The 114,706-nt window shown below is 32.8% G+C and overlaps 4 protein-coding genes and 2 long non-coding RNA genes across 11 annotated transcripts; 3 read left to right on the top strand and 3 right to left on the bottom strand.

Moving 5' to 3' along the window:
- Nucleotides 1-6,755: 6,755 nt before the first annotated feature.
- Nucleotides 6,756-17,775, bottom strand: LOC148600071 (uncharacterized). Of its 2 annotated transcripts, none has more exons than XM_088557581.1 (2): nucleotides 17,666-17,775; nucleotides 6,756-12,283 (listed from the first exon to the last, which is right to left on the bottom strand). In XM_088557581.1, the coding sequence occupies exon 2, from the start codon at nucleotides 12,277-12,279 to the stop codon at nucleotides 10,771-10,773; it is 1,509 nt and encodes a 502-aa protein (XP_088413707.1). In that variant the 5' UTR covers nucleotides 12,280-12,283; nucleotides 17,666-17,775; the 3' UTR covers nucleotides 6,756-10,770. The 2 variants fall into 2 exon arrangements, with proteins under 2 accessions (XP_088413707.1, XP_088413709.1); XM_088557583.1 differs by lacking the exon at nucleotides 17,666-17,775 and adding an exon at nucleotides 13,411-13,533.
- Nucleotides 17,776-21,025: 3,250 nt separating this feature from the next.
- On the top strand, nucleotides 21,026-24,574 carry LOC148600072 (uncharacterized). Its single transcript, XR_015918072.1, has 3 exons — nucleotides 21,026-21,468; nucleotides 22,567-22,701; nucleotides 23,812-24,574. It is a non-coding gene; the product is annotated as an uncharacterized LOC148600072 (long non-coding RNA).
- Nucleotides 24,575-32,488: 7,914 nt separating this feature from the next.
- On the top strand, nucleotides 32,489-103,502 carry LOC148600073 (uncharacterized). Of its 2 annotated transcripts, XR_015918074.1 has the most exons (5): nucleotides 32,489-32,630; nucleotides 33,729-34,068; nucleotides 34,974-35,144; nucleotides 36,453-36,588; nucleotides 37,686-41,761. It is a non-coding gene; the product is annotated as an uncharacterized LOC148600073 (long non-coding RNA). The 2 variants fall into 2 exon arrangements; XR_015918073.1 differs by lacking the exons at nucleotides 36,453-36,588; nucleotides 37,686-41,761 and adding an exon at nucleotides 103,148-103,502.
- LOC148600074 (uncharacterized) lies at nucleotides 48,864-62,258 on the top strand. 2 transcript variants are annotated; one of them, XM_088558940.1, is made up of 2 exons: nucleotides 48,864-49,124; nucleotides 56,311-62,258. In XM_088558940.1, exons 1-2 carry the CDS (start codon nucleotides 49,101-49,103, stop codon nucleotides 57,958-57,960), a joined length of 1,674 nt encoding a protein of 557 aa, XP_088415066.1. In that variant the 5' UTR covers nucleotides 48,864-49,100; the 3' UTR covers nucleotides 57,961-62,258. The 2 variants fall into 2 exon arrangements, with proteins under 2 accessions (XP_088415066.1, XP_088415067.1); XM_088558941.1 differs by lacking the exon at nucleotides 48,864-49,124 and adding an exon at nucleotides 49,236-49,690.
- On the bottom strand, nucleotides 64,414-83,435 carry LOC148600075 (trafficking kinesin-binding protein 1-like). The gene is made up of 16 exons (XM_088557135.1): nucleotides 83,351-83,435; nucleotides 82,561-82,572; nucleotides 81,364-81,451; nucleotides 80,443-80,530; nucleotides 80,186-80,264; nucleotides 79,105-79,235; nucleotides 78,553-78,627; nucleotides 77,485-77,708; nucleotides 76,602-76,817; nucleotides 74,122-74,262; nucleotides 73,219-73,382; nucleotides 72,233-72,379; nucleotides 71,231-71,330; nucleotides 70,219-70,266; nucleotides 69,248-69,263; nucleotides 64,414-68,486 (listed from the first exon to the last, which is right to left on the bottom strand). Exons 1-16 carry the CDS (start codon nucleotides 83,433-83,435, stop codon nucleotides 67,998-68,000), a joined length of 2,103 nt encoding a protein of 700 aa, XP_088413261.1. The 3' UTR covers nucleotides 64,414-67,997.
- Nucleotides 87,505-101,797, bottom strand: LOC148600076 (uncharacterized). 3 transcript variants are annotated; one of them, XM_088558944.1, is made up of 2 exons: nucleotides 101,662-101,797; nucleotides 87,505-96,663 (listed from the first exon to the last, which is right to left on the bottom strand). In XM_088558944.1, exon 2 carries the CDS (start codon nucleotides 96,657-96,659, stop codon nucleotides 95,154-95,156), a length of 1,506 nt encoding a protein of 501 aa, XP_088415070.1. In that variant the 5' UTR covers nucleotides 96,660-96,663; nucleotides 101,662-101,797; the 3' UTR covers nucleotides 87,505-95,153. The 3 variants fall into 3 exon arrangements, with proteins under 3 accessions (XP_088415070.1, XP_088415068.1, XP_088415069.1); XM_088558942.1 differs by having other exon boundaries at nucleotides 101,655-101,797; XM_088558943.1 differs by lacking the exon at nucleotides 101,662-101,797 and adding an exon at nucleotides 97,796-97,992.
- Nucleotides 103,503-114,706: the final 11,204 nt, after the last annotated feature.

Raw genomic sequence — 114,706 nt, forward strand, 5'->3', positions numbered from 1 at the left:
CTAAGGGCAGATAATTGTGATCTCGTACCTTAAGCTGATTTTTGGTTTGTGAAACTACCATCTTGAGAAACAGATCATGTTTACGTTTTGTTCTGCTGATTTTTACCGAAATTACTTGCCTTGGACTGAGCAAATTTTCAAAAATAAAAGTTTCGGGACTTTTTTTCTAAACGCTTACAGATATCGAGCTGATATTTGGTATGTAACTCTACCATGATGAGTATCTATAGGTTTTGTTCTTCTCCGCTGACTTTTACCAAAATTACAGGCCTTCGAATTAACAATTTCTTTTAAATCAACAGTTTTCAGGACATTTTTTCTCAACATATTGAGCTGTTGTTTGGTATGTGAGTTTACATTGTATCATGATCAATTACAGATCAAGTTCATGTTATGTTGAGATTTTCTATAAGGCCCCTGAACTTTTTTTTTAAATACTTTTAATTTGAGTCATATTTGTGGATGTGTGGGGTATATTAGCGCACTCACTAAGGTTCTTTGTATTAAAAAGTGTCTGTTATAGACAGGTATTCAGGTTCAGTTAAGACGGGTTTAAGTTCTGTTTTAGGTATAAAAATAAACATTTCACTGTAACTTATTAGTGTTCTTTTTTAAATACTAAGGTCATTAGTTCACTGATAACAGATTAGTGTTTAGTATTAGATATTAAGGTCATTTGTTCACTTGTTACTGATTTTATGCATGGAAGTACAGCGTTCTTATTCTTGTTCTTCTTTTTCAGGACATTTTATCTCTAGTGGCATTGAAGAATTTGTCAGATGGAATCAAAGTCTGCTTTCATCTCAATTGTTCCATGTTCATCTTGACTGTGTATATATCATCTTCCAGTACTATGTGCATGGGGCTGTTTGAGATTATGGCATTTCATCGTCATCCGTAGATTCAGCAACTGGGGACCTACCATAGAATTTCTACTCTACAATCTTCCAGAATGGATTTCGACTCTTGAGTATTCTAAAATATATTTAGGCCTCCCTTTTTTAAGAACGACCTAACCGTCTTTTTTAAGACCAGCCTAACCTTTCATTTTTAGACTACCCTAATTCTCTTTTTTTAAGACCAGCCAAAACCTTTTTTAAAGACCAGCCTAACCCTCCTTTTTAAAAACCACCCAGCCTGGGGGGGGGGGGGGGGGCTAGGGGCGTTGAAGTATAACCAGTGAGGATCATCTTGTTACATTTCTGATGTATTTTTTCAGTGTAATAAACTCAGAAGTGTTTAAGGCTTTCCAAATCTGTAGGGTTTAGGCCATTTGATATGACAATTTACATTACAATTCACATATTACACAAACAAACAGTGCAACTAACTAACAATCTGTGCCATTAACTCGATTAGCTACTAAATGTACAGTCAATTTCAGTAATTTTTTCTTCAGAAAACAACTGAAACTCTCACATGTTTCAAAAACCTGAGTCAGTTTTTACTAGTTTCAGGTTTTGGGCAAGCTGTTTAAGGCACAAAATGAACTGACGAAGGAATGTCACAATATTTATTTATCTATGAGCATTATTTTATTAAAACTACATAGTGAGAAATCTATCTAAACCTATATATTTCAAATTTAAAACTGGCTCCGTTCAGACTTGTATAGGTGGTTGGTTTTCTAAGGTTCCAAAATGTACATTTACACTGATATAAAGATCTTAAAAAAAGTGTTTGGTATAGACAGGTTTCACCGTATATGAAACCATCTTAGTTTGGTGTCAAACTTTTTTTTAATGTGATGTGAAAACTTTCTTGAATTACCTCCCTTAGACCATTTTTTAGCTTCTCTCAAATTCACTCTTAATATTTATAGTCATCATATTTGAAAACTTCTTTCACAACCCAAAGAAAACTGAAGACCAACACTATATCCATCTTAGGCACTGAATCTTTTCAATACTGAAGGGAAAGGGGGTGGGGTCGGATAATTTGGAGAAAAGTAATTTTCAAAATTTAAGCCATTTTTAACTCACCTGGCAAAAGGCCATGTGAGCTATTGCCATCACTTGGCATCTGTTGTTGTCGTTAACAATTATACACAACTCTTCTCCTCTGAAACTACTTGACCAATTGAAACCAATCTTGGTATGAATGTTCCTTGGGGTATCCTGCATAGAACTAATGTGGGGATTTTTTATTCGTCCAAAAACATTGCCGCCATTACTAAAACAAGAACATAGGGGTCAGTTTTTCACATATATCTCCTAAACCGTTAGGTTTAGCTAAATTCTGACTGGGGTAAAAGTGTTCAGCATGATGAGATCTATCTCAGGTCAAATTTTGCTTTTAATCCCTTAGGTCTCACTTACCACTTCCGGGTCAAATGGCCACCCCCACCCCCCCCCCCCCCCTATGTAGTACCAAAAACACACTGAACCTAGACATATGCATTGTAAGTGCATTATTTGTGTGTATTATGATTAAAAGTAGTCAAAATAAAGCAGAGAATGTGTACTTTAAAATCATATATGCAATTAACTACAAAAGGGTATGAATATTGTTTACATGTTTGAGTAATTTGCCTCCATGCTGTCAGTTAGCAGAACAGGTAAAAATGTGGATTTTCAGTATTATTTATTCAAGTAAATTTTGTGAAGAATTTCTACAATCATCGTACCATTAGCATAATGATTTTGGAAGCCTTATTGTCCAAGCTTCGCAACAGTATGCAACTTTAAGATGTCATTTGTCCTGGGAATTCACTGTGAGACTTTGAAAATTACTTTTTTAACATGTAAAGTAATGGAAACGTTAGAAGTGGTTAGTGAGACCTTAAGCCTTGTTGGAGTTGTTGCCCTTTTTCAATGATTATTGCCATTTTCAATGTTATTTCTTTCAAAAATCTTCTCCTCTGACACTACTTAACTAATTAAACCAAACTTGGTATGAATGTTCCTGGGGTATCCTGCATAGAACTAATGTGGGGATTTTTGATTCGTCAAAAAACATTGCCGCTGTTACTAAAAATAGAACATAGGGGTCAGACAGTAGTTTTTTCACATAGATCTCCAAAACCGTTAGGTTTAGCAAAATTCTTTCGATAGCTGAAATGATCCATATTATTAGGACTACAAAAGTCTTCAGGGATAAAAGTTGTCAGATGAGTTATTGCCCTTGAAAGGGGAAAAATGACTCCTTTTTTAACAGTTTTCAGTCAATATCTTGAGAACTATGATAGATTTAAAGAAACTTTCAATTGTTGAGAAGATTTTATGATAAGTCCTACCAAAGAATTCTTGAGTCAAAATTGTTGGACAACTTCTCGTTAAAATTTATATCCTTTGAAAGGCAACATTTAACCAGGTGAGCGTTTCAGGCTTATGTGAGCCTCTTGTTTCTCTCCTTTTTTCTCGGGCATTGACAGAAAGAAGAAAGAAGAATTGAGCAGAAAAAAAAACTTTAAAAAATTGATTTTTGCCTCAATGAGGTATTAAAATTTGCCAAAAAAATACAAAAATGCTTCAGTTTATCTCTTGGTGTCAAAAAGATTCGGAAATGGGAGGTATAAGGGTACCTGAAAATCATAGTTCAGTTGATTAGGGTGGGGGGTGTGCACAGCTCACGTGCATAGTTCCATGTGGGGTATAAGGGTTAGAACCACCCATTTGATAATTTTGTCTTCTTAGTCTAATAGATTTCCCTAGATTAGATCTGTTTCTTGCACCAATTGTTAGGCACATAACATTTTTTGTACTGAGGGGGAGGCTTGGTTTGTTATGGAAAAAATAAGATTACTCCAAATTTGAGCCATAAATATTTTACTCAGTCATTGATTGAAAAAAAAAATATTAATATTGTTTAATATTTCCACCATCCCTTAACAATATAGATATTCAAATACAATTTTTGACTACGGCTGCTGCTGAAAAAAAGGAAATACTTTTCGTGTGTGGGCAAAAATTAACTCCGAGCCCCTTCAAAAAGAAAATGGTCTGTGTCTTACTTTCATATTAAGCAAAAGAAATGCTTCGCAGGGCAATGTTTGATTAGAATGCAGATTTCTAATCATAAACAGTTGGGCCAAAATTTTACGCGCTTTCCAAGCTTGATACAGATCTCAATTTTAATAGCAATTAGCCAGGAAAAGAACTTGATCCCAAAGTCCCTGTTTTTCCCTTTATTGCTCAATAAGCACAACCCCCACAATCAATCAAAGCCTTTCTTTTAAGGATAGGTATGTCACCTTGAGGCTCATTTATAAGATCCATTCATCTTTACTCAAGCTATTATCTGCAAAACAGGAAAATATTTGTTTCTGATCCCTCATTCGTAATTAGTTCAAGTTGAAACCCCTAAAATCAATCCCAGGCTTTCTTTGGAGGTTTAATTTCATGAAAATCGATACACTCAATGTATACTAACATGAAAAATCTACAGACGACAACTGACGACAGCATGATACCATTATTCCACTGCAGTCAACAATGATAAAACTGACTATAGCATGATATCATTTTTCCACCGCAGTCAACAATGACGATAGCATGATGTCATTATTCCACCGCAGACAACAATGACGAAACTGAAGACAGCATGATATCATTATTCCACTACAGACGGCAATGACGAACTGATGACAAGATGATACCATAATTCAACCGCAGACGACAATGACGACACTGATGAGAGCGTAGTAACATCATCCACCACAGACAACAATGACAAAAATGACTATAGCAGGATACCATTATTCCATTGGAGACAACAATGACGAAACTGACGAGAGCATGATACCATTACTCCATCACAGACGACAATGACGACACTGATGAAAGCATAGTACCATTATTCCACCAGACAATGACGAAACTGACCATTGTTTAAACCATTATTCCACCACAGACAACAATGATGAAACTTGACGACATCATGATACCATTATTCCACCACAGACGACAGAGATACTGACGACAGTATGGTACCATTATTCCACCACAGACAACAATGATGAAACCGACTAAAGCATGATACCATTATTTCACCGCAGACGATAATGACGAAACTGACGACAGCATGATACCATTATTCCACCGCAGTCAACAATGACGATAGCAAGATACTATTATTCCACCGCAGACAACAATGACGACACAGATGAGAGCGTAGTACCATTATTCCACCACAGACAACAATGACGAAACTGACTATAGCATGATATCATTATTCCACCGCAGTCAACAATGACGATAGCATGATGTCACAATTCCATCGCAGACAACAATGACAAAACTGATTATAGCATGATACCATTATTCAACCGCAGGCGACTATGACTAAACTGACGACAGCATGCTACCATTATTTGATGGCAGACAACAATAACGAACTAACGACAGCGTGATACCATTATTCCACCGCAGTAAATTATCTGTTTCAAACTTTTCTTGTGTAAAATTTTGTTATACTAATGAAATTGAAAGGAACCCTCTTTAATAAGGCCTCCAACATGGATCTCCTTAGTAGATACAATCAGGAAGACATGACCTCTTTAGTAGATAAAATCAGGAAAGCATGAAACATATCATCATATGGTAGCGATAAATTGGACACATCTTGACAAAACATCAACAAGACCACACTTTAACAGCCCTTCCATTGACACTAGAGCTAAAGCCAAGAAGAGATAACATGGCGTCATACCATTGTGTTGGAAATGCGCAAAATTAACCCCTCATGGGAACATCTTCAGAAAATGGCCAGAGACAGGCCAGGACATTAAAACTAGCCCTTAAGGGCAAACAAAAAGAGATTTTCGTAAAGTATGTTTTATTTTTTTTTTTTACACCAGCAGTCTGAATACTATTACATGACAATTTACACAAAAAAATATCAAATTTGCTTGGATTAGAAGTAAAATTCTAGATACTTGAAAAAATTCAGGAACAATAACTCTTCTCTTCTAATATGGAGGACTGCAATGGCTTGATAATGTTTCACAGTAATTTGAATTGAAAGCATATTTAATTTACACATGATCAAAATTGACATACATGTAATATTAAGTTATTGCAATAGTAACTTTAGAACTTTAACTTCTATAGCATAAAAAAAAAAATTACAAAAAAATTAAGGGGTAAATGTTGTTAAAATATTGTAATAAAGTGTACAAAAAAGAACAAAGAAAAAAAAACAATAAAAGTCCCCACTATGAAAAAAATCTTGATGATTCAAACTCTTGTTTGTTCACAGAAACAAAATTTTACTACTGATGAATGATGGACAGCATTGACATGGAAGCAAAATGGATTATCTCCCTTAGAACTACCTGTACAATGTAATACAATATACTTAAGAATTAATATTATTGGTCTGCATCTCTGTTGATACTAAATAATTAAGTGTAAGTTTTAAATCAGGAAAAATGCATGTCCATAACCCACAAATATGACAGAATAATTTTACTCAAGGATACTTTCTTTATTTGAAAAGATTATACTTTGATCTCTACATCAATAGATTTGTTCAGAATAATTTTTTAAGAGAATGTAAGAAAAAATAAATTTTTGACAGAATTAGCTGCCCTTGAAATGTTCATTTTGTGTGCATTTCATTAAGATTATAACTCACCATACCAAAATTATATGCTTTTAAAGTGCACTGTGGTGTGGTGTTAAAATGAAAAAAACAAGTAATATTATTATTGACATATAATTTTTTTTTGCCTCTTGACAATGTTTTCCAATTTAGCCAATTACCAATAATGTTTTAAATTTGGAAATCTCTACAACTGAATGAATAATTACAAATGAACACTACATATACATGTATTTTATAAGTGTTATTAACTTCACTCTTCAACATGCTGAAGTGCAAGTTCAAACAAATAATCAAGACACAATATATAATACATGAAAAACCTTTGATAGCTTATTTCTGCATAAATGGAAGTTCTCACCAGAAAAAATAATTTCATCTTAAAAAAAGAATCTGAATAGTTTGCCTTTCATGCGATAATCCATATTGGCAGAGCACATAACTGAAGACTCCGTGAATCAGCAAAGTCTCTTGAACTATATGCAATCTTTAAATAGTTCATGTTTACTGTGTCCTGAAAATGAATACATATTCCACAGACTCTATTGGAATGTGTCACATTTTGATGGACATTAAATATTAGGTTTGTCATTAATATCCATATTGATCATGATAAAATATGTTGAATTCACCCATTATCAGAAAATCCAAATTCACTAAGTGTTTAAAACCAACTTCCACCATGCCTTGGTCATCTACATGTAGATACACGAATATTGTTCCTAGTGTATCAGAAAATAAATTCCAAATCATTCTACCATTCAATGTACATGAACATGTAATTCCATATGGCTAGGCCTCATTAGTTCTAAAATAAAAACTGGGTTTATTCATCTCAGGAAAAAGCCTTGTTAACAAGTCACTTGAGATTTCCTATTAAATTATCAGACTTAGGTGGAATTGAACTATAAATAATTGATGTAAACATATTTACAGTGGGTATCCAGGGGGTTCATGGGGTGATAGAAAACTTGTTTTACATGTATCTTTATTCGAAATATCCAATGAGCAAATAATGACCTGAGTGCTCTTGGGGGACCCCCCTTTTTTTAAATTTTTCAATCCAACTCTGGAAGTACATTGTACATACACACGAAAACGAAACATATATATTTACAAAAAAAAAATAAGAATAGAAAATAAACAAATATTGTAAATAAATAAATGTGCATTCTACTCATGCCATGTACATTTATATACTGATAAAAATAACATTTAAACATAGATGATGTACTGTACACATGGTAAGTATTGAAGAAATCTCCATGTATTTACAATTAATGAAAATAATTTTCAGTTTATTTACTTAAAAGTCAAAAATATTTCAAATTTCAAGAAAAAAAATGAATATACATGTAACTTCAGAAGGATTTATAAATGTACATTACATGTAGAAATGTATTTAAATTTAAAAAAAATAAATAAATTTGACTTGCATGTACATGTACAAGGATATCACAAGTTGTCAAAGTTGAAGGTGAAATGTCTTGTAAAACAATTCAAATCCTGGACAAAAATAAAAATAAAGTATAGTACATGTTTTTACATAACTACTTCTTTTACAGTTTCATTTTAATTTTTTGAAAGTATTGTTTTTATAAATAGTCAGTAAAAGGATACATACATGTACATGTATTCATAATATTTATAACTACAATAAGTTATAACTATTTGTTTACAGTGCCTAAAATGTTTATTGTTTTAAAGAGTCTTTTCAAAGAATATACATGTACATGTATGTATGACAAATAACAAATAAATATTTCTTAAATCATTTGAGTAAGACTAAATCAAAGATAGAAACATGAAAATGATGAATACAACTATATACATGTACAACAACAATGAAGTGAAAAGATTTTCACTGATGACACATCTAGATACATGTATTTGAAAAACTTGATGAAAAATAAAGAAATATGAAATAATTTCCAAAAAAAAATCAATCATTTTACTATATAAACTAATTTTGTATTATTTCTTTTAAAGATTTTTAATTAAGTTAATTGCAAAATGTATTACATTTATGTAAATAAAAAAGTAAAAAGTTATTAAAGATAATTAAGTCAGTAAATTAAAACATGTTTCTGAAAAACATTTCTTAGAAAAAAAAAGATAATTTCTGATATTATTATAAAGATTTCTGATAAATTAAATCATTATAGATTAAACATATTTTATTTATCTTTAAATCTGAATTTGTTTAATAAATTAATATTGTCTTAGTCCATCAAGAGAAAAAAATACCAAATCATTCTAAATGCACCATTCAAACTACATATACATGTTATAATCTTATTAGTCATAAAAATATGAACTGGCATTGTTCCTCACATGAATCATTCATTAGATTTGAACTAATTATAAAATACAGGTATAGGTGTTAACATAATTACAGTGGCAGATCCAGGGGTTCAAGGTGTACCCCCCCCCCAACACACACAAAATAATTATTGATTTTTGTATTCTATGGACCTTAATGAGCAAATAATAACCTGGCACCCCTCCCCTTTTTCATAATTTCTCCATCCGCCCCTGTTAGTGCTATATATATGAAATCAAATACACATACATGTACATATATTTTTACAACAACTGACTTAAACATCAACATTTATACATGTAGATGTACATGTACCTACATGTGAATCAATAAATTGAAGATACATGTATTTCTTTTAATTATTGAAGTTGCAAGTACATGTAATCACTGTTGTGGGTAATTTAATGTCCTTAGTAGTACCTTTCAATAATATACATGTAATTGATATTTCAAGAAAAAAAAACAATAAAAGTTCTGAAATAAATCAACCATTTAAAAAAAAATATTTTCATTTCAGTTGAAGCAATGAAGACTTATAAGGATATCACATGTTGCCAAAAAAAATTCTATTAAATTAATTCAAACCATGACTAAACAAATGCACATTACATGACTGTACTTTTTTAATTATTGTTTTAAAGAAAGTTATTTTTAAAGGCCTACATCTAAATACTGGGTATGAATAAATCACTAATACAGTACATGTACTTAATTTTTACCACATTCATATTTTGATGTTGTAACTTGTAATGGTGTTAGATATTTACACAAAGTAATACTAGTATTAAAATTTTTAATTTTAATTATTTTCAGTTTTCAAATGAGAAAATTTCATTTATTTAGAAACATGAAAATGCAAATATATACAACAAAAGGCAAAAATTATTTTCAATGATGACACATCTACATGTAGGTACATGTACATGTATTTGACAATCTTGATGAAGACCAACACTGATTGATAAAAAAATATAAATTAAATTTATTTTACACTGTACTCGATATGAAATTTCTGTACTATTTGAAAGATTTTTAATAAGTTAATAATTATCATATTTTTGTTATCTTATGCCAAGATAAAAGTAGAAAGTTCTGCCAAATATTGTTAAGATTTTTGAAAATAAAGTCCAGAAATTAAATCATGTTTCTTTTCTTTTAATCAAGTTAATTATCATATGAACAAATGCATGTTTATTTATGTCTTACAATTAAAAGAAAAGGTGGAAATGTCTGATATTATTAAAATTACTTTAGAAAAACAAACCTCATATACTCGAATTCACCTCAGCCTTTTTTTATTTTTTTAAATTATCTTATATCATATTTCTGCTATTTACATTTAAGGAAGAAAAACCCGAAGTTCCGAATGACAATGTTACAACTGGTACCTAATATATAACTTACCACATATAGTATTCAATTGGCAGGGAACCAGAAATGTGGCGGGGAAATCATGGTATTTCAGCTCTTCAATTGTGAGATTTTAGGGAACATTTCAAAATATCCATAGAAACAAGATGGCGGTTAAACAATACGCTCATTGCAAAATTCTCATAAAAAAATAAATACGGAAATATTTCGATCTCGGAGGTAAGAACGAAAAATATTTGTATGAAAGTTGTAGTACAGAACGACATGAATAAAAATGGCAATTTTTTAAAAAGAACTTATGAGTAATTTAAAAGATAATTAAAAAAAACTGCAAACAGGGTGAGGTGAATTCGAGTATACATATAAAAAATAAAGTCCAAAAATTAAATCATGTTTCTTTTCTTTTAATCAAGTTAATTATCACATATTTATTTATGTCTGACAATTAAGAAAAAGGTGGAAATGTTTTCTTACCTTGAAATTGAATTAATCTCAATAATTTGTTTATTTCAGTGTTGGTTCTCCATCAAAAGTCAATATACAGTAAATATCCTGACCACCTTCTTCTCATCAACAACAGTGAGATGATGAGTCACTTTATCATAATGTACACACCGAGGGCCATACAACCCATCATCTCCACCTTCAACTACAACTTCATGTTTATCTCCATCCCTTGAAATTAGTAATAAATTATTGTTGTTATTATCACACACAAAAATATTCTGGTGTTCATCCATTGATATTCCACAAGGCCCTGACATTGTATTGTGATCCTTGAATGTGAAGATAACTCTGAGGTCAGAATCTAAGACAGTAACTGTGTTGTTGTTGTTGTTAGGACAGGTATAACATATTCTGTTGCCATCTGTGTCTATATATGAACCACCAACAGTCTGGTCATCATGGAGTTTGTCTATTTTTTCTGTATCTATATTAATTTTTCGGATTCCTACCTGAGGTACACAGAAGTATAAATGTCCATCACTATGTGTAATTCCTCTGACTTCACTCTTTATCTGAAGTGTTTTAATGATTTTACTCCTGTCCACATCTATGATGGAGATTGTTTTATGGCGAGGAATAGAAACAGCAACATGGTTCTCATTGATGACTGTTACATCCCATGGTCTTCCTCCATTAAATCTGACTGATGATTTGTGTTGACCATTACTGTGTAGTATGTTTACTACACCATTGTCCCTATCAGTCAACACCAGGAGTCCATTAGGCAGCGTACAACAACCAAGACACTCACCTTGACGTGCTGTAAACTGTTGTTTAAGTGTCAGTTGTCTGGGGAATCTTGTCTTCACCTCTGCCTGACCCATGTTTGGTTTGTTTATGTCTATGGAGGTTGTTTGTTTTTCTCTTGATACTTTAATGTCACACAGAGTTTTTATTCCAAAAATTGTGTCGTCTGCTGTGATGTTTTCATTCATTTCTATGTCTGTATTATCCATGGCTCCTTTTTCAGATAATTTGTGTAAGATTTCTACTGATTCTTCAACTTCTCTCTCCATTTGTTTTGTTGCTATGAATGTTTGAAAATTTGATGCATGGTTCTTAATGAGTTCCTCCTGTTCCAACAATTCACCAAGTTTTCTTTTATTTGATTCTAGGATTTTTGTGGTGGCTTTGATTTCATTTACATTTTCATTTACAACTGACTCTAACTCTGATAGTGTTTTGTTTTCTAGTTTCTTAATTTGATCAATAAGTCTTTGTGTTCTTTTTTTCACCTCTGTTGATAGTTTTTCCTTCTTTTTCTGTAGTTTTTTCACATTTTCTTCCCTATCAATGATTGCATTCAAGACAGCTTGATGATTTGTTTTTATATTGGTCCACAAATCCTCGAAAACTGCAGATGATTTCACTTTACAGATGACATCTTCTATATCTAAAGTGTCTTTACACTTTTTATGGGACTCCAGTCGACATTTTTGACAAATAACACAATCGTGTGATCTACAGTAATACTGATATCTTTGCTTGTGTTCTTCACAGTCGAGTTGAATTTTTTTGTCGATGAATGATGCCATTTTTCTGCAATATAAAGTGAAAAATTTGAATTTTAATTTTATTCCAGGAGACAATTATCTTAAAATCAATTATATATTGCTTAGTATTTTTGGGATTTGGCATTGGTTATATTTTTTTGTTTTGACGGTGGAGGTCAAAGCAAAAAATTTTCTCCAGCGTCGAATCCAAAAACAGATTAAGCTTGTTACAAAATGTATTTTTTATTGACTTTTGAATGAGTTTAGACCTTTCATACAGGTTAAAATCAGTTACATATAGCTGTGCTGTGAAACGTAGCTTTAACTATTATTTTGTGATTTGGCACTGGGGATATTTTTTTCTTTTGACGGCGGTGAATTCAGCTTATTACCATTTTTTTTTATCGACTTTAGAATGAGTTTATATAAACCTTTCATCTTTCAACTACCCTGGACTTTTTATGAGCAACTCGGCGGGTGTTTCTAGTAGAGGACACTTAACCTACTTTGTATGTATTATTTTATTTACATGTACTTCATGTTCTTTTTTTTTGGTATATGTGTTTTCCATGTATTGTCTTTTTCACTGTATTACTTTCTTTTGATTTCTGCTAGGACCTTGGTTCCCTTAATTACTATTCATACAGTGGGTTAACTCTCATGGAGCGGAGTAGTCAAAACACTAAGCCTCTTGACCTGACTTTGCCGATCCGTACATCAGTCGTTTGAATTGTAGCGACAAATAGCAATATTTGACTTTTTTCTAGCAATTTGTCACTAATATTCAAATGACTGTGCGTATATGTATATTAAGCCCTTGTTTTCCGTTAAAAAAATCCAAAGTTGTGATTACACAGGTTAAACCTACTCCGGCAATGCCAGAGGCTATCTGGCAAGCTATTTTCCGACTTGGCGCCATCCTAAGAGTTGGGGTATGAGGGAACGGAATTTAAATTTCTTACGTTGTAGGAGTAAGGTTAAACCTCTCAGAAATCTCAAATTTAAGTACTGGCATGTCTAATCCGTTTCGGGATCGGTGGTGGTCAAAACAAAAATATATCTCCTCCACCGAATCCCAAAAGGTTACTGTTATGTCTTAATTTGGCACAACCGTATATATCAAGTTTGAAAATCAACACAGTTATTGAGGAACAATATGTTTGTATGACTTACAGACATGCAACACAGTCAGGGATTTAAATTAGCAGAGGTTCTGCGCCTTTCAGACAGACGCGGAGTTTCTGTTTCAACGATGACGTCAGTCTGCGAGTCTCACTAATTGACGACAAGACGTGACAAAAAGCGACAAGAAACAACAAGTGGAATAGCGCAAAGGAAATTTTGTTTTCATTTAAACAAAGACATACAATTGTTTATTTATGTGTTTGATTTAAAGCAAAAAAAAAAAAACAAAAAAACTAAACAAAACAAAACAAAACAAAAAAACAAAAAAACAAAAAAAAAAAAATAGGAAAATATTGTTTTTAAAAACCAGAAAAAGAATATTTTTCAGGTAAACATGTGAAGATAAAAGTTTGTTTGAAATATTTCCAAAATGATAGTAGCCTCATGAAGATTTTTTTCATTTAAGAAAAATAATAATAAAAAAAGAAAGAGATAAATCAATAAAGTTACCGGAAAACTGACTTTAAAATATGTTATAAAGATTCAATTCTCTCATTTTTTAGAATAAGGCATATTGCTGAACTTGGTATTATTTTTGCAGTTTTCATATCTCCCTAGATAATAACCCATTTTATCATATATTTTGAACTAATTTCTTCTATAACAATGCATTTTGCCATATTTTTTTCTTTCATTAAGGAAAATATATAAACAGCTGCGCTTTAAAGTGCATGATACGCCCGTTGCCCTTTTAACTTGTCCTTATGTTTTGATGAATCTATATGATAAACTAGAAATACAGTGAATACCCTCTCCCCAGAAAAGTAAATAAAAAAAATGCTAAAAAATTGCACTATAAAGGCTACCTCAATATTAACTAAGTTTGTTGTTTTGAAAATTAGTAATAAATTATGTTTGTCATGATCACACAAAAATATTTTGCTGTTGATCCATTGATATTTCAAAAGGCCGTGACAACTGACTTCGAAATATTTCATCAAAATTCATTGAATATAAAAAGATATAATGAAGATAACAGTGAGAGGGAATTATTTATGTAAATTTAAATGCTAACATATAAACAAGAAAATATTTAAAAAAAAAAACAAGGTTGTCAGAAATTTAACACAATGTCGAGTTACCGGTAATACTAATTACAACTATGCGCCTTGTATCAGTGGCTTGCGAAAAAATATATATGTATATATACTGTGATGCAGTAAAATTCTATATGATTCTGCAAAAAATCAAAAATAAATATAATTGCATTTTAGCTTAAGTAAATTGATAATGTCTTGATGTATTTGTAAATTTAGCCGAAAGAAAGAAATATTTGTAATATTAAATAATACATAATCTGTGATAGGAGAATAAATAGGTTTGAATTCGTTGGTACTTGCTTAATTGTCTTACTAATAAATTATGTAAGCAACTGACACTTTATAGAGATTGGTAAAATGTATTTAATTGCTTTAGGTAATAGTTTCCATTGTTTAAGGATAAATACATTAAAACAATATTAGACATGAAAGATAAAGTAAGTTTGAGTAAACGTAATCTTACAAAACCAAACGTCTCATATACTCAGGCGTTATGAATATTCATATTTGGTCATTAAATAAAATTAAGAGATTGCTTTGGTAAATAAAGACAGGTCCAACAGCACGTGATACTGGGTTTTTTAAGGGAGCTCAACCCAGTCCTGGTATCACTGTGTACGTTTAGGACAATAAAGAGTAAAAAGTTGATATCTTTATTTACCAGGTACGTGAACAATTTAAATTTGATATTTTATTTCCAACTTTTATAATTATAATTTTAAAAGTAAAGTTTTTAGTTGAAGTTCCATTTAAAGCAACTAAGTAAATATAAATAATTAAATTCTTATTTATCAAAATAAATAAACGAAAAAGTATATTAATTAAATAAATAAAAGTATAAATAGTATTACGCTTATATTATTAAAAAAATATATTTTGATCATTACATGTGTACGTTTAGGACAATAAAGAGAAAAAACTTGATATCTTCATTTATTAGGCCAGCCTCGGAAGCATGCAGTGTCCGATGGGCCACGGACACAAAACAAAAATAAACGTATGCCAGAGTCACAGCAAGAAAATACCACCACCGCTCCACCAGACTCTACCATTAACTAAATTTCCCCAAACACCAAAATGTCACTCGAAAAGAAAACTATAGTGACTGTCCATAAAAACGTGTCGGAGGGGGAGGCAGTCGACATCTCGAGGAGCCATGCCATGCCCTCGACCTCTCAGCTCCGACCACACAATTTACGACATACCAATACACCCAATCATGGTATTATTTTTTCAAGTTTTCATATCTCTCTAGATAATAACCTATTCTATAATATATTTTTAACCAAGTTCTTCTATAACAATGCATGTTGCTATATTTTTTCTTTAAAGAAAAAAAATCACCCTTTCTTTTAATCATACTACTTAATATTGTTTCCAAATAATTTCCTTTTTGTTATTTCACATAAAACATGTTTCCATACTTTAATCAATTTGAAAACACATCAAATCAAATCTAATATATATATAGATATAGTTTCTTTATGAATTGTAGTATCTAATTTGTTCAAACGGTTCATTGGTCAAATTGAAAAGATGGTTTTTTTAAATTTTAAATTTGTATCAGTTGATTTTCGTTTTTTTCTAAATTTTCCTAAAAATAATTAACTCATTTTTTCAATAATTATCTCATTTTTTCCAATGTCACTTTATTTTGCCTATAAATGAAAAAAAAATTGTCGCTTTAATTTCTCGAATTCTTGGCCTTTCTTGTCCCCACTTGACACCTCTTGTCACTAATTAACTATAAATTTCTATAGGAAACATTTTATAGTTTGCCAAACAATGCGACATTGAGTCACGGTAAGATAGCTACTTGTTGCAGTTTGTGTTAAAGCTTCCTGGTTCAATCATAATACAGAGTATCAGAAGTACCTGTAAAGTCCGAAACGAACTCAATATAACATCAAACGAAACGAAGAACGAAATCGAAAGAAATGAAATATAACAGAACCAATCAAACCAGATCCATTATTTTAATATAGAAATGCATGTCCCAATAATCATTATAATTAATAGGATTTTAGGCTATGCCAATGATGGACGGAGCACTTGTGCAATCGTCTACTTCCGTCAGAATATTTTAGCCATTCATAGTTCTGGTCTTGCATTCTACAAACATTTATATAGGTCGCTGACGCTCCGTTCAAACAATTAATTGTGTTTTGGGTAGGAGGGAAAAACTATTTGAAAATAATATACGTTGTGAAGTGGCTCAGTTAAACGTACATAAGAATAATGAATAAGTTAACAATAGCCACATTTAAAGGGAAAAAGGGTACTACATACGACTACATTCAAGTTACCTATTCATTTTTAAATGCATAATAAACCATTTGATATTTAACTAGAAATAAAAACCCAGCGAGATTGTAAATAGTCTTCAATCATAGAAAAGGAAAAATAAAAGGAATGCCGAGTACTAATTGGGAAAACTGTCTTATGCAGGCCTTGAGGCCTATATCTACCTCCTTAAATTTGAATTATTGAACAGACAGTTTCGACCTGGAGGTCGATAAACTGAATTTCGACCTGAAAATTTAAAAACTGGGAATGGTCAACTAGTAGTTTGTAGTTCAATTATGGGCTATATCGGAGTGTTCCATGTAAACCGATATCGAACCTGAACATTAGGCAAACTGGCACGCTACTATGATGCATTATAATGCATTTTAGTGTGTGTATTTTTTAATATCTTTCACAATCAGAATGGTGAATTTAAGAAAAATAAAACGATGAGTTTAATATTAACCATTTATAACAATACGCTTATGTTAAGATACGTTTGAAATCGATTCCCGTACTTCCCCTTTATTCCATATTTTTGCAATACGACGAATATTTGAGGCGATAAAACGATCGATAAAGATTGATTCAGTACATGAGTACTTTGATTCTACACCATGAATCACGTCTACCATTGACAGTGTCTGAATTCTACGTGGATTGGTACTTGAATATACATGTATTAAATACTTGTTATACATGAATTTAACGAGTGTACACTGTATGTGGCAGACCTCATTCTGTTTTGATATTTAAAAAAACAAACAAACAAACAAACAAAAAAAACAAACTAGTCTTAGTCTTAAAGTTTGACCCTTGACATATTTATCAACAATTATGAAATAATAAAATACGGACAATATAAGAAGACGGTACAATGAACTGAAGTAAATGCTGAATGGAAAAGTAAATCTTACTCTTTACTGGTCAGTATTCCCAATTAACACAAAGTTAACTTATTTGAACGTTAGCGAGGAAAACGCCCTGTTGGTTTAGTATGGAATGTTATCTTTTTACTTCCTGGTATAGTCACATATTACACACGATTAGTTATGGAAGCTCATAGGGTACACCCGATTCCTAGTTTTTTTTTTTTCAAAATAAGTCAGAATAATTGGTTATAACTCATCTTGTCGACATTTCAAAGGTCAGAATGTTGTTTTATAAACAAACATGTCGACTTTTATCATCAATTATTTCTCGTTTTTTTCCCTAGTTCAAATGATCGAAGTGTGTGCATTATGCATGTATCATGGCGGCTTGTTTTTTGTCAACTGTGTAAACCCCATGTCCACATGTTTTACTTCAATACACAATTGTGCATGCGCAATCACGAATGTCGGACGCCTGTCAGATCGTTATTTACATCGGCTAGTTCTACTTCGCATCAACAAATAATTTGCTGAAAGATAATTTGTTTGAACAAAATACAACTTACTAAGCTAATATAATATTATTTCCACAGAAAACACAATATTAATGCTACAGGCGTATGCTTTTCTCCCACAGGCGTATGCAGTCGTATTGAAGTACGACCGGATATATCTGCCAATCAAAATCGAGCTACGTAAAGAACTTCGTCGACATTAAAATGATATTTTTTAAATAATACTTCACTTGAGAAATAATTTCTTAAATTGTTTTTTAATTAAATCATTCAAACAAATACTCTTTTCAAACTATTTTAATTCAGTTTCATTTTAAATTTACGATTTTCGTCGTATCTCCAAAATGCCCGTATGTGAATACGATCAACGGCGGAATGCTTGAAATCGAAGTGCAACGAGAAAACAATGACATCTTGATACGTATCTGTCGAAGTAGAAGCGAAGTTATATACCAAGAAGAGAAACATACAATGACAATATCACGGAGTTCTGACGGAGGGGTCAACAAATTAAAACCGCACACGGTTACAGTAGGTACGAGACCACAATTATCTGCTTTTAGCTTTTCGTTGTGTACGAATATAGTTCTTATAATAATAGGGGATTTTTCAAACATTTTTTAGAAACACTTCCTTTCAGAATTTCTCATACTTTCTGTGCTCAAATGGAAGAGGAATAATGAAATATTTTAGTAGAGGTGTTGAAATGAGAAATTTGACATTTAGGTTGTGATTTTGTGAGGTCAAAAAAGGTCAAGTTTCTGACATCCGGAAAACATTTTGGGTCATTTTTTAGGGTATCTCTGTGTTTATGCATAAAATTTGAAAAAATAATGGTAATTTTTTTTATATTTTTTATATAAGTTGTTGGAAGGTTCAAATTGACATCCCTGAAAATCTGAATTGAATTGCGCCGGTGGAAAAATGTGTCCTTGGGCTAAATCATGGAGTGTTTAATTTGGACAGGGTCATGTACACCAAATGGCAAATATGGGGTCATAAATTGTAGATTTCCCGGTGCCATTGGGTGGACAGTGCCTGAAATAAGGGCTGGCCCGAAAAATTTTTTTTGGGCTAGTAAAAATTTGAAGTCACTGGCCCAAAATGATTATGACTTGCCCATTTTTTTTTGCCAAGCAATGAGTAGAGAATAAATGCATGAATAAAATTGTAAGTTTAGCCATTACAGCCTTGTTCAGGTTCTCAATACTTTTTTGGGCCTCAGTCTGTTCACCTTTGGCTAACAATGAACGACCTTTCATGACGTCAACACTACGTAAATGAGACTTGCTGCTCTCATGAGACTTCAACGTTTCAACTTCAGCTGAATTCCAACTGAATGACTCTTTTTTTGAGTCATGAATTTCTGTGCACCAAGTACAAGACATGGATTGACTATCAATCTGTAGCCAGGGTCTTCCCAGTTTCCAACTTTTTTGGAATTACGTTTTCCCCTGTTTTGTTCATACCTGAAAGCAATTACGTACATGTATTTTAAAGAGTATTTCAATAGCCTAAATTATTGAAAAACAAGAGATTTGGAAATGTAACAAATATAACCATATGTTATTGTTTAATAAAAATGCAAACAATGGACATATATCTATCACCGTCAAGCCCTCAACGTGGAATCCACACCCAAATCCAAATAAGCCACAAATTGCCCCAAAAATTATTTGATGTATGGGTCTGAATATAGATTGAACATGTTAAAACTGAAATATCAATAAATTTCACAAAAGATACAGGTTAATTGAAAAATGTGCAGGGTGTTCTCTTCTCCTCTCTCTCCCTTTTTCTCTTTTCTCTATCCCCTTTTCTTTCTCTCTCTCCTGTCCACCTCTATCCCTCCCTTCCTTCCATCTGCCTCGATGTGCTGTCCTCCCCCTCATCAGTACACGCTACAACTCCGAAAAATGTAATCATAATATGTAGGGTTCTTACTTTGCATATTTTGACTGTTTCTTTTCATCGGCTGTCGATGTTCTCTTTAAAAAAGACCACGATTTGTCCATGCTCAATGTTTTACTACTTCGACATTGCCGCATTAAGTTAGCGGTTAAGATAAACCCCGATCGCTACGATAAAATCCGAAGTATTCTGATTAATTATATCAACTGAGTTCCCATTGGTTTAAATTCTATTCTTAAACCAATCAGCGTGGCTGTTTTATCAGACGTTTGGGTATGCCATGCGAAAGGACTAAATACCAACAACTGGAAAAATAACCGCAGTAATTATTTTTTGACGATTTTTTATCAATCGCCCAGACAGTTTTTTTTGGGCCAGCTTTTCATCTACTTTTAGCACTTTTCAATCGCCCAGATAAGGTTTTAATCGCCACTGGCGAGTGGGCGAGTGGCTATTTCAGGCACTGGTGGAAATTATATGTGCACAGGCTTGCATACATGATACAGCATAGGACTGCACAGTTAGCAGCTGTTGATGTATCACACCTATGCCACAATACCAAATGCATAAATGTAGCCCATCTGGTGTTGGAACCACATGGTTTCCACAGCAGTAGGCAAACATGTCCCCTTTTCCGCCCTGTTTAGTGCACCTTAAGATGCCAGATAATAATTTAGGTGTTTAAATGGATTTAAAAGAAAATGGGCAGGGGAAAGTGTTCATTTATTCATTAAATTTCATTTTATTCGTATCAATATAAGAAATCTTTTTGAAAGATTTGGGTGGTCCTTAAAAGGACCTTTGATTTTTTTAAGCTGTCTGTCTTTTACTTAGGCATCTTCTTGCAGTATGCATTATGCATCAGCTCATCTGGTACAGGATCTAGTTGCCCTTTTATATAGTCTGGTCTCTTTTTGTGGAGCTCTTTATGAATCTTGTGTTCCTCCAATCTGACAGCTGACAGCTGTCCTTTTGTAAGTATACTCTCTGTCCATTTTATCAAAGAAGGTCTCACAGTCTTCAGACACTTTAATGTTCAACTCTTTGCTTTTCATCTTGGCTGATGTACCAGGTCTGTTGTTGGTCCTTTGTATTGCAGAATGAAGTCTGCCTTCCATGTTTTTTCCATGAGTTACATTTTTTGGTAAACTCACACTCAATGCACGATGAACTCCTTCATTTTTATTTGTTGTGTGGAACATTCTCATGCTATTGACTGCTTCCTCACTAAGTATCATTTTCAGTAGTTCTAGCAGTATAATTTCATCAATTTCATCTATTTTCAGCACAGTGATGTTGTAAGTGCTTAGGTAAAAGGATCTGGTCCACCAATTAGCACTGACTGTACCTTTGCATACCACAGACTCCTTAAGGCAAGATGAATAGTCTCCACCATAACACTGGACTGTAGTTGAAAGGATGGTAGGTCATTTTTTACATACTTTTTCTGTGTCCTTGTTATATTCATTCATTAACTGGTTCAGTATCATGGAACTGTGACATTTCAAGTCCAGGCTAAACATTTTCTTCAAGTCTTTGTTCTCTTCTTTAGTTTGTCCATGAAACATGGTCTCACTAAACTCAGCTTGCATTCCCGCTCGGAATTGATGTTGGCTTAGATGTACTGGGTCAGCCAGTCTCTGCACTTCCCACATGGGATACAGTACATGTATGGCATCTTCTACTCCTTTAGCGGAACATGCATCTCCATCTGTTGTGGCATAAGGGATAAGCATACCTTGCAGTGCAAGCTGATTTCCAATTTCTTTTCCCATGGCATATTCTGATATTGGTATAGTTCTATGAAGGGTAGCAGTACAGCCTTCATGGCCTGGGCACTCTGCATCAAATCCCTTTCCTCTGAGCCAAGCTTCCTTCCAACATAGCTGGTTTAGTGAAGATGCTGCGGCTACAAACTTCCATGGAGTATTTTGTTCAATCGCAAGCATCTGTGCCTGTGATGCATTTAACCCTGGTTTCTTCCTGCTGGACCTTGTTGCAGTTGGGTACCTGCCATCTAAGGTCACATCTATCACATTTTCTGGTTGTCCCTTCTGTTTGTTGTATGCCTTCACTTGTTCAACCTTATCTTTCTTGTCGTCCTTGTTCTGCTTTACCATAACTTCGGTCGGTGTTTCTCTGCATACCACTCTTGCATGGAGGTGGAACACTTACACACGCTAAAATCTCCTGGGTCTTGGTGCTTCCTATTGGATTATCTGGTCTTGCTGAAACTAGTGCAATGTTAGTACCGGCTGGATTTGGCCTTGGCTTGTTGTTTTCAACTTCTGAGTACAACTTTGCTAGTGTTGGAGTCGCAAACCAACAGTTTGCACACCGAACTCTGTACATGATACAGGCACCCCATTTTCTTTGACTATGTGGCTCCATCCATGGCCTCTTGCAAGTTTATGGTGTTTCCCTGTGCTGTTGGTACACCAAGTTGAACATGTCAAACATCTTTTCACTCTCAATAATATGAGAATTATTTGATGTCACCTTTTCTTCGTCTGCTTTCAGGAACCGTGGCCGCAGGATCATACTGGATTTAATCACACCACTTCCATCTTCTTTTACCACCTGTGAGCTGTCAGTCCTGGATACGGAATCAGCTTTGATGTCGTCTTGTTGGTGATCTTGCAGATTCATTCGGATGTAAGCTTTTGACTCTTCTTCATCTGATGAAACTGCATTCTCAAAAGCGAGACCTTTCGACCATGGAGTATGACCTTTCTTGAACCGTCCAGCATTACTAACCTTGTGGCTTCCTGCTAGACCAGTTTTGCCTTTGTTGTGTGGAGTATTACCATCAGTAAACATATTTGAATCTTCTTCTTGTATGGTTCCGCAACAAAATTTGGTATGATTTTAGTCTCAGAAGGGCTACTATTTATACTTTTTGGTTCTTTTGATAGTTTAGGTGAGAATTTCTAGATGCTGACAATGTTTACTTAGTTCTAATAAGGCTCTCAGGGTGCAGTCTTTTACTCATTAGATCAGATAATTTGATCCTAATAGGATACTAGATCGCCCCCTGAGTGAGGGGGGGCTTTTCAAAGAATCATCAAAAGAAAGCCAATATGGTGGTTTAATTCCGTATTATTGATAACAAATATTTGATTTGGGATTGTTTTTGTACTTTTTAAGTAGATACTATTAAAAAAAATAAAATGCCTTTAGAGAAAAAAAAAAAGAAATTGACCATTTTTGCACGACTATGTTATAATTTTCGTTCTTTGAGACCCAAATGTGATAAATCAATTTTGTTTTCTTTAAAATGTGAAGAAAAAAACTTGCTGTGATGAAAATTTCCTAAAATACCTGTGTAATTATTCAAAAATTTTCTTATCTGAAGAACTTTATGTATGAGTATGCAACCTGAGTCTTTAGATTATTGGTCATATCGGCACCTGTAGAAAATAATTATTTACACAAATACTTTTCATCTTATCAAGAATCTGTAAATTGGGGCTGTTTTCTGAATCATTAAAGTAATTTATAATATTTTTTTTCTATTTTTTTGATGAAGTAGAAGTATTTTTAATTTTATGTTCATTTGATTCAATTCTATTTTTTTCCATATTTGGAATTTGAAAAAAAAAATTAAACCACTTTAAAACTATTTTGATAAAAGAAAATTTGTACTTCAAATACTATAATTATCCAAGAGAAAAAACACTTTAGTTTGTGAAAATATCTCAAAAAGTAAAAAAGTTATTGCAATATTGATAAAAGTGGTCATATCTAACTTTTTGAATTTTTCAGATAAGAAAGAAGAGCTGAAAACAGTTTTGGGTAGCTGTCTTTGAAGCTGGTTTGTGGACATGATAATGGACCGATTTGATCGAAACTTTGCAGAATGATTGGAAATATGATGAAATAACAGAAGATGTTTTTTTATTACAATATTTTAACTTTAGCACATCAAATAGAGAGGTATGTTTGCATACAAAAACAGCTGATATGGCTACATTTTCGTATTGGTGAGTATTTTTATGTTTCATATGTGTAGTAGAGGTACAGTACTATTGAAATATATCAAATTTACTATATTTTGAGGAAAATTTGCCTAATTTAGCCATTTTTCAAAACATAGGGGTTGGATATCTCAAATTTGGACTTTTTTTGTGGTTTTGAGGGGTACCAAATCCTCTTTTTGAGAAATATTCCTACTCAATCTTGCTTGAAAAAGTAATTTTACAAAATGGATGCCTTTTTTCAGAAGTACTATCAAAAGCTAGAGGAAAAATGTGCCCTTGGGCTTAATGGAGAGTGTTTTATTTGGACAGTGTCATGTACACCAAATGGCAAATATGGGGTCATAAATTGTAGATTTCCTGGTGCCATTGGGTGGAAATTATTATATGTGCACAGGCTTGCATACTTGATACAGCATAGGGCTGCACAGTTAGCAGCTGTTGATGTATCACACCTGGGCCACAATACCAAATGCATAAATGTAGCCCATCTGGTGTTGGAACCACATGGTTTCAACAACAGTAGGCAAACATGTGTGTCGAAAGGGGAATGTATAGGTCACATTGCCCCTTTTCCGCCCTGTTTAGTGCACTCATTAAATTTCATTTTATTCGTATCAATATAAGAAATCTTTTTGAAAGATTTGGGTGGTCCTTAAAAGGACCTTTGATTTTTTTAAGCTGTCTGTCTTTTACTTAGGCATCTTCTTGCAGTATGCATCATGCATCAGCTCATCTGGTACAGGATCTAGTTGCCCTTTTATATAGTCTGGTCTCTTTTTGTGGAGCTCTTTATGAATCTTGTGTTCCTCCAGTCTGACAGCTGCCTGTTATAACCTCCTTGTCTTTACTTCAGGTTTCTGCTCATGAGTCCTTTTGTTAATATACTCTCTGTTCATTTTATCAAAGAAGGTCTCACAGTCTTCAGACACTTTAATGTTCAACTCTTTGCTTTTCATCATGGCTGATGTACCAGGTCTGTTGTTGGTCATTTGTATTGCAGAATGAAGTCTGCCTTCCATGTTTTTTCCATGAGTTACCTTTTTTGGTAAACTCACACTCAATGCACGATGAACTTCATTTTTATTTGTTGTGTGGAACACTCTCATGCTATTGACTGCTTCCTCACTAAGTATCATTTTCAGTAGTTCTAGCAGTATAATTTCATCAATTTCATCTATTTTCAGCACAGTGATGTTGTAAGTGCTTAGGTAAAAGGATCTGGTCCACCAGTTATCACTGACTGTACCTTTGCATACCACAGACTCCTTAAGGCAAGATGGCTAAAGAATTGAGGTTTATGTGGTTATTTGTTTGTCTGAACAGGAATTATGAGCTTCCCAGGGATTATGAGCTAAGCTCATAAATCTTGCAAAATGATTTGTCCAGACAATGCCTAGGTGGTTACTTGAACTGTGTCAAAAAAAACTCTTAAGTCGAAAGACTATATTATGTCCATTGACCATGGACTTGCATAGACTGTTCAAATTGAATAGTCTCCCTTTCACCATAATTCAATTAGGAGCAACTCAGAAAGGATTAACTCGGAATTCCTCTTGTCTTTACCATCAGAAGACTCCAGGTTGGCAGAAGTTTTTATAAAAGGCAAGAAAATCCATGATGAACATCAATTAAGAAAATGTAAGTATGAACTAATTAATTTTTAAGATATGTCCTGGACTTTAGTTGTTATAGCTTAAACCTTAGGTAGTTAAGGGTCCCAAAATTAACAGCTTAACTACATATGTACACAGGAAATAACTCTTTACTTTAATGTACACAATGGAGGAGACATGTGAATGTGAACCTACATATTCATATTGCTTATCTTAATACTATGTTATATTGTTAAACACTACAGTAGTAATAATAACTTGCCATTTCATTCAGTATTTAGAGTGGACACAATTATTTCAATTAAGAGTAAGTTTTTTTATTAACAAAAACTGAAAATGTTGTGTCCATTAATTTGACCACATAATTTACTTCTTTCAACCTCACATATCATTGGGAAGCATTTGAGTAATAATGTGCTTTTGGACAGGACAGGAAATGTGACATAATTTTAATTATGTTACTCAAGTGGCAGGTCTATTTTCAGTCACATCAGGCTTTTATCCAAGTTTTGTCTTTCCTGTTGTGTAAAAACATCACTGGCAAACTGTTGATGGAAATGAGAGATTATCGAGACTATTTTGGAGTTAAATTTGAAAAACTTGAAGATGTGGTTTCTGTGACATCATTTTGTTGTCTAAATGGAATTCATTTGCGATCAGGTAAATAACATATTTTCTTTGCAAATAGAATGATGGAAAGCTATAGCAAAAAGATTATTACTTTAAGATATACATACATATATATATATATATATATGTACAATATTAGGTCTATATCAGAAAATATAAGGTTTTTTTGTATGAGGCTTAGAATCTTGGAAATGGCCTGTTTCATGCTGAATACAGAAAGCATATTTCAAGTCTTTGATCTTACATTGACTATACAATGACAGCTAATTTCAAAGTATTAAACTTTCAAAAAAGTAATTCATGATGAAACTGACAATACACATACTATCTTTTTTCACTGTATCTTCAGGAAATAAAAATTACTAGTTGCAATATAAAAACTTGTTGCAATCAACTGTTTTATCATACCAATACAGTTGTCAAATATATTAAAGCTTTATTCATATAATAGACGAATAACTTGTCCTGTTATCCTAATGCATTAAGATCAGGCCGATAATAAAGCTTCGGCAAAAAAAATTGGAAAGGTGTCTCCAAATACATTGGTGTTTTTCAAGAAACTCAATTCTTCGAACTTTTGTAACAATTTGAATTTAAATTGATCATATACGCATCATTAAGGAATTGTAGGATAAAAACAATACATGTACACATGTACAATGTATATTGCTGGAAAATAGCAAATTCATTTGTACTTGTTGCAAAACTGGTAATTGCACTCTGCAGAGCCTTGCTATTATACTGTTTTCTAAAGTTTGTACAAATAAATTTGATATTTTTTCACAATATGAAAATGAAAAGATATGGGGTAAGTGTCAGAGAGACCACACTCCATCCATGAGGAAAACAGGAAATTTAAAAATCTATCTAGGTCTTCATGTGCATGTATTAATATCGTAATGGAAACCGAGTAAGAGTCATTGTTTTATGAGGTCTGATGTCCATTGACTATGAGTTTACTTGTCCATATTATATGAAGTTCTATGATGTCCATAGATTGTGAGTTAAGAGTTGAATGGTAATTTGAGAGTAAGCATCCGTGTCCATTGACTGTGAGTTTACTTGTCAATGATTTCCAAAGTTTTATGTTGTCCATATATATGCTTTTAGCTCAGATACTTAAAAAGCAATTTTCCCAGCCTTATTTTAGGGCCAAATATGGGCCCCTGTCCCAATGGTAAAAGGTTAGAAAATTTTCCAATTGCAGTCATGATTTTCCTAACTATGACAGCTGAAGTAAAATCTTTATTTGCCTTTTTTCGTTAACCTTATTTGTTGAAAGATGCTCTGATTTTATAGTCACAAATTAGAATTATCCTTCTTAGGGATATGGAAAATGAAAACTTCATAGTAAATTGATGATATAATTTCAATTATCACTAAAACTTTAAGTAAAAGATTCTTGAAAGTAGTGTTTTGATTCCCCAGTCAAATGTTACGGGACATTTTTCCAAATTCAAAAGGGTAGGAAAATCACATAGGTACAGTTGAATTGTAATTGAAACAGATTAAATGTCCACGTTTTGTGTCCATTGACTGAGTTTAACGGTGTCAGAAGATTGTGCATGCAGATACTTTTACATACAGTTGATTTGTAATGACACAGAGTAAATGTCCATGATTTATGAGGTCTGTATCCATAGACTGTGAGTATTGCCGATTGCATTTTCGGCAAGATATACGCATTTTGATTGGCCAATTGAAATAAATTCTCCTAAAAGAAGACAAATGAACTATATTTAGATGTAAGGGAAATCGACGATCTGACAAATTAGGTAAACGAACAATCATTGATAATTTGTAATTAATGGAGGATGCGTAGAACTAGATGAACATACTTCAATTGGAAATTTATTTATCGACATTTCACAAATTTTTTATTTCAAGTAGCCAGTGCTAGTTGAGCATGTTGTTGGCCAATTTCACCGGTTGCTGCCTTCTAATGACATCCCTGACTAGATATACATAAATTTTTATTGCTAGATACACATGCATTTGTATTGTAAAGTGAACATAATGAAGTGTCCATGATATGTGAGGTATTGTGTCCATAGACTGTGAGTTCATCTGTCCATGAACTGTGAGTTCAGATACTACTAGATATACATACATTTATATTGTAATGTGAACATAAGGAAGTGTCCATGATATATGAGGTATTGTGTCCATAGACTGTGAGTTCACCTGTCCATGAACTGCAAGTTCAGATACTACTAGATATACATACATTTATATTGTAAAGTGAACATAAGGAAGTGTCCATGATTTGTGAGGTATTGTGTCCATAGACTGTGAGTTTTACTTGTCATGTTTTATGTGGAAATTGACATCCATGCAATGGTTAAATTCTAAATTTTATGAACTAAGGTAATTTGTTACTGAAGTGAAAGTTCATTTAATGTTGGCTTTTTTTAATGCAACCACTTCTCATAATGTTATATCAATTAAGCAAATAAAAATAAGGTGACACAAGGTGTCTATTGACTTTGAAAATTGAATGTTAACGTTAAGTTTACTGATTAGGTCAGTTTAACATGAAGGTCAATGATATTTTTAAAGATTAAAGTTATTGTATTATTTATTCAATTTAGGGCAAATTAAAATCAAAATTGCTAGAAATAATTTTAAAACTTATATCGACCAAGAGGGAAAGCGATATATAATTCTGTGATAACAGTTTATTTTTTTATGATACAGTGCTTTCATTAAGAGCCAGTACCCTCTACTTTTACCTGTCTACGTTAGCGTCTGGTACCGGCAAAATAAAATAAAAGCAAAAAAAATCATGAGGAAAATTCTAGTAAATAGGTATCTAAGATTGTTCCGTCTGTAGGCTACGGGTATGTCTCCAAAATTGTGATCTTTAGTCTTTATTATTGTTTATATCTATTGGTGTCTTCGTCGAGATCCGTGTGAGAATCTAATCGCTAAGGGTGCACTATACAGTTACATTAAGGCGCACTGGGTTGCACACCAAGTTACCCCGGTCAAATTTTGTAAAACTTAAAATTAAAAGTTGAAATTTGGTGGATATATTGTTTAAATGTAGATAAGCATTTATACATAGACAGATGTAATATATGTTATGGTAAACAGATGTAATTTAAATGAAAAATGGTATCCGGAATGTTTCAGTCTCCTGCCGTATTAGGTTCTCTCCTAAGCATCAGATGGCTGATTTCGCACGAACTTTTGGGACTAAAATTATGAGAGAATGAATCAAAAAGGGTCTTATTATTTTATCTTTTTTCACCTACTCCATGCATGCTTCCATCCTGTGGTAGTGTCTAAGTGCCTGATATTTTATAAAACATAGTATTTGGCTGTTAGTTTTGGAAAGGTGCCCCTGATTTGTACTAAAACCAGGTAATATTTTTTTCAATATGTTACCATGGCTACTGGATTTTATAAGAATAATCACTAAATTATTTATAAATGACTTGAACCTCCACACACCAAGGATTTAAAAAATATGCACTTTTTTTTATGACAAAGCACTAGAAATTTCTGTGTGGGCTGCCTCAAAACAGCTTTATTTCAACAAAATGAGACCATATTTCAGAAATGACCTAACTGTATTGTACTACCTTATATAGTCTGAATTTCCGCTGACCCTGCAACCCTCCTCTTTTTTATTTGGATATTGATATGTCGGGTTGGGGTCAGAACGTTGTGCCATACAAAAAGTTGGAGATTTAGCGGTACCGCGGAGTATCGCCCTTCGACCGCTTGTAACGACTTTCAAGTTGAATTTCTGCATGTCACACCTACCTAGTTCGATTCCGGAATCATTTTCCTGTATGCTGATACCAAATTTTCTCCAAAAATTACATTTATTATTGAATTTTCGATAATTTTCCACGAGAGACCCTGTTTTGTTGACATTTTGAACTGTAATAGAGAGTAGGCAGAGCTTGTTACTTTTGGAATGGTAGCGGGCACGTAATTTTTCAGCGGAATTTTGAAATATTCTGTTAGATTCTAGTTTTAAAAATTGTTCCTGCTCCGTTCTATTACAAATATTAAAAAATGATCATTTAATGTTAGAAATTGATTTTCTAGTATTACAAAATGGATTTGATGTATTCAATTACATGTACCATTTTTTGATATTAGAAAATCATTTTGTAATATTAAAAAATGTGACTGATTTTGCAATATTACAAAGTGATTTTCTAATATTACAAATTAATTTTCTAATATTACAAACTCATTTTCTAATATTACATATTCAATTTGTAATATTACAAACTGTGTGATGTTTTCTAATATTAAAAAATCTTTTGTAATAATATTAAAAAAATGATTTTGTAATATTAAAAATTCATTTTCTAATATTACAAAATATTGATTTTTGTCCACTTTGGCTTGCCATACACATGCAGTTGCTCTACATGTCACAGTAATAATTAGGCAATAAACAACAACAAAGTTTCATTATGATAATTATTTAATCAGCACTAGGAACCACCACATGTTATGGAATTTCATTTAATAAATGTTCAGTTTTGTTCTTATGCTTTCATTTCCATGTGTTAGTGTTCAAATTTTGTAACAAGTAAATAAAAGCCTAAGAACAAAATATGACATTTATCAAAATAAAAAAATAAACAGTCAACAAAGTTTAACAGCATTAGTCTGGAAATGGATCTGGTGGGAATCAAGGGGAGCTCCTAGATTTCAGGGTTTTGAGACTAAATCAGTTATGATTCATCATATATGATATATCTTGATTTCAAATTCATATATTGAAGCAAATATTGCAGACTTAATCCCATATTTTCAAGTCAAAATTTAAATCTCAAAATGGCTAATATCCAGGAGCTTCCAGGGGGCTTGGTCCCCGGACCCCCCACCAAGGCATTGTCCTGAATCCACTAGGGGCCTTCAGTGGCCCCAAGACTCCTTGCCAAATTTATATGGTACATCTTACTTTCTGTTAAATTTGTTACCATTTTTAAAAATTGCCCTCTCCCTTTTTATTGGGAAATTTAGTGACAATTTTACATTACACATATTGTGAGTATTTTTATGTTTCATATGTGTAGTAGAGGTACAGTACTATTGAAATATATCAAATTTACTATATTTTGAGAAAATTTTGCATAATTTAGCCATTTTTCAAAAGATAGGGGTTGTATATCTCAAATTTGGACTTTTTTTGTGGTTTTGAGGGGTACCAAATCCTCTTTTTGAGAAATATTCCTACTCAATCTTGCTTGAAAAAGTAACTTTACAAAATGGATGCCTTTTTTCAGAAGTACCATCAAAAGCTAGAGGAAAAATGTGCCCTTGGGCTAAATGGAGAGTGTTTTATTTGGACAGGGTCATGTACACCAAATGGCAATTATGGGGTCATAAATTGTAGATTTCCTGGTGCCATTGGGTGGAAATTATTATATGTGCACAGGCTTGCATACATGATGCAGCATAGGACTGCACAGTTAGCAGCTGTTGATGTATCACACCTGTGCCACAATACCAAATGCATAAATGTAGCCCATCTGGTGTTGGAACCACATTGCCCTTTTTCCGCCCTGTTTAGTGCACCTTAAGATGCCAGATAATAATTTAGGTATTTTAATGGATTTAAAAGAAAATGGGCAGGGGAAAGTGTTCATTTATTCATTAAATTTCATTTTATTCGTATCAATATAAGAAATCTTTTTGAAAGATTTGGGTGGTCCTTAAAAGGACCTTTGATTTTTTTAAGCTGTCTGTCTTTTACTTAGGCATCTTCTTCTTGCAGTATACATCATGCATCAGCTCATCTGGTACAGGATCTAGTTGCCCTTTTACATAGTCTGGTCTCTTTTTGTGGAGCTCTTTATGAATCTTGTGTTCCTCCAGTCTGACAGCTGCCTGTTGTAACCTCCTTGTCTTTACTTCAGGTTTCTGCTCATAAGTCCTTTTGTAAGTATACTCTCTGTCCATTTTATCAAAGAAGTTCTCACAGTCTTCAGACACTTTAATGTTCAACTCTTTGCTTTTCATCTTGGCTGATGTACCAGGTCTGTTGTTGGTCCTGTGTATTGCAGAATGAAGTCTGCCTTCCATGTTTTTTCCATGAGTTACATTTTTTGGTAAACTCACCCTCAATGCACGATGAACTCCTTCATTTTTATTTGTTGTGTGGAACACTCTCATGCTATTGACTGCTTCCTCACTAAGTATCATTTTCAGTAGTTCTACCAGTATAATATCATCAATTTCATCTATTTTCAGCACAGTGATGTTGTAAGTGCTTAGGTAAAAGGATCTGGTCCACCAGTTATCACTGACTGTACCTTTGCATACCACAGACTCCTTAAGGCAAGATGAACAGTCTCCACCATAACACTTGACTGTAGTTGAAAGGATGGTAGGTAATTTTTTACATACTTTTTCTGTGTCCTTGTTAAATTCATTCATTAACTGGTTCAGTATCATGGAACTGCGACACTTCAGGTCTAGGCTAAACATTTTCCTCAAGTCTTTGTTCTCTTCTTTAGTTTGTCCATGAAACATGGTCTCACTAAACTCAGCTTGCATTCCCGCTCGGAATTGATGTTGGCTTAGATGTACTGGGTCAGCCAGTCTCTGCACTTCCCACATAGGATGCAGTACATGTATGGCATCTTCTACTCCTTTAGCGGAACGTGCATCTCCATCTGTTGTGGCATAACGGATAAGCATACCTTGCAGTGCAAGCTGATTTCCAATTTCTTTTCCCATGGCATATTCTGATATTGGTATAGTTCTATGAAGGGTAGCAGTACATCCTTCATGGCCTGGGCACTCTGCATCAAATCCCTTTCCTCTGAGCCAAGCTCCCTTCCAACATAGCTGGTTTCGTGAAAATGCTGCAACTACAAACTTCCATGGAGTATTTTGTTCAATCGCAAGCATCTGTGCCTGTGATGCGTTTAACCCTGGTTTCTTCCTGCTGGACCTTGTTGCAGTTGGGTACCTGCCATATAAGGTCACATCTATCACATTTTCTGGTTGTCCCTTCTTTTTGTTGTATGCCTTCACTTGTTCAACCTTATCTTTCATGTCGTCCTTGTTCTGCTGTACCATAACTTCGGTCGGTGTTTCTCTGCATACCACTCTTGCATGGAGGTGGAAGACTTACACGCGCTAAAATCTCCTGGGTCTTGGTGCTTCCTATTGGACTATCTAGTCCTGCTGAAACTAGTGCAATGTTAGTACCGGCTGGATTTGGCCCTGGCTTGTTGTTTTCAACTTCTGAGTACAACTTTGCTAGTGTTGGAGTCGCAAACCAACAGTTTGCACACCGAACTCTGTACATGATACAGGCACCCCATTTTCTTTGACTATGTGGCTCCATCCATGGCCTCTTGCAAGTTTATGGTGTTTCCCTGTGCTGTTGGTACGCCAAGTTGAACATGTCAAACATCTTTTCACTCTCAATAATATGAGAACTATTTGATGTCACCTTTTCTTTGTCTGCTTTCAGGAACTGTGGCCGCAGGATCATACTGGATTTAATCACACCACTTCCATCTTCTTTTACCACCTGTGAGCTGTCAGTCCTGGATACGGAATCAGCTTTGATGTCGTCTTGTTGGTGATCTTACAGATTCATTCGGATGTAAGCTTTTGACTCTTCTTCATCTGATGAAACTGCATTCTCAAGAACGAGACCTTTCGACCATGGAGTATGACCTTTCTTGAACCTTCCAGCATTACTAACCTTGTGGCTTCCTGCTAGACCAGTTTTGCCTTTGTTGTGTGGAGTATTACCATCAGTAAACATATTTGAATCTTCTTCTTGTATGGTTCTGCAACAAAATTTGGTATGACTTTAGTCTCAAAAGGGCTACTATTTATCCTTTTTGGTTCTTTTGATAGTTTAGGTGAGAATTTCTAGATGCTGACAATGTTTACTTAGTTCTAATAAGGCTCAGGGTGCAGTCTTTTACTCATTAGATCAGATAATTTGATCCTAATAGGATACTAGATCGCCCCCTAAGTGATGGGGGGTTTTCAAAGAATCATCAAAAGAAAGCCAATATGGTTGTTTAATTCCGTATTATTGATAACAAATATTTGATTTGGGATTGTTTTTGTACTTTTTAAGTCGATACTAGTAAAAAAAATAAAATGCCTTTAGAAAAACAAAAAAATGAAATTGACCATTTTTGCACCACTATATTATAATTTTCGTTCTTTGAGACCCAAATGTGATAAATCAATTTTGTTTTCTTTAAAATGTGAAGAAAAAAACTTGCTGTGATGAAAATTTTCTAAAATACCTGTGTAATTATTCAAAAATTTTCTTATCTAAAGAACTTTATGTATGAGTATGCAACCCTGAGCCTTTAGATTATTGGTCATATCGGCACCTGTAGAAAATAATTATTTACACAAATACTTTTCATCTTATCAAGAATCTGTAAATTGGGGCTGTTTTCTGAATCATTAAAGTAATTTATAATATTTTTTTCTATTTTTTTGATGAAGTAGAAGTATTTTTAATTTTATGTTCATTTGATTCAATTCTATTTTTTTCCATATTTGGAATTTGAAAAAAAAAAATTAAACCACTTTAAAACTATTTTGATAAAAGAAAATTTGTAATTCAAATACTATAATTATCCAAGAAAAAAAAACACTTTAGTTTGTGAAAATATCTCAAAAAGTAAAAAAGTTATTGCAATATTGATAAAAGTGGTCATATCTAACTTTTTGAATTTTTCAGATAAGAAAGAAGAGCTGAAAACAGTTTTGGGTAGCTGTCTTTGAAGCTGGTTTGTGGACATGATAATGGACCGATTTGATCGAAACTTTGCAGAATGATTGGAAATATGATGAAATAACAGAAGATGGTTTTTTATTACAATATTTTAACTTTAGCGCATCTAATAGAGAGGTATGTTCATACAAAACAGCTGATATGGCTACATTTTCGTATTGGTGAGTATTTTTATGTTTCATATGTGTAGTAGAGGTACAGTACTATTGAAATATATCAAATTTACTATATTTTGAGGAAATTTTGCATAATTTAGCCATTTTTCAAAAGATAGGGGTTGGATATCTCAAATTTGGACTTTTTTTTGTGGTTTTGAGGGGTACCAAATCCTCTTTTTGAGAAATATTCCTACTCAATCTTGCTTGAAAAAGTAACTTTACAAAATGGATGCCTTTTTTTCAGAAGTACCATCAAAAGCTAGAGGAAAAATGTGCCCTTGGGCTAAATGGAGAGTGTTTTATTTGGAAAGGGTTATGTACACCAAATGGCAAATATGGGGTCATAAATTGTAGATTTCCTGGTGCCATTGGGTGGAAATTATTATATGTGCGCAAGCTTGCATACATGATACAGCATAGGGCTGCACAGTTAGCAGCTGTTGATGTATCACACCTGTGCCACAATACCAAATGCATAAATGTAGCCCATCTGGTGTTGGAACCACATGGTTTCAACAACAGTAGGCAAACATGTGTGTCGAAAGGGGAATGTATAGGTCACATTGCCCCTTTTCCGCCCTGTTTAGTGCACCTTAAGATGCCAGATAATAATTTAGGTATTTTAATGGATTTAAAAGAAAATGGGCAGGGGAAAGTGTTCATTTATTCATTAAATTTCATTTTATTCGTATCAATATAAGAAATCTTTTTGAAAGATTTGGGTGGTCCTTAAAAGGACCTTTGATTTTTTTAAGCTGTCTGTCTTTTACTTAGGCATCTTCTTCTTGCAGTATGCATCATGCATCAGCTCATCTGGTACAGGATCTAGTTGCCCTTTTACATAGTCTGGTCTCTTTTTGTGGAGCTCTTTATGAATCTTGTGTTCCTCCAGTCTGACAGCTGCCTGTTGTAACCTCCTTGTCTTTACTTCAGGTTTCTGCTCATAAGTCCTTTTGTAAGTATACTCTCTGTCCATTTGATCAAAGAAGTTCTCACAGTCTTCAGACACTTTAATGTTCAACTCTTTGCTTTTCATCTTGGCTGATGTACCAGGTTTGTTGTTGGTCCTGTGTATTGCAGAATGAAGTCTGCCTTCCATGTTTTTTCCATGAGTTACATTTTTTGGTAAACTCACACTCAATGCACGATGAACTCCTTCATTTTTATTTGTTGTGTGGAACATTCTCATGCTATTGACTGCTTCCTCACTAAGTATCATTTTCAGTAGTTCTAGCAGTATAATTTCATCAATTTCATCTATTTTCAGCACAGTGATGTTGTAAGTGCTTAGGTAAAAGGATCTGGTCCACCAGTTATCACTGACTGTACCTTTGCATACCACAGACTCCTTAAGGCAAGATGAACAGTCTCAACCAAAACACTTGACTGTAGTTGAAAGGATGGTAGGTAATTTTTTACATACTTTTTCTGTGTCCTTGTTATATTCATTCATTACATGGTTCAGTATCATGGAACTGCGACACTTCAAGTCCAGGCTAAACATTTTCCTCAAGTCTTTGTTCTCTTCTTTAGTTTGTCCATGAAACATGGTCTCACTAAACTCAGCTTGCATTCTCGCTCGGAATTGATGTTGGCTTAGATGTACTGGGTCAGCCAGTCTCTGCACTTCCCACATAGGATACAGTACATGTATGGCATCTTCTACTCCTTTAGCAGAACGTTCATCTCCATCTGTTGTGGCATAACGGATAAGCATACCTTGCAGTGCAAGCTGTTTCCAATTTCTTTTCCCATGGCATATTCTGATATTGGTATAGTTCTATGAAGGGTAGCAGTACATCCTTCATGGCCTGGGCACTCTGCATCAAATCCCTTTCCTCTGAGCCAAGCTCCCTTCCAACATAGCTGGTTTCGTGAAAATGCTGCAACTACAAACTTCCATGGAGTATTTTGTTCAATCGCAAGCATCTGTGCCTGTGATGCGTTTAACCCTGGTTTCTTCCTGCTGGACCTTGTTGCAGTTGGGTACCTGCCATATAAGGTCACATCTATCACATTTTCTGGTTGTCCCTTCTTTTTGTTGTATGCCTTCACTTGTTCAACCTTATCTTTCATGTCGTCCTTGTTCTGCTGTACCATAACTTCGGTCGGTGTTTCTCTGCATACCACTCTTGCATGGAGGTGGAAGACTTACACGCGCTAAAATCTCCTGGGTCTTGGTGCTTCCTATTGGACTATCTAGTCCTGCTGAAACTAGTGCAATGTTAGTACCGGCTGGATTTGGCCCTGGCTTGTTGTTTTCAACTTCTGAGTACAACTTTGCTAGTGTTGGAGTCGCAAACCAACAGTTTGCACACCGAACTCTGTACATGATACAGGCACCCCATTTTCTTTGACTATGTGGCTCCATCCATGGCCTCTTGCAAGTTTATGGTGTTTCCCTGTGCTGTTGGTACGCCAAGTTGAACATGTCAAACATCTTTTCACTCTCAATAATATGAGAACTATTTGATGTCACCTTTTCTTTGTCTGCTTTCAGGAACTGTGGCCGCAGGATCATACTGGATTTAATCACACCACTTCCATCTTCTTTTACCACCTGTGAGCTGTCAGTCCTGGATAGGGAATCAGCTTTGATGTCGTCTTGTTGGTGATCTTGCAGATTCATTCGGATGTAAGCTTTTGACTCTTCTTCATCTGATGAAACTGCATTCTCAAGAACGAGACCTTTCGACCATGGAGTATGACCTTTCTTGAACCTTCCAGCATTACTAACCTTGTGGCTTCCTGTTAGACCAGTTTTGCCTTTGTTGTGTGGAGTATTACCATCAGTAAACATATTTGAATCTTCTTCTTGTATGGTTCTGCAACAAAATTTGGTGTGATTTTAGTCTCAAAAGGGCTACTATTTATCCTTTTTGGTTCTTTTGATAGTTTAGGTGAGAATTTCTAGATGCTGACAATGTTTACTTAGTTCTAATAAGGCTCAGGGTGCAGTCTTTTACTCATTAGATCAGATAATTTGATCCTAATAGGATACTAGATCGCCCCCTGAGTGATGGGGGGTTTTCAAAGAATCATCAAAAGAAAGCCAATATGGTGGTTTAATTCCGTATTATTGATAACAAATATTTGATTTGGGATTGTTTTTGTACTTTTTAAGTCGATACTAGTAAAAGAAATAAAATGCCTTTAAAAAAAAATAAAAATGAAATTGACCATTTTTGCACCACTATATTATAATTTTCGTTCTTTGAGACCCAAATGTGAAAAATCAATTTTGTTTTCTTTAAAATGTGAAGAAAAAAAACTTGCTGTAATGAAAATTTCCTAAAATACCTGTGTAATTATTGAAAAATTTTCATAAATCACTTTTATCATGTTTCTTGATGTGTTCATGTGCTCTTAACTTAAACAACAAACAAAAGACAGAAGCCAACAAACAAACAAAGAGACAAACCATTCTTCATTCTTAAATTAAATTTTATATTATTTTGAGAACTAAAAAAAGAATGTTTCTTTTTTCGTTTTTGTGTGGTTTTTTTTACCATATTATACACTATTATGCCATTTTAACTTTAAAATATTGTTAGATTATGTTTTACAATGTAAAAATGCATAAATATGAGTAATTATATCAGACATCGTAATTAAAACACTTAAGACAGAGTACAAGGTTAGTTTATTGACACATTTGCATGGTAACTTAGTCTTTAGTGATTCCAATAAAGGTATTAAGATAATAAACATGGGTACTGGGAAAATCGATAAAGTACGTGATAATGAACCTGTTGACGATCTTTCACGTATAGACACAGATGAAACAAAATGTGCTATACAAGTTATGAAAATGACAATATAGCTGTCCTAGATCATACTACAAAATTATCTTTACATATACGTATAGAAATCTATCAGCCTTACTAGGCATTTCAATGGACGAATACTAGAATATGTTTGTTTTGAGATAAATGTGAAACTCTCTTATGTGTTGATGATAGGTTGATCCTAATGCTGTACATTATGATAAAGAAAACAAGGAAGTAATGGTAGTAAATTCGAAAGAAATTTTCTGTGACCTGAATTTAAAAATCCATTATAAGCCAAAAAGCCACTTCTGTTTACTTTGACTTTTCGCCACTATATACGTCATCTAAGTAACATGATATTACCATAGATGGTATCCTCCCTTTCAGACAAAAACCTCTTGGACTTCATCCCACTCGAACCAAACACTATTCTATATTTCTTACTCTTCTACACTCCTTTTACAAAACAATTCTTGACGCTCCTGTTTCTGACCCTTCCTCATAATTATACAAACGTGTTGCCAACATTTTGGATATTGGTTTCCACATACTCTTTAAACCAGTTTGTGTGAAAATTCAAGATGAAGAAAAACGATCATGTCTGCCACATTTCGCTAACATCCTCCACCACAAAAACGTTACCAATGAAATTACCTCATATTTCAAAGACAAATCAACACCGATTATTTCATATTCTTATATTTCACCCAGTGAATCCAAAATTTCTCTGCGTAATATCTAAAGGTCCCAAGTACCGTGAACCACGCTTCATAATTTGGAATTGTAACTTTAAAGTTCTTATGGATGCCGTAGAGGACTACGCAAGAAAATGGATGAACGAGAACATGAAAGCATTGATTCTCGGTCAAACCTTTAAGTAGTTCAATGAGTGCAAACACATAAGTTTTCAAAAGACCCCGATGTAGCAAACACATTGTCTACTATATAAATTACAAATATGTTGTCGTACTAGCGGACAAAGCCCAAAACAATATTGTTTTTTGTCTGCAAAACTTTTTCTTCCAATGTTTATTATCAGAGGTTGACATATACTACTACCACACTCTCCGTAGAAGATATTGTGGAAAACCATAAATCTGTGCTATCCTCTTTTGGTCTCTCTACCAAAGAAGATAATTGTAATTAACCGTCTATGTACTGGATTCCTAAACGCCACAAGAATCCATGAAAACAACGTTACATAGCTGGATCTGCAAAATGTGCCACCAGACCTATTATAAAACTTTTAACTTCTATACTCAAGCTGTCAAAGATGGTCTGCAGTCCTACCCCAATACTTGTTACTCCAGTAAAGGTATTAATTTAATGTGGATCCTACAGACACTGTAAAGTCAGCTTCATATCTTGATCTACACTTAGAGGTCAATAGTAAAGGAAAATTATTCACCATACTTTACGACAAACTTGGTGACTTTTCTTTCAGAACCGTCAACTTTTATTTCATCTGTGGCAACACCCCTTCAGCGCCTGCGTATGGAGTGTTCATATCACATCCCATACGTTATGTTAGGGCTTGCCGAAACTACGCAGACTTTTTGTATCGCGCTAGACTTCTAACAAGTAGGTTTATGGAACAGGGTTATGTTGCTACAAAGTTGAAGTCATCATTACAGGAGTGTTATGGTTGTCATCTCGTGGATCGTTACGGTGTATCCATCTACGCCATGAAAACTGATCTGTGCAACGTGTCATAGTTTTCCTTTTCTCTTTCGTCTTCCCCGGACCTGACTTTTGATGATCATCTCGACAGGTGTTTCTAGAAAAGCAGACAACGCATACTCTACCGGTACACTTTGTCCATGCTTCCAGCTTTAAGTGAAGTTCGAGTAGCTAATTTGCTTTTGTTACTTTGTATGTATTATTTTAGTTACTTTATGTTCTTTGTTGTGTATGTCTGTTTTCCATGTCTGGCCTTTGTCCCTGGATTACATTTTTTTTTGGTTACCGCTAGAACCTTGGTTCCCTAGTTTACTTTTACATATTTTAACATTAAAATTAAATTCAACAAGACGCTCCATTTAGACAGGAGCTCTTTAACACAAAATATGCAATGCTTAAGGTCATTGTCTTATTGGCTTTTGTTCTGAAATGATTTTCTTCTAAATTTTTTTTTTTGCGGGATTCCATTTAAACATATCTTTGATTTTTTATATCTTTGATAGACAGTAAAATGTTCGTTTAAGAAACCATTACAGTATAATGCTTTCAAAAAGGGTAATGTATAATGGCAACTGTAACTATAAATGTAATCAATACATGTATAATGACAACCGTTACTAGAAATGTAATCAATACATGTATACTGACAATTATACCTAAAATGTAGTCGATATATATTTAATGCATACTATTACAATAGATGTGTAAAATGTTGAATGTTAAATAAATTTTTTTCGCTCTCTTTGGAATTTTTTAATCATTAATTTTGAAATCATTAAACACAGTTTATATTTTAATGCTTGTAGTATTTATATCTAGATGAACTTCAACAAATCATCCATGTCTTTCCATTCGTATCTTTTCAGTCATACAACAGCAGTACTTATTAACATTATAACATTTTATCCTTATGGTTTAATATTTAACCATATATTTTTCGTTTTAAATGAATAACTTATTGGGCGAAGGATGTCCAATTTTACAATTCATTGCTATATATAAAGAGAACATGATAGAGTTAAGCGCCCAAGGTGTATCGGCTATCACACACAGCAAGTGTGGTGATATTTTGGTGATTCCTGACAATCTTCTGATTATAGATGTACATGTCTCATTACTATTGTTGTCTTGTCTCATATGGTATTCATTTTATATTTGTTTTTACTAACATTTTGTATTTGTTCAGTAATTTGTATAGTAAAACGAATTTTTCAATTTTTTATTATTTATATTGTTAAATGCCTTGGTTTTACCTCTGGTGTATGAATTTCCTTATTCAGCAGTTTCGTCAAGTTACATTTATACAAACAGAATAACACTGTGACTTCCGGCTCAAAAAAAGAAATGAACATTAGCAATTTTTTCAAGGACAATTTGTTGTGCATCAAGGTAACAATTCCCAGGATACAGAAACAAGCTATTGGAATAAAAACGGTTCTAGGGGAAAACCTCGTCATTATCAAAGACTTAACCAATATAAGAATTTTCATAAACTGAATTCAAATCATGCAATACTTTGGTATTTTGTGCGAAACCGGATCTCACATACTGTGACCTGTATTTAAATTCAATCGAAATGTTGTAGATCTATTTCATAAGTTTGTTGCTTGTGTATATAGTGTCTGTCTGATTTTAGTCTATTCGTTTGATGATCCTAATGATCAATTACCCGCTTAAGTTGATAAAATTTACTTTCATTGATCTAAATATTGTGTATTGTCTATTGAATACATTGTAAATATGAAAATATTTTAAAAAAGTGCTTTTTCAATTTTTTTAGTTTTTTTTCTATCATATTTGTCAGTTTCATTCAAGGTAATGAAAAGAGCTTTTAATTTGAATAATGTTTAATTAGAAATTATTGCGATATATTATGTTTTGCAAACAAATGACTAACCTAAAATTGCAATAATAAGATAACTCAACTTGCGGAATTTTAACATTTCCCATGATGGATTGATCTCAATATCACAAGAAATAAAAATGTTTTTTTACTAAAATGATACTTCTAATGATCGGTGCACGCAATAATTTCTGATTTAGATTGAAGGTAATGTATATGATAATCTTATTTCCATCACATTTTTTCTTTGAATTACCTCCCTTAGATTGAACAAATAATCACAATCTACAATTATAACTTGATTTTCCTTCGTTCACTATTGTACCATATTTGTAGTAGCATTACTGTGAAATTCATGACTATTGTATATATAATTCACATATATTTTGACAAATTTTAGTTTTGTGCTGCCTTTGTGTTTCCCATTATTCACTCAGTTTGTATTTTTAACACATTACCTGATTAATCTTTGTCGAAGTATTTGTATATGTGTATTTGGTCGTTCCCTCCGCGGGACTCGAACTCGTGCCGCTGTGACATATATGGCAACACAGCCTGCACAAAGTCCAGCGCCCTAGACCACTCGGCCAGCTAGAGATAAAAAGTTATATAAATATAATTCTAATCAGGAGATTCTTCATGCTTATTGTTGTTTTTGATGGGTCGAGAACATCTTTCCCAGAAAGTTTAAACTTGCATGTACTTCTTCAGATTGAAAACAATATGGCGATCGTGTAGTTCGATAGAGTGTGGCAACGAACTAAACGGCATTATATAGCCATAAGAATAGTTTATTGCATCCACATTGATTTTACCGCTCGGGGACAGAAACTTATAAATGCTTAAAATGTAATTACAAGTAAATTAAATCTTCAATTGTATATTCAAAAGTCAATTTCAATAAAGCATGCATTGAATAAATTTTGAATTTACAGTTTATGATTGTTATGTTTATTTGTATATATATAAGTCATATATTCAAATTGACGTTTCTCTTGGAATTTGCTTCCGTAGATTAAACAAACAGTGGTGAAATTAAAGATGGCTAAACACATATTTGTAGACTTGCCTTTCATTTCTGATTAATTACATTTGTAGTACAGCTCTTGACTGTCAAAAACCTCCCATTTATAGCATTTACCTTCTCCCCATTTCAAATTTCCCATTGTCCTCATCCCAATTTATCATTGTATATTCCCCATTCCCGATATAAAATATCAAAACCCCTATAGAATCACCATTTATTATTTGATCAGATATATTTGATAATATTTCATATTATTTGACATGTAAACTGTTGTTTCTGATTATTATTATTATTTGTATCGATTTCTCTGTTAAAACTTCCTTCCAAGTCCCCCGTATATGAAGCTTATAGAACTACTGCAAAGTACTGTAGCATGACAATGTAATTTATGGCTGAAACAAACACCTATTCGATGGCCGGATTGCCATAAACCAGTAAAATCAGATTAGAACAAATGTAAATTTTTGTTAGTCTAAATACCCCATTAGAATGGTAATTTATGATTTGACCCACTTATGCCTAATTATTTTGGAAACAAAGTTGTAATTTCATATGAAATCTTTATGCATAGAAGTAGAGCAAAACATCATCTGATTAACCGCTGTTATAATGTTATGTTTTACACGATTTTATCTGTATCTTAGAAGTGAATTATTGTTATGACTTGCCCTCTTGCGGGATCGAGATTTAAAAATAAAACATATCTAATCTTATGTTGTTTTATGTTATATTCGTTTCACACGCTTGTCAATGCAGACCATACCTTTTTCTATTTTTTTTTGCACGAATAAACACTAAATGCTGCCACTTACAAATCCTTGCATCCATGACCACAATTTTTGAGTTCTTTATTGATATTGATGCTGGCCCAACGTACATTTTTATAATTTTCGGACTTTTCCATCTAGGGTCATGGGATTTCTCAAATACAAAAGGAATTTGGCAGTCTCCTTACTGTACTAAAAAGTGGCTGCATTCATTTTCATGGCACTATTCGACACACTTTCACATAACGTTTTGCAATTCAATATTGTACAACTGGTTTTGACGAAATATAGCATGCAATATAATATTCAATTGAAGTTGATGAAACGGTTCTATTGAAACAAACACACATTTTAGTCTTTGATCACCATACCCCAAAATATCATCAAAATCAGACCACTGTCTCATTTACTCAGATGAGTGGAACACGCTCTTAAAAGGTACATGTACCAGCGGGCAAGAGTATTTGTAAATCTCTGAACATTGGAAGAAATAAAAACAAAAATCAAAACCAGAAAACTAGATAAAGAATGCCATGATTGGTAATAAAAAAAAATAACACAACCAAGGGAACGACTATACAATACGACTCGTACAAAGTCAAGTCCGGGGTAGACGAAAGAGGAAAGGAAAACTATAACACGTTGAACAAATCAGTTTTATATACCGTAACGAAGTACGAGTTCATGATAACCATAAAACGTCTGTAGTGATGACTTCAATCTTGTAGCAATATAACACTGTTCCAGAAGCCTATTTTTTAGAAATCTAGCGCGATACAAAACGTCTGAGTAGTTTCAGCAAGCTCTGGCATAACGTCAGAGTTGTTATATGAACGATCCATAGGCATGTACAGAAGGGTTTTTGCCACAAATGAAAAGAACGTTGACAATTCTTAATGGAAAGGTCAAGATATGAGACTTCACAGTGTCTGTAGTATTCTCAAGTTTTTCGGATAGATGCGATGTATCAAATCAGGATTGTTTAAAGATAATACCTCATCTATATAGCGGAAACTGAGATTTAATTATCTAGCTGAATGATATTCCTTCTTTCGGATCAGATCAGCTATAAAATCAGCCTCATAAGATTGAAGGAATAGGTCAGCAGAGGAACACAATTTTTCCCACTGGAATGCGTACCGTTTGTTGAAAAACGCGTCCACCACACAGGACAAATATGTTGCCAATTACGAATTTCAGCATTCTGTAAACATCTTCCTCTGGAAGATGATTCGAAATTATTTTCATAACGCATGAGGAATCTCTAACTATATATTTGTACCTAGGTGTAGCATTTTATTTTAGAAAAACAACGATGTATAATGTTTTTAAGTCTGGATTTAAACTGAGTATAGGAATAGAAAATACAGTGTTGAAAATCATAGGTTTTAATGCTATTATATTCTGATAATAGCCTTGAACTGATTGTCTCCAAAAGAATCTTTCGAATTTTTCAAGATCCACATTGAATTAATACCACTACGGAAGTATTATGGTAGGACTGCAGACCCTCTTTGACAGCTGTTAGTATAGAACTTAAAAGTCTTGAGAGAGGTTTGGTGGTAAATTTTTCAGATCCAGATATGTGATGTTGTTTGTATGGATTCGTGTGGAGTTTAGTAAAGAGACGGTAAATCACAATCATTGTCCTTTGTAGAGAGACCAAAAGAGGAGAGCGCATATTTATGGTTTTTCACCACCTCTTCTTTGGAGAGTGTGGTAGCAGTATAGGAATTATCACTGCTATTAGTTTCTACGTCGATCTCTGATATTAAACATTGGATGTAAAACGTTTCGCAGACAAAAACAATATTGTTTTTGGCTTTGTCTGCTGGTACGACACCATATTTATCATAGTAGAAAATGTTTTTGCTACATCGGGGTCTTTGAAAAGAGTAATCAAGGGAACCAAGGTTATAGCGGTAATCAAAAGAATGTAATCCAGGGATAAAGACCAGACATGGAAAACAGACATATACAACAAAGAACATACAGCTACTAGAATCATACATACAAAGTAACAAAAGAAAATGAGCAACTCGGACTCCTCTAAAAACTGGGAGCACAGACCAGGTGCATCGGTAGGGTAAGTGTCCTCTGCCTTTCTTTCTAGAAACACCCATCGAGTTCCTCATAAAAGTCAAGTCCGGGGTAGACGAAAGGAGAAAGGAAAACGTTGAACAAATCAGTTTTCATGGCGCAGATGCATACACCATAACGATCCATATTTGTTAGAATTCTAGCGCGATACAAAACATCTGCGTAGTTTCGGCAAGCTCTGGCATAATGTATGAGTTGTGATATGTACATTCCATACGCAGGTGCTGAAGGGATGTTGCCACATATGAAAAGAAAGTTGACAATTTAGAATAAAAGTCATCACGTTTGTCATAAAGTTTGGTCAATAGTTTTCTTTACCATCGATTTCTAAGTGGATCGCAAGTAGATGCGATGTATCAAATCCCCAAAACTAGGATTGTTTAAATATAATACGTATCTATATAGCGGAAAGTGGGATAAAAGAATCTAGCCAAAAACAATATTCTTCCTTCCGGATCAGATCAGCTATAAAAACTGAAAACTGATGTAGCTTTTGCACTCATTGACCAACTTAAAACTTTCATTCGTTTCAAAAGTAAAGACCTCACGGCCTTTAACCGCTCTGATAGAGAAATATACCCATATAACCAAGAAATAACAAGTAATGGAAACAATAGTATGTATGCAATACGGACTCATGATCAACTCTAATCACATTGACCACATGTTACGGTAAGGCAATGTACTTTTATATCAACAACCACTTAGTTGTCCTTATTTGACACGTGTGACCAGTTTGTGCTCTGGATGCAGAGTGCTATTCCATAACGATTCATGGGTTCATGATGACGACATTTAAAGTGGGTGCTGAAGCGATGTCGCCAGAGGTGCAAGAACCGTCGACGATAAAACCTTGAAAATTCAGTCATAAGTTTTATCTTTCCATTGATTTCTATGTACATTATTAAAGATAGATTACACTGCCTTCATAGTATCCATTTTGGATCCTTTAACTTAAGTCGATGCAACGTATAAAATCTTCAAATCTAGGGTTATTTAATTACACAAGTCATCTATATGGCACAATGTAAGGTCAAAGAGTAATCAAGGGCACGCAATCCAAGGACAAAGACCAGACATGGAAAACATACGTACTCAACAAAAAACAAGTAACTAAAATCATACATACAAAGTAACAAAAGTAAATGAGCAATTCGGACTAAAAACTGGGAGCATGGATCAGGTGCACCGGTAGGGTAAGTGTCCTCTGCTTTTCTAGAAACACCCGCCGAATTGCTCATAAAAAGTCAAGTCCGGGGTAGACAAATAAGGAAAGGAAAACTATGAACTATGATCAAAAGACCTCAGTTAACGAAGATGAATTATGTTGATGATTGAAGATGTTAACAGACGTGAATTGAGAAAAGGATATTAAATATAAAATAGTCAAAAGTACAGAAACATTGTTCATAAATCAAACTAGGTAGGTCGGAGGTCCACGGTTTCAGCATGCATGTAGTTAGAAGCAACTGGACTTCGGTTCACAGACGCATTGCTAAAACAACGTTCTGTATGGCAAATAGATATGACCAAGAACCTGATATATCAATATTTATCATGTACATAACTGTTTTGAATTAGGTTAGGATAATAAAAAGCTCCGAGTCAATGTACTGCAATATAAAACACTCTGATGTATATAGCTTGGTACGATGTTCTACATTTAGTCGAGGTAAAAACATGGTGCATTTGTAAGTATTATATGTAGTAAGGGGTGCTGGATAATGTATTGAAAATAAATTATGATATGACATCTTACTTTTTAGCATGGTGAACTAGTTTCAGCAGAATTGTGATTTGAAAATTATAAACCTAAACTGGCTTTTTTTATTTATAATGTCTATAATTTGATATCTGAAAAATTGCCAATTTTAATTATGTGCTTTTTAACAGATTTATCTGTTCATCGAAGGAGTATTACAGATCCATTTTAATAAACCCATTATGAGAGATACGTTAAATCTGGTTTATCGATTTATTCTGATTGTATAAAGAATTAATAGACCCGTTTATTTAAAGTGCATTGTTCTATATATCGGGTTTTGGCTCACTTCCATACTTGCACAGATTGGAGGATAAACCATACCGTTTGTTGCATTTCCAATGCACTTGTTGTAATGTTCATAATTAACAGCGCCATAGTCCCTTAGAAATTATTTGTCGATGTAATCACGTTATGATAAAAAAAAATCTTTTGATCAGTTATTGCGAGTTATTCTTATATTTTACATCCCGTCGGAACTTAATAGCTTTTTCTTTTACTTAGCTTTGTAAAACTACAGGTCATTACGTGAAGAATGACAGATGGTCAGACATTAAATGTGATTTTTACAGTTCTATGTTTTCTTCATTTTGGCATCTACTCTAGACATATGACTTAAATGTTAATCGTAAAGTTGGCATTTAGTTAAAAGAATAAAATACGTTAACAAATTTCAATAACAAATAGCGAGAATGATCACACATTTTTTGTAACTGCTCTTTGGACACTGTAAACAAACTTTGTTATGATTTATTTAAATTAATACATTACAGTCTGAAGCGCACATAACACATGTAACCTTTTCAACTTTTGGCATATTGGTTATCTTGTTCTAAATGACAAAACAATAAAGAAACACACGATATTCAGATGTTACATCCATTTAACAAAGGCAATTAAAAGACATTCGTCCATTTAAATAAAAACAAAACTACACAATGGTTTAATTGTGACGATAACAGAATTATGAATATTCTAGTGCAGAATAACGTAAGTATCGGGGCTAATCAACACAGTGTAAATTGCAGTTTATCGTAGTAACATTTTAATGCATGCATTCGATTCTTTTCAGGAAGACTTTCTATGTTACATAAGTCATACCTCAAAGATAAGATCGTGGGAGTTGATTTGAAAACAAATTTAAGTTAATCTGCATCTTGGTTTAAACCCATACAACATTAATTTTTTTATCACTCTGTTCAAAACATATACAACATTATAATTCACTGTAATTTTTTTTTTATTAAGGAATCATTTGTTTACATTGCTCATGTTTTTTCTTCATTTTTTTACTGGGAAATTTGGGAATTCATAGTACAGTAACTCTCTAGTCATTTCGTTTCTTTATTAAAGGTTTTCCCACGTGGTTTTTGTGCATTTTAACTTATAAAATAAGTCGTAATGTTATGTTTGCAATACTGCCCGTGTATTAAATGGACATACAGTTCAAATTCAATAAAGCATGTTAAAGTTCTTCAAATTATGTATTGGTGGCAGGTGTTAGTTATTAAAGCTGTATTTAAGGGACATAGTGATAACTTTGCTTGGGAATATTGGTAAGTTAAAGTTGGTTTGTTTCCATTCCCTTTCCTTGTTTATTATTATTATTTTTTTTAATAATTCAATGTAACAAATGTCATTGATAGACTTAATAAAGTACGAGCGATGATGTATATAACATATATTGCCCTTTCATCTATACTGCCCCAAATATGTTAAGTTCAATTGTTATTGTAATAATTGTAAAAATGCTTGTGAAACTCAAACGATCCTGAACATAATAACTATAATAACATAATAACACTAGCATCAGGCGAAAAGAAATATCCGAAAATCATAGCTTTAAATCCGTACTTGCGAATTATGTTGTGTGCATCAAATGCTTCAGATTTGTTCCATAGACCGATATATAGTTAAATTATGCATTAGATTATACAAATATTTTCAGAATTTATTCAAAATTATTTCTTATATAATAAAAACATGCATTTCGTAAGATTGTTTTCACATTTCTGCAGTACTGTTAAAACTATGTGATTCATGATGAGGACCATTAAACTTCTGTAGTGATGACTTCACCTTTGAAGCAATATAATATTGTTCCAGACGCCAAATTGTACGCAAGGTTAGCGTAACACAAAAAGTCTGCGTAATAACGGCAAGGTCTATCATAAAGTATGAGTTGTGATATGAAAACTGCATACACAGGTGCTGAAGGGATGTTTCCACAGATGAAAGGAAAGTTGACAATTCTGAATGAAACGTCCGTCACATTTGTCGTAAAGTTTACCGATAGTTTTCATTTACCATCGATGTTTAAGTGTAGGTCAAATAATGTTCTTTCTATTGGATCAATTCAGCCTCATAAGTGTGAAAAGGTCAGCAAGTAGAGGAGCACAATTTGTTTCCATGGAATGCCGACCGTTTGTTGAAAAACGCGTCCGCTTCACAGGACAAATATTTTTCGATCCATCATTATGAAAAAAAACACATTTGTTTTTGGAGAAACAACGATGTATAGTGTTTTTTGAGTCTGGATTTTAAATGAGTATGGGGAATAGAAGTATACAGTTTTAAAAAATCATAGGTTTTAATGTAATTATATTCTGATAATAATCTTGAATTGAGGGTTTCCAAAGGATCTTTTGAATTTTTCACCATCCACATTGAATTAATACCACTACCGGATTAAATAGTGTTTTGGTATGACTATAGACCCTCTTTGACAGCTGTTAGTATTTAAGTAAAAGTTCTTAAAGAGGTGTGGTGGTACATTTTGCAGATCCAGCTATGTAACGTTGTTTGTATAGATTCTTGTGGAGTTTAGGAATCCAGTACATAAAAGGTAAATCAAAATCATTGTTTTGGTAGAGTGACCAAAAGAGGATTACACAGATTTATGGTTATCCACTATTTCGCCTTTGGAGAGTGTAGTGGCCACACAGGTTTTATCACTCCCACTATCCTCTATGTCCACCTATGATAACAAACAATGAATGTAATACGTTTAGCAGACAAAACAATGCTTTTGGGTCGATTCTGCTGGTACGACAACATATTTTCATAAATAGTAGACAATGTTTTTGCAATATCGGGGTCTTTGAAAACTGGTGTTTCAAATAATCGGTATTGATTTGTCCTTGAAATATGGGCGAATGTGTTGGTTACGTTTTTGTGATGGATGATGTTAGCCAAACTAATTGCATCTTTACCTTTGTTAAAAAAAACGGTAGTGGCAGAAATGGTCGTTTTCTTCATCTTGACCTCATTACACAAACTGGTTTAAAAGTCTGTTGAAACCAATATCCAAATTCATGGCAAAAAGTCTGTGTAATGATGATGTAGGTTCAAAAACAGGAGTGTCAAGAGTTGTTTTGTAAAGAGAGTGTAGTAGAGTGAGATGGTATGGAAACAAACGACATTAAATCATAAAATGCTTTAAACAGTTAAAATTCAATTGTATTGTCATTTATTAGCAATTAATCACAAAAACGTTACCAACAAAATGCCCTCATATTTCAAAGACAAATCCATACCAATTATTTCATATTCCTATACTTCACCCATTGCATCCAAAATTTTCAATTATAAAAGGCTATTGCAGAACCTCGAGATTGAGGACTTCAAGGCTAAACCAACTGACTGTTCTTGCAAAACCTCTCCATTCAAATATGGTCCTTCTGGTCACGTCGTTACGCAAGAAAATGGATAAAACGAGAACAAGAAGACATTGATTCTCTGTCAGAGTGGTTAAAGGCCGTGAGGTCTTTTTTGAAACGAATGAAAGTTTTAAGTACGTCAATAAGTGCCAAAACTACATCAGTTTTCAAAGACCCCGATGTAGCAAAAACATTGTCTACTATGCATGACAAATATGTTGTCGTACCAACAGACAAAGCCCAAAACATCATTGTTTTTGTCTGCAAAACGTTTTACATCCAATGTTTATTATCAGAGGTAGACGTAGAAAATAATAGCAGTGATAAGACCTATACTACTACCACACTCTCCAAAGAAGAGATTGTGGAAAAACCATAAATCTGTGCTATCCTCTATTGGTCTTCCTACCAAGGACGATGATTGTGATTTACTGTCTATGTACTGGATTCCTAAACGCCACAAGAATCCATACAAACAACGTTCCATAGCTGGATCTGCAAAATGTACCACCAAACCTCTTTCAAAACTTTTAACTTCTATACACACAACTGTCAAAGGGGGTCTGCAGTCCTACCACAACAATTGTTACTCCCGTAGTGGTATCAAGCGCAACATATTAACAGCGTAAATTAAACTGTATTTTTAAAATGTTTAAAAGTATTCAATACTTCAAAAAAAAAACTTTTTGTTGTATACTCTTCATACGACAGATATAGGATCGTGGCGAAAAAAATTAAAGGATTTAGAAAGTAGTTTTTACGTCTACGAAAATGTATAGACCACTAGTTTTTCTCTATCTTGGTCTCCAAAACATGTGTCAGGTATTTTGCGCTATCATATATTTAAATTGATTTTGCAAAAAAAGTCCACAATATATTTTTGATTCTTTCTATGTTCATATTAGAAAACGAATGCAGGGAACTAATGTTTTGCAGTATGTTTATAATTGTCTTTTAAAAGGTATACTCGAATTAAAGGGTTTTTTTTTTCATATTAAGTGACCTGACTTCACATAGATAAAATATCGATCGTGCATAATCTTGTTACAGTGTATGGCTTGGGTACAAAAACCATGGATTTATTTCATTTCTATAACAGCTTTTATCATAACAATAAATATATAAGGCTGATTTTGTTGGCTATGTTATCAGAAAGGGGTTATGATGTTAGAAGAGAGAATTTGTGTTTGATTCCTAAGAAGGTTTGTGTCATAAATCAATGTTACGGTCTTTTATTATATACTAATTTCAGGATTAACGTTTATAATATCAACTTTGGAGTGAAAAATATAACTCTTCCTAACATATTAGCATACAGTTAAAACTGTTCTAAACTGAAATACATTTTTTTAAATCCCGCATTGTTAATTGTCCCTGACAAGTTCTAACATTTCGATTTTCGATATCTTAATATCATTGATTGTATTTTGAACCCGTATAAAATGATTAAAGTAAAATTCATCAAATCAATATCTTTTTAGAGGCAACAGTTGAATGAGTACTATATGAAAAATGACGTTTTTGACAGAGTTATCTGTTCTTTGAATGTTCGTTTACAGTGCAGTATAATGAAATTATTCTCAATGCAGCAACATGATATGAAAACCTTTATTTTTTCTTGATTCTGAACGTTCAAAAAGTTAAATTACACTATCAAAATGATAAGTTTTTTTCATACCATATTTCCATGTAACACTGCCTCATTCTTATAAAGACTGACACTGAAGAATCTAGCACCTGTACGAGTGCAAGATAGGGAAATATCAGACACCCACAGGGACGATTTAAAGTTTTCTAACTAGGCCAGTCATGTCGAGTTAGAAAACGTGTACATCTTAACCAAGAGTGTACATTTTTTTTTCCTATCTTTCACGAGAAAAGAGGACAAGAACACGTGTTCTGTCTCAATCCATGGGTGAGACAAGGAAATCTCGCAAAGCTCAGATTTAACTCTTGTATAGGGTTTAAATAGTAAATTTTACCGTTTGACCTCGTTCGTTTATGATTTTTGGCCAGTCTAGAGCATGTAAGTTCTAACTGGGAATCAAATGAATATCAAAGGTTTTGCTTTTCTGTTCAGTATTTGTTACACATTCGTTTCCGGGTAATATTTTAAATTGAGAACGGATATTAATATCAAATTGAATTACAAACAATATTTTTATCTGTTCGTTAATTTTTTTGTGTTTATTTCCAAGTGATATACTGAATGTAGAACTGATTTGATTATCAAATTGAATATTAAACTGATATTTTTAGTCCGTTCCATATTCGTTTGATATTCGTCTCCGGGTTTTATACCGAATATTACATTCCAAAATCTGAATCATATGCTGTATCAACCTGAAACTCCTATATCACCCCAAGGTAACCGGCCCGCGGGGTGATATAGGTTGGTTAATTAAGATTATGGCACAGTCATTGTCGTCCACTTGGGGCACTTTGTTTCCTTCTGATGGCTTAAGTTGTGGTTGACCAATTGTTCTGATATAGATGTCCGTATCATATATGTTAACCATACTTCAAGTAGTGGTCTATGAAGGGGTGTGATATAAGACGTGCGATATAGGTCTAGGTGTGTGATAAACGGTATGCGATATAGGTCTAGGGGTGTGATATAAGGAACGCCATATAAGTTTAGGTGTGTGATATAGGGTATGCGATATAGGGTCGATAATAAAAGTTTTAAACAAACACTTATGATGCATATACAAAAAAGGTATATTTTAATCTAAATATATGATATTTATTGAATATAAAACGGATTTGGATATCAAATTGAATACCAAAGAGTATCTTTTATTTTCTATTCTTTATTCGTTTATCATTTGTTTTCGTGTTTAATTATATATTGAACAGATTTGAATATCAAATGTGATATTAAACAGTATTTTTGTTTCGTTTACGGGTCATATAATGAATGAAGGACAGATTATCAATGTCAAATTGAATACCAAACTAGTATTCTTTTTTTTTTTGTTCGATTTTGTTTGACATTCGTATATATTGAATATAAAATGGATTTTATAATATTATTAAATATTAAACAGGAGCCTTGTTATAAATTGAATATAGAATCGGTTTAAATATCAAATTGAATATCAAAGTAGAAATACCAGAGTATATTCAATTTTATGTTCAAATTCGGACATAACACGGACACGAATGTCAAATGAATTTCGTACAGAACTAAAATCTTGTTCGATATTAAATTTGATATCTAAATCTAATGGCTGCATGATACACTTTCTCTTTAGGGGACACAGGTCATTGCAAATATACACATCTTTTGTCGAAACGGCCCTGACTGCCAAATGTTGAGCCCCGTTTTGCGATTTCAATCTCTGGGAATCGAGCTCTGATTTGATGTAGATTGTTACTCTTCCCAAGTACTCCAACTCCTATATAGTGGTTGCTTGATACAAATCCAGTTAAGGGGGGGGGGGTCAAAAGTCATTCAAATATACAATTCTTATGTCAAAACGGTCCTGATGAGCGATATCAGGGTATCGATCTTCAAACTTTTAAAATTCCTATTCATATTATAAAAATACAAATAATGTAGCAGTGGGAAGTTGGTTACTTATTAGATATTCAATTATTTAAGGTATTTCCGTGCATCATCCACTGTAAAAGTTATCACCCCTTTATTGTCGTTTCTTTCAATATGGTCCCCTGACTCATTTTTCAGGATATCATGATCATACTAGGTGAACATAAAGATGCAATCATGTTCTATAAGACAATGACCCTGATAAGGATTACATTATCATCTTTAACAGTTATTTCCCCTTCAAACCATTTCTTTCAATCGTTCATATCTTGAAAATCATCATGGATAGAATCAATCTGGAAACTGTCTCATATACATTAGCAGAAGACTTAATGAATAAACATTAACATGTATTTTTTTATCAAACCATTCACGAGTAATTATTATTATACTTATATGTATTTCGAGAACCGGAAGTTGTAGAGAAATGGGACTTTATGATGTCCAAACAAAATAAAGTCGAATGTCAAATAGCAAATTTAACAAAAGTCGAAGACCGATTCTGCTGACATATTTTTACCGCTTGTTTTCTCACATGTTTTTAACGTTTGTTCGTGTAACAAAACTGTTGTATAATTTTCTCCTGAATGAATACTTTATAATTCATCAATTTCACTACTTAAATTAATGTTTTTTATATCAATGAAGCGATAGTTATATAGAGGGTCACAAAAAAAACTAAGATACTACGTAACTGGATTCATTTAATTAACATTACTTAAAAACACATTTGGCAAAAACGGTGTTAGATTTGGTAATAAAATGCTGTATTGACACAAAAGCCTTTTTTGTTCGTTCAGACAAATAATATTGATGTATTATTTTTATTTTTCACTATATATTTGTTGTATTGTCCGCTCATTCGCTTTAAACAAGTAAAAAATGCCGTTCATTTAATTTGTACGATAAATTACGTAGTTGCAAAGGTTCAAATGGAAATGAAGCATATTTTTTTAAATATTAGGTACAGATGGCATCACAAAACTGCAGTGTCTGTGAATTACAGCAACAAGAATGTGCACCAACGGTATGGTGTCCTCTGTGTGAAGAGTGTCTCTGTTTATCCTGCAGCAAACAACATGAAGTGCAAACAGCAACAAGGAACCATACCACAATTTCATATGACGATTACCGCAAGCTACCGCCCTTTATACTTAATATTAAACTCATCTGTGAAAAGCATCAGGAAAAATACCAATATTATTGTAAGTCATGCGATTGTCCTATTTGTAGGAAATGTCTATTTGAATCACATAAAAAGTGTGAAGACACACTTGATATTAATGACGCTGTCCATAATATCAAAACATCAGTTGTTTTTGAAGATAAATGGAGAGATTTGGAAGCAGTACGTCAAATCTTCTTGAAGGCTGTTCAGGATAAAGAAGAAAACATGAATGAATTTAAGAGAAAAAGAGAAGATATCGCCTCAAATGTAAAAGAATACATAGGAAGACTAATCGACCAGTTGAAAAAGTTTGAAAACGAAACACTTTTTGAATTAGATTCTGTAACTAGTAAATATTTTAATGAATTTAAAGACACCATTAAAATCCTAGAAATAAAAGAACAAAATCTTGCAGAAATTTTAGAACAAAAAGAGTTAATTGAAAAACATGCATCAAATTTCCAAACATTCATAGGCACCAGACAAATGGAGCAAGAAGTTAAAGATTCAAAAGACACACTTAAACAATTATCCGACATTGGAGCAATGAACCATACAGACATACAAATTGAGGAGCAAGAAGATATAGTTTTCGGAATGAAACCGTTCGGTAAAATTAAGACATCAACCGAAAAGAAGACAATATCTTTCGACAAAGACAAACCAATCACAACACAGAAGTTGGTACAGAATCCTAAACACCTTATACTGAAACAAGAGTTTAAATTGAGTAAAGGTGAGTATCTCGGTTGTTGTACAATGTCGAATGGAATTATGGTGTTTGCTGATTGGGACAACCAAGTAGTAAAAATAGTAAAACCTGATGGCTCATTAAAATCATTTGTAAAACTTGAAAAATATGTCACTAATATAACACCAATTAAATACAAACATGTTGCTGTTTCTGTTGTTTCTTTAGACAGTATCTCCATCATAGACATCAACAGTAGTAGAGTCATTAAAACACTGAAGACAGAAAACAATGTTAGTGGATTGACGCATCACCATGGTAACATTGTCTTCTGTGTACCTGGTAAAGGCATAATGCTAACAAACATAGACTCTGGGAAAATTGATAAAGCATATGACGATAAGTCGGTTGGTGGTCGATCACATATAGACACAGATGGGAATAGAATATGCTATACATGCTATATTGAATCCTCAGTAACTGTCCTTGATTCCGACTACAAGGTTTTCCTTGTAATTAAGAATGAAAATCTGTCAGGCCCAATATCAATGGACCAACATCAGAACATGTTTGCGCTTAGTGATAACAAGGATGAAATATTTTTTATTTCAAAAGATGGAGATAAGTGTATTGTAATTCTCCCAACTAAAGATGATGGGTTGCATTGTCCTAAGGCTGTACATTATGACAGAGAAAGCAAGGAAATTATGGTAGTTGACAGATACAGTGCGGTTAGAAAATATAATGTTATTTAATGAATGTATTCAATTTCTGATTAGTTTATACGCTATAACCGAATTTGGGTCCGTTTACGCTGAATAATTGTAATTTTCCCGCCGTGTAGTAACTCTGGTAACCAATTTGGCCGCCATTTTAAAATCAGCGGCAAGACACTGTCATTTCATCACTGAGAAATGTTCAGTTATTTTCCAAAATTGAAGAGACAGTTATTAAAGCAGGAATTTGACATAAACCCGGCGGACATAAAGTTAGTTAATAATTTATTGTCACAAAAACGTTTCAACGTTACAATGTGACTGAAAACGTTGTTTCGGATGTTGACAAACAAAAAGTAGTTCCGTAAAAGGTGGGCGTGGCCTAAATAGCAAGTTAGCAAGTCAACAAATTAATCAAATGGCAGGATTCTCATCAAATTAAAATATATAAATTTCAAAATATGTTGTAAACCAAGCATTTAAGCATAAATGTACATTAGAAATTAAGTAAAACCGGGGCATATATCCCCCCCCCCTGATTAGACCTTGTAAAATGCAACATTTCTTGGCATCTGTTTTCCTTTTTACTAGTTGAAATGATTTTTTTTTAAATTTAACTATTCTGAACATGTACCTTGTGTATAGGTATATCGAGAGAGGTTCAATTTAAGCTTATTATGTACGCATATTGGTATCATTACAAACTTGTTGTTTGGAAAAAAATAGTAATAATACTTTGAAAATCATGTTATTAATGTGACAATTGAAAACAGATTGTAATTTATTTTCATTTATTTAAACAAATTCTGCATTCAAGTTCTTTTTAAAAATTGCAATCTTTTTTTACTTTTAAGCATTTTATAAGTTGTATCTGTTTTATTAGAAGAATCACTAAAGTCGCATTAGCTGTCAAATTTGTTCAGTTTTGATTCTACTGAATTTTGCTGATTCAATGCAATAAGTTGTGAAAATAACATTTTTTTTAATCAGAGAAGATCGACAGCTCTGATCTAATTATTTTTCGCCATTACCTCCGAAGATTGCCTACAGGACATACACGTGGGTTAACAATACTTTGACCTTGGTAAAAAAAAAATAACAATCACGGATACACAGGTAAGGACGTGTTTTGTTTTCATATCATTTCATCTATGTCTTGATTAGTTTTCAAATGAATAATGACCATATTTGAGCCACATTATATCACAATACATAAATTTCAAAAAGATCCTTGCTTTCTATTCGAATTTTTTTTTCTTTTACGGCTTGATTCAGTCAGTCTTCCTTGTCGTTGAGGTTACAGACCACCAATTCAACCAATCAGCATTTGGAACGTACGCAAAAATAGTCCTACGCAGAAATTACCCCTGCTCCTCATAGTGCTGTGAAAAAAGTTCTCATCTTATTTAAAAAATTTAAACAGTTTCTGAAAGGAAAAACATTTCTGTACATTTTATAGGTGCATTTTGCTTCTTGTGATGTGAAGCCTAATCTCCATAATGATTTTTAAATATACCGCTATCTTGTGAAAATACTGGGATTTCCCATGCTATTTATAGACCCTTCACTTCCGGTGACCAGTACTGCACTGCAAGTCTGCTAACCCCACATGCCATTCTGAGGATTGTGAGCTGACATATGTAGAATCATGCTGATATATAGACCTCTGCAGGTTAAAGTTAAGGTAAAGTCCAGAGAAGCCATTGAATATTGTGAAATTAGCATAGAAGCCTATGGGAAGTGGAATTAGTGGTTTTTAGCCTTGAATAACCACGTTCGCTTTGCGATTAGATTTGTTACTAAAGTAGCGACCTTTACAGCGCATGCGCGGATTAAGGTCACCAGAAGTCACATGCATACGAAGTTATCTAGGTCGATTTTTTGTCTTGCAAGACAATAAATATAAAGACAGCTATTGCATGTATTTAATGCATTTTAAGTGTGGATATCAAATGAAATTATACAGGAATAGTACAAATTAGTAGAAATAAGTCGAAGTAAAGGTATATTTCAACAGAAAAAAAATTCAAATTTGACAGTTAATGCAGCTTTAAGTATAAATTACAGTTTGATAGATTAACAATTAGAAAAAAATACTTACTTGAGATCCAAAATACATATCACTGGAGATTACATTGTAAACTTATTGGAATTATTTAATTAAGTATTTACAAATACATGATTTCTTATCTCACAAATAAATTCCAGATTACAAATTTATGTTCACAAATTGTTTCTACCATCACACTCAGTACACGTCACGTGATTCGTGACTACTAACTGACAGTGTTTATATACTAAATATTGTATCAATATACTTTGTATATAAATATTTTCCGCTAATTTTTTTTTCAGATAGTGTTGTTATCACATTTTGATTATTTATGAATACAAACTGATTTTTGTTTTTGATATTTTTTTTTTGTTAATGTTTGTCTTGTTTTGCTAATGGATATGAGATGTCTGGTTTTATTTTTAATTGATAACGATTTAATTTTGTCTGTTTTTATTTCTTCTGCGAATGGGATTAAGATATCTGTATTTGTAGTTTATTAGTTATATCGATTCATTTATATAAGTTATGAAAATCGATATTTTTGGAACTATAAAATCGATAAGTGAATCAAAACCAAAAAAAAACTCCATAGTGAAATGTAAAATTGCATTCAACTGTAAAATATGATAAGTGTAACTTGTGTCTTGGTGACATATACAATGAGCGCCAATGAAAACGCATCGCTAATTTGTTTTTTCTTTTAAATATTTTCTCCAAAAAAGCTATTAATTTACGAAAGACAAAAGTATTTTGTTCAGAACTGAAAACAAAATGCCGTATTGATAATGATTCGCATGAATGATTTTTAAACACCTGTTTAATCCACAACCATGTATTGTGAACGTGCAAGAAAATATTTTAATGTGACAATATTAGAGCGAAATACATGTACAATTTTGTTAAACCCAGTATCATTTCCCTTGTGTTTCTTACAGACTAAGACTATTTTATAGTTTGTAAACTACAAATTCAGTATAATCTATTTATCTGTTATTAAATATATGACTAACTTAAAATGGCAATTTTGAAACCAAACGCATTTTTCTCAAAATAAACAAAACACGAAATAACCTAAATGATAATTCCTATATTTAACGTACGTAACAATTTCTACATTCACATTGTAATGGTTATATGATACGTTCCTATTGTGGTTCACTGACTTCTTCCTATTTTTATAAGCATGATAATGAAAAAGTTAGCTCAGATAACTTATGTTTAACATTCATTTATGTTTTGTTTTTTTCACACCATTCAATGAGCTTTTCACTTCTTAGCACTGCATGATTAATATAAAAAATAGGACGTGTGGTATTATTGCCAATGTGATAGTAATGCATAATAAGCCAATCAAAAAACAATGAAGCTGTTACGTCTCATACTCTCTGTTACATTGTGCATGGGCTAACTTTGTAACTGATGATAAATTAAAAAAAGTATAACCGATAATTTCCAATGTTACAACTCACTGTAGTGTTTAAGTAAACAGAAAACTGTGTATGGTTTTTCATAGAACATTTCTACTTTAGAGCTATACATTATTTTTAGTGTAATGTAGAATTCGAAATTAAAGGAAGTAACTCTGTGAGGACAATAAAATGCAGTAGAACCTAATGGATTTTCAATGTGAATTCTCTTCTAAGAGCTGAGAATTTAGAGTGAATTATTATTCGTTTCATCATATAGACCTTTACAGCAATTTAAAATAAAATAATTGTGTTGCCTTTTTGGTGGTGTATCACATATACCAGAATTTATATGAATCGTACCAAAAAAGTTAAAAGTTATGAGTATGAATATTTATTTAAAAAAAAAACAAAACACTATATAGTTGGATATTTCAAGTGATATGAACAATTGCAGTCAGGAGCAAGTATCAGCTGTAAATTTTGTTGGGCACCGGGGGAAAGTACACCAAAAGGACCTTTGCAATTACACACAGATATAATAATGAAACAGATACAGTTCAAGATCGAAGCGAAAACCAGTACAACATCATATGGAGTTTCCATTAATTGAATTTATTATGATATGATATTGTCGGACTTTGGGTAAATAGACCTTTTCTTTCTGAAAGAGGATACTCTTAATTGTTTGCTTTTTTTTTTTATTGACGTTATTAAAATATCCCTTTACATTTCTTTTTTATATTTTTATCCCTCCTTTGTTAGACTGTATCATAACAGGAGCGATTGTCTTGTCATATATGTTTTATTGACTTGTATTGATATGCTACCGTATCTTGTCTTTTTGTGACATACACATGTATACGTGAATATGATTATCTCAGTAAAGAAGCATATATAACTTTTTTGAATAACACATACGCAGTACGATTTTCCCCTTTTTGTGTACACTGTAAATTCAAATATTATTGCCTATCTTAAATTTGCAAGAACTAAAAACTCATCATCCTCTTATATTTTTGTAAAAATCTTAAATGTGACTTCAAATTATTGATGCGTACAATAATTTCTGAATTTACATAATTTTATTGTTTTGATTATAGTGAATATGTTACAAATGCTTCCCTTAGATTTAACATGAACAATCGACATGGCGAACTTTACATTTGAAAATGTTCTTATCACTTTATTCGAAGCCTATTAATGTAGCACAATTATAGTAGCATTATAATGAAATTTGATTTGACTTACACAACGGCCAATCTAATTACTTTCATGGCAAAATGGCAATTAAAAACAGTCAATGTTTATGTCTAAAGTCAGCGGATTTTCTAAGAATGATCCTTGACAGTTTTTTCTTTGTTTTGACACTAACAACTTTACAGAAATTCTTAATATGATTGAATTCCCTATTCTAGAAAAGCTATATTTTGATTTGAAAACAATACAGCCGTAGCTATGTTTTCCCAGACGGCTTAGGTTCTCGAACAACAAGTGGAACAACTAGCAGAGACGCACAAGTGCACTTGTACTTAAATAATAATAATAGGATAAATATATGGAAAGAGTGAATAAACGAATTATTTTCTGAGTGCCGAAGAATGCCTTAATCAAATGAGTGAGCGGAAATTAAACAATAATGTTAAAGAAACAATAGAAGTCAGGAACATGGGACGGCTACCAGTTTTGTTGAGCATCAAGGATGGATGTTCAACTAACAACTAAAGAATCCCACTCCCATGCTATTGAGATAGTCACATCTGTTTGAGCAACCTAGTCTTTAACATCAAATATCGAACCAGTAGAATTCTAATATTTGAATATATCCTAAAGCATGTTCAACTATAAGAAACTTTGTATGAACAGAACTTCGTTACTGTAAATTGGGATATTTTAGTTGTAGTTTTATTTTGATTCATCTGGCGCCTAATTTAAAAGGACCAAATTCAACGTCTGCAAGTATTTGGACTCTCAATATATATTCGTGAATTATGATTGCTGAGCGAACGACAAACGATCTACAATAAAAAAAAACCCACAAAATTTGAACAGGCATTTCTCGTGAGAAAACCGCCAAAATAACGCAACGCCGAAATACCCCAATTTACGGTAACATTATAGTTTAATGTAAACGGTGCTCTAAATTATTGCTATTTTCGCCGTGAACGGCAAACTGCGAAAAATAATACCAGCGGTATTGGTTGTAACAAAATATAACGCTTATTATTTTAGGCCCGCGAAAAATTATACCCACAAATATGTTCACTTGACAGAATCGTCTAAAATTAACAACCAAAAATTAATATATTCGCACAATTGCAATTATTTTTTTATTATGAATGCATATCTAATTTAAAAGTTTGTTGCATTTTCATGTGGGATCGTGTTTGGAATAAATCGTGATTGTGAGTTTGGTAGTTTCAAATTGAGAAACAAATTGTCTTTTAAATTTATAAAAAAAAAATTATAAAAAGGAGTGCAGGTCCTTATCTATTGTTTTTTCTGTATTTAAGAACATTGACGAATATAAGTTTAACAATACAGACAAATTAATAACTAAGATTGTGATAACCCTCCGAGTGATACCTACTTGCAATAAAATCATACAATAAATGCTGAAGAGGGTAAAAAAATCATCGCTTTTTCAAACGTTAAACAGTTGTTGCTCTCTCCCTGTACATCTATATGTAGGAGGTGTAACTACTACACCGTGTGAAGTATTATAAAAAATCCATCAAATAGTTTTGGAGGAGATACATTTACATGTTTGAAACACCTGAAAACCAGCAGTAGTATTATCTCCATTTGCTAATTTCAACAATAAGCGTCATGCTCAATGTTCATTGCCATATTTAGGCATTTAAATCAAAATACATTGAAGGATTGATAAAAAAAATAATATCTTCAAAATTTTGTTTGTTTGTTTGTTGGGGTTTAACGTCCGAGCAGCAATATACCTGGACAGATACGCAAAGGGATTTTTATAAACTATCCAAACATTAATAAAGAAAAAAACAAGAAAAAAAAAGGTAAAACTTCATCTTTATTGTACATTATGATATCTTAATTGTCTTGGTTTCTAATTAAATACTCAGTCATCATGAACCAAGTTAAAATCAGCACCGAAAACAAACAAACAAAAAAAAAACAACAACAAAATAAAACTTAACAAAGGAAACCAAAACACACACAATTTGTAGTTTTCTTCATCAATGTATATACACTAAGGGCAGACTTAATAAATGTTGCTTTGCTGTTTTCCTTCTTAACACTGGATTTGGGTAATTGAAAAAGAATTATTTTTGTTCAGAAGAAAGGAGTAAAAGAACATTATAACACATTTTTTTTTAAAGAATCGTGCTGAAAATATAAAAAGGATCTCGAACATTAACAAAAACAAAATTTTGAGCAGATAGATATTTGGTATTTGATTGACGGACAGTCTCATCCACTAAACAGCATTTTTTAAGTCTCTAGAAATTGACATGTTTTACACAAAGAATTGGAATGCAAAGCATTGTTACAGATCATTCAAACCTAAACCATGCTTTTCACATTAATTCTGTAGATGATTTAGATTATTTACAGATGTACATTTGAGTCCATATAAATCTCAGACAGGAGGTGATTCATGCATATCAAAACCCTACCAAATTTAATTTCATTTTATTATTTAGAAACACTTAATGACCAAATAATCTTAGTTTGTAATTGGGTTGTTGCACTTATATAGATGGGTATGAACTCGGTTATTTACAAAAGTTGTTGTTCTTGATAAGGTATGATTTTAGTGGGAAATAAATGTTTTTTTTTTTTCAAAATTACAGATCTGAATATAGAAAGGACTGTTGTTACCGAAAAAATGAGGTATAAGTAGACTAAAAAGCATTTTTTGTTTGGTGGGTTTTCTAGACCATGAATTGCCACTACTATAGGCAGTGTTTGAATTTTATAAAGACTGGTACTTAAATGACTGAAACAAGTCCACATCTAGTATTCTTTGTCAACACAGGAAAACTACACTTCAAAAACTATTTATATGGCAAATATGCATCTATACTACAAAAATATAGTAAAGTAATAAAAAGAAATGGTACTTATATTTATCCAAAGTGGTTGAAATTTATTTAAGCCAAAAATATATAATTGTCACTTTAAATCTGGAAAGAGAATGAATGCTCTGACCTTTATGGCCATTTCAAAGCCAAGAGAAAATGTCAACAATAGATGCAAAAATATCTCCTACAAAGAAAGCATAGGCAAAAAAGATAAAATGGTAAAAGCACATAAAAGAGAAATAAATAAATCTGACTAAATAATACATCTGGTTTAATATTGGCATTCTATATACAAATTTCTTTTCTTTTCCCAGAGAACTGCAGGAGACGTTATGTACAAAAATATCTCTTTGAAATTTAAACTGACTATTTATTATCAGTAAGTTGAAAAAGTAACTGACTTTATTTATTTAAAGAAATGAAGTAAATCTAGGTAAAAAAAGGTATGAAAAAACTTTTAGATTAGCATACACAATGTGCTAAGTTCCTTACCGTTGGCCACAAGTTGCAGATTATTTTTTAATTATTCCATGACACACCTGGGCTACCATATTCTTCACTGTTAATTATTACAAAATATTTCATCTTCTCAATTTCTCTATTGATATACAATGTATTAGATAGGAGAGTAGCCTAAAGCTGATCAAATTGTCCCAGACCAGAGAAAAAATCGTAAATATACAGAGTGATATGTGACAAACAAGCTGATTTAAAAAGCCAAATATAGAGTAAACTAGCTTCTATTCAAGTACACAATATGATTTTTTTCTACGTAAGGTTGTATGAATAAATAAACTTTCTTCTGTTGGAACTTTAATCATATGTAAAAAAAAAATGTTCCGAACCTTTAACTCTAAAAAATTAATTTTAACACCTGGGTCTTTTACCTGAAAAAACTTTTACTTGACCACAAGGTTTTTGGACAATGAAAAAAAAATGGTTCAATTCAATGTTTAGAAAAACTTGAAATCTGAATTCTGTAAAAATAACCCCAAGTTAATTCAATATCGAGCAAGTAAAATATTGACTTGGACTTAACTCATGTGAACTTCACTAGAAAAGCATTGACCTGATGTGTACTTCAATATTTTCAATTGATGACAAATGATTAAACTAATACTTTAATTGAAGATAAATCATGAAAAATAAAATGAAATGACAAGAGCACTTTATACAAAGTACATATACAAAATAAGACTATTAAGTTACGTTTCTGTTAATTATTCAAGGTTATTGAGATCTGTAATCATAAAAAAAAATTCAATTTTTTCAAGATCCTTTGGTCTGATTTTTTTTCTATAAGTTTTTTAAGTTTTTGAAGAAATGACCCTAAATTAAAAAAATATGTTTTAACCAAAAGATAATAATTACTTTTTTTATTTAATCATCACACAAAACTGCCTTTATATGTAATCACATAATCAATTGGCATGTCATGAGCACTTACAAAAAAATTGCATAATTTCACAATATACAAACATTGACCTACAAGTACCTTGTACATGTATAAACATATCAATTGTATAAAATGTAATGAAAGACGTATTTCTCATATAAAAAATGTAAACTACATTTTTGTTTTTACTTTACATTTAAATTCTAATGCAACTGTCATGTCCTGAAAGATTGATTACTGACATCCATCAACGATTGATTAGCATTTAATGATTGATTTTTGAAATTAATCAATTAGTTGTCATGGGTGACAAACTAAGGGAGATAACCCTTTAATGATACCCAAGAAGTTAGACTTCAAATTCCTAATGTTAAAGGATTATGTCAGTTGCATTAGAATGTGACATCTATATTTAATGTTACTGCTTTCTTGAACTAATGGTTGCAACATTGTTTTTTCTGATTTTCAGTCTGATTAGCTTTTGCATTTTTTTTTGGTTTTCGATTTCGTTTTCTTTTAATGCAGTGATGAGACAAAAAGAATAATCTAATTTTGAATTAAAAAAATTCAAAATATCAATAAATATAGAAAGCTAAAATTTATCACAGGTCTAAAACAATTTTTTTTTACTCCAGCATTAAGTAGCAGTATTTCTAAGAATAATGAAAATTCTATATGTGATACACCCTAAAAAAGACTACAGTTTTTTTTTTTTAAGTATCATTATAGGTCTGTATGATATCTCATAAGAATCAGGGTTACATGAAAAACCACACGATATTTTCTGTTTTACTTAAGAATTTTAAACAAAATAATAATAAAAAAAATGTAGGCTTTCCAACCATGAACCACATTTTGCATGATTCTTACATGGAGTACTACTTAAAAGGAAATGCACTGTTACTATAATAATTGAAAATAATTTTACACTAACAATTTTTCTGTAATATTTTGCGTCAGTTAAAATTTTTTGCAACCAGTAGTGCAGGAAAAAGTAACTGCTGAACAAAATTTTGAATACAAAATGACTACCGGCTGAATGCTACTAAAAGATTCTTGTACAGTTACATTACTGAACAGATTCTAGATTATCACATGATCATGGCATTATCACAAAATAATGTACATTGTAACAGGTTTATTCATTGAAAATCACAACTTCAAAGAATGCCATTACGTTGAAATGATGTCAAAGCCCCCAATACACTACTTCTGGTGGTTGGTCCAAAAATAGCAGACATGGTGGAAGTTGACCCAGAGGTCAAAGTTGAGTCAGGAGTTTTCACAGCAGAAGTTGGTATAGCTTTAGTCTCAGTGCTATTTGAACTATGACCCCAGCTTCCAAGATAGCCATATAAAGAAACTCCAGTGTTTTTCAACTTTGACATGAAATTTCGGGAATGTTCATTTCCAGCAGGGACAGAAGGCACAGGGTTTGTTTTGGTTTGTGTGTCAGGGTTTCCACTAGATGGCACTGTGTAACAGTGTCCCATCGGAAAGTTTGTGGCTGTTTTATCTGAGACTGTTGAACTGTCAGAAGAAGCGACGATTGTTTGGTCGTCCTCTTTTTCATTTTTTGGAGACAGAAGATCAGATTCTCCCAAGATGGAGGCAACCCATTCCTCTTGTAAATCAACAAGAGTGATGTCCTTTTACCTAGGTCTACCGCCTTAAAAGCTGTGTCATTCTACATTTTTAAGGCGGTAGACCTAGGTAAAAGGACATCACTCTTGTAAATCAACAAGAGTGATGTCCTCTTACCTAGGTCTACCGCCTTAAAAGCTGTGTCATTCTACATTTGATCATTAGTATGTTTGTATAACCCATTTTACATAAATTGCATGTGAGGCTAAGTTACTTAGATTTGTTTGCATTCAGTTTCAAATGAATGCTTGTACAGGTTGGATGAAACTGAATATGGTGCAAGCATATCGCTGATTCCAAGAGCTAATAGTTTTTTTTCATGAGAGTGATGAACCAACTGATTTGTGTGAAGTCTACATAGCAGCAATTGTGGGGCAAAATTTCAAGCAGCATGCAAAAAGTTATAAGCTTGTGTTGATGTTAAATATGCCATTGTAACAAGGAAAAACTTGCTCAGGTTGTTTGAAGAAATACTTGCTTATGATCAAAGATATATAATCCAAGCAAACTCTCTTTTGCTAAAAAGCAACCATTTTAAAGGTTTTCAGATCTAATGTAACTCAATTGTCCTCATAGAGCATTAAGGACATAAATGTTTCATTGACAAATACCATGTTTTGGTGTGTATAATGCATATTTATGTATTGTGCGCAGTGCAATTTTGAAGGTCAAAACGTGTAAAAAAGTTTATTTAGACATAGAGTGCAGTAGAATTTTGGAAGACAAAAAGATAAATATTTTGCATTTGATCAGTCAATTTATTTACCTTGATCAAGTATTTCCTGCATAAATGTGAAAGAAAGAGATTTCTATTCACACTTTAACATCATGTAAAGATCGGTAGCTACATAAATTGGATAATTTAAATATTGAAGCATGATTAAACTGACAAGGATGTATGATATGGCTTATATAACAAAATCAAAAGTCGGGAAAACCTTGACTTGGTTTTGGTTGTTACTAAAATTTTGTAATTTTTCATTTTAAAATATACTTCAAAGAAAGAAAATTGTTAGAAACAATCAACATATGTTTCAAAATAATCATTTTCAGCTGTAAAAGCATTAAATAAGGAGGGCTTGACAAAAAAGAACTTTGTTACTTTTTGGTTTTCGTTGTTCTATTTCAATTTCAAACTGTGTTTTACAGGAAAGAAATATTGTACAACCTATGTCTGAAACATGTTATTAAGACATTTTAACTTGAATTGAAAAAATATCATTCAAAATTCAATATTTAAAGACGTATTCGATGATTTGATGAACATTCCACTTATGGTTTGTTTGTTTTCTTTACGCAGACTCTTTTCTCTTATAAACGTCTTTTATTTCTTGGCCAAATCTTATATAATGATGCGTAAAATCACACCCATGTCTGAAAATTATTTCTACGTAAAAATATGCAATTATACACAAAAAAATATGGTTCATTTTTATTTATTTTATTCAAATATTTGTCAATTAAAAAAAAATCAAGACCTTCTCTATTTCATCCTTATTTTTAGCCTACTGAAAAACATCATGAAGTTACTATCAAAATTTAACTACTTTCTTAGTCACTATTTTCTTGTGATATAAATATGTGACTTTTCAATGGAATGTCCAATTTTGTTAAAAAAAATGGCCAAAATCTTATCCTAGAACCCCTTCTCCTATACACAATTCTATGGAAAGCATTTCTTCTACATGTGCTCTATACACCAGCAAACTAGAGGCAGACTGACAAAACAAAACTCACTCTGTTAAACTCTCAATATCGGAGACATCATCGTCATCCTCTACATCACTGAAGAAACGAAAATACGAAAATCACAACAGGGAAAGCAAAACAAACAATAACACACAAAGGATGGAGTATGTTTATGTAATAGTTTGGCCTTAAATTCCAATTTTAATCAAATTGTTATTTACTGTTGTTCATTTCATCTTGAAAGGCCAATTTACACATTACACAAACTGCTCCTCTGTATAAAACATTCACAGTTGGAAAAAATGGAATGAAATGTTCTTGGAAAATTTTGCCCTCAATATAAAATAAAGTGGAGTATAAAAATATGATCTTTCCTTTCAATGTATTGTTCTTAACCTGTTAATTTTAAATCTCCTGGCATACGGTTAAGACAATTTATTTACACCAAAACAAAATCCAAAATTGATTGGTTCCAAAAAACTACAATGATAAGTTTGAAAAGGAATTGAATAAAATTTAGCCCAACTTAAGAGTGACTTGTCAAAGATGATAAAACTACATCACTAACTTTATAAATTCATGCATAATTGTACCTAGGCTCATATGTACTTCAGTGTGATACAAGTAAGTCTTTTGACTCTTTCTAAAAAAAAATGTCCATATTTTCATTACTAATACCTAATACCTTCCCCAGGAAGCACATATAAACCTAAAATTTAATATAAGCCAACAATATTATGCAAATGTGAATAATATAATTTGTGTTTATGTTTTAAACCATCTAAGAATAGGTTGTAGAATTGTCTCCCTTTATCCAACATTTAACCATCTGTCTTTTTTCTCTTTATGTTTTTCATTCATAATTTTCATCCAAATACATATATACCAGTCTTAAAATCACACTTTCTTTCCCCACTCTTATCCTTTTAAAATCCCCTTCCAATTTTCAATTTCTTCTTTTTTTTAATTACCATAAAGGGAGATTATCATTTGAAATTTGATAAAGGGAGGTAATCAACAAACTACCTTTGACATGGACAAAAACATCTGTGACATTTACCTAACGCTACATGAGGGATGTTTCACCATTGAGTTAGTGAATGTGTTGATTGTCCAACTTTCCTGAGGGCCATTAAATGCAGGGAAGGAGTCAAAGTCATCTGAAAAGAGAAAGAGGATAGTTTTAAGACGAAGGCAGCAGGCAAATAACATTTCCTTAATGTTAAATTATGGAATATAGAGTACATTCGAATCATGCACGTTAAACACAATTTAACTGCAAAGAATTATTTTAAATTCAGTGAAATCTGTCTTAACTAAACCCCTTTTAAGCTGAGGGATATTTTGTTTTGACATGTTTCACTGTGACACAAGTTTAAAATGTAGAAAAGCTGATATAAAGTGACTTCAGAAGACATGTGGTTCTCAGTTTCTCAAAGTTAGGGTAAGACAGGTCTCACTGTATACAGAGTGAAGCACAAGAGAAAAACCGTGATTTGGATGAAACAGGTTAAAAAAGTACTGAAGCTGACATAAAAGAATTTCAGACACTGTTTATTTTTGACAAGTTCAATGCAGTTTATACAGAATTTTGTTAAGACAAGTTTCAGTGAAATAAAATGTTCAAGCCTTCAACGCATGCTATAAAAAATTCCTATGTTTAGTATCCCCAAATATCACTACCTTTTATAAAACATGTATATGACACTTTAAGATGAGTAAAGGAACATTTTTTTCAGCTTTCCAGCAGGTTAATCAGTTCTTACAAATGGAAATGTTATTGTACACATGTATTTAAGGAGGTAGACCTATGGTAAGGGACACAACTCAGACTTGGACTGATTTCATTCTGTTTCAAATGAAAGCTTAACAGGCTTTGGTAAAACTGAATATGATACCAACATATCACAGATTTCAAGACTTATGTCCCTTACCCTAGGTCTACCTCCTTAAAGGAGAAATAAAATTGGCTAATTAACAATTTCTAGAATAATAGAAAATTTGGACCTGTTTCATCATTTCTTTAATATTTCATATCTGAATCCCCTAAAGACTAACTAACCATCCTCCTCCAGATCACTGAGATTGTGCTTTTCCTCTTCAAGATCAAATTTTCTCTCTCCCTTAATCTGGACACCTGGTCGAGATTCAAATATTCCACCAATGTTTGGAGTAGCAAGCTGCTGCCATTGTCTCAATGTTACTGAACCTATTACAATATGAAAGATTCACTGTTTTTAGGCATTTATTAATAACAGTCTAAGACAAAATTTTGGTACCTATTTGTTTTTTTTAAATGTCATTCTCTATAAGAATCAGGCAGTGGGTAAAACATGGTATGAAAAAAAAACACCCTTTTGAAAGTTTAATTTGACTATTTACACCATCAGAATCAAGAAAGATTTTCCATTTAACTTTGGTATATTAAATCTTAGTTCCATTGAAATGCACTGAAAATGAACATTTCAAGGGCAGACAATTCTATCAAAGTTTGCATTTTTCTAACATTCTATAGAGAAATTTCTGAGCAAATCCAGTGATGCAGAGATCAAATAATAGTCCTTTCATATAAAGAAATCATCTTTGAGAGAAATTATATCATCAGATCTGTAGGGTTTTGACATGTATGTTTCTATTTTTTTCACATTATGCCTAATTCTTACAAAGACTGCTACTTAACACCTAAAACAAGGTTCACTCTCAAAAGTTTACTTCACACCATTGTTTTGCAATGGCTGTCATATTACATGATAACATTTTTTGTCAGTCCTAGAAATGTATGTTCACTGAAGAATATCTAATTAACTTTCTATTTCAGTACTAAAAATATATGATCACTAAAATTTAGATATCTAATTATCTCCTCTTGCAACCAAAAATCATTTTCATGCTGGTCATTATAAAAATAACCCAACCTTCATACAAAACTTCATCTAAACCTATTAAACAGTTAAAAGGAGAAGTATGTGGACAAACAGACAGACAGACAGACAAACAAATAGTGACTCGAAACTCTGTTTATATGAGCATTATAATTAGTATACTAACCCTCTAAAGGCTTGACAATTCTGAGTTTTTCAGGAAGCCTGTAATATGGGTTACTACTTCCTGTCATGCTGGACAATCCAGACAAGCCACTAAGTCCACTTCCTGTTGAGAGAGTACTGTCTGGTGTTTGACATACTCCTGGTGTTGAACCTTCTGTCTCAGACCTGGAATAAAACAGATTTGTTTAAATCTGGTTAAAAAAAAAGTACCTTTTCATAATTAAATTATATCTTTCAAATGAATTCAAATGTAAAGGGACCGACTTGTCATGCACATTTTAAAGTTTTCAATGATCCAGTTCAAATCTTGTTATAAAGTTTAGACCTGACTTGATGGGTAATATTAACACCAAATTTCTAAAAATGGTTCTATTGCTTTGTTATCAGAACATCACAACCCATTTAGAGCTTTTCTGTCAAAGAATCTGACAAAATGTGTATAAGGTGTGGCAAATTAGGAAAACAGACGGTTTTATTGCATTATCTTATTAATTTATACCTCATAACCTCCAGAAGTAACCATCAAAGTGTTTGTAAATTTTGCCTTCTTAATATATTGATAGGTCATATTTGGTTGAAATATGGACAAATTTCCCTGTATAAGCAGTAAAAAAAATAAATATCATGTCACAGAAGCTTCTGGATAAATTTAAATAGCTTTTGGGTTGTTTTCTGGCTGAATGGAATATATTACAGGGAAAAAAAGATCAAATTGAACAAAAATGTGTCAACCATTGCTTGATTCTTACACAGAATGTTACTTAAATATATAGGTATATACATGCCTTTTGAGCTGACCGAAAAAAAACATCAACCACTGATGATTATATTGGGTCAAATAGACTTGGTAAGAGAAGGGTTATCATTTTAAAGGTTTATGTTTTTTAATGTTACTTATTTATACCTCTGTCTCTGTCTTTTGGTCTCATCTTCTTTATAGTCCTGTTCATTGAGCTCATTGGCCCTTCTTAAAGACAGCTTTCTCAAGGCTGTTTCAAGGTCATTAGATCCTGGTATACCTGGTCTACCAAGATTATTCCTGGTCCTGAAAAAAAAAGTCAAGGTTAATAAGAAGGTCCGTAGACCTGAGTTTACATGGTGTAACAAGACTTGCCCAGTCCTGAAAATGAAGATCAAAGTACAAATCTTAGTTACTTGACTCTGGACCCTTGTATACATGTTCTACAAAGATTGTTTCTAATCCTGATAATAAAAAGTGAAAGGTCATATTTGTGAAACAAATTTGTTCCAGATATAAAGGTCAAAACTAGATAAGACATCCAAATTTCCTATGAAGAGGATATAAAGCCAGTTGAGCATTCAATACTGTATACTGCGAAATTTTCATGGCAAATTTATTTTCACAGTAAGATCCATGGTGCGAATATCAAACTGTCATGAATACTTTTTTTTTAAGGAACAGTATAAAGCAATTTGAAAACATCTTGATTGCAGAAACCGAGAGAAAAAAATAATTTAACAAAATAAACTACAAAATAGAATTCAAACAAAGCTGTTCTCTTGCATGATTTGGAACAAGCATATATAAGTACAGGCACGGATCAAAGAACTGGCGTACCAGGCGTAAGCCCCCCTAAATCGGTAAGAAAAAAAATTTTCACCCTATGATATTTTTTGCCTTGCTTTGCACGGCATTTAACTCAATTTACTTCATTACCAACATGTTTATTCATTATTTTAAATACAAACAATATCAGTTTTATATATTGTAAATTGCGATATGCTGTACACGTGTTTCAAGGAGTAACCTCTCATCAGCAGCATTTAAATGAAATATATAGGAAGATCATAATTAAAATATTAGTTGTATACCAGAAGTATAACCAAAACTATCGAAAGAGGAAGCCAAATCCATCACCAAAAGGTTCTACCATATGCAATGCAAGGAATGAAGCCTCAGTATTTTGCATATTTTTAAAAATATTTTGGAATACTGCAAGTTTTCATAAATATAGTAGATAAAATGTGTGATATTATTCAGGGTCAGACAAGTCTGACTACTGGGTTGGTGAATACCCTCGTGGACCTCATGTCCACCAGCAGTGGTATCAACAGAGTGGAAATAACCATAATTCATGTACGTACAGCTTGAAGGTGCGAAAAAAATGGCATTTTTATTCCATGCCCTAAAAGTTGAACACCACATAATTTATTTTACAACTAGTTATCTTGAAAAGGACAGCAAACATCTGTAGATGTCATAATGTTCCTCATGACATGATGTTAGTATATTGTCATATTACTTCAACTGTAATGTTCACAATGAATCATATTTTCATCTTTTGTAATCTTTTAAACTTTGAAGTGGCTATACATCTGTATAAATTGACAAACAAGCCTACTTCAAGTCATTTATAGTACAGAAAATTACCTTTCAAACAAAACAAGACTTTCAATTTCTGTTTTTACTTTCTTAGCTACCCCATATACCAATATTTCTTTATAAATTGACACACAAACATATTGAAATGTATTTATTGGGAAATGTAAACTGCAATAAATGTATTTATTGGGAAATGTAAACTGCAATAAATGTATTTATTGGGAAATATTATCTGCAGTATATGTATTTATTGAGAAATATTCTCTGCAGTATCTGTATTAATGGAAAATGTAATCTGTAATACATGTATTTATTGGGAAATGTAATGTGCAATACATGTATTTATTGGGAAATGTACTCTGCAATACATGTATTTATTGGGAAATATACTCTGCAATATATGTATTTATTGGGAAATGTACTCTGCAATACATGTATTTACAACCCTGTGAAGATTTTTATATACTGTCAGTAAACTTATTCGTGGGTATTGTTTTTCATGGCTTTGTTAACTTGGTTAGTTTGTGAATTTTAGAATTTGTAAATTTGGACATGTCTTAGATTTTTACATGAATATTATATCATAATGGGAATTTGAATTGGTCCTTGGACCAAAACATGAAAACTATTAAAAATACAAAGGTACCCCATGTACATTTGGGCTTTTACAGTACATAGTCCTAGTCCAATCTTTAGCATACTAGACAACAGTAAGATGAAAAACATTCAAATAATTCAATCAGATAAATATGTAAGAAAAGCTACTGGTTACTATTATTGGCTTCAATAGGATAGAGCTAAGGGAAAAAATCCTACTATATAATTAATCCAGATGGTATTCTGGTTCCAATTACTTCATAATTATCAAAATGAGCTAAGGGGAGAAACCTACCAAAATAATTCATCCAGATAAATTAATACTGTATATTCTAGACCTCAATTAATGTTCTTAAGAAAGAGCTAAGGGAAAATTCATCTAGATGTTATACTGTTTCCTATTACTAAATGATCATAAGAAAGAGCAAGGGGAAAAAACTTACCCATATAATCCATCCAGATCACTTCCAGGTGGATTTTCTGGTCCCGAATCAACATCAGAGAAGTACATGGAACTCCTGTTTGAGATGGGGGCAGATTCAATACTTTCATTTAAACTGTAGTTAGAAGCCCCCATTGAGGTACTACGGATTGATGGACATCTGGATCCGGATTTTTTGGCAGCTTTCACAGTCTCGAAAACTTTCCAATTATGAACTCTGAAATTAGCAAGTAAATCCTCAGTCACAAATCTTGCATTAAATTCTGGAGCAGCTTTTGTCTAAAGTTATGTGACTAACAAAATGTTATTTTTCATTACTTTAAATTTAAATTCAAATAGTTAAAAGCATTTTAAAACTGTAAAGATTAAGTTCTGGTGAATTTCCCATCTGGTTGAAAGGGATTTATCTATCTAAGCATAACCATGGCACAAACAAATATCATAACTTTTTTTCTCTTTTTCAAGATTTTTCCCTCTTTAAAATAAGTCTACTCCATTGAGCACCTTGTCATAGTTTTCCCTTCCTCTTCAGTCTACCCTGGACTTGACTGTTTATGAACAACTCAACTGGTGTTTCTAGAAAGCAGAGGATGCTTACCCTACCAGTGCACCTAGTCCATGCTCCCATTTTTTTAGTGCTCATTTACTTTGATTCTTTGTACATATTATTTTGGTTATTTTGTTCTTTATTGAGTGTGTCTGTTTTCACTGTCTGGTCTTATTGATTTCTGCTAGAATCTTTGTTACCTTGTACTCTTGTACTCATGAACATGCGAGTTTTTCCAGTTCAAGACATTGGCTTTTTTAAAATTAAAATTTTCTCCTGTTTTAAGACATTGCCTTCTTTAAAATAAACCAGCTTTTTTATATTAACTTATTCTTACTTTCTCTCTGCAGGAGAGTATCCTTTTGGGTAATCAATGTCTCCTTTAAGTGAACTCTCTAACTCAGAGGCTAGAGAGTCTGAAGGGAGACTAAGGAGAGACGATGACATATAGTTATGTCTGACAGCTCCAGGTTTCTGTTTCCTTCTGAGTTGTCTGACCTCCTCTTGAGAAACCTCATACAGTGCAACCAACTCATCATGTTTGTCTTTTAATTCTGCAATCTGAAATTTAAAAAAAAAAATTAATTAAGGAGGCAGACAGAAGGTAAGGGTAAGGGTCATAACTCTTGAAATCAGTGATATGTTTGTATTACATTCAATTTCACCAAAACTTATCAAGCTTTCTTTTGAAACAGAATGAAATCAATCCAAGTTACTTTGATGCCTACATGAGATTGATGTCAAATGCTGAATACATGTTCCAATGATTTGTAACAATCGTGTCCCTTACCCTAGGTCTACCTCCTTAATTGAATCTCAGAACCATAATCAGTTGTTACAACAACCTCCAACATTGACACAATCAAGTGCTAAAAACTGTTCAAAACAAGCTCTAAATTGGTTAACCACCATAAAAGTCAGAAAAGTTCTGTCAAAATAACACCCTCTTCAACACTAACCCTTCCTTCCAAAACAAAAAACAAAACAAAAAAACAATCTAATTTGCATTTTTTTTTTTAATTTAAGTAAAAATATTATGCAAATTTACAATTACTGTGTTCCAAACAACTAAGAATGTAGAAAAAGTATTCAAACTAAACTTTCTTACATTTTGTGACTTTCTGAGAAATTTTACTTACCAATATTATCTTTTTGAAAATTATGATAAAAAAAAAAAACACTATTGTGAAAGTACTTAAATTCGTAGATACCAATTTTCGTGGATTAGAAAGAAACACAAGTTCGTGGATTCTTGAATTTGTGGATTGGAGATTTTCAGTCAACACATCTATGGAAATCTCCTTTTCTTTGGGAACCAAATTTCATGGTTTGGCCTACCCACGAAATCCACGAAAATTGGTTCCCCATAAACAATAGTACTTTCGAAGTATGACTTAAAACATACCTCCTTAGTAAGAAATCTTTGAGATTCTTGAGAAGCTACCAGATGTTTCTGTAGTTCTAAATTCTCAACTGTCAACTGCAATATTACAAAAAATTTATATTGATACACATACTTATACATATATATTTAACTGTATATAAAAATAAATCACTACTTTAACTAATAACTTGAATATTCAAATTGAAATTTAAAAAGAACAGAGGTGTTTTCCTTTAAAATAGTGAGTTTTTTTACCATTTTCTAATTTCAAACAAAAATAAAAAAATATGACTTTTTTTCTAAGGACTGGATGTGTTTGAATGTTCCATAGGAAACTAGACACATCCAAAAGTGACATTAGAGCGTTCGAGAACCTAGAAATTATTATCTGGCCTAAGGCTAAATAAAACAACAGAGGGCCTGAGAATCATGAAATTATTATTATCTGGCCGAAGGCCAAATGAAACAAAAGAGGGCCTCAGAATCAAGAAATTACTATTATTTGGCCTAAGGCCAAATGAAACAACTGAGGGCCTGAGGCTTTTAATTCAGTGTAAATAAAACATTACTTACTACTTTGACCTTGAGCTGAAGGTCAACTACCTGACCCAGTAGCCCAGTTATTTCTTCTTTTTGTGCACTGTTGTCTTCTGTCTTTCTACCAAGTTCTTCTACATATAGTTCTAAATCCTTCTTTACTTCAGCTGTATAAAAGAAAAATCATTCTGAACATTTACACAAAGCAGAAAAAAATATCACTAATGTAAATAAACTGCACACTTCTAAATCATTCTAAACTTCAGTTGTATAAAAGAAAGATTATTCTGAACATGTACAAAAAGCAGAAAAATAATTCCTAATGTGAACAACCGGTACTTTTCTAGTGTTATAACTTTACATCTGTCGTCTCTCGAAAAATACCCTTCTTCTCAAAATGATATATGCTTAAAGTTGTGCTTTTTAATTAAAGTAAAAAAATCTTTTTTTTAGGTTCTTTGGTAGATATTTCATGTACTTCTAAATGCGGATATTTGATCAAAAGAATAGACCCTGCTTTGAGCAAGTGTCACTGGCTGAGCTGGATTTTTAATGTGGTAAAACACAGAAGCAACAGCCAGCAATAATAAAGTGTATAAACCCACTCACACATTTTATTCTGACTCCAAACAAACCAATCATCATTTTAACTCTTACATGTGTGCTTAGCGGAAGGGTAGTAACTTACAATTTTCAAGCTTTGTTATGACCGAGATTGGGATAAAACCCACAACCTTATTCACTCAATGAGCTTTATTTACATTTAAATAAGAATTCATGGTTTTCCTTCCCTTGTTTGTCTACCACGGACATGACTTTTTATGAGCAACTCGGCGGGTGTTTCTAGAAAAGTAGAGGACGCTTACCCTACCGGTGCACCTGGTCCATGCTCCAAGTTTTTGGTGGAGTCAGAGTTGCTCATTTACTTTTGTTACTTTGTATGTATGATTTTAGTTACTTTATGTTCTTTGTTGTGTATGTCTGTTTTCCATGTCTGGTCTTTGTCCCTGGATTACATTCTTTTGATTACCGCTATAACCTTGGTTCCCTTGATTACTCTTTGATTACTGCTATAACCTTGGTTCCCTTGATTATCCATAGTGATTATGATACTTACCAAACTGTTGAACACAGTCACTGACAAGCTTCGCTTCTTTCTCTTCATAGTCACAGGTTTCAGCAGAGAGCTGAGCTGTCTGTAAACACAAAATAAAATATATTTTAAAATTGGAAATGTAATTTCTATCATTAAATGAAATTTTCTAATTTCAGGTTTCGATATTTCATTTAAACATGAATGTACTAAGTGAAAACCTTTACTTGAAATTCAGCCACCAAGTTATTTACTTTTTCTTTTAAAGACGTAACACAAACCTCTAGTTTCAGCTTTACATTTTCTTCTTCAAGTGATTCAACCTTTTTCTGAAGTGACTTGACTCCACTTGAGTGTAAACTGTCATCACTGTAAAATAATTAACTCAAATATAGGCAAAATCTTATTATCAAAATTACGATAAAATTATCAAATTTACAATACAACAAAATTTCTGTATAGAAAACAACAATTTTCCTTTAAACTGTTACGATTTTAATGAATGTTTATTTATTTTTACATAATATTTTCAATGAATCATACACAGGCAAAATTATTTCACATGATTTTCACACGAATTGAGCAAATAAACTAAATGACAGAGTTCACATGAAATTCGGGTGAATGGAGCCTTCATGTGAAATTCACACAAAATGTTCACATGAAATTCGTGTTTAGTGAATTTCACATGAAAATCATGTTAATTTCATGCGAATTTCACATGAATTTCATGTGAAGCTAGGTTCACTCAGAGGGGTTATCCCAGAATCCTATTAGAGTTAATTTATCTGATTAAAGAAATAAAAGACTTCAACCTGAGCCTTTCTAAGACTAAACAAACATAAACAGCATAAAAAAAATACGATCTAAATTAGCAAAAGAACAGAAAAGTATATAATGTGGCCATTTGAAAGCAAAAATCATATCAAAATTTGGTGCCAAGACTGACTGCAAAAACATTCCAAGATGTTTGCTCCTGGCAATCCTCCACACAACAAAGGTAAAACTGGTCTAAAGAGGAGGTCTACACCTAAGAATGCTGGATGGTACAAGATAAGTCATACTCCATGGTTGAAAGGTCTTTTGTTTGAGAATGCAGTTTCACCAGATGAAGATAATTCAAAAACTTACATCTGAATGAATTTGCAAGATCACCAACAAGACGATAAGCATGTTGAAGCTGATACAGAAGAACTGCATACCATTGGCAGTGACAGCTGTTCCCAGTTTGGAAATGATGATGATCCTGCTGTTGATAATTCTCAGAAGATGATATTGCGACCACTTCACCTGAAAAGAGACGGGACACAGACAACAATAAGTTCAAATTCTCGCATCATTGATGAAGAACAGATGTTTGCTCTGTTTAACTCAGCATATGAGCAACACAGATTAATTCTACGTACCTGCAGGAAGCCTCAGATGGAATCCCATACCATTAAGAAATGGGGTTGTGGTGCTATGTACAAAATTAAATGCAAGAAATGTTGGTTTGTGTCCAATGAAGTAGTGAAGCTCTACAAAGAAATTGAAAACAACAAGCCGGGACCGAATCTTTCAAATTCAAATGTTGGATTGGCATCAGTGGGCTTAGACAGTCTAATAGGAAACAGGAAGACACAAGAGATTTTGGCCCATTTGAATGTTTCACCACCTAGCAGAAGTAGCATGCAGAGAAACTCAGACAGAGTAGCAAAGGAGATGTTAGACCTGAATATAGAAGACACTAAGGAGAAAACAGAACTGGTAAAATCTGATAACAGAAGCAAGGGAAAGCCTGAAAATCTTGTAGATTTGACACTAGATGGTCGATATCCTGGTTCAAGCCGCTCAAGCCGAAAAAAAAACCAGGGCTTAACGCTTCTCAGGCACAGATGTTGGGGATACAGCAAAACACAGACAGAAAATACATAATTGTTGCAGTGTCCCAAAACCTATTATGTTGGAAGGAAGCATGGTTATGAGGACTTGGTTTTGAAGTAGTGTGTCCCGGAGACCATGAAGGATGTACTGCATCTCACAAAAGATTGGCACTTGTGTCAGAATATGAGATGGGAAAGGATGTAGGAAGCCAACTAGCACTACAGGGTATTTTAATTTGGTATGCTACTACTGATGGAGATGCCAGGTCGGCGCAAGGAGTTGAAGATGCTATCCAAGCCTTGGTACCTTTGTGGAAAATGAAGAGACTTGCTGATCCGTTGCACCTGAACCAACATCAGTTTCGTACAGGATTACATGCCGAGTTTAGTGAGACCATGTTCCACGGTAAAACAAATATGGAAAATAAAGAATTGAAACAGAAATTTAGCCTTGATTTGAGATGTCGATGTTCGATGATTTTAAACCAACTTATGAATGATCATAAAAGAAACATAGAAAAATTGGTAAAATTTTACCTGCAATTGTAACTGCTACACTAAAGTGCTATGATGGGGACTGCTCATCCTGCTTCAGGGATTCTGTGGTGTGTGGTGGAACAGAAACAAGTAACTGGTGGTTGCGATCCTACTACCTCAGCTGCTATAACATCACTGTGCTACAAATGGACAAAACAGACAAAAAATTAGTCACTGAATTGGTAAAGATGATACTAAGTGAAGAAGCAATCAATAGTATGAAAATGTATCACACGACGAACAAGAATGAAGGTTTCCACCGTGCACTGAGTGTAAGCCTACCTAAAAATGTAACCCATAGTAAAAATATGGAGGGGAGATTACATTCTGCATTTCATCGCAATAACAACAGACCTGGTACATCAGCCATAAAAAAGAGCAAGAATTTGGAAATACAGATTTCAAATGTAACACTTTCGTCGAAAAGATGGACAAAGACTTTGTTTACCACCAGCAATATGAAAAACGTACTGAGGTAAAAAAAAAACGACAACCGTCAACAGATAGCTCAAAACATGGAAGATCACAAGGCCTACAAAGAGCACAACAAAAAGAGACCTGATTACAAAAAGAGCCAACTAGATGCTGTACCAGGATTGCTGCAGAATGGCAATTACTGCAAAAAGAAGATGCCCCAGTGATGAAAGAAGAAAATCAAACATAAAGGTCCTTTTAAGGACCACCTAAATCTTTCAAAAAGATTCTTAGTTGATGCAAAAAAAATAAATAAATAATAAAAAATAAAATAAATAAAGACTGCCTTCCCCTCCCTTAATTTTGTCAAAAATACCTAAATCATTGTCTGTCATCCTGAGGGCTACTAAACATGGTGGTAATGGGGCAATGTAACCAACACATTCCCTTTTGACACGCATGTCTGCCTACTATTGTTAAAGCCGTGAGGCTCTAACACCAAATGGGTAACATTAATGCAGCTAGTGTTGTGGCACAAGTGAGAAACATCAAATGAAGGTAAATAAGCAGATTGATGCTCTATCATGTATGCTAGCCTTTGCACATAAACTGATTTCTACTCAATGCCAATGGCACCAGGAAATCTACAATTTATAATCCCATATTTGCCATTGGGTGTTAAGTTCCTGTCCATATAATACATTCCCTGTTCTCTCCAAGGGCCGATTTATCTTGTAGCTCTGTTCTGTACTTTCGGTAAAATGCCTCCATTTTGCTAAAATGAACTTTTTCAGCATGGGTGTGTAGGAATTTACCCCTAAACTTCAATTTGAAACCCCCTTTGACAAAAAAAAATTGAAAAAATTTAAATCTAATCCGATTTCCCCCAAAATAGCCAGAATTTCACAGAATTTCAGAAAAATAAACTTCTTACATATTACAGTACCCAAAGGCATTATCTACACAGAAATATAAAAAAAAATACAAAAATAATCAGTACTGGAGCAATAACAGCTGATTTTATATGTAAACACACTCCTCTTTTATAAACGAGGACACAATTAATTTTCACACCGAGTTAATTATAGCTTTTTCAAATTAAAACAAAAACTACCGCTTCAAATCAAATGCAATTTTGGGAGCTGAATAAACCATCTTACCTGAAACTTCCATAAAAAATTACAAATTTTCACCATCATTTTTCAATTTTAACTACCTGAACACAAAGACCCCCTCAAATTTGACCCAAAATGGCTTCCAAAGGCCATAAAGTTGACCTTTTCTAATCTCACCAAATCACACTCTATATGTATTTTTTATTGATTCAAGACATCTAATAAATTATTTCCATTATTCTTCTTTCAGTTGAACCAAAAAAGAATAATAAATTCTAAAGGTAAGGTTGTCTAAATAATTTTTAAAAAATACCCTATCAAAATAGGAACTATATTCGTATACAAGGAATAGCTAAGGGCAGATAATTGTGATCTCGTACCTTAAGCTGATTTTTGGTTTGTGAAACTACCATCTTGAGAAACAGATCATGTTTACGTTTTGTTCTGCTGATTTTTACCGAAATTACTTGCCTTGGACTGAGCAAATTTTCAAAAATAAAAGTTTTGGGACTTTTTTTTCTAAACGCTTACAGATATCGAGCTGATATTTGGTATGTAACTCTACCATGATGAGTATCTATAGGTTTTGTTCTTCTCCGCTGACTTTTACCAAAATTACAGGCCTTCGAATTAACAATTTCTTTTAAATCAACAGTTTTCAGGACATTTTTTCTCAACATATTGAGCTGTTGTTTGGTATGTGAGTTTACAGTGTGTCATGATCAGTTACAGATCAAGTTCATGTTATGTTGAGATTTTCTATAAGGCCCCTGAACTTTTTTTTAAATACTTTTAATTTGAGTCATATTTGTGGATGTGTGGGGTATATTAGCGCACTCACTAAGGTTCTTTGTATTAAAAAGTGTCTGTTATAGACAGGTATTCAGGTTCAGTTAAGACGGGTTTAAGTTCTGTTTTAGGTATAAAAATAAACATTTCACTGTAACTTATTAGTGTTCTTTTTTAAATACTAAGGTCATTAGTTCACTGATAACAGATTAGTGTTTAGTATTAGATATTAAGGTCATTTGTTCACTTGTTACTGATTTTATGCATGGAAGTACAGCGTTCTTATTCTTGTTCTTCTTTTTCAGGACATTTTATCTCTAGTGGCATTGAAGAATTTGTCAGATGGAATCAAAGTCTGCTTTCATCTCAATTGTTCCATGTTCATCTTGACTGTGTATATATCATCTTCCAGTACTATGTGCATGGGGCTGTTTGAGATTATGGCGTTTCATCGTCATCCGTAGATTCAGCAACTGGGGACCTACCATAGAATTTCTACTCTACAATCTTCCAGAATGGATTTCGACTCTTGAGTATTCTAAAATATATTTAGGCCTCCCTTTTTTAAGAACGACCTAACCGTCTTTTTTAAGACCAGCCTAACCTTTTATTTTTAGACTACCCTAATTCTCTTTTTTTAAGACCAGCCAAAACCTTTTTTAAAAACCAGCCTAACCCTCCTTTTTAAAAACCAGCCAGCCTGGGGGGGGGGGGGGGGGGGCTAGGGGCGTTGAAGTATAACCAGTGAGGATCATCTTGTTACATTTCCGATGTATTTTTTCAGTGTAATAAACTCAGAAGTGTTTAAGGCTTTCCAAATCTGTAGGGTTTAGGCCATTTGATATGACAATTTACATTACAATTCACATATTACACAAACAAACAGTGCAACTAACTAACAATCCGTGCCATTAACTCGATTAGCTACTAAATGAACAGTCAATTTCAGTAATTTTTTCTTGAGAAAACAACTGAAACTCTCACATGTTTCAAAAACCTGAGTCAGTTTTTACTAGTTTCAGGTTTTGGGCAAGCTGTTTAAGGCACAAAATGAACTGACGAAGGAATGTCACAATATTTATTTATCTATGAGCATTATTTTATTAAAACTACATAGTGAGAAATCTATCTAAACCTATATATTTCAAATTTAAAACTGGCTTGGTTCAGACTTGTATAGGTGGTTGGTTTTCTAAGGTTCCAAAATGTACATTTACACTGATATAAAGATCTTTAAAAAAGTGTTTGGTATAGACAGGTTTCACCGTATATGAAACCATCTTAGTTTGGTGTCAAACTTTTTTTTAATGTGATGTGAAAACTTTCTTGAATTACCTCCCTTAGACCATTTTTTAGCTTCTCTCAAATTCACTCTTAATATTTATAGTCATCATATTTGAAAACTTCTTTCACAACCCAAAGAAAACTGAAGACCAACACTATATCCATCTTAGGCACTGAATCTTTTCAATACTGAAGGGAAAGGGGGTGGGGTCGGATAATTTGGAGAAAAGTAATTTTCAAAATTTAAGCCATTTTTAGCTCACCTGGCCAAAGGCCATGTGAGCTATTGCCATCACTTGGCATCTGTTGTTGTCGTTAACAATTATACACAACTCTTCTCCTCTGAAACTACTTGACCAATTGAAACCAATCTTGGTATGAATGTTCCTTGGGGTATCCTGCATAGAACAAATGTGGGGATTTTTTATTCGTCCAAAAACATTGCCGCCATTACTAAAACAAGAACATAGGGGTCAGTTTTTCACATATATCTCCTAAACCGTTAGGTTTAGCTAAATTCTGACTGGGGTAAAAGTGTTCAGCATGATGAGATCTATCTCAGGTCAAATTTTGGTTTTAATCCCTTAGGTCTCACTAACCACTTCCGGGTCAAATGGCCACCCCCACCCCCCCTATGTAGTACCAAAAACACACTGAACCTAGACATATGCATTGTAAGTGCATTATTTGTGTGTATTATGATTAAAAGTAGTCAAAATAAAGCCGAGAATGTGTACTTTAAAATCATATATGCAATTAACTACAAAAGGGTATGAATATTGTTTACATGTTTGAGTAATTTGCCTCCATGCTGTCAGTTAGCAGAACAGGTAAAAATGTGGATTTTCAGTATTATTTATTCAAGTAAATTTTGTGAAGAATTTCTACAATCATCGTACCATTAGCATAATGATTTTGGAAGCCTTATTTTCCAAGCTTCGCAACGGTATGCAACTTTAAGATGTCATTTGTCCTGGGAATTCACTGTGAGACTTTGAAAATTACTTTTTTAACATGTAAAGTAATGGAAACGTTAGAAGTGGTTAGTGAGACCTTAAGCCATGTTGGAGTTGTTGCCCTTTTTCAATGATTATTGCCATTTTCAATGTTATTTCTTTCAAAAATCTTCTCCTCTGACACTACTTGACTAATTGAAACCAAACTTGGTATGAATGTTCCTGGGGTATCCTGCATAGAACTAATGTGGGGATTTTTGATTCGTCAAAAAACATTGCCGCTGTTACTAAAAATAGAACATAGGGGTCAGACAGTAGTTTTTTCACATAGATCTCCAAAACCGTTAGGTTTAGCAAAATTCTTTCGATAGCTGAAATGATCCATATTATTAGGACTACAAAAGTCTTCAGGGATAAAAGTTGTCAGATGAGTTATTGCCCTTGAAAGGGGAAAAATGACTCCTTTTTTAACAGTTTTCAGTCAATATCTTGAGAACTATGATAGATTTAAAGAAACTTTCAATTGTTGAGAAGATTTTATGATAAGTCCTACCAAAGAATTCTTGAGTCAAAATTGTTGGACAACTTCTCGTTAAAATTTATATCCTTTGAAAGGCAACATTTAACCAGGTGAGCGTTTCAGGCTTATGTGAGCCTCTTGTTTCTCTCCTTTTTTCTCGGGCATTGACAGAAAGAAGAAAGAAGAATTGAGCAGAAAAAAAAACTTTAAAAAATTGATTTTTGCCTCAATGAGGTATTAAAATTTGCCAAAAAAATACAAAAATGCTTCAGTTTATCTCTTGGTGTCAAAAAGATTCAGAAATGGGAGGTATAAGGGTACCTGAAAATCATAGTTCAGTTGATTAGGGTGGGGGGTGTGCACAGCTCACGTGCATAGTTCCATGTGGGGTATAAGGGTTAGAACCACCCATTTGATAATTTTGTCTTCTTAGTCTAATAGATTTCCCTAGATTAGATCTGTTTCTTGCACCAATTGTTAGGCACATAACATTTTTTGTACTGAGGGGGAAGCTTGGTTTGTTATGGAAAAAATAAGATTACTCCAAATTTGAGCCATAAATATTTTACTCAGTCATTGATTGAAAAAAAAATATTAATATTGTTTAATATTTCCACCATCCCTTAACAATATAGATATTCAAATATAATTTTTAACTACGGCTGCTGCTGAAAAAAAGGAAATACTTTTCATGTGTGGGCAAAAATTAACTCCGAGCCCCTTCAAAAAGAAAATGGTCTGTGTCTTACTTTCATATTAAGCAAAAGAAATGCTTCACAGGGCAATGTTTGATTAGAATGCAGATTTCTAATCATAAACAGTTGGGCCAAATTTTACGCGCTTTCCAAGCTTGATACAGATCTCAATTTTAATAGCAATTAGCCAGGAAAAGAACTTGATCCCAAAGTCCCTGTTTTGCCCTTTATTGCTCAATAAGCACAACCCCCACAATCAATCAAAGCCTTTCTTTTAAGGATAGGTATGTCACCTTGAGGCTCATTTATAAGATCCATTCATCTTTACTCAAGCTATTATCTGCAAAACAGGAAAATATTTGTTTCTGATCCCTCATTCGTAATTAGTTCAAGTTGAAACCCCTAAAATCAATCCCAGGCTTTCTTTGGAGGTTTAATTTCATGAAAATCGATACACTCAATGTATACTAACATGAAAAATCTACAGACGACAACTGACGACAGCATGATACCATTATTCCACTGCAGTCAACAATGATAAAACTGACTATAGCATGATATCATTTTTCCACCGCAGTCAACAACGACGATAGCATGATGTCATTATTCCACCGCAGACAACAATGACGAAACTGAAGAGAGCATGATATCATTATTCCACTACAGACGGCAATGAAAAACTGATGACAAGATGATACCATAATTCAACCGCAGACGACAAATACGACACTGATGAGAGCGTAGTAACATCATCCACCACAGACAACAATGACAAAAATGACTATAGCAGGATACCATTATTCCATTGGAGACAACAATGACGACACTGATGGAAGCATAGTACCATTATTCCACCAGACAATGACGAAACTGACCATTGTTTAAACCATTATTCCACCACAGACAACAATGATGAAACTTGACGACATCATGATACCATTATTCCACCACAGACGACAGAGATACTGACGACAGTATGGTACCATTATTCCACCACAGACAACAATGATGAAACCGACTAAAGCATGATACCATTATTTCACCGCAGACGATAATGACGAAACTGACGACAGCATGATACCATTATTCCACCGCAGTCAACAATGACGATAGCAAGATACTATTATTCCACCGCAGACAACAATGACGACACAGATGAGAGCGTAGTACCATTATTCCACCACAGACAACAATGACGAAACTGACTATAGCATGATATCATTATTCCACCGCAGTCAACAATGACGATAGCATGATGTCACAATTCCATCGCAGACAACAATGACAAAACTGATTATAGCATGATACCATTATTCAACCGCAGGCGACTATGACTAAACTGACGACAGCATGCTACCATTATTTGATGGCAGACAACAATAACGAACTAACGACAGCGTGATACCATTATTCCACCGCAGTAATTTATCTGTTTCAAACTTTTCTTGTGTAAAATTTTGTTATACTAATGAAATTGAAAGGAACCCTCTTTAATAAGGCCTCCAACATGGATCTCCTTAGTAGATACAATCAGGAAGACATGACCTCTTTAGTAGATAAAATCAGGAAAGCATGAAACATATCATCATATGGTAGCGATAAATTGGACACATCTTGACAAAACATCAACAAGACCACACTTTAACAGCCCTTCCATTGACACTAGAGCTAAAGCCAAGAAGAGATAACATGGCGTCATACCATTGTGTTGGAAATGCTCAAAATTAACCCCTCATGGGAACATCTTCAGAAAATGGCCAGAGACAGGCCAGGACATTAAAACTAGCCCTTAAGGGCAAACAAAAAGAGATTTTCGTAAAGTATGTTTTATTTTTTTTTTACACCAGCAGTCTGAATACTATTACATGACAATTTACACAAAAAAATATCAAATTTGCTTGGATTAGAAGTAAAATTCTAGATACTTGAAAAAATTCAGGAACAATAACTCTTCTCTTCTAATATGGAGGACTGCAATGGCTTGATAATGTTTCACAGTAATTTGAATTGAAAGCATATTTAATTTACACATGATCAAAATTGACATACATGTAATATTAAGTTATTGCAATAGTAACTTTAGAACTTTAACTTCTATAGCATAAAAAAAAAAATTACAAAAAAATTAAGGGGTAAATGTTGTTAAAATATTGTAATAAAGTGTACAAAAAAGAACAAAGAAAAAAAAACAATAAAAGTCCCCACTATGAAAAAAATCTTGATGATTCAAACTCATGTTTGTTCACAGAAACAAAATTTTACTACTGATGAATGATGGACAGCATTGACATGGAAGCAAAATGGATTATCTCCCTTAGAACTACCTGTACAATGTAATACAATATACTTAAGAATTAATATTATTGGTCTGCATCTCTGTTGATACTAAATAATTAAGTGTAAGTTTTAAATCAGGAAAAATGCATGTCCATAACCCACAAATATGACAGAATAATTTTACTCAAGGATACTTTCTTTATTTGAAAAGATTATACTTTGATCTCTACATCAATAGATTTGTTCAGAATAATTTTTTAAGAGAATGTAAGAAAAAATAAATTTTTGACAGAATTAGCTGCCCTTGAAATGTTCATTTTGTGTGCATTTCATTAAGATTATAACTCACCTTACCAAAATTATATGCTTTTAAAGTGCACTGTGGTGTGGTGTTAAAATGAAAAAAACAAGTAATATTATTATTGACATATAATTTTTTTTTGCCTCTTGACAATGTTTTCCAATTTAGCCAATTACCAATAATGTTTTAAATTTGGAAATCTCTACAACTGAATGAATAATTACAAATGAACACTACATATACATGTATTTTATAAGTGTTATTAACTTCACTCTTCAACATGCTGAAGTGCAAGTTCAAACAAATAATCAAGACACAATATATAATACATGAAAAACCTTTGATAGCTTATTTCTGCATAAATGGAAGTTCTCACCAGAAAAAATAATTTCATCTTAAAAAAAGAATCTGAATAGTTTGCCTTTCATGCGATAATCCATATTGGCAGAGCACATAACTGAAGACTCCGTGAATCAGCAAAGTCTCTTGAACTATATGCAATCTTTAAATAGTTCATGTTTACTGTGTCCTGAAAATGAATACATATTCCACAGACTCTATTGGAATGTGTCACATTTTGATGGACATTAAATATTAGGTTTGTCATTAATATCCATATTGATCATGATAAAATATGTTGAATTCGCCCATTATCAGAAAATCCAAATTCACTAAGTGTTTAAAACCAACTTCCACCATGCCTTGGTCATCTACATGTAGATACACGAATATTGTTCCTAGTGTATCAGAAAATAAATTCCAAATCATTCTACCATTCAATGTACATGAACATGTAATTCCATATGGCTAGGCCTCATTAGTTCTAAAATAAAAACTGGGTTTATTCATCTCAGGAAAAAGCCTTGTTAACAAGTCACTTGAGATTTCCTATTAAATTGTCAGACTTTGGTGGAATTGAACTATAAATAATTGATGTAAACATATTTACAGTGGGTATCCAGGGGGTTCATGGGGTGATGGAAAATTTGTGTTACATGTATCTTCATTCAAAATATCCAATGAGCAAATAATGACCTGAGTGCTCTTGGGGGACCCCCCTTTTTTAAAATTTTTCAATCCAACTCTGCAAGTACATTGTACATACACACGAACACGAAACATATATATTTACAAAAAAAAATAAAAATAAAAAATAAACAAATATTGTAAATAAATAAATGTGCATTCTACTCATGCCATGTACATTTATATACTGATAAAAATTACATTTAAACGTAGATGATGTACTGTACACATGGTAAGTATTGAAGAAATTTCCATGTATTTACAATTAGTGAAAATAATTTTCAGTTTATTTACTTGAAGTCAAAAATATTTCAAATTTCAAGAAAAAAAATGAATATACATGTAACTTCAGAAGGATTTATAAATGTACAGTACATGAAGAAATGTATTTAAATTTAAAAAAAATAAATAAATTTGACTTGCATGTACATGTACAAGGATATCACAAGTTGTCAAAGTTGAAGGTGAAATGTCTTGTAAAACAATTCAAATCCTGGACAAAAATAAAAATAAAGTATAGTACATGTTTTTACATAACTACTTCTTTTACAGTTTCATTTTAATTTTTTGAAAGTATTGTTTTTATAAATAGTCAGTAAAAGGATACATACATGTACATGTATTCATAATATTTATAACTACAATAAGTTATAACTATTTGTTTACAGTGCCTAAAATGTTTATTGTTTTAAAGAGTCTTTTCAAAGAATATACATGTACATGTATGTATGACAAATAACAAATAAATATTTCTTAAATCATTTGAGTAAGACTAAATCAAAGATAGAAACATGAAAATGATGAATACAACTATATACATGTACAACAACAATGAAGTGAAAAGATTTTCACTGATGACACATCTAGATACATGTATTTGAAAAACTTGATGAAAAATAAAGAAATATGAAAAAATTTCCAAAAAAAATCAATCATTTTACTATATAAACTAATTTTGTATTATTTCTTTTAAAGATTTTTAATTAAGTTAATTGCAAAATGTATTACATTTATGTAAATAAAAAAGTAAAAAGTTATTAAAGATAATTAAGTCAGTAAATTAAAACATGTTTCTGAAAAACATTTCTTAGAAAAAAAAAGATAATTTCTGATATTATTATAAAGATTTCTGATAAATTAAATCATTATAGATTAAACATATTTTATTTATCTTTAAATCTGAATTTGTTTAATAAATTAATATTGTCTTAGTCCATCAAGAGAAAAAAATACCAAGTCATTCTAAATGCACCATTCAAACTACATATACATGTTATAATCTTATTAGTCATAAAAATATGAACTGGCATTGTTCCTCACATGAATCATTCATTAGATTTGAACTAATTATAAAATACAGGTATAGGTGTTAACATAATTACAGTGGCAGATCCAGGGGTTCAAGGTGTACCCCCCCCCCCCCCAACACACACAAAATAATTATTGATTTTTGTATTCTATGGACCTTAATGAGCAAATAATAACCTGGCACCCCTCCCCTTTTTCATAATTTCTCCATCCGCCCCTGTTAGTGCTATATATATGAAATCAAATACACATACATGTACATATATATTTACAACAACTGACTTAAACATCAACATTTATACATGTAGATGTACATGTACCTACATGTGAATCAATAAATTGGAGATACATGTATTTCTTTTAATTATTGAAGTTGCAAGTACATGTAATCACTGTTGTGGGTAATTTAATGTCCTTAGTACTATCTTTCAATAATATACATCTAATTGATATTTCAAGAAAAAAAAAACAATAAAAGTTCTGAAATAAATCAACCATTTAAAAAAAAATATTTTCATTTCAGTTGAAGCAATGAAGACTTATAAGGATATCACATGTTGCCAAAAAAAATTCTATTAAATTAATTCAAACCATGACTAAAAAAATGCACATTACATGACTGTACTTTTTTAATTATTGTTTTAAAGAAAGTTATTTTTAAAGGCCTACATCTAAATACTGGGTATGAATAAATCACTAATACAGTACATGTACTTAATTTTTACCACATTCATATTTTGATGTTGTAACTTGTAATGGTGTTAGATATTTACACAAAGTAATACTAGTATTAAAATTTTTAATTTTAATTATTTTCAGTTTTCAAATGAGAAAATTTCATTTATTTAGAAACATGAAAATGCAAATATATACAACAAAAGGCAAAAATTATTTTCAATGATGACACATCTACATGTAGGTACATGTACATGTATTTGACAATCTTGATGAAGACCAACACTGATTGATAAAAAAATATAAATTAAATTTATTTTACCCTGTACTCGATATGAAATTTCTGTACTATTTGAAAGATTTTTAATAAGTTAATAATTATCATATTTTTGTTATCTTATGCCAAGATAAAAGTAGAAAGTTCTGCCAAATATTGTTAAGATTTTTGAAAATAAAGTCCAGAAATTAAATCATGTTTCTTTTCTTTTAATCAAGTTAATTATCATATGAACAAATGCATGTTTATTTATGTCTTACAATTAAAAGAAAAGGTGGAAATGTCTGATATTATTAAAATTACTTTAGAAAAACAAACCTCATATACTCGAATTCACCTCAGCCTGTTTCTATTTTTTTTAATTATCTTATATCATATTTCTGCTATTTACATTTAAGGAAGAAAAACCCGAAGTTCCGAATGACAATGTTACAACTGGTACCTAATATATAACTTACCACATATAGTATTCAATTGGCAGGGAACCAGAAATGTGGCGGGAAATCATGGTATTTCAGCTCTTCAATTGTGAGATTTTAGGGAACATTTCAAAATATCCATAGAAACAAGATGGCGGTTAAACAATACGCTCAATGCAAAATTATCATAAAAAATAAATATGGAAATATTTCGATCTCGGAGGTAAGAACGAAAAATATTTGTATGAAAGTTGTAGTACAGAACGACATGAATAAAAATGGCAATTTTTTAAAAAGAACTTATGAGTAATTTAAAAGATAATTAAAAAAAACTGCAAACAGGCTGAGGTGAATTCGAGTATACATATAAAAAATAAAGTCCAAAAATTAAATCATGTTTCTTTTCTTTTAATCAAGTTAATTATCACATGTTTATTTATGTCTGACAATTGAGAAAAAGGTGGAAATGTTTGCATACCTTGAAATTGAATTAATCTCAATAATTTGTTTATCTCAGTGTTGGTTGTCCATCAAAAGTCAATATACAATAAATATCCTGACCACCTTATTGTCATGAACAACAGTGAGATGATGAGTCACTTTATCATAATGTACACACCACGGTTCACACAACCCATCATCTCTACCGGCTACAACTTCATGTTTATCTCCATCCCTTGAAATTAGTAATAAATTATGTTTGTTATAATTACACACAAAAATATTCTGCTGTTCATCCATTGATATTCCACGAGGCCATGACATTGTATTGTGATCCTTGAATGTGAAGATAACTCTGAGGTCAGAATCTAAGACAGTAACTGTGTTGTTGTTAGGAGGACAGGTATAACATATTCTGTTGCCATCTGTGTCTATATATGACTCAACATGAACAGTCTGGTCATCATGGAGTTTGTCTATTTTTTCTGTATCTATATTAATTTTTCGGATTCCTACCTCAGGTACACAGAAGTATAAATGTCCATCACTATGTGTAATTCCCCAGACTGGACTCTTTATCTGAAGTGTTTTAATGATTTTACTCCTGTCTACATCTATGATGGAGATTGTTTTATGGAGAGGATTAGAAACAGCAACATGGTTCTCATTGATGACTGTTACATCCCATGGTCTTCCTCCATTAAATCTGACTGATGATTTGTGTTGACCATCACTGTGTAGTATGTTTACTACACCATTGAGCCAATCAGTCAACACCAGGAGTCCATTAGGCAGCGTACAACAACCATAACACCAACTTTGACGTGCTGTAAACTGTTGTTTAAGTGTCAGTTGTCTGGGGAATCTTGTCTTCACCTCTGCCTGACCTATGTTTGGTTTGTTTATGTCTATGGATATTGTTTGTTTTTCTCTTGATACTTTAATGTCAAACAGAGTTTTAATTCCAAAAATTGTGTCGTCTGCTGTGATGTTTTCATTCATTTCTATGTCTGTATTATCCATGGCTCCTTTTTCAGATAATTTGTGTAAGATTTCTACTGATTCTTCAACTTCTCTCTCCATTTGTTTTGTTGCTATGAATGTTTGGAAATTTGATGCCTGTTTCTTAATGAGTTCCTCTTGTTCCAATAATTCACCAAGATTTCTTTTATTTGATTTTAGGATTTTTGTGGTAGCTTTGATTTCATTTACATTTTCATTGACAACTGACTCTAACTCTGATAATGTTTTGTTTTCTAGTTTCTTAATTTGATCAATAAGTCTTTGTGTTCTTTTTTTCACCTCTGTTGATAGTTTTTCCTTTTTTTCCTGTAGGTTTTTCATATTTTCTACCCTATCAATGATTGCATTCAAGACAGCTTGATGATTTGTTTTTATATTGGTCCACAAATCCTCGAAAACTGCAGATGATTTTACGTTACCGATGACATCTTCTATATCTAAAGTGTCTTTACACTTTTTATGGGACTCCAGTCGACATTTTTGACAAATAACACAATCGTGTGATCTACAGTAATACTGATATCTTTGCTTGTGTTCTTCACAGTCGAGTTGAATTTTTTTGTCGATGAATGATGCCATTTTTCTGCAATATAAAGAGAAAAATATGAATTTTAATTTTAGTCCAGGAGACAATTATCTTAAAATCAATTATATATTGCTTAGTATTTTTGGGATTTGGCATTGGTTATATTTTTTTGTTTTGACGGTGGTGGTCAAAGCAAAAAATTTTCTCCAGCGTCGAATCCAAAAACAGATAAAGCTTGTTACATAATGTATTTTTTATCGACTTTTGAATGAGTTCAGACCTTTCATACAGGTTAAAATCAGTTACATATAGCTGTGCTGTGAAACGTAGCTTTAACTATTATTTTGTGATTTGGCACTGGGGATTTTTTTTTTTTTTTTGACGGCGGTGGATTCAGCTTATTACCAATTTTTTTTATCAACTTTAGAATGAGTTTATATAAACCTTTCATCTTTCAACTACCCTGGACTTTTTATGAGCAACTCGGTGGGTGTTTCTAGAAAAGCAGAGGACACTTAACCTACTTTGTATGCATTATTTTATTTACATGTACTTCATGTTCTTTTTTTTTGGTATATGTGTTTTCCATGTATTGTCTTTATCACTGTATTACTTTCTTTTGATTTCTGCTAGGACCTTGGTTCCCTTAATTACTATTCATACAGTGGGTTAACTCTCATGGAGCGGAGTGGTCGAAATACTAAGCATCTTGACCTGACTTTGCAGATACGTACATCAGTCGTTTGAATTGTAGCAACAAATAGCAATATTTGACTCTTTTCTTGCTATTTGTCACTAATATTCAAATGACTGTGTGTACATGTATATTAAGCCCTTGTTTTCCGTTAAAAAAATCCAAAGTTGTGATTACGCAGGTTAAACCTACTCCAGCAATGCCAGAGGCTATCTGGCAAGCTATTTTCTGGCTTGGCGCCAACCTAAGAGTTGGGGTATGAGGGAACGGAATTCAAACTTCTTACGTTGTAGGAGTAAGGTTAAACCTCTCAAAAATCTCAAATTTAAGTACTGGCGTGTCTAATCCCTTTCGGGATCGGTGGTGGTCAAAACAAAAATATATCTCCTCTACCGAATCCCAAAAGGTTACTGTCATGTCTTAATTTGGCACAACCGTATATATCAAGTTTGAAAATCAACAGTTATTGAGGGACAATATGTTTGTATGACTTACAGACATGCAACACAGTCAGGGATTTAAATTAGCGGTGGTTCTGTGCCTTTCAGACAGACGCGGAGTTTCTGTTTCAATGATGACGTCAGTTTGCGAGTCTCACTAATTGACGACAAGAAGTGACAAAAAGCGACAAGAAACAACAAGTGGAATAGCGCAAAGGAAATTTTGTTTTCATTTAAACAAAGACATACAATTGTTTATTTATGTGTTTGATTTAAAGCACAAACAAACAAAACAAAACAAAACAAAAAAAGGAAAATATTGCTTTTAAAAACCAGGAAAAGAATATTTTTCAGGTAAACATGTGAAGATAAAAGGTTGTTTGAAATATTTCCAAAATGATAGTAGCCTCATGAAGATTTTTTTCATTAAAGAAAAATAATAATAAAAAAAAGAAAGAGATAAATCAATAAAGTTACCGGAAAACTGACTTCAAAATATGTTATAAAGATTCATCTCTCATTTTTTAGAATAAGGCATATTGCTGAACTTGATATTATTTTTGCAGTTTTCATATCTCTCTAGATAATACCCATTTTATCATATATTTTGAACTAATTTCTTCTATAACAATGCATTTTGCCATATTTTTTCTTTCATTAAGGAAAATATATAAACAGCTGCGCTTTAAAGTGCATGATACGCCCGTTGCCCTTTTAACTTGTCCTTATGTTTTGGTGAATTTATATGATCAACTAGAAATACTGTGAATACCCTCTCCCCAGAAAAGTAAATAAAGAAATGCTAAAAAAATTGCACTATAAAGGCTACCTCAATATTAACTAAGTTTGTTGTCTTGAAAATTAGTAATAAATTATGTTTGTCATGATCACACAAAAATATCCTGCTGTTGATCCATTGATATTCCAAAAGGCCGTGACAACTGAATTCGAAATATGTCATCAAAATTCATTGAATATAAAAAGATATAATGAAGATAACAGTGAGAGAGAATTATTTATGTAAATTTAAATGCTAACATATAAACAAGAAAATATTTAAAAAAAAAAAACAAGGTTTTCAGAAATTTAACACAATGTCGAGTTACCGGTAATACTAATTACAACTATGCGCCTTGTATCAGTGGCTTGCGAAAAAATATATATGTATATATACTGTGATGCAGTAAAATTCTATATGATTCTGCAATAATTCAAAAATAAATAAAATTGCATTTTAGCTTAAGTAAATTGATAATGTCTTGATGTATTTATAAATTTGGCCGAAAGAAAGAAATATTTGTAATATTGAATAACACATAATCTGTGACAGGAGAATAAATAGGTTTGAATTCGTTGGTACTTGCTTAATTGTCTTACTAATAATTTATGTAAACAACTGACACTTTATTAGAATTTTAGAAGTAAAGTTTTTAAATGAAGTTCCATTTAAAGCAACTAAGTAAATATAAATAATTAAATTCTTATTTATCAAAATAAATAAACGAAAAAGTATATTAATTAAATAAATAAAAGTATAAATAGTATTACGCTTATATTATTAAAAAAATATATTTTGATCATTACATGTGTACGTTTAGGACAATAAAGAGTAAAAACTTGATATCTTCATTTACCAGGCCAGCCTCGAAAGCATGCAGTGTCCGATGGGCCACGGACACAAAACAACAATAAACGTATGCCAGAGTCACAGCAAGAAAATACCACCACCGCTCCACCAGACTCTACCATTAACTAGTTTTTCCCAAACACCAAAATGTCGCTCGAAAAGAAAACTATAGTGACTGTCCATAAAAACGTGTCGGAGGGGGAGACAGTCGACATCTCGAGGAGCCATGCCATGCCCTCGACCTCTCAGCTCCGACCACACAATTTACAACATACCAATACACACAATTTTTTAGAGTAAGGCATACTGCTAATCTTGGTATTATTTTTTCAAGTTTTCATATCTCTCTAGATAATAACCCATTCTATAATATATTTTTAACTAAGTTCTTCTATAACAATGCATGTTGCTATATTTTTTCTTTAAAGAAAAAAAATCACCCTTTCTTTTAATCATACTACTTAATATTGTTTCCAAATAATTTCGTTTTTGTTATTTCACATAAAACATGTTTCCATACTTTAATCAATTTGAAAACACATAAAATCAAATCTAATATATATATATAGATATAGTTTCTTTATGAATTGTAGTATCTAATTTGTTCAAACGGTTCATTGGTCAAATTGAAAAGATGTTTTTTTTAATTTTAAATTTGTATCAGTTGACTTTCGTTTTTTTCTAAATTTTCCTAAAAATAATTAACTCATTTTTTCAATAATTATCTCATTTTTTTCCCTATGTACTTTATTTTGCCTATAAATGAAAAAAAATGTTGCTTTAATTTCTCGAATTCTTGACCTTTCTTGTCCCCACTTGACACCTCTTGTCACTAATTAACTATAAATTTCTATAGGAAACATTTTGTTATAGTTTGCCAAACAATGCGACATTGAGTCACGGTAAGATAGCTACTTGTTGCAGTTTGTGTTATAGCTTCCTGGTTCAATCATAATACAGATTATCAGAAGTACCTGTAAAGTCCGAAACGAACTCCATATAACATCAAACGAAACGAAGAACGAAATCGAAAGAAATGAAATATAACAGAACCAATCAAACCAGATCCATTATTTTAATATAGAAATTGAAACATGTCCCAATAATCATTATAATTAATAGGATTTTAGGCTATGCCAATGATGGACGGAGCACTTGTGCAATCGTCTACTTCCATCAGAATATTTTAGCCATTCATAGTTCTGGTCTTGCATTCTACATATATTTATATAGGTCGCTGACGCTCCGTTCAAACAATTAATTGTGTTTTGGGTAGGAAGGAAAAACTATTTGAAAATAATATACGTTGTGAAGTGGCTCAGTTAAACGTACATAAGAATAATGAATAAGTTAACAATAGCCACATTTAAAGGGAAAAAGGGAACTACATACGACTAAATTCAAGTTACCTATTCATTTTTAAATGAATAATAAACCATTTGATGTTTAACTAGAAATGAAAACCCAGCGAGATTGTAAATAGTCTTCAATCATAGAAAAGGAATAATAAAAGAAATGCCGAGTACTAATTGGGAAAACTGTCTTATGCAGGCATTGAGGCCTATATCTACCTCCTTAAATTTGAATTATTGAACAGACAGTTTCGACCTGGAGGTCGATAAACTGAATTTCGACCTGAAAATGTAAAAACTGGGAATGGTCAACTAGTAGTTTGTAGTTCAATTATGGGCTATATTGGAGTGTTCCATGTAAACCGATATCGAACCTGAACATTAGGCAAACTGGCACGCTACTATGATGCATTATAATGCATTTTAGTGTGTGTATTTTTAAATATCTTTCATAATCAGAATGGCGAATTTAAGAAAAAAAAACGATGAGTTTAATATTAACCATTTATAACAATAAGCTTACGTTAAGATACGTTTGAATTCGATTCCCGTACTTCCCCTTTATTCCATATTTTTGCAATATGACGAATATTTGAGGCGATAAAACGATCGATAAAGATTTATTCAGTACATGAGTACTTTGATTCTACACCATGAATCACGTCTACCATTGACAGTGTCTGAATTCTACGTGGATTGGTACTTGAATATACATGTATTAAATACTTTTTATACGTGAATTTAACGAGTGTACACTGTATGTGGCAGACCTCATTCTGTTTTGATATTTAAAAAAAAAACAAAGTAACTAGTCTTAGTCTTAAAGTTTGACCCTTGACATATTTAACAAGAATTATGAAATAATAAAATACGGACAATATAAGAAGACGGTACAATGAACTGAAGTAAATGCTGAATGGAAAAGTAAATCTTACTCTTTACCGGTCAGTATTCCCAATTAACACAAAGTTAACTTATTTGAACGTTAGCGAGGAAAACGCCCTGTTGGTTTAGTGTGGAATGTTATCTTTTTACTTCCTGGTATAACCACAGATTACACACGATTAGTTATGGAAGCTCATAGGGTACACCTGATTCCTAGTTTTTTTTTCAAAATAAGTCAGAATAATTGGTTAAAACTCGTCTTGTCGACATTTCAAAGGTCAGAATGTTGTTTTATAAACAAACATGTCGACTTTTATCATCAATTATTTCTCGTTTTTTTCCTAGTTCAAATGATCGAAGTGTGTGCATTATGCATGTATCATGGCGGCTTGTTTTTGTCAACTTTGTAAACCACATGTCCACGTTTTATTTCAATACACAATTACGCATGCGCAATCACGAATGTCGAACGCCTGTCAGATCGTTATTTACATCGGCTAGTTCTACTTCGCATCAACAAATAATTTGCTGAAAGATAATTTATTTGAACAAAATACAACTTACTAAGCTAATATAATATTATTTCCACAGAAAACACAATATTAATGCTACTGGCGTATGCTTTTCTCCCACAGGCGTATGCAGTCGTATTTAAGTAGGACCGGATATATCTGCCAATCAAAATTGAGCTACGTAAAGGACTTCGTCGACATTAAAATGATATTTTTTAAATAATACTTCACTTGAGAAATAATTTCTTAAATTGTTTTTTAATTAAATCATTCAAACAAATACTCTTTTCAAACTATTTTAATTCAGTTTCATTTTAAATTTACGATTTTCGTCGTATCTCGAAAATGCCCGTATGTGAATACGGTCAACGGCGGAATGCTTGAAATCGAAGTGCAACGAGAAAACAATGACATCTTGGTAGGTATCTGTCGAAGAAGAAGCGAAGTTATATACCAAGAAGAGAAACATACAACGACAATATTACCATGATGTTTGAAGCGGAGTTCTGACGGAGGTGTTAACAAATTAAAACCGCACACGGTTACTGTAGGTCGTCTGAATATAGCTGAAATATTGCTGCTCGGACGTTAAACCCCAACAAACAAAAAAAAACGGTTACTGTAGGTACGAGACCACAATTATCTGCCCTTAGCTTTTCGTTGTGTACGAATATAGTTCCTATAATAATAGGGGATTTTTCAAACATTTTTTAGAAACACTTCCTTTCAGAATGTCTCATTCTTTTTGTGCTCAAATGGAAGAGGAATAATGAAATATTTTAGTAGATGTGTTGAAATGAGAAATTTGACATTTAGGTTGTGATTTTGTGAGGTCAAAAAAGGTCAAGTTTCTGACATCCGGAAAACATTTTGGGTCATTTTTTAGGGTATCTCTGTGTTTATGCATAATATTGGAAAAAATAATGGTACTTTTTTTTATATTTTTTATATAAGTTGTTGGAAGGTTCAAATAAACATCCCTGAAAATCTGAATTGAATTGCGCCGGTGGAATTTTTTAAATTACAGAAAGGCTATAAAGAAGACAGTGGGAAAATTAATTGTGGTTTCGTGCCTAATAGAGAGGTATGTTTGCATACAAAAACAGCTGATATTGCTACATTTTCGTATTGGTGAGTATTTTTATGTTTCATATGTGTAGTAGAGGTACAGTACTATTGAAATATATCAAATTTACTATATTTTAAGGAAATTTTGCATAATTTAGCCATTTTTCAAAAGATAGGGGTTGGATATCTCAAATTTGGACTTTTTTTTGTGGTTTTGAGGGGTACCAAATCCTCTTTTTGAAAAATATTCCTACTCAATCTTGCTTGAAAAAGTAACTTTACAAAATGGATGCCTTTTTTTCAGAAGTACCATCAAAAGCTAGAAGAAAAATGTGGTCTTGGGCTAAATGGAGAATGTTTTATTTGGACCGGGTCATGTACACCAAATGGCAAATATAGGGTCATAAATTGTAGATTTCCTGGTGCCATTGGTGGAAATTATTATATGTGCACAGGCTTGCATACATGATGCAGCATAGGGCTGCACAGTTAGCAGCTGTTGATGTATCACACCTGTGCCACAATACCAAATGCATAAATGTAGCCCATCTGGTGTTGGAACCACATGGTTTCAACAACAGTAGGCAAACATGTGTGTTGAAAGGGGAATGTATAGGTCACATTGCCCCTTTTCTGCCCTGTTTAGTGCACCTTAAGATGCCAGATAATAATTAAGGTATTTTAATGGATTTAAAAGAAAATGGGCAGGGGAAAGTGTTCATTTATTCATTAAATTTCATTTTATTCGTATCAATATAAGAAATCTTTTTGAAAGATTTGGGTGGTCCTTAAAAGGACCTTTGATTTTTTTTAAGCTGTCTGTCTTTTACTTAGGCATCTTCTTCTTGCAGTATGCATCATGCATCAGCTCATCTGGTACAGGATCTAGTTGCCCTTTTACATAGTCTGGTCTCTTTTTGTGGAGCTCTTTATGAATCTTGTGTTCCTCCAGTCTGACAGCTGCCTGTTGTAACTTTCTTGTCTTTACTTCAGGTTTCTGCTCATAAGTCCTTTTGTAAGTATACTCTCTGTCCATTTTATCAAAGAAGGTCTCACAGTCTTCAGACACTTTAATGCTTTTCATCTTGGCTGATGTACCAGGTCTGTTGTTGGTCCTGTGTATTGCAGATTGAATTCTGCCTTCCATGTTTTTTCCATGAGTTACATTTTTTGGTAAACTCACACTCAATGCACGATGAACTCCTTCATTTTTATTTGTTGTGTGGAACATTCTCATGCTATTGACTGCTTCCTCACTAAGTATCATTTTCAGTAGTTCTAGCAGTATGATTTCATCAATTTCATCTATTTTCAGCACAGTGATGTTGTAAGTGCTTAGATAAAAGGATCTGGTCCACCAGTTATCACTGACTGTACCTTTGCATACCACAGACTCCTTAAGGTAAGATGAACAGTCTCCACCATAACACTGGACTGTAGTTGAAAGGATGGTAGGTAATTTTTTACATACTTTTTCTGTGTCCTTGTTATATTCATTCATTAACTGGTTCAGTATCATGGAACTGCGACACTTCAAGTCCAGGCTAAACATTTTCTTCAAGTCTGTTATCTTCTTTAGTTTGTCCATGAAACATGGTCTCACTAAACTCAGCTCGCATTCCCGCTCGGAATTGATGTTAGCTTAGATGTACTGGGTCAGCCAGTCTCTGCACTTCCCACATAGGATACAGTACATGTATGGAATCTTCTACTCCTTTAGCGGAACGTGCATCTCCATCTGTTGTGGCATAACGGATAAGCATACCTTGCAGTGCAAGCTGATTTCCAATTTCTTTTCCCATGGCATATTCTGATATTGGTATAGTTCTATGAAGGGTAGCAGTACAACCTTCATGGCCTGGGCACTCTGCATCAAATCCCTTTCCCCTGAGCCAAGCTCCCTTCCAACGTAGCTGGTTTAGTTGAGATGCTGCGACTACAAACTTCCATGGAGTATTTTGTTCAATCGCAAGCACCTGTGCCTGTGATGCATTCAACCCTGGTTTCTTCCTGCTGGACCTTGTTGCAGTTGGGTACCTGCCATCTAAGGTCACATCTATCACATTTTCTGGTTGTCCCTTCTTTTTGTTGTATGCCTTCACTTGTTCAACCTTATCTTTCATGTCGTCCTTGTTCTCCTCTACCATAACTTCGGTCGGTGTTTCTCTGCATACCACTCTTGCATGGAGGTGGAACACTTACATGCACTAAAATCTCCTGGGTCTTGGTGCTTCCTATTGGACTATCTAGTCCTGCTGAAACTAGTGCAATGTTAGTACCGGCTGGATTTGGCCCTGGCTTGTTGTTTTCAACTTCTGAGTACAACTTTGCTAGTGTTGGAGTCGCAAACCAACAGTTTGCACACCGAACTCTGTACATGATACAGGCACCCCATTTTCTGTCACTATGTGGCTCCATCCATGGCCTCTTGCAAGTTTTTGGTGTTTCCCTGTGCTGTTGGTACGCCAAGTTGAACATGTCAAACATCTTTTCACTCTCAATAATATGAGAATTATTTGATGTCACCTTTTCTTTGTCTGCTTTCAGGAACCGTGGCCGCAGGATCATACTGGATTTAATCACACCACTTCCATCTTCTTTTACCACCTGTGAGCTGTCAGTCCTGGATACGGAATCAGCTTTGATGTCGTCTTGTTGGTGATCTTGCAGATTCATTCGGATGTAAGCTTTTGACTCTTCTTCATCTGATGAAACTGCATTCTCAAAAACGAGACCTTTCGACCATGGAGTATGACCTTTCTTGAACCGTCCAGCATTACTAACCTTGTGGCTTCCTGCTAGACCAGTTTTGCCTTTGTTGTGTGGAGTATTACCATCAGTAAACATATTTGAATCTTCTTCTTGTATGGTTCCGCAACAAAATTTGGTATGATTTTAGTCTCAAAAGGGCTACTATTTATACTTTTTGGTTCTTTTGATAGTTTAGGTGAGAATTTCTAGATGCTGACAATGTTTACTTAGTTCTAATAAGGCTCAGGGTGCAGACTTGTACTCATTAGATCAGATAATTTGATCCTAATAGGATACTAGATCGCCCCCTGAGTGATGGGGGGTTTTCAAAGAATCATCAAAAGAAAGCCAATATGGTGGTTTAATTCCGTATTATTGATAACAAATATTTGATTTGGGATTGTTTTTGTACTTTTTAAGTAGATACTAGTAAAAAAAAGTAAATGCCTTTAGAAAAAAAAAAAAAATGAAATAGACCATTTTTGCACCACTATATTATAATTTTCGTTCTTTGAGACCCAAATGTGATAAATCAATTTTGTTTTCTTTAAAATGTGAAGAAAAAAACTTGCTGTGATGAAAATTTCCTAAAATACTTGTGTAATTATTCAAAAATTTTCATAAATCACTTTTATCATGTTTTTTGATGTGTTCATGCGCTCTTAACTTAAACAACAAACAAAAGACAGAAGCCAACACACAAACAAAGAGACAAACCATTCTTCATTCTTAAATTAAATTTTATATTATTTTGAGAACTAAAAAAAGGATGTTTCTTTTTTTGTTTTTGTGTGTTTTTTTTACCATATTATACACTATTATGCCATTTTAACTTTAAAATATTGTTAGATTATGTTTTACAATCTAAAAATACATAAATATGAGTAATTATATCAGACATTGTCCTACAAATTGATCACCGATATTCCATATATGAATTGAGTAATGAGGTCTTGCTTGTTCTTAATTTCTATGTTTTTAGTCAATGAGGTTGCTTACTAATATTCACTGCGTGACAGAAAATGTCCTATTCTGTATGAGATTGGAAAATGCCCGAGTTTCTGCGATGTTGTTGATGGACAGTTAGCAAGGTGTGTCATACATGATTTTGACAATAAATACACATATAAAAGGACTCTCTAATCACGAAACAAAACTTTGTAAGGAGATTGTGAAATTAAAAAAAACTCATTAAATGCCAGTAAAATACAATATAAATTTTTCAAAGTGGAGTATCTCCTAAGAGCAGATAAATTGGATTGAATAATTATACATTTCATCATATAGACCTATAAAGGAACTTAATGACAAAAATCAAAATATGTAGCCTTTTTTCGTGGGGATGTATTACATTTTACAATATTTGCATGTTATAATTAAAAAGGAGCCCATACAAAAATCAGACAGTGGTGGTATATGGGAAATTTTGTTTTCAAAAAATGTACGTCCATTTATATATATCACAAGTGCATCGTTTCTCAAAATTGAAAGTTTGTTTTTCATTAACTTCAACGATAAAAATAAATAACTTACTCAGAAGGCACTGAAATTTATTGAAGAGATGGAGACAACTCTTTAATTTAAGCAGAATTCATTTTCTTTGTTAGGGAGCTTTAAAATCATTTTCTGAGGCATCCATAGTCGAACTGAAAGAAACTTTGTATTTTTGACTTACATATGATATATACATTACATTTGAACAAAAAGTTCACTGTACAAGAATTTACCCCGTGTCAACCATATCATAAGATCTGCCTAATTTTTACATGTACTTCCTCTAAAATGACAGACATAACAATGATTACAAGTAACACTGGAATTGTATACAATGAACATATGCCCCATAACATTCACATCTTCATTTTTTAAATATGTTTTTATATGTTGCATGTTTGAGAAGGAAATTGATATTTTGGGGTCATTTCCATAGTTTAATGCCTCTTTTAGCCTTAAGAGTAAACAGCAATGGCTCATAAAAGGCATTTGCATAAAACATATGCCATATACATCTTGATTTTTGTGTCTGTAACCTTTACCTTTGCTAATTAACAACATAAAGATATGCTTATCAAACAGACTAAATATATTCCTGGACAGATAGTGATCTTTAATGTCATCCAGATAGAGTCTTATCATTTTGATGATGTTTTTAGTTCCTTATACATTCCAAAAACATCTATAGAATTTGATGAAGTTTACACATGCTCTCTGTTGCATGTTGCCATAATTCATCCATGTATTATTCCATCAGATTGATGTTGTTTCCTGATGCAAAACATTAATTCTGCCATTTGTCGCCCAAGGGGGGATCTACAAATTTTTTTCAAAAAAGAAAGATGAGCAGGGGATCACGAAGTGAGCTTGCCCACGTATTTTTCTTATTTATGTCTTGCATTTTCGTCGTAAAATGAAACCTATGCTGCGTCCGAATTTGAACATAATGTAAAGTGGGATCTATACTAATCTTGCTTGTGTTTCTTAATTTATCTCAATAACACTAAGTTCGACCTTTACCTTGTGGTTGTATAAGATTGTGTTTTGCAAAACTTAAAAAAAAGGATATTCAATACTTGGAACGATTAACAAGGGGTTATATAAGTGTTCCTACCAAACAAAATTTGAAATTGAAGCATATTTTTCTTTTAAACACCAGGTGAAGATGGCATCACATGACTGCAGTGTCTGTTCCATGAAAAAAACGAAAGAGAGAACCAAAAGTATGGTGTCCTACGCATATTTGTTTTTCTTTTAAAAAAAAAGTGCCACAACGAATAATAAAATTTTCGCTTTACATGTTTATATTTGTTTTTAAAGGTGAGTTATTGTAATGACTTGGCCCCCTTTGGGATTCTAAATTGTAATAAAAAATATCATTTCTTGATTTATATTTCTCATTCATTTTACGGCGACAGGCCGTATTATGGTACGTTTTCTGTCGTACCATTTCTCTCTCTCTCTCTCTCTCTCTCTCTCTCTCTCTCTCTCTCTCTCTCTCTCTCTCACACACACACACTGTAACTGCTGCAATAAAAAATCCTAACAGCAATTACCACGGAAATTTGGTGTGATGAGTTGTTTATTTTTTTCTTAATAAAAAGGAGAATTCGCTGTCTTTGGATTTCAACGTAGTAGTGGTTGTACCTATTTACGTGAAAATTTGAACAAGAAATATTTCTATTGATGCAAGCCCTCTTAACCATTTTATTGGTATTTGATTTCATTCATTAAAAAGTGGTCACTGAGCACACTTATTACAACTGTTACATGTTGAACTCTGTCCACTTCGGGCAAGCGCGGACCAAATATGAAACACAGGGATTTACAGTTCAGACACACCTTGAGACGTTTAGGCTTCCAGCACGCACATTACGTTAGAGCACCCTAAACGCTCATCAAACACAAGGTAAACTAACGCTTGTATAGTGCTTTTAAATGAATGCTCCCATTGTGTGTTAAAACAAATGATATAAAAAAAAGCTAAAAATAAAAACAGAAAAGAAAAAAATGGAAATAAAGGTATCCGGTAGTGAAAAAAAAACACATAATGCATGAATAATAAAAAGAAAAAAATCACAAAAGAGAAAACATGAGATAAACAACTTAAAAAAAAACACTAAACCAAAACAAACAAAAAAAACCCAAAAATTTAAACCAGAAAACAAAAGAAAAAAAAAACATTTCGAAATAAAAGAAAAAGAAATGCAAATTAAAAAATACTGAATACACGGAGTTGATCTGGCAGGGAAAGCGTCCATCGCTATTTTAGTAACTCCAAGCGAACTGTTCATTCAATTCAACGACAAGTGTACAAATATGATAGTATGAACAAGTTGGTTATCATAGTGCAGGTGCATTCACCGAACGGTCAATGAGGTCATGAAGACGTTAAATTAGTGATAGAGACGACCTCAACCTAGTATCAATGTTACTTTATTCCAGACGCCCAAACTTGAAAAAAAGTCTACCATGAATCAAAATGTCGAGTAATATCGGAGAGTTCTATCAAATGTATGAGTTGTGATATTAATCTACGTAAACTTCTGTTGAAGGGATATTCCAACAGATGGAAGGACATTTTGTTTCACCTTCAGGACAATTTGTTTTGATGTTGACTTATTTGAATTGGCCCAGTGCTGACGCTTTGGTAATTTTGTGTAGACATTTAAGGATATGAAACAAGGGTTAATAGTAATTTGTAATATTTCATCGAGATCATGAACATTCAAATAATGTAAAATGTAAAAATGTATAAAATGTATAAAATAAATTTGCATACTCTAAACAAAATGAAGAAAGTATTGGTGTTCTTAATGATTTAACCCTACACCTAAATAACAATTTATGTTCTTTGTTGTGAATGTCTGTTTTCCATGTCTGGTCTTTGTCCCTTACATTCTTTTGATTACCGCTATAACCTAGGTTCCCGTGATTACTCTTCCGTATGGTGACCCCATTTATCACATTATAATCACATTATTATTCACACAAGAATATATGAACAAGAGGCTCTAGGATGCTGACTAGATATATTTCTATTCATATTTTCACGAATGAGATTGGTTTAAGAGTCATAAAAAACAGTACTGATTTAGGACTTTTAGTCCTTTAGATTACCTCTCGTTAGCTTTAGGTATTGTCAGTGTTCGGAAGTAGACAGCAATGACTCATAAAATGCATTCCCTCACAACTAAGGCACTACACAAACTGTTGTCCGTTTGAGTCTATACCTTGACATGTGCTCTTTATCAATAATCGTTTTTCACATACGAGTGAACAGAGTAGACGTTTTCTTTCATTGTTCTAGTATTTTAGTGATATTTATGCCATTTAGTGAAGCGTATTATCTATTTAATCAGGTTAATGAATTGTAACCGCGTGGAATTTCCCGGTTTTTATTTCCTCGTAGTTCATAATTTCAGTTGTACAGATTAAATCATTCAAAAAGGAAAAAATGAACGAAATATCACTATGAACCACAAAATGCATCAGTGATAAAGAGATAAACTTTAGGAATATGTTATCAATAATGTTGAGTCTTGGGTTCCTAGTAGTGCGTTTAACGTTGTTTTGTAAAAGACAAATATGTCTTAATAAAGATTCAGACTACAAAAGTACCCACTCTTTATAACATAGCAGAGATAGAACCAATTAAAGGGTATCGAAATCAATTTTAAATAAAGATCTTTTTCCTTTTTATTTAAGTATACAGGTATATACTTCAAGGGTTTTGACACTAAAATGCAAGGTTTTTCGTTGGCATTGTAGATTACAAATTTACATGTTGTTGAACATTACAAAGTCAGGTGATACTACATCTCACAAATTATATTAGTGAAATTTGCACGACGATATCAAACAGCCCGTGGATTGTTTAGTTATTTAAGCTGAGGTAAACTGAAAGGTCATGGAAACAGTGTTTTAATGCCATACCAACAAAGTTTTAAACACATTCAACAAGGATGCATGCGAACAAATAACAGTAACATGGTACCAGTCCATCCAGTTATTTAAAATGACGAATTATTTGTATGACCGCAAATCTATTGGGATCGTGTTACGCTATGATGCTGTTGGGGTCCGTGCTGCCGTCATTGGTATTCGTGAGACAACTGATATATCAGTTGTTGGAGCTTGGTAAAAGTTTCCGACCCGACTATATTTTATGCTTTTACCGTTAGTTTGGTACTAAATTGATGGGTAAACATTAAGTAATTTGGGGCCACTGGACCAATAATTTTCAACGGGGGAGGGGGTAATTTTGTAGCTCATGTTCATAACGCTTCGGATTATAGAATATTTTCTTTTTTCATTTTTTTTCAAATTAAAAAAAATCATCAGTTGAATTTGAAATGAGTGTCACTGATGCAACACCTATCAATGATAATCATGTTGCTGTTTGTGCATTTGATTCATACATTATATCCACCATTGATATCAGCAGTAGAAAAGTCATTCAAATACTGAGACAGAGATCAAGGTTATTGCACTGACACATTACCATTGTAACATTGATTTCAATCACCTTGGAATGGTATAATGTTAATCAACATATACACTGGAAAAAATGATAAGGTATGTGATGATGAGTCTGTTGATGGTCTATCGCGTTTAGGTACAGATGGAAACATAATACGCTATACATGATATATAGTGTCCTCAGTTACTGTCCTTGATTCAGACTACAAGGTCATTTTACATTCAGGAATGGAAATCTGTCAGGCCCAATGGGTATAACAATGGACCAACATCAGAACATGTTTGTGTGTAGTAAATTCAATGATGAATTATTACTAATTTCGAGAGACGAAGATCATGTGAAATTTCCTAAGTAAAGATGATGGGTTGTTGGGTTGTACTTTATGTTAAAGAAAACAAAGAAGTGATGTCAGTTGACTTTTACAGTATAGTAAGAAAAATTTTAGTAACATTAATGTTAACACCAATTGTAATCATGAGTTCACTCTAATTATTTTGGAAGTGTTTAATATATTTAAATACTACCATATTGTCAACATTTATATACCAAAAAAGACATTGAACCGAGGTAAAATAAAGTCCTGAGCAAGACTAAAACTTGTAAAACCCAAATATCATATTTTTACTTTAGATATTTAGTGAAACCTATTTAACTAGAACCAGGAACAAAATTGAGAACCTGTAAAATCAAAACATATTTTGGCATTTATCATATTTCGAGTATCTTTGAATCAGTTCGTCTGATATTTCAACCAAAGTACTCTGTGCCTATAATAAACACACAAGCTTTATTTAGACATGTTTCAATCTATATCCTACACATATTTGTATCATTATAATAAATATGTCTACATAGCTAATTTGTATTTTTATTCCGTTATCATTCTTTTTATCAGAGATGTACCATTATTTTTGGGTTTCGTTATCACACGATTCTATTCTAACTTTTAAAAGTTAAATCTTTGCGAGGCCCGTTGAGAAATTTCTTTTCTTTTATACTATATTTGAAAAATGACAATAAAATACTAGTTTAGGTAACCTTTACAGTAGTGTGTCACTAATTATGCTAATGGTGGTTATATTATATACCACAGCATTATGACAATTTTGTATCTGTATTTTTGAAATCATGAAATAAATGTGAAACATCTAATGCTAATAATATTCATACATTTAACTAATTATTTTTGTTTAATAACTTGAGTTTCATATATTTTCAATTATATTGTTAATATATTATGAATCGGAAAAAAAAAACCGTATCGTTTTCAATTCCACAACTCACTTTAAGATGTAAAATTAACATGGACATTGATCGTGCATTACACTCAGCAATTGTGAAAGAGTAATCAAGGGAACCAAGGCCATAACGTTAATCAAAAGAATGTAATCCAGGGACAAAGACCAGACCTATTTTGGATATTTTTGGCTACCAACTTATTGATTTTATTTAATAACGATTTATCATCGCTTATGATGTCCTGTTTTCTTATTTTTGTTTTCGCTAATTGGTTTTTCAGATTTTAATGGTTCATTTGATAAGAGCTAATTCATATGATTTCATATGATCATAAGTTTTTGTTACCTGTGTAAAAAGTTGTCTGATTCAGGAAATATTATTATCTAAGGCTCAATATAGTCACAGCCTTAGCAATAACTGGAAAAAAATACATGTATGACATTCACAAATAGGTTTCACGGTGACAATTTTATAAAGCAAGCTTATCAATAAGATTGTATTCATATTATATGAAAATTGACAATCTGGAACAAGGACAAAGCGCTCAGTTTGTTAATCATCAAGAGATAGAACTCACAAGAAGCATAGAAAATCCCTTTGCCAGGGTAGAGGAACAAACATGGCTCATCGTGACAGGGTAGAGGAACAAACACATCTCATCGTGACAGGGTAGAGGAACAAACACGGCTCACCTTGACAGGGTAGAGGAACAAACACAGTTCATCGTGACATGGTAGAGGAACAAACACGAATCATCGTGACAGAGTAGAGGAACAAACATGGCTCATCTTGACAGGGTATAGGAACAAACACATCTCATCGTGACAGGGTAAAGGAACAAATACAGTTCATCGTGACATGGTAGAGGAACAAACACGGATCATCGTGACAGGGTAGAGGAACAAACATGGCTCATCTTGACATGGTAGAGGAACAAACGCAGATCATCGTGACACGGTAGAGGAACAGACGCAGCTCACCGTGACAGCCTCGTCATCATCAAAGGTTTTAGATTACTTCCCTAAGATTGATCAAAGTGATAAAAATGAACAAGAGTAGATTAATTTAAATGAAAAAATTCCCTCCATGGATATATCACAGGAAATCAAATTTACTCTAATCGCAATTCCAATAATGAATGCAATCGGTACATTATGATTTACTTCATTTGGTTGTAATATAATTAATTTTTAGTAGTCTTAGTCCTGTTATATTTTGTCTTTGAATTACGTCCTTTAGATTGACCAATGTGATGAAATAAACAAGGGTAACTTATTTTTTAAATATCCCATTCATGATTTCCCTTCTTATAAATCAGATTTGTAGGAGATTCACAATGAAAATTATGTGATTTACAGTATATCTAATTTACATTTATGACATACTTTATATTATTTTGCCTCTGTGTTTTCACATTATACAGTCATTTTTTTTTACTTTTCAGCACATTAACTGTGACATTAATAGTCAAAGCCCATAGCACATGCGTGACATGCATTAATATGTTTCACGATGACAATTTGATAGAAACACTACTTATAAGATTTTGTTAATG

The sequence above is a fragment of the Perna viridis genome, chromosome 13 (genome assembly GCF_037379345.1).
Source record: "Perna viridis isolate PV_CMFRI_1.1 ecotype Kerala chromosome 13, ASM3737934v1, whole genome shotgun sequence".
NCBI lineage: Eukaryota > Metazoa > Mollusca > Bivalvia > Mytilida > Mytilidae > Perna > Perna viridis.

Excerpts from the sequence above, each read along its gene's own strand:
- LOC148600075 (XM_088557135.1), bottom strand. The coding sequence starts at position 83,435 with ATGCGTGTCAAAAGGGAATGTGTTGGTTACATTGCCCCATTACCACCA. Across the intron at positions 80,265-80,442 it reads ATGTAAAGCTGAAACTAGAG|ACAGCTCAGCTCTCTGCTGA; the intron begins GTTTGTGTTACG and ends TTGTGTTTACAG. Across the intron at positions 77,709-78,552 it reads AAAGATTTCTTACTAAGGAG|ATTGCAGAATTAAAAGACAA; the intron begins GTATGTTTTAAG and ends TTTAAATTTCAG.
- LOC148600076 (XM_088558944.1), bottom strand. The coding sequence starts at position 96,659 with ATGGCATCATTCATCGACAAAAAAATTCAACTCGACTGTGAAGAACAC.
- LOC148600071 (XM_088557581.1), bottom strand. The coding sequence starts at position 12,279 with ATGGCATCATTCATCGACAAAAAAATTCAACTCGACTGTGAAGAACAC.
- LOC148600074 (XM_088558940.1), top strand. The coding sequence starts at position 49,101 with ATGAATATTCTAGTGCAGAATAAC. Across the intron at positions 49,125-56,310 it reads ATATTCTAGTGCAGAATAAC|GTACAGATGGCATCACAAAA; the intron begins GTAAGTATCGGG and ends TTTAAATATTAG.